General features: G+C 42.5%; 3 protein-coding genes across 11 annotated transcripts; 2 read left to right on the top strand and 1 right to left on the bottom strand.

Annotated features, from left to right (window-relative positions):
* The first annotated feature begins 19,274 nt into the window (after positions 1–19,274).
* Positions 19,275–33,674, top strand: pax6b (paired box 6b). 7 transcript variants are annotated; one of them, XM_030120209.1, is made up of 14 exons: positions 19,275–19,416; positions 19,629–19,799; positions 22,864–22,917; positions 23,744–23,767; positions 26,208–26,338; positions 26,640–26,675; positions 26,760–26,975; positions 27,360–27,525; positions 30,704–30,862; positions 31,168–31,250; positions 31,341–31,491; positions 32,126–32,238; positions 32,569–32,710; positions 33,447–33,674. In XM_030120209.1, exons 2-14 carry the CDS (start codon positions 19,787–19,789, stop codon positions 33,530–33,532), a joined length of 1,374 nt encoding a protein of 457 aa, XP_029976069.1. In that variant the 5' UTR covers positions 19,275–19,416; positions 19,629–19,786; the 3' UTR covers positions 33,533–33,674. The 7 variants fall into 7 exon arrangements, with proteins under 7 accessions (XP_029976069.1, XP_029939135.1, XP_029975340.1 ...); XM_030083275.1 differs by lacking the exon at positions 19,275–19,416 and adding an exon at positions 22,540–22,613 and having other exon boundaries at positions 19,530–19,799; XM_030119480.1 differs by lacking the exon at positions 19,275–19,416 and having other exon boundaries at positions 19,530–19,799.
* Positions 33,675–38,024: 4,350 nt separating this feature from the next.
* Positions 38,025–90,030, bottom strand: elp4 (elongator acetyltransferase complex subunit 4). Its single transcript, XM_030085871.1, has 10 exons — positions 89,849–90,030; positions 88,328–88,363; positions 83,153–83,274; positions 81,903–82,037; positions 80,301–80,437; positions 77,466–77,550; positions 74,238–74,426; positions 70,594–70,702; positions 67,579–67,685; positions 38,025–38,812 (listed from the first exon to the last, which is right to left on the bottom strand). Exons 1-10 carry the CDS (start codon positions 90,024–90,026, stop codon positions 38,684–38,686), a joined length of 1,227 nt encoding a protein of 408 aa, XP_029941731.1. The 5' UTR covers positions 90,027–90,030; the 3' UTR covers positions 38,025–38,683.
* Positions 90,031–90,156: 126 nt separating this feature from the next.
* immp1l (inner mitochondrial membrane peptidase subunit 1) lies at positions 90,157–102,748 on the top strand. 3 transcript variants are annotated; one of them, XM_030098210.1, is made up of 6 exons: positions 90,157–90,207; positions 97,088–97,198; positions 97,305–97,393; positions 97,610–97,736; positions 101,924–102,034; positions 102,597–102,748. In XM_030098210.1, the coding sequence occupies exons 2-6, from the start codon at positions 97,094–97,096 to the stop codon at positions 102,681–102,683; spliced, it is 519 nt and encodes a 172-aa protein (XP_029954070.1). In that variant the 5' UTR covers positions 90,157–90,207; positions 97,088–97,093; the 3' UTR covers positions 102,684–102,748. The 3 variants fall into 3 exon arrangements, with proteins under 3 accessions (XP_029954070.1, XP_029954061.1, XP_029954078.1); XM_030098201.1 differs by having other exon boundaries at positions 90,163–90,204; positions 97,077–97,198; XM_030098218.1 differs by lacking the exon at positions 90,157–90,207 and adding an exon at positions 95,846–95,878.
* Positions 102,749–111,324: the final 8,576 nt, after the last annotated feature.

The following is a 111,324-nucleotide window of genomic DNA, read 5'->3' as shown; positions in this document are numbered from 1 at the left end:
GAATCTCCAGGGAAACAATGTTTGAAGCCACCGATTTCCTAACTCCATATAAAACAATTTTCCTTCAGGCTGGTGGCAGAGCTGAGGTGAAATACAGCTTCAGGATGAACAATAACAGGGAATATAGTTTCCCATCACAAAATTACTCTCCACTATTTTCCACTCCCTTGTGAATTTCCATAGTTATAATAACTCACCGCCCCTACCATTCTGGATAGATTAATAAACTTCTCATTGCTGCCACATAGGAGAAAAGAAACCTTTGCTCTGTTTAATGACAACTGTAAAGTGGAGGCAATCATGGGATGCCTCCCATGACATTTCCCCGTTCCTGTCCGCTCCACTTATCTTAGACAAATGGCCGTGCCAGGCCACTATCGAGATGAAGCGTTTTCCCCGAGTCATTACGTCTGTCACCGGGGCCATTTCCATATTGAAAAATCTGAAACAATAAACGACGCCTGAGCCTTTAATAACTGTGAAGGAATCATATTTGGAAAATTGCATTGAAGCAATAACCTTTTCTCCCTGTAATTAGATGACAGAGAGGTCCTGGTTTTAATTAAGTCAGCAATTTATAGTCGCAGAGCCATACCTCAGCGTGCTGATTAGTATAGGAGGGATCACAGAACAGCGTTGCTTCAATTTGAACAGATTTGATCTAGTAATTACTGTGTTATATGGCAAAGGCCGCACCAAGTCTTCGACTGTAGACTGTGTTGATGCAGTGCTCTGTGAAGCATGCCCCTTCCTTCCCATCGTTACTCGAGCTGAAAATATGTGGCGAGCAAGTGTCTGTCTGAATAGGTCTTCAAAGGGGGTCATCAACAGAAGACATAATGTTTGAGGAGGCATATTAAGGTGGAATTGTGAATGTGGGGATCTGTGTGTGTGTGTGTGTTTGTGTGTGTGTGTGTGTGTGTGTGTGTCTTTGGGGGTATTTGTTTGAGTGCAGCATGATTTCATGCAGCATCTTAATTGATCCTCTTGGTCACTGTTAAATGTTAACATTTGCACGAGGGGGCAGGAGTGTTAAGGAGGCTGTTTTAGTGCTGTGTTAATAAACATGGCAATTTACTATCAATTTATGTCCTGACAGGTCGTAATGAAGACCATGAAAAAAAGATTAGCTGGGGCTCTTACTGCAGACGGTCTGTGGACCATCATCATGGGACTGTGGGGACCTGCGCTTGTTGTGTGAGATGGCAGCCTCCACCGAGCTCGAGCCGTTGGCGTGATTGGCATTAATGGTTCGGTTTCAGAAAAAGAGTTTTAAATTCGTGTTCTCACATTTATCACATTGCACAGACATACATCTATAGGCGATCAGAACAATCGCACATGGCCGTCCCCTTGACATATCATTAGTGACATCAAACAGATGCTTGCGATCTGTGCCGCTAATTTCATTAACTTCTCCGACTAACCATAACAGTATCTTCGTGTTGCTGTGAAGGCCGTTGAATGGGATAGCCGAATGATCTCAAAGATGTCAAACAAAGTATGGGATTGTGTCTTTTTTCTTTCTTTTTGAATGTCACTTTTGAGCTTATGCCCATTGTTTTCTCTCACATGTTCGGTCTTCACGATTGAAAATAGTTCACATGCTCATCCTTAATGGGAGATAGGATACAAAATTGGCTGGATGTACATACTGGCTGTGAGATAGTAGATGTTTGTCACTGGTCAATTATCTACAACTGAGATAAATAATGATCCATCCATCCATTCATCTTTTATGCTGTTTAATCCTGTGCAGGGTCGCGGGGCGCCGGAGCCAATCAGAGCCCACTATGAGTGAGGGCAGGATACACCCTGGACAGGTCGTCAGTCCACCGAAGAGCAATAATGACCCACATACTGACATGAAAAAAAAAAGAAAAAAGAAGAGTCTCTCTTAACATGAAGTCAGCACACCTGGCTCAGATCAGAGGAACAGCGCAGAGACTCCCCGGCACGACTTCTCCAAATCAAACATGCAATCCCAGCGGCCTAATGGAAGAATGGGGTTAATTAATTCTGGAGGACATCTCAGACTGAGAAGAGGGCCTCCTCAGCCCCCCAGATCTCCCCCCTATAAAGGTCACACTTTGCAATATGAGAACAATGCATGTGCTGCTGCCCCTCTGAGAACTTCTTCTTCCCTTTTTCTAATTTGATCTCCTTCCTTCAATCAGCATAACTACATGCCCTGAGACCAAACCCCGGAACACACTGAGACATAAAGTGCTAATACTAAACGCCGTCCCCGGGCTCTGAATCATCCATACATCTGTGACAAAACGCCCGCAGAAGCGATGGAGTCTGGTGCTAAATGTCCGCCACTGGCTAAACGTCATTTGTGTGCTGACGCTCGATGCTAAAGACTGTCTCCGGGCCTTGGCTGCGTGACTGTGGCCTGTGATTTATGGGTCATCATTTGGGTGACATTTTCCTCTGGTCCAACGTTCTCGTCACTAAGTTGGCATTACAATACTTTCTTTACACCTTCTCTCTCGCTTGTTTGAAGAAAACTGTTCTCAAGTGTGTGCACATATGTACAGCAGTCTTTTTCTGTCACAGAGGAACTCTTTGTAGCTTCACACAAACAAAAAACCCTATTCATATCGGATGTTTACATGCTGTTCTCTATAGTCTGATGATTCTATTGCAGGGGTGTCTCTGGGTGCCGGGTAACCAGCAGACATCCTGTCAATAGCATGAAGGACATGTTCTAAAAAATTACTGGTTGAATCAGATAACATGATTTCATCCTGATTACTCAGGGAATTAAGAGGTAGCCCTTTGTATTACTCTGTAGCCTTAATTTCTTGCATCAAATACATTTATGTGAAAAATTCCAACTGATCTCAATCTGATCAATGAAAAAAAAGCATTTTCAATTCTTTGAAAGAGAAAATAAAACAACTAAATAAAGTTGTGTTTTCTTTGCACAACTTTTCCTACTTTGTTAGACAGTCAACTATGGTGACAAACACACTCTTTCTCTTATTTGCATCTCTGCTGTTTCATGCCGGAGACAGGATAGCGGAGGGGTTTTGGCTGCAGAAAGAGTGTCTCCCCTGGGCTGCAGCACAGCTCCTGTCCCCTTCTCTCCCTGCAGCTGGAGCTACCAGAGCCAGATGCTTCGAAGCTCCACCACCCTCTGTCCCCCCTTTCCCTCTTCCAGGAGGATGGTGCCCAGAGAGGAGGATGACAAACGCCTCTGCCTCCTCTTACTGACGGATTTGGACGACCTGACTCCAGCCCCGCACTGTTCCAACCGCCAGCACAAGATGTTGACTTAATGGAAGGGGGTTGGCTGTGGATGGGCCCATATGCGTTTGTATTGGGAAAATATGGCAGGCCTGTGTGTCGGCGTATCTGTGTATTCAATAGGATTGTGCGCGCGTGTTTGTGTGTGTGCGTGTCTTTTCACCTAGCCCAGACTGCCTACATCCATCATGCCATGGTGCTCTGGCAAAGAGTGGGACTCAGACAGCTTCACTAACACACGGTCAGTTAAATTGCCTGTTAAATTGTCCTGGTCCGCAGCTATCTTAGGTGTAGATAAAAACACTGCACTTAAAGCCTGCACTTAAAGGCAGAAATTGTCAAGTAAATGCCAGCCTCCCTCCATGCATAGAGAGGAAAAGTGAGGAAAGAGAGAGGAAAAGAGAGACAGGGCTCCTCAAAAGAAACACATTTCCCCTGCAAAACACAATTCTGCAGCACATTAAAGTGAACATATGTGTTGTCTGTGTGTGTGCGTTCCTTTTAAAGTTGCCATAACTGTGGGCCTTTTTTAAAATCTCAGTAATCTTTTACAAATTATAATGACGATACACAGTTCTCCGACATACTCTAATATCACTACACCAGCTATTACCATTAATTACTTTGTCAGATTTATGGAACTATCTGTGACGTCCGTTTATTGGCAACACAAGCTTCACGTCCGCCTGATCAATAGGCTAAATTATGCATGAGCGGCAAAACCTTGAAACCCCTTCATCAACCTTTGCTGTGCTCCCTTAATGATTAAAACAACGGTCTCAATCCAATACATTTGACATTTTCCTCCATGCAACCAGATGGAAAATTAAGTCTCATTCTTTTTACATTACCGGGATATTAAGGATAATTGCCTGCTTCCTTCTTATGTACCTGGAGCAGAAAGCTCCACAGAGCTGCTCTTCTGCAAGCAGTGATGAAGCGTTAATGAAAAAGATGGGTTAGCTGTGGCCACTGGTCAGTGTTCCTGCGGCAAAGTAGGATAACACATAAAAGTTGGCTGTTCGAGGGACAGTTTCATAAGACTACTAAGAACTGGTGAGAGAGAAACTTTGTTACCAAGACAGAGCAACAGAGTGAAAAATCAAGTCTTTAAATGTTTCACATGAACTCCTGTAGTACCAATGTTTTCTAAGTTAAAAAAGACTAAAGCGAGGAAATACCTGAACTATCAAAACATCCAGCAATGATTTAACATCTGTATTGACATGTTGGCACTGTTAGAAGCAGGATGAGTCATTAAAACTATTATTATTAACACGATCTTTGTCGATGTTTGCATTTTGCTTAAATTTTAAAGATCATCATTGATCATTCAATCAACAAACAGATATTGACACTTAACTAAACTTGCTTATTTTTCATCTATAATGCATATAAAAAATAAGCAGGCCACAGCTGAAAGTGAAAGTGTTTGCGCTTATTACATGAAATGATCAACAGAAGTGCTGAAGTATATAAAACAAAGATCTTTCTATCGTCGTCCACCATCCAGGTTTAGTTTTTTCAGGCTGTGTAAAATCCCTCATTTGAGCTCCATACCGTGGCGTTTACAGCCTTATTACGTCCCTGATAGATGTATGTGGCGTGCCAGCATAAACTGAGGTGATAGGACAGGTCATTTCTATTGACACAAAAGAGACCTACATGCATACATTAACTGCATCAATGAACAAAGTGTGACAGGGAATGAAAAAACATCAATACATGTCAGCAGCTATTAGGATTTAATGTTCGTGCACGATATTGGAAATATTCAACACCCAAGGTGAGGATTATATTGTAACAACCCATCATCAGCAGGGTAAATCCAGCCTGTCTCAATGGTCTGAATCAAGTTTACCTGTCCTGTTTGTGACTTATAAGAACGATCACCTGTGTAGCCTTTAAGGGTTGGCAGCTATTTGAAAATATGTTCAGGCACATAACCCTTCAATAATACATCAGTGGACCAGGTTTGCTGTCATAACATTTTTACCCTTTAATAGTGTTATTACATGAAATAGTTTGGGGAAATAAATCATTTAATTAAAACATATTTAAAATTATTGGTAAACCTATTAAATTTTAACAATATTTAACCTAATGATTTGACATGATAAACCATGGCTAATTAGTATAAATCACTGCTGAATTTCCACATTAATAACAGAAATATGCTTTACCAAAAGGTTTTGCTGGACAGCAGCACTGTCGACTCACAGTGAGGTTATCCTGGAGGACTTGGGGGCCTTTTTCGTTTGGATTTGGAAAGTTATCCTTGTCTTTGTGGGTTTTCTGGGTGTATTCTGCTCCATATATCCACTGGCTATTGGCTATTGGTCCACTGAACCCTTCGTCGGATGAAATGTAGAAAATGGCTAAATGGACTGAGTTGTCACACTAAACTTGTATTGTGTTTTATTTTGAACCCTCACGCTTCATGAAGTGATCAGTCATTACTGCTCTTGCTTCATGTCATTTTTTTTAAAACTCTGGAAAACTACAATGTTTTAATAATAATTAGCTGTGCCAAAGTTTGGCCCCAGGATTCCAAACATACATTCAAAAACAGAATTACAGGCTGTATTAGGGCGGATCATATATTGTGGATTCAAACTGTGAAAGCAATCATGCTGCACAATTTCTGCCTGCTCATCTGATTGCAAACAATTTTAGGTCACAGTCGGTCAGGGGAGCACACATTAAAGCAGCGAGCGTCTTTTAACAGTCTGCGACTTCTTTCTCCGTCCGAGCGGTGAAATCATGCTTCCTGGCGCTAGAGGGCAGAAAAGCTCCACAAGTGGGGACTGGGCTGTGCGTGGAGCTGCCGCAGCACACGGGCCAAGTTTTCCTCCTTTATCATCCGAGGATGGGTTTGTAGGACTCAGACTTTTGTCTGCAAAAATATCTCGGAATATAAGTTATCCAGATCCGGTTTTGTTTGCTTTAAATGGTAAAACTTACTTAAGGAAACAGTTGCTCACTGAAAGACTGAAGTTCTCTAAAGACACTGTGATGCGTGTAATTTAGGTGAATTCCACATGTTTATTTAATAATATATGCAGAAACTACAAAACAATGGCCGTTACTAGTGTAATGTAGTGGGAGATGTGTATCTTCTGCGCGTCTTAGCGACACATCACAAAGACAGAGTTAAAGGCAGGGCAGTTTTTGTCTGGAGGAGCTGAGGTGCTCACACGCGTGCCGGCAGAAGAAAGGCGGAAGGATGATGGACTCCTTCCTTTCCAGTGTTCTACCGTCGGCCCTGATAGGCGGACGACCATTTGTTCATGGAGATGTGACCAGGTCGAGAAGCCAAAGTGCACTCTTCGTCTTGGTTTCTCCAGTGGTGCTCGAGCAGGCAGGAAACTTTGCGGGGGATTTTGGCTAAACTTCTGCCCATCTGCTTTCCCATCTGAAGGGGGAGGAGGGGAGGGGGGGATGTTAACTTTCGAAAAAGCAACTTATGGAGAGAGGACTGCGGGTAAGAGAGCATCCAGGTCCGTGCGTAAGATAGATAATGGATCAGTCTGAAGTGACTGGAGCAAGTGTGAATATTCATAACAGCACATCAGAATTTTTATTGGGACTATTTTGCATAAAGAAGGTGTGTGAGTGGGGGTTTTCAGCAGGTTCATCGGGATCAGAAGTATAAACTGCGGTATTCCAGGTGCTGTTTTACGCATGACATATACATAAAACGCCATACATTTTTAGTTGGCAGTGAAATGACACGGTTTTATTTATATCTTTTAATTTAATCTTAAATATATGGGAGTGTACCTCTGTCTTCACATTCAAATTAAGCTGAATAGATTCGACCTTCCTAGTTAAAGAATAATATGTTATGTCAACTTATAATGATGATTTTGTCAGCTGGCCTGCTGTTTGGACCCTCAGATGTCGTGTTATTGCGCAGACATCACGCTAATGCAAGGTGACTGGGGGGCTCTCTCCTGCGACAAAACCCTACAGCTGTCCTCAAATCAATACATGTCAAAGAAATATGAAAACAAACACCCAGACTCCCTCCAGTAAATGGGGAAAACCCCTCTGCTCTCAAATGAGGATGTAAAACACTGTATTTTAATGTGAAAATCTCCCTTGTTATCGACAGCATTAGAGCTTAATCTGTTTTTTTTTCTCAGTCTGACAAATTTATATCTGACTGAAACCCGCTGCAAATTCCCTAAGATAATAATTGTTTTCAGATAAGCTCGGGTTTTACGTCGTGCTGCATTATACCATGGTTATCCCCCACCAATCATGGCTCAGTCGTCATTATTTATTGAATATTACACATGTGCATAAACGACTCCGTGCATCTTGATGTCTGCGTGCGTGTGTGTGTGTGTGTGTGTGCTTCCTCTTCTCTCTCTCTCTTTTTTTTTTTTTTTTTTTTTTTTTTTTTTTGCACCAACGCATGGAGGGTTGCATCTGTTAGGGTCCAATGTTAGTCTTAATTACTGGCCTTCATGTTCTCTGTGGCCCTCAACCGTCTTTAATTAAAACCTTGATTAGGGGGGAGGAGGTCTCGGGCAAGACTATTACCAGATGGGTTTCCAGCAATAATAATAAAGACTTTATCCTCCGCCGCCGCCGCTGCTGCCTGTGCGCCATAAAGCGCGCAGCCCGCCGCCCGTCCGTATCAAAGCACTGCGAGCAGAGAGAGGCTGTTAATTACGCCTGTAATTACTTGTCTAATTACGGTACGTTTGTGATTAGATTTAGAAAACGTTTCTCGGTCCATACAGAGGCTCTCGCGCTCTCTCAGTAGCCTGTATGTAGGCTTAACACTGTATAGACTGAAATGTAGTGTGTATCCACAGCGGGGTGCTGCTGAATAACCGGCCTGTGAAGGATGGAGTGAATGAGATCAATAGTGAAGCACTGACCCGAAAATCATCTTTATTTTTCTCAGAGAGCCCCTCAATAATCTATACGTTCAAAGTACAACAAAGTGCCTCCAAAATAAGTCACAAACATGTTGTCAAACACATTTTTTTGCAGCTCTCCTTTCTTTTTAGTCTGTATTTTATGTGTCGGGGCGTTTTTTTTTCTTCTTCTCACCCTTTCCTCTAGAGTTTGGCAGGCTTTAGCGAGCTTTTAGTGAGCTTTCTTAAAAGCAGCGAGGAGGTCAGCGTGTGTCACATTTTAAAGACGAGCTTTTTGTGACCTTTCAGAGCTTCCAGAATCCAGTATAACTCACATTTCCAGCGTTAAAAGGACATTTGCGCTCTGCGAAAAAGACAGAAAGGCCAAATCAATAATGCATCCTGACATATACCACAGAATTGCATATTAGTGATTTAAGAGTCGCCACATTATGAATATATCTTGCCAATGGTCTGAAAGTCATTATGAGTGCGCGCAGGCACGCCGCCGCTTTTATATTCAAGACAGCGAAACTTGCAAATAACAATCAGTTCAATTATCCTCAAAATATTTACTTCAGGATAGGATTTGTCATCCAGACACGGAGAGGGAGGGAGGGAGGGGAGGAAGGAGTGATTTCTTGCTGCACTATGTGCGACCATTTTCCAGACGGTTTGTCGTCGTTATTGCCTGATTTAGTGTGTGTTGTTTTACATAGCGCAGTTATCTGTGTGAGTTCACGTACGTGCGTTGGGCCGCTGCATCCATTTATACATATCACACAGATCTGCGTTGAGTTTGTCACATTTGGTGTTTTATGTTCTGTTTCCTTTTTTGCTTGGAGCTGTAGAGTCACTGGCCTGTGCACCACACTGGCATGTCATGTGCATTATTGCATTATTAGGACATCATCATATTTTGCAGCACGAGCATCTATCTATCTATCTATCTATCTATCTATCTATCTATCTATCTATCCATGTGCAGTGTAATTACCTCCCCTCCCCGGATGCTCTGCTCCTCTGCAGCAGGTGCTCCGACCTTTATGACCCTGCACGAGACAAGTGCCAGAGGCCAGGTAATGGCATTAAGCGGAATAACGTCGGTTTTTACGCACCCAGACCGCCCCTTCCATCAGGAGAGGAGGGAGCGCTGCAGAATGAGGTCTTTACAAATGTCGCTCAGTCACCTGTCACTCAGCTGCGCTTGTTGAATGCGCAATGATGTGCGCGCCTCGCGTAACGTAAAGATTTACATGATAAACCGTGTTGGTTCTTCGTGTCGCGCGGTGCAGTGTTCAGTGTGCATGTACGACAATCAAAGATTGCAATAGTGTACGAGTCAAATATCCTAATTTGCGTTTTTATTTTTTTGTGATGTGTTTTCATCAAATGTTCACCTTTTACTGTTCATTTATCCAAAATTGGATGCTGTCATTCTGTGTCAATCAAAACTGACATAATCGATATCACTATAGAAAAGATCCTACAAGATCGTCACGAATAAAGACACATAGCATCAAATAAAATAAAAAACAATACAACACAAGATCTCAATGCAAAACGTTTGGTTTTGGAGCCCGTATCCTGACCAGCCCTGGGGATTATGTATCATGACCACAACTACCATACCGTGTGTTGGCTATATTGCACACCATGAATTACACAGAAGAATGCACAACCTCAGTGCTCAGTGCTCTACACAAAAAAACAGCCAGATCACAGCTCTAGCATGAGTAATGGTGAAACCCTTTCAGAGCAGACCATAGCAAAGGTTGTGACAGGTGACAAGAGGTACATTTCATCATAACACAGGACCAGACTTCGGTGGATGTGAACTCAAACGCTTGACATAAATTACATCATGAATATATTGTGGAGACTCTGTTAAAGAGACAACTCGGCGTGCAGAGAAGTCGAGAGCGACAACTTCCCAAGATTAGAAAAATTAAGTTGTTTTTTTTTATTGTCTAATTGTTGGTATTGAAAAGGAAACTTGAGAAGGTCTTCATTACACAACAGACACGACAAAACATCAAATATGTTATGTATTTGTTTGGATATATGCGGGGTATTTAATCTGTGTGTTTTATTGCCTCATTAACAGGTCATGACAAAAAACACACCTTCCACACGTTTCTTTAACAAGATCTTCCGCACTCAGTCCAATTCGTCCAATGATGTGTTTGGAAGCTTTGATAATTCAATTTAGCATATTTTTAAGAACATAAAAGCACAAAGTCCAAGGTCAAGCTGGCTGGCTACCTACAAATCATAGGTGTTGCATAGATAGTCCTCTTTGGTGGAGCTGAATTCAGGCCAACACCCTTTAGCTGACGCGTAATTTACCTCGCCGTGCGTAATTAACTGCGCCGCCGTCAGACCCTGGTATGTGTAACACTTTATTTTGAACGGCGCAATACGTTTCCATTAAACGTTATTAAAGCACAGGGAGTGACGAGCTCTCATTTGTCTTGTCAGGACATCTGACAACCTCGTTAGCTCCCATTTTCCCCTGTCAGCTCACAGCGCGACACGGACACTGACTTCAGCCACTCCTGGCAAGTGAGTGATAAATGCGCCTATTCAGCCCTGCGCAAAACAGCAGCATTATTGTTGCCAGCACGAAGCATCAGAATCAATCAAAGGCGAGCCTGCATGGCAGGTATCAGTCTTTTTTTTTCTTTCTTCCAAATCCAGTCCACTGTCAATCTTTAATCTAATTTAAAGGGTCATAGATTTGGGGCTAAAATATCCCCTCGGTCTCACATTCTCGCTTCATCCTGAGAAGGACTGACCATGTGCGCCACCGCCGTTACTGCATTTAGCTCCACACACAGGCCTCACTAGGAGATTAAAGGTTTCCCAAATTGAACTGTTATGAATATTTTTGAGCAAATGAATGGGCTTGTTATATTGCAAAAAAAAAAAAAAAAAAAGAGGGGGCAGAAGAACACTTAATGGCATGGGATCTTTCCGCTCCCTGCACTTTCAGATGCAATTGTAGATCGAAGTCAGACTTGTCACGTTGAGCCAAAGTGAATTCCTAACATCCAGGACGTGCCTGTCTACTCCGGACAAATTGCATCCAATCACCCCGGGGGAATTCGGCTAATGTCTCGATCCAGGGCCGGGGAGCATGGAGAGAAAACAAATCAAACTCTGCACACAGGGCGTGTAGGGCTTATTAAAACATTTCACACAGGGGAGAGAAAGAGAGAGAAGTGATGAGTATTAGTCTCTTTCTCTCCCCCTCTACCGCTCTCGCTCTCTCTCTCTCTGTATGTGCGCGAGTGTGTGCGCGCAGGAGTGGCGGTGGGGCGAAGTAATTAGGCTGCATTATCTTTGGACACTGTATCTTAAATTGAAAATATCAGATGATCTAAACATCTTTGTGCACGCCATGCCTGCTGTTTGAGTGGCAGAGACCACGGGAGCGGGCCTGGTGAGTCCAGCCGCCCCATCAGGCACGGAGTGGATAACTTTGGCCTTTCTTATTTTACTCTCACGAGGGCCTATCAAGTTAATAATACTCTCCCCAATTCCAAATTTTTATCCAAACAACTTTCTATCAAACGGAGGGCTGTTAGTTTGAAGTGTCGAAAGAACTTACCTCCTCGCGTCCACTGCAATTAATCCTAATTTGGATAAACGAAATGCGCCCTTTGACCGCTGCGCCAACCCCGCTTTGCCCCCTCTGCTTTCTGGTAACGTGCTCGGTCCCCTGGACATTTTTCTCTGTCTGCTGCAGCGGCAGTAAACAATAAGCTCATGAGGCGTAGACTATGGCAGCATAATGTTCTGCATGGCTTGAGAGGGGAGGTCGATCATTACACAATTTGTTTTAAATTTGATCAGTCAGAGCGCGCGAGAGATTGGCATCTCCCTGGAAAGCTTGCGCGCGCCGTTTCCATAGCTTCCCAGAAGTTTTATGCGACTTTTCCAGGCCCGTGCACCCCTCACACGAACGTGTAACCGGGAATAATGTCGTATACTTAACTTTGACTGAGATGGTTGGTAAATATGCATCGGCAGTAAAGACGGAGATTACATGCAAATATGTAGGCCGATGTTTATTATCATGAATATATGCTTTGCAAAATAGAAACAACAGCCAGTGCGACGTGTCAGAGAGAGAGAGAGAGAGAGAGAGAGAGAGAGAGAGAGAGAGAGAGAGAGAGAGAGAGAGAGGGAGGGGAGGGAGGGGAGGGAGGGGGGGGGGGTGGCGTGGAGCAGCAGCGCGGTGACGGCAGAGGGAAAACCGGCTGGACAGATTTGCGTTTACGCCTGATCTGCTTCTGGAGAGCGGGGCTGTGTGGGAAGGGAAAGGGAGCACCTGGCTCGACCGCTGTATCCCATCTCGTTTTATTGACAGCCTGATAAGCAGGGACCAAGCCGTGCGGTTTCCAGCGCGGATGTCGAGCACCCTGCTGCGTTGCACAGTATCACGGCCTCTTAATGGCTGTTCCTCCAAATAATGGCCCAAACACAGCCAGTCCTGACTGGCCCGTACCTGCGCTGCCCCGGTCTCTTCCTGAGAGACAAGCGGCGGCGCGGTTGCCCATTTACTCACCGTCTTGTTCAAATTGACACAAACATCAGAGGTTGTGAAATAGGATTTGAGGCTTTTAGCCTGCCTTAGTAAAAGGGGAGGCTCGAGTCCCATTATGAGGCACACATGACAACTTTATAGAGCTGTGGAAATAAAAAAAAGAAAAACAGGAAAAAACAAAAAACCCTTTTAAGGTCTCCATAATTTACAACTTTCTTTTTTATCTTTGGATCTGAGCATTGCTATTATACCTGAGATATAATTTGCTGAGTCTGGATCATAAAGGACAGCAAGTGCAGCATGGGCTCTTACAGTGCAAATGGATTACTGTCTACACCTGTTGCACACTGAACATGCTCAGATTTTTTTTTTTTAAAAAAAAAGAAAAAGTATATATTGATATGTACGAATATTAATCAGTCAATGTAAAAAAAAGTAAATCAGTTGAGGTGAAGGCAAAGTCTTCAAAGTTTATAAAGGCTGACCAATGTCTTGATGTCTTGCAAAAAACAGCACAACCAGTAAAAATTGAATACAAGTCTCAGTTTTTGGATGCAGTCAGACAATCACTGTCATAACTTTTATTCTTGAAACGAGTAAATACGACTGGGGCGTCTTGCTTGAGCAATTAAGGTTGGATATAGAAAAAAACAAAAACAAAACACTTCCATGAGGGAAGTGTCTGTCTCTGAGGTGCTATTAAAGAAGTTGTGCCTGCTCCTTTGAACCGTATCCTCTAATAACAATCAAGAATACTGTTGTTTTTATAATCAATAAAAATAGGAAACAGACAACAGGTTTAAGTGAAAACTTATTCACCGCCTTTCCGTGAAATTTGGCACAAGTTGGGGCAGCTCAGGACAAATCTAAAGAGTCCAGAATAAACACATATGAAGCCAAAGAGCAGTAAATGAGCGGTGTGACTGCGGAGTGAGTTGCGAGCTGTCCGCCCCTGCACACAGCAGACACGCTGGGACAGTAAACAGGCCGGTGCGCCGCACATGCAGGATACCTTGCGCACTTCCCCGTTCTGTCCGGGGTATGACGTCGCCCCGTCGCTCCAGCCAATCACTGCCAGCGCGAGGCTGATGCTGAAGGGAAAGTTGCTCGTAAGAGCCGCAGATTTTTTTCCCCCACTCTCATTGACATTTCAACTCCACGACGGATTCAAAGGTAGATAGATTTTGATCGGGACCTATAAGTTTCTGTTTCCGTGACGCGGAGGACAGATCCGGGGAGGAAAGAAGCGGCTTTATGCGCACAGGATACCCGTCAAACAGCCCCGCCGCCTCTCGCCCGGTGAGTTTGGGAGAACTTCACTTTTTTTTTTCTGTCTATCATTTTCCTTTAAAACCAAATGTAATAAAAAAAAAAAATCCTCTTTTTGAGAAAATCTAAACTCTGCTCCAGTTTGTTTGTGCGTCTCCCCAAACTCTATCCAAACTTTGGCGCTATACATTTTGCAGCACAGAAGTGAACTTGCGTGCAGATCGATTTTGGTCCCAACGCGCAGGAAAAGTTGGCCAAAATTATTGGTTAAGTTCCCCCACGTTGCTACGTGCAGTCTGCAGGAGGTGTGCACCCACACAAAGTCGAACACAGCGAGCTAATTTCGTTTTTGTTGTCATCGATCACACGCACATACAGCGTGTAATTAGCGATCTTCAGCGAGGAATTAAGCGCACGTCACTCCTTTAAAAGCGCCCATTATCGTGAGGAAATTAAAGGCTTGGACCTGTACAGTAAATTGAACGTGTATGGGATCCATTCAGCTCCGTGCGCATCCATCAGCGCGGCGGAGAAGCCGCTGTCCATCTCAGGAAGACGTTCAGGTTGCGGGCTTGAGAGGAAAAAGTCCTCAATCTTCACGATGCACGAGAAACACGCTGACATTTTGGGAATAAGTAAGACAAATGACTGACTTTTACTCTAACTTGACGGCAACTTTTACGAATTCGTTCTATAAGCAATTTTTCAAGAACATCTTGACACGCTTCTGATGAAATTTTGGTCTAAAAAACACAAGAATGTAAACATTTTCTCAATAAGTGGAAGAAAAAAAATATTCCCCACTCCACTCAGATGACCATTTATTGTTGTTTTACTTGTATAGCTGATTTGTTAAAGCGTTTAAATGCCCCAGGTTGAGCTTCTCCTCTGCTTGGCTCAGTGTTTTCTCCAGTCACGCTTGCCGAGCAGAGCTGTGACACCATTGGCCCCGGTGTTTATCCCAGCCTTCAGCCTTTTGCCAGGAGAGGGCTGCACCTTCTGCAGACTGCTGGAGCTCCACAAGCTCCCAGAGACCACACCAGAGCACACTGGACGGATGTGATAAAAATCTAAACGTGGATTAACACAGTTGAAGAGAAAAAAAAAAAACTTTGAGGAAATTGTCCCAAAGCTGTGATGAAAAGGCGTCTGTTAACAGACGGTCTGTATTCATGTTATCATCAATATGCAAATATTTCCACCCCAGAAAGTTGAGTGGATTCGTGCACGGCAAAAAGGTGTTGTGTTTCTTTATGTTCACTCAATGTGCTGAAGAAGCAGCCGTGAAAGGAACTGTTGCGGCTCGCGCGCCACGTGGACCACAGCGTCAAGAAAAAAAAAAAGAAGAAAAAAAAAATCAAGTCAACCGCAGATTGATGAATTTTCTCCGCCAAAGCAGAACAAGCATGTGACTCCCTAATTATTGTCAATGACATAATTGTAAATAGTAAATGTGGCGATGATTTATGCAGATAAACTGACGCTGTCCTCATGAATTTCTTGGGAGTGAATAAATGTGACAGTCTGAGGGTGTTTGATGGATGAGTCAAGAATGTAGAGCTGCGACCAGTACAAACCCCCTTAGTAATAATAATAATAATAATAATAATAATAATAATAATAATAATAATAATAGTAATAATAATTTGTAAAAATTATATTTTTTTCCACCCAGTCATCCACGCCAATTACTAAATAAAAGTCAACTAAATATTATTTCAAATATAACTAAATCATACAACTTAAAGAGGACAATTTACTATTAATTATCAAATATAATAACCATGGATAAGGATGGAAATTGTCGATTTTCAGAACAATTACTATAATATCCATAAATAAATAAAATGTTACATTTAATATGTAAAAGAAAAAAAATGTATAATATCTTAAGTGTTTGTAGAAATATAGACAGGATGAAAGAGTTTTAAGATACAACGGTTCAAAAAGTTTTTATTTTAACAGAATACTTGGCAAAATACTAATGTCACAAAATAATAATAATAATAATAATAATAATAATAATAATAATAATAATAATAATAATAATAATAATAATAATCAATAAGTAAAATAACATTGTAGGTCGGTTTTTTATTTTTAATTTTGAACAGTTATTATGATAAAAGTGAACTGCCAAAACTGATAAATAAAATAATTCTAGAAATTCTTGAAAAAGTAACCATGTTGATTCAATACATTAATATTTACAATTACATAGATCAAAAAACACATAAGTGTAAAAGTAACTCTATCGTTAAAATTAATTAATTGCATGAGATAGTTGATTTATGTGCTATAATTGTGTAAATAATTGTGAAAATAAAACTGTAATCCCAAATAAAAACAATAAATTGGGTGAGTGGACCCTTCACTATACCTCTATTCACCATCGATAAACAATGTTTTCTCTCCACTCCATCCCTCCCCCTTATGTTTCCATCCCTTCTTTTCTTCATTCTTTCTTTTTTGTATTTCAAAGTTTCTAGAGGGGTACAAATACCACATTGCCTCGGGGGAAAATAGCGACCAGATTAGGCTTTCCTTTCAGGGCCTGTGACATTAGTTGCTGCTAATCCGAATTGGGCTAATTGCTTTCTCAACATCACCCCGGTTTTTTTTTTCTTTTCCAGTCTTCTATAGCAATCCCATTCACCTTAAGCAAAACACAGAAACATACGCGGACAGAGTCAGTATTTCATTGTGAGGCAGTCCTGACAGATAGAACGTTTGTTGGCCTGGTTGGCATACCAGTGAAGATTGAGAGGAGTGAAAAATACAGAAATCTCTTGAGAGTGGAGACAACGAATTAGCTCTTGGAGCGGATTTACAGCTTAACCAAAGAAATCAATAACCTACTGGAGGTATTGTTTCCAAAGAAAACTACTTGACGAACTCATCTGGGAATCTGTCTTTCAGTGGAGGAAGGTTTAGTGGTGTGACTTTTTTTTGACAGCTGAAAACTGTGACAAGTGAGTGGCAATACCAATGAGTGGGTCTGGGTAAAGGTATGCCATGTTGAAGTGTTCACATTTAGATATTAAAGCAAAAATAGTGCAGATTCTACTTCTGATAACTTAAAAACCAACAGGAAACGTTCATGCCTGGCGGCCACAGGCACTCATTGTGGCACAGTTAAATAAACAAGTTCAGCCTTTTGGCCAATAAGCTGTAGATTATTGGCTACAGTATACTACAGCCTTACTGTTTTTCTTTTCTATACACTGGTTCAAATGTAGCCCACTCTGGAAATCTCAAAAATCGGAGAAACCCATTAATTGGCTGGCAGCTGATTGAAAGTGTAACTCCACCCCCAGAGTGTCCACTCATCTTTTACAGTAAATCCCAACAACACCAGCTCCCGTCATCCCACAGCCCCCTGTTGGATGGGGTGACTGGCCTGGAGAGGGTAGATGGGGGTGTTTGTAGTCTAATGCATGTCTAATACTGCGGGGGTCCTTGACGTGAAAATGTTTTGGGGGAGACCCCCTCTCCCCCCCTCCCCTTTTAGCTGATATAAGCTGCAGTCATTCACGGTAGGCCTATAGGCTGAGCCACCAGTCTAAGTGAGTAGAAACAATGCAGGAAGGAGAAACAGATGAATGTGCTCGTTTAGTTTACGGGTTGTTTGATGAAGGAGTATTGGCCAAAGTGTTGTTCCTCACCGCGGGACCCTCGGTGACAGTTTGAGCCGGTCCTCTCAGCTCATTATCTCGCCGGCCCACTGAGGGCCCCATTCAAGCCGGCCAGTCCCTCACCCCTCACTCCCTCCCTTCCTCTCTCCCATCGGTCTCTCTCTCTCTCTCTCTCTCTCTCTCTCTTACTCTCTGGCAGCGTCGTTTGTCTACTCATTGAACCCATAGTCAGGAATGCGATGGTTGTTAGGGAGCCCTCTTTCACCTCCGAAGTGTTTTATTGATGAGCTCTGACTTCTCCTACTTTTTCACATGTCAAAGAAAGTCAAGTGTAGGCCTCCATGACTTCACTTCACGGCCTCTCGTCCCCCCCATTTCTGTCCCCTCCCCCTGCTTCTGCCTGTCCTCCTCCCGTCTCGGGTTCCCTCTTTTTTTTCCCCCTTTCACGCACCCCCTTTCCTGCCTTTAGTTTGGCTTCAACGTCCACACAAACCTCATTCTCCTCTCCTCGGCTCCGCTCCCTTTGGTTGGGGAGCGGCGGGGTTCCTCCGCGCGCAGACTGGTGCTGCGCAAAGCGCGGAGTGTCCTCTCGGACACGGGCGCAGAGGGGTTGCTTTGGGGTGCGTTGAGGTGTGCGCTAATAGTCACTCATTCAACCAACCAGCCGCGGGTTCGGGGGAGCGTGTGGCCATGGCTACGCAGTCATTTGCTTTACTTTATTTGCGCGTGCTATTTCGCTGTCGGGTCGCGGGAGTGACGTCGCCGCGCCTCGCAAAACGCGTCCATAAAAAGCAGCCGAGCCTGCCTAAAGGCTGCGCTCGTTACGCATGGCGCGCATGTTGACAGGAGGACCGAGACCATTCAGGGGAAGGTGATACTCAAAAGAATCAACACAAGCACGTGGTGGACATTTTTTTTCCTTCTCTTCCTGATTGTTTTTAGCGCGCGCTGGGGGTCTTGGGGAGGAGGAGGGGGGCAGTGCACTTTCCAATAGGAACTTCCCCAGTACAAAATTAAAGTCGGGAAAAAAACACAACTTTTACCAAGCCATTAATACTTTAAGAGGTCAGGTCATTGGAGAACTTCTGTTAAACTTTGATTCACAAGCTCGTGGAGTATTTGACCTTTTTTTGTCTCGTTTTGATTCCCCTAGCTCCTGCATGATAACGTTTAAAGTAAAACAAAAGAACCCTGCCCCGCTTCGCCCCAAATCCACCAAACTTCCACATTGACAGTGACCATAATTAGCAGAAACACAGGATGCTGCGGCGCTGTGTGGCTGTAGCGCGTGGTTGTGACTCCAGCATTCACGTGTGCGCGTGCAACGCCGCCGCCAGTTTCCCTTTCCTCCTCCGGCGGTAGCTCCAGCCTCAGGTCGGAGCTGCTGAACATGCCTGAGACTCGCTGCGCGGACCCAGTGCAGCCTGCAACAAGAATGGAGCTTTCCCGTCCAATGGGCATTTCCGAGGCAGTTGCTTTGCAATAGGGCAATATTCAGCAAGTGAGCGCGCGGGGTATTTGCATGCGTGGGCTGATTAGTGGGTTGGGAAGTCTCTCTCTCTCGCTCTCTCCTCTCTCTCTCTCTCTCTCTCTCTCTCTCTGGCTTTCTCTTTCTCCTCTCTCGCTGTGGCTCGGCCCCGTTTCCCGCTTTGGCTGTTGTGCAGGGGGAAGTGTTTATATGGGGGATGATGACAGAGGTCGGGTCGCGCTAATGGGCCAGTGAAGAGCGGTGGAGGGAGGCGAGATGAGGAGAGGAGAGGCGAGGCGAGGCGCACACAGCAGACCAGGAACACATACATTAATACACTTGTTCCATCACCAATCAGCATAGGTGTGTTCATCCCCCCCCTCCACCTCCTTCTTCCATTGCTTTCGCCCCCTCCTTCCCTCCCTCCCCCCTCTCTCTCTCTCTCTCTCTTTCTCTTCCCCACTCTCTCTCTTCCCGACTCTCTCATTCGCTCTCTCACACGCCAGCGCACATCCTCGCCAAACTCCGTGCGTCCTGACATCTGAGTTCACTGTCAATCTCTGTCTCCTTCGCAGGGATATCCCCTCCGTCTCCGCCGAAAACCACTGGAAACTAATTTTTCCTCATCTAAACTTCCCGAGAGAGACTGATTCTGGTCGGCTTTTTTTTTTCTTTGGCGTGGAGAACTGGGCTGTAGCCTGTAGTTTAACAAGGACTTTGACACCGAAGCAGGATGCCCCAAAAAGGTGAGACTCACACTAAAGTTTGTCCGCGCGCTTCTATGAATAATGTATTGCTTGGATCATGCAATGAAATGTATTATTATTATTATTATTATTATTATTATTATTATTATTATTATTATTATTATTATTATTATTATTATTATCAGGTTATTGGATGGTTTGGACTGTGCAGCCTCTCTTCTGACTGGACTCTCCCAAAAGTGCGAACAGCCTTTAGCGTCTCTGTCGGTTTTATCTGCTCGATTTTGTTGTTGTTGTTGTTGTTGTTGTGTTTAGGCCTACGGATCGCTTACCGCTTATTTATGACAGCAAAGAGTAAAAAGTCACGTTGGGCCAGGACAGTGATCATCGTGGAGAATGGGGCGCAATGACCCGTTGAGGAAAGGTGTCAGATTGATTCACGCAGGCGAGTCACCCAAGCGCCTTCTCAAAAAAAAAAAAAAAAAAAAAAAAAAGAAAGAGAGACAGAAGAAGGAAAAAGGCTCCATAAAGCATTAGCAGAGGAGAGAGGCCGCTTTTAGCGTGTTTGTTTGTTGTACCACGGACAATCCAACTTTGCTTCTTGTTTCTGAGCTGTTCAGGTCTCCCTTTAAAGACAGCCTCATAAACTGCTCTCACATTTCAGCAGTCAGGCAGTAAAATGTTTTAAAACTGTTACCAGGCCTCAGCTGGGCAACCTATCACAGTAAAACACCTTTCTAAAATGTTTTATTAATTTAATAAAATATTAACTCAAACCGCTGGTGCTGCCTTTTGACAGTTTTTAACTTGTCATTAATTAAAATACAAATTTACAATTTTTTTATTTTAGTTTAACTATTGTTGCATAGCTGAGAAAATTAATGTGAAATTATAAAAACAAAAATAAACAGTAGGTGCATTTTTACATATTGAAACAAGATACTTCACTCAATATTATCGTGTAATGTGAGATCCTAAAAAAAAAAAACAAACAAATGAATCCTTGTATATTTCCTCTTTTATCCGGTTCGACTGCAGCCGAGGCCTCCACCAATTACTGCAAGTGAATATTAGCGAGCGCAGGATGCAGCGGGCAGAATAAGCATGTTGAATCAAGACATTGTTGTTCCGGATTACTAAAGGAAAAGAAATGCAGATTAGATCGCAGTTAACCTCAGGAACAACAACGTTTGAGCTTTCGACCTTAAATAAATGATTAACCACTTGAACCACACGGAGCTAAAAGCTACAGACTGCAGGAGATTGTGTGGAATTATTCTGTTTTTTGTTTTTTGTTTTTTTTTTCATTCAAAACCTTCTCACATCCGGCCTATAAATATACACAAATAAAACGCTGAAAGTTTGTATTCACAGAAAACGCTGCAAATTCTTGCGCTGAGATATTTTCTCAGTAAATGATCCGAGGCTGAAGCAGTGTGGAGGAATCTGAATTTGATTAATGACCGCAGCCTGTTTGTTAAAACATGAAAGAAAGCTGCAATCTAAAAGTAATGGCGGCCTCTACGTGCATCTCACTAACTAGTCTGGCACTAAACACAGCCATGCAGGCCATTTCACTCTGCACACACACACACACGCACACCCACACACAAGACAAGTTTTTAAGCACGGAGGGAGAAAATGAAAACTTCAGACTTCTCCCTCCCTGGCCCCCTTTTTATCTGTTCCCCCATTCAACAGCTTCTTTAATGCATTTGTCTTTTCCAATTGAGCGCCCTACTGCGCTGTTGTGTTTTTAAACCCGCTTTACAACCCGCACCAGCAGCACCAAAGCAGCCACCAAATATTTATAACAAGAAATTACTTTTTACATTTATTTTTTTTTTACTCCCAACGAAACAAAGCAGGGAAGTAAAAAAAAAAAAAAAAAAAAAAAACACACAACAAAACCCACATTCACATTCACACACTAGCGGCACTGGGGTCACGGTCGTGTGTGTGTGTGTGTGTGTGTGTGTGTGTGTGTGTGTGTGTGTGTGTGTGTGTGTGTGTGTGTGTGTGTGAATGGTCCCAGAGGGGGTGGATGCATGCCTCCGGGTCTTTGTATTAAAGTGAACTTGTTGGTGTGTTTAGTGGGGAGGCTGCGTGTTTCTGGTTGTGGAGGCCGAGTTTTCACCCCGATTCTGACGTGTGTGTGTGTGTGTGTGTGTGTGTGTGTGTGTGTGTGTGTGTGTGTGTGTGTGTGTGTGTGTGTGTGTGTGTGTGTGTGTGTGTGTGTGTGGACGCAGGGAACGGGGAACGGGGGTGTATTGTTGGGGTCCTGCAGGCTTTGCACACCAGCCTCGTACCCCCTCCTGGTCTGGACCTTTGCAGAGCAGTGAGGCGAGCTAGACAACTTGTGCCACTGTACAGTTTCCCCCGACAGATTCCACAAGAGCAGGAAGATCCAGTTTAGGGGAGATATAGAGGCCTCTTGCTGGGATGATGAGGACTGATTTCTTTACACGTGCTTTAAAAAAAAAAAAGGAAACTTGAGGAGTAAAAAGCCTTGAAAAGAACAATGCTGTAAAAGAGTTATAGGCCAGGCTGTTAGTTTGAATTTATTTTGACAGGTGCTTTCCAAAACAGGCCTCACAGAGATGTTGAAGTAATGAACGTGAATGTTGTCCCGCGTCAATTTTAATTAGTTTGCTTGGCAGCAACATTTAGGTTAATTGTAAATGTGGGCCAACACACCAAAAAAATGAAGCTGCAGTTGGTTTGAGTGCATCAGTATAGCTGTGGCTGTGCTAATGTGTTGTTTTGCTTTGTCCTATAGGGAGACATTAAGTAGTGAAAACGGCAGATGATTGACTAAATTGTTATAGAGTGGACAGTCAACTCTGTTTCCAGGCAAGTTTAATTAAAATCCATACATATACCGAGGTTGTTGACATTTTTTTTTTATTTTGATGCATCTTTCATGTTTTTGACTCAGATCCGAAAAAATAAATAAAATCGAACGAGATGAGAAACTTAATCTATTTTACAAACATGTTGCAAATAATTTTTTTAAACTTAGAAAACAAAAAGAGTAAACGATGTGTACAGTAGATTTATGACTTGATGCTAACCTCTCTTGTTATTTCCTTGTGATGCTCAGAATACCACAACCAAGCCACGTGGGAGTCTGGCGTAGCCTCAATGATGCAGAACAGTAAGTTGTTTTCATTTCTATGTGTGCATTTCATTTGGAAACTTTTGATGACAACCGCAAGCTCCAATGTGGTTGCATGGAAACACCCACTGCTTGTTATGGCGCAATTACTGAAGTCATATTTAGGAGATGCAAAAACAGAGGAAAAAAATATACATATGTGCAGGCATTAATTTGCATGACTTTGAGGTGCAGGGCTAAAATATTCTCAAGCTATTTGATGGTTGTTTCATTGCTGTTAATTCATTTATTTATTTATTTTTTTTGCCACGATAGATAGGCAAGTTATTATTGAACAAGTTAATCACACGTCGTCCTTCTCCTGAGAGGGGGAGAGAGAACAGGGCAGAATAGAGGGGGTTGGGTTGAGAGGGAGATTTTTGTTTCTGCTTGAGTTGGTATTAAATAATTGCACAGCCGTCTGCATTAGCGTTAGAGCTGGCTGCCAGGCTGCATACAAGATTAGCTGCGTAGAGAAGGAGCCCTGCATGAAACATGAGGAATAGCAATAATGTCTTATGTAGATTAGTCCATATTCTTCACGGACAGACAGCATGAACTAGAAAGAAAATGCTCATATTGTAACCGCAGGCCTCCCTGTTAGGTGCAGCCTGAGCTCAGAGAGGAAGATAAATATTAACAACCATATCGTCGTGGGTGCCAATCAAAAAGAAAAAAAAAAAAAAAAAAAGAGGGTGGATGAAGTAGCATACTGGCCTGTGTGTTTTTAAAGTGGCCCATGAGTTGAATATCTGTCTTCTTCCTGGTGTGTGTCGAAACAAAAAAGGATAAACATGAAACATTTTCTCTCTTGCTGCTGGACAAGAGGTGTATGACATCTGTGATGAAGGTGTGTGGAATAATTTCATTACATTATTCTCCATATACCTTGATGACGTGTCTGTGCTGTAATCTGTGCGCATTAGTCCAAATATGTTTGACAGTTGGATTGCTAGATGTGCAGAGGTGTGATTCATGAGGAAAAACACACATGAAGTGACCTGTGATTGAAAACAGTATTTGCTTTTTTCTTTACAAACTGGAGGCACTGCAGTTCTTTTTATTGTCTGCAACATTGCGCGGGATTTTCTTTCTTTCTTTTTTTTTAATGCTTGCCAGTTGTCCATTATAGAGATGATAGGGTCTTATCAAAGCTGTGTACAATACCCAGTGCTCCTGCTTTGCTGCGGATTGATGTTAATGGGATGCTCCCCTGGCTTGGCGTGTGATGTCTGGTGCGAATTGCCGAGGAGATATCATTGGGCCCGGCCCTTTGGGTTGTCTAAAGGTCGCGACGGCCTCGCTGGCTTTTGTGCTAATAACTCCTGGGTGTATATGGTGGGGAGCGTCCAAATTGACACCATATGTTTTCCTATTAGCCGACTTGCAATAGAATACAAGGCGCATAATCAGCGCCAGCGGGCGAGATCGACTCCGGGTACTTGAGGGAATTGTGCCATGATTAAGACTTAACCTTAGGAGGGTTAGATTTTTATGAGCTGTCGTTATCTGACGGTTTTATCGATCCGGAGTATTTATGTGATAGGTATAAATCAGAGGTGATGGAGCAGCTCCGGAGAACCCGCAGAGCTGGCCTGCTTAATGTGAGTTGGCCAATTTCATCGTAAGAAGTCTATTAATTCCACTTAATCCTGGAATTACCAAAGAGCACAAGGGATGATAATGGATTTACTATCAATCAGATCCACGCTGGAAGATTATTACACACAGCGGCCAAAGGGGATATGTTAAGTGAAACAGGTTTAAACAAGCCCCCCTTCTGTAATTTCTATAAAATAAAGTATGCATTTAAAAGCCGAGTGCTGTGGCACATCTCGGAGTGAAGACGCCCACCGATTCCACACAACAGGACTGCAGTGGCTGTGAGCATTTGTTGTCAAATACAAACAAGGGGGGGAAAAAACTGCATGTCACTTTTAATATGTTAAGAATCCAGGCGCGCCCTCGTTTGTGTGACCGCGCGTAGCCCCTGGCCACCTTAAAACGAAGTCTCCCTCGGAGGGTAAACGAGTAGCGTCCAATTTTGTCTGAGTGATATCCAAATGCAGACAGAAAGGGTCGTTTTATCATGCTACTATTTGTCGTGACGATGCGATTTTCAAAAGCAGAGCGGTGTCATAAAGTGACATGCCTGCCACAAGTGCTCCAACTGATCTTTTCAATTAGCCTCCCATGCATGATCCGAGGCGACTTCCGCCTATTTCCAGAAATTAAGCTCAAACTTGACGTGCAGCTAGCTTTATTTTAAAGACAAATGTCAGGCAGGCTCATCATATTTTCCCCCTCTTCTATATTTGGAGCTTATTTATTGCTAAGGAGCCTCTGCTCCCGGAGTCAATGTACCGGGCGGCAGCGCAGGGGAAGGGAGCGCAGAAACAGAGCGCAGCGCAGGCACTCCGGGGAGCCAGCTTTCCCATTTGGCTTCAGGTTTGCGCCTTTATTTTACGCTTTGCAGAGATGCCATTGAATAGTTTGGAGATAATTTCAAAAAAGCAATCATTTTTAGACAACAACCGCTTCTAGAAATTGCTACTTTGGTGCTAACATCTTATTGCTTTCTGTCTGACTCGTGCGTAATTATCGGGTGTTTTCTGGAGGACGACCATACAGAGCATTTTTGCCGATTTAGCGTCTCTTTCCAAACAAGCGGCGGCTTTGAATGAAAGTTAATTTTACGCGTTATTTCGGTGTGGTGTTTTTCTATGACTGTCGCAGATGTCGGTTATTCCTCGGACCGCTGTGGGTCTTCTTGTTGATGCGCAGCAGGATTGGATAAGGATGGATAACGGTGCGGCTGCTTTAATACCGATCTGGTCGAATCACTTCTGGGACTGAGCTGATAGTTTATTATATATTAATAAATAAAATTTAAAAAGCACATAAGGAGATGCTTGGGTTTGTTTTATGTGCTGCTGTCGGTTATTTATTTATTTTTTAATGTTTTGCATGTGTTCCTAAATATTAGTACATTGTTTGCGTTCAGAAGAAAGGTGTACCAAGCGCCGTGGCAGCTCGTTTATAACACGATTTCATTTTAGCACTGCGATTAAAAAAAAGACTTATTAGTTAGTTTTCAGGTCAAGTTCTGCCCTTCTGCAAACTCTCATGCTGCATTTTTTACTTCGATTATTCTGAGTGCCTTAACCATTTCCCTACATCATTACATTTAAAAGAAGTGCTGTATATATATATTTTTTTCTTTCTTCATTACAAATCAGCCCGGAGTTGTGATGTGATATGATGACTCCCACACTTTTGTCTCCATCTAGGTCACAGTGGCGTAAACCAGCTTGGTGGTGTGTTTGTTAATGGTAGACCGCTGCCGGATTCCACCAGGCAGAAAATAGTTGAACTTGCTCACAGTGGTGCTCGACCCTGCGACATCTCCAGGATACTGCAGGTGACAATCACACTCCTCTCTGAACGGAAATCAGCTTGATGAAAACTTTTTTGCTCGGTGGACACGAACTACCGCTAAATTAGTAAATCATTTAGCGACACACAGCTGGCAGGGATTTTTGGATTTTTAACATAAATTCAGTGTTTTTTGTAGCATATTTAATGCAGTGAACGTGAGATTTTTTTTCTTTTAAATTCCTTTAGTGGAAATTTAATATGGGCACAAAAAGGAGTAATCTGCCTGATATAATAAAGATTAAATGCCTAATATACCATTCAAGGCATATTTTTTGTGTTTGTAGACCCATGATGAAGTCCAAGTGCTGGACAGTGAAAAGGTGATAATTATTTGAGCCATACTAGAATTTCCATTACTAGTCGTAAATAATGTATGTGAATTGTGTCTTTTGTTTTCTATCCAGGTATCCAACGGCTGTGTGAGCAAGATCCTGGGTAGATACTATGAAACTGGCTCCATAAGACCGAGAGCAATAGGCGGCAGCAAGCCCCGGGTCGCCACTCCAGAGGTGGTCGCGAAAATCGCGCAGTACAAGCGGGAGTGTCCGTCTATCTTCGCGTGGGAGATCCGTGACAGACTTCTGTCTGAGGGAATCTGCACCAACGACAATATACCCAGTGTAAGTGGCATTGACTGTAAGTTGTGTGCATGATTTAATTTGCCACATGAAGTCACTTTTTTCCTCATGCAGTGGAGGAAGAGGAGATGGGCATCCAACCATTCAGTCTTATTAAATACACTGCGTTTCAGAGTGCGCCGCGCGCATTACTGCACATGTGATCATCCAAACATACACTCAATTAGGAGCGGCTCGTTGTCCATTTGTGCGCCTTGCAGGGCGCGTCTCCTCGCGCAGATTTATTATGATTATACTGTGCATGCCTCCGTGTGGTGCCGCGAACCCGGCGCACATCCTCATCTTCCGTCCCCGCAGGTGGAGACGCGCCGTGACGAGTAATCCAAACGTAATCCTCATTTCTATCGCATGTAATTTGTCATTCAGGTGTCATCAATAAACAGAGTCCTCCGCAACCTGGCGAGTGAAAAGCAACAGATGGGCGCAGATGGCATGTATGACAAGCTGAGAATGCTCAACGGTCAGACAGGAACTTGGGGGACCCGGCCCGGCTGGTACCCCGGAACATCAGTGCCAGGGCAGCCCAACCAAGGTGAGGCTCATTATCACACAGTGGCAATAAAGACACCTTGACGCACGCATGGCTGCGAGGCTCTGTTAAAGAAGGAAACAACTGGGCGGTCAGGACTGGCGCTCTCAGTAAAAAGCATTTGAATGCATTAAAGGGTTAAAATGAACTCTACAGAGGTCACCATAAATGGCCACATATGAATATGAATGGATTTATAGCTTACTATTCCAGTGGCTCCGGTCCACGGCTCTGTCTGCAGGAAGGTATTGTAATGGCATGCTTTTGATGCCCTGAACAAGACCCCCAATTAAGACTAGTCGATTAGAGGAAGCCATACATGCAGTCTGAATGCCTCCACTGTCCCAGACATGGATGTGCGTGACAGCGGCTTGTCCTTTCAGCAGAGGTGTCCATCCAACAGCCCGCATTTTCCTCCCTCCTGATGGGGAAGAGGCAGAGCCGGGGAGCAGTGCAGTGCGGGGATATTAGTACAAAGGAATGTTTTCCTTCACACGCAATGATTGGTTATGGGAACGCTCCGCGCTACGTGTAATTGCTCATTAGAGGAGGCTTTGTCTCACATTATGGCAACATGCAGGAGTGAGGAGATGGTAAGGCTGCTGTGGAAATGTTCCACTTCAGAGGGTTTCCTGTCGGCCTCTTGCAGGCCCAACACCGAGCCGGGTTTTCTAAGAAAGGCCACTTTATTGCGTTTGATTCGCTTCATAAACACGCGCTGAATAGCGTCGTCTGATTTATCCGCGACTGTCGGAATTAAGTGGATGCAAAAAAAACAATCATTTGCATTTGTTTGACGAGCCTTCGACATTCATGGAGCTACTGTCAAGCAGGAAAGCAACAATTTTATTAGCGACAAAAATATTACAATTTTGAAACACTGGATCATTATTATTATTAATATTCTCATTATTATTATTTAAAGTGCACAAGGTGAAATTAGCATTATAAATATTATTTTTGTATTTATACTTATTTATCAAATCATAAAATATGAATTAATGTAACACATAATAATAATAATAATAATAATAATAATAATAATAATAATAATAATAATAATAATAATAATAATAACAACAATAATAATAATAACAATAATAATAAAAGAGTTTGCTCAAGTGGTTGCGTTTCCATGTATATAGGTGAAGCTGTTGTCTTGGTGGAAGGAAAATATGTTTTCCATCAGTCGGCCGGGTACACAGATATAATGGCTACATGGAGAGTGACAGGGCCCCAAAAGAAGACAACTCTATCCAAAGAGGAACGAATAAAAACTCCGCACCGATTGCGTCTTTCATCCCTTTCTCTTCCTCATTCGCTGGCTATATGGCTCTAAATCCCGTCTATAGGATTTAGTCTCTCACTTTCTCTTTCAGTTTTAAGCGGTTTCTCAAGAGTGTTTTGATCCAGTCTCAGCAGCTGAAAGGTGCCGCAATTGGTTCGGTATCTCTTTTTTTGCCGCTTTTCCGCCTCACTGGCTGAGACATCGTGATACCAAAGAATGAGTTTATTTCCCAGCGCTTTTATAAAGAAAACAAATCCCATCCTAGCGTCAGTGGGTCTGGCAGACGGATAATAGCTGCACATTCACTCCTTTTTATGGATTATCCGGAGTGAAGAAACAAATAGCGTGGATACAAACTATTGGCCGACAGAAGAATACTTTGTCTATTATGCAGCAAGAGAAATTGTCAAGAAACGTGTCGCGTCAGGTTTCCATCAGCAACACTCACATATAGACACACTAAGTGTGTTTTCATGAAGCAGGGGCATTTTTTTTTTTTTTTTTTTAGGAAAACCGAGCAACTCCAATGCACAAGACAGAAACGTTAATAAAAAAAACATTTTTTGCACAAATTAATTTGTGCATGCAGGCAGCACATTTTGCATTTTAAAGGTTACAGCAAAAAAAAAAAAAAAAAGTCACTCGCGTGTATGCAAAGCTGCACCTGTCTCAACTTTACAAGCCGCTGCAGAGGCCTGCTGAACTATCCTAATCTGCTTCACAACGTAAACAAAAATCTGCACGGGAAAAGCTGGAGTTATGCACTTCACGAACTCGACCCGTGGAGTCTGACAGGCATCACGGAGATATTACATAAAACCTCCCTCTATCAACGCACCCGCTGCTTAATTTCGCATTAACTTCTCGGTGTGATAATGATGTCCAACAACAAGACAGACATTAGTCGATAAGCCTCGCCCTGCAACTGAAGGGGCCTTTGGGCCCACCGCGGACAAACAGGAGCGCTGAATAGATTGGCCTTATTTTGGTTGTTCAGGGGGTTGCATGCTCTCTCCTCACTCATTTGTTTCCAATTGAAGACAGAAATCCTGACTGGCGTGTAGCTGGCCGGGGGACGTGATTAATGATGGTAGTGGATAAGGGTTAACACACTGGACTCAAAGCTCTGTTGACTGGGATCCTCGTGCGCACAATGCCAAAGTACTATAGCCTGTGCGCCTCCAGAGAGAGAGGATCCTTTTGTCATCTCCTCCAATGCCCCCCCTCCCATATATTACACCCACCACCGAGGGCTCACTGCTCGTCCCTGGCTGTGTCCATAGTTTAATGGTTTCCCTTACTCCTGAAGGCATTGTATCATTCTGAAAAGCGTCTTCTTCTATTCAAAAGTTGGTGGTCACCTCAATGGCTATACCAACGCCCATATGGGAACGACTATTGAGGCAGGGCTCTGTCCTAAAAAAAGAAGAGGGGGCTAGAGAGTTTGGAGTTTTAATACATTTCATAGGCCCTGAAAGGAGGCTCGCCACATCTTGTCACATTTCTCTTAACCTTTTGAGAACACACGCCATTGTTGGGCCACGATAAGTCCGCGGAACCTTTTCCCTCGGCCAGCCTGTTTTTCCCACAATATTTTACAAGCACCTTAACTGCGTGGCCTTTTTTCTTTTTTTGTAATATTGTTTCTTTTTACGCTTGCTGTCGCCTTTAATCTGGAAACATTAGAAATAAATTGCCATAATTCCTCTGATTTTGAATTAAATTAACCATGATGGGGGTTTTAATTAATGATGTCGCGGCGCGGTCTGTACAATTAGCTGTAGGCTGATACAACACGCGGCCCGATAATTAATTATTCAATTAGCTCAAGTGAATGTATATTTCCATTGAATTTGCTTTTCTTTTTTTTTCCTTCCTTCTTTTAATTTGCAGATGGCTGCCAACAACCGGACGGCGCGGGAGAAAACACAAACTCCATCAGCTCGAACGGGGAGGACTCAGAGGAGACGCAGATGCGGCTGCAGCTGAAGAGGAAACTACAGAGAAATCGCACTTCCTTCACGCAGGAGCAGATCGAGGCACTCGAAAAAGGTCAAACAACTAACGAGTCATTTATACACTTAATCCACCTTTAATTAATTAGAAGAAAGTGGATTTACAAAACACACATTTCTTTCTTTTCATCATTTAGATGTCCCCAGTTCAGTGAGGTGCAATGCGTTTTTAATAGTTTATTACACTGAGGGATGAATAGATCTGATTTATTAGTCAGAAGACCTGGATTTAGGGGTAAACACGCATTAACCCGACAAACCGCTCCTGAAAAAAAAATTAGCTACAATCCAATGTGAAGCTTATTATTGACACTTTTGGTTACTTTGCTTCTCTCCTTACAGAATTTGAAAGAACTCATTATCCAGATGTTTTTGCGCGGGAAAGACTAGCAGCTAAAATCGACCTCCCGGAGGCAAGAATACAAGTGAGTGATCTCAATATAGGCAAAGACGATCAAAAGTAAAAAAAAAAAAAAAGTACAGATCAATTAATAATAACAATTCGGTGTTTGTAGGTATGGTTCTCAAACAGAAGAGCGAAGTGGAGGCGAGAGGAGAAGCTGCGGAACCAGCGCCGGCAGGCCAACAACTCCTCCAGTCACATCCCCATCAGCAGCAGCTTCAGCACCAGCGTCTACCAGGCCATCCCACAGCCCACCACACCGGGTAGGCCCCCCCCCCCCCCCCACCCCCACCCCTACCAACCCCGGAAATCCAGCACACATTTTTGGATGTTCAGTTCCACGTGGCGCACAGCCTCCTCCCGCGCACTTGTTCCACCGGTCGTGCAAATCGTTTATTACCGTGATGATATTCTCAACAACTCACACTCAGTGAGTTCAAGTCTTACTGATCCCAATAACAAATATCATTAACCAGCATTAAGCAACAGCCTGCGGATTTATATTTTTTTTTTTAAAGAGGAAGGGGTGAGGCCTCGGTGGCTGTGCGCTCTGGTTCACATGAAGAAGCGCCGGCGCTTTCTTTTTTGATGGATGGTTGAGCAAAACTTCTCAGCTGACTATCTGCGTAATTACCGAATCAGGCAGGCACGAGGGCACACCGGCAGTGCTCGAGCTCATGCTCACAAGTCAATCACCTGAGACACACTCGCGGGCACGCGCACACAGTCCGGGCTTATCAGCCTGTCAAATAAGGCGTCGCCTCACGCACGCACTATTTAACACTAATGAGACGATCTCTCAATGCTGGAGGAGTGTGTGTGGATGTTTGAGTGTGTGTTTCTGTGGTTTCAATCTCTTTACCCCCGCCCCCCCCCTTTTTTTTTCTTCTTCCACAGTGTCTTTCACCTCGGGGTCAATGCTGGGTAGACCGGACTCTGCACTCACAAACACCTACAGTGCGCTGCCCCCCATGCCCAGCTTCACCATGGCGAATAATCTACCTATGCAAGTAAGAAAAACCTCCCACGAAATGAAGGAAAGAACACTTTTAACAAATAATTATAATATTATAGTATTTTGTGATGACTGATGTGAATGTAAAAGTTTAAATAAACAAGTACACTATAAAAAAAATTAAATTGTGTCCTGGTTTACACTTAAAAAAAACCTCATAATTATATTTTTTAAAATCTGGTCGAACTAATGGTAATGGCTTTGGGACAGTCGAAGAACTGAAACAAAAAAAAAAAAAAAAAAAATCAAAGTTGCAGCATTACAGTGTACTCAGCTGACATCTATGGTTGGCTAAGCTAATGTAATATTCTCTCCTCATCTATAGCCCAGCCAGACCTCCTCTTATTCCTGCATGCTGCCTACCAGTCCGCCTGTGAATGGGCGGAGCTACGAAACATACACGCCCCCTCATATGCAGGCACATATGAACAGCCAATCAATGACCACTTCTGGTACCACCTCAACAGGTAGGCAGAAAGTTCATTGTTTACCAACATGCTTGGGAATAAGTAACAATCTCAAACAGTGCACTCTCTGAAAGATCTGCCACCTCCACTGTAATTAAGGGGTACTGCATAGCCATCTCCGATTCATGCCCTGTCGCTCCGACTTTTCCTTTCCTCTTTCCGTTCATTTGAGAAACTCCATGGTTTTAAATGTCTGAAGATCGATATCTCTACATCTCATATCATTTTCTCTCTGCAGTTGCATGCACAAAGCTCATTTTCATTGCCACTCCGGGCCATCATGTCAATCCCCCGACTCCAGCCCATAGTTTAGTTCCGCCCCATTAGGATGCTGTTACTGAGAGCCATATATACTGGTTATAGTCATGAAGAGTTAATCATGCAGAACCACATTTCCTCTGTGCTAAATTGCTAATTAATTTGATTCATTTGCTGTTGTACTCTCTCTGTTTAAATGCCATTGCCAAAGCCTCAATTTATCGAGCTTGCCAGCATTTTACTGAGCAACAATGTGCAGAGCATTGTGACTCATCGCAGCCCCACGCTCGTCCACCTATTTGCAAGTGTTTAAAGCACAATGCTCAGTGCTATGAGGCTAACTAGTGTTAGTTGTCACACTAACAGTGCATGGTGCATCTGCCTTATTTAATTTAGCATGTCAGACTTGTGGAGTGTGCCTCGATGTTTTGTTTTGCTTCTTCACCAACGTCCTTTCTCATTCTCTTTGTTTCTGCAGGACTCATCTCTCCTGGAGTGTCTGTCCCTGTCCAAGTCCCAGGGAGCGAGCCTGACATGTCTCAGTACTGGTCAAGACTACAGTAGGGAGAAGAGCTACTTCACCCTGTAACCACCCCGCTCCACCATCGCCGTCTGGCAGTGCTCCTCACACATACACAGCACAGGAGAGTAGAGAAGGCGAGAGATGGTTGAGAAGAGGCAACAAAGAGGAGAGGAAGAAGGAGAGAGAGAGAGAGAGAAAGAGAGACAGAGAGAGAAAAGAGACACACTCTGGGACGTCTGGGCTGTGTTTTTCCAGTGGGACAGTGTGCTGTTATGTAGCTCGAGGCACGTTCAAACGAGGACTTGGAAGAGAGAACAACGACGGAAAGACAGAAAAAAAATGGACCTCTGTAAAGTGCCCGGTGTTAAATTTTTATGGAACAAAAACTTATCTGTTTTTTTTTTTTTTTTTTCTATTTCCAACTTCAGTCATTGTTTCCTTTTTTCTCTGGTGTGTTTGTAAATGGCCATTTGTATGTTAATATGAAAATCCAAGATCAAGTACTGATAGATGGACTGCTAGAAAACCATGTTGGTCTTGCGTTTGTTTGAGAGGAGAACCTGAGAGATTCTGCCATGACTATCTTTTTAATCTGCTTATATCGAGACTTTCTACCAGCCTTTGCATGGTCACTGGACGCTGTTGCATATCATTGAAGACAAAAAAAAAAAAAAAAAAAAAAAAGCTGGAGGGAAGACTCTTAAAAAAGAAAAAAAAAATATTTATTGGTCCTACTTCTTAAGAATGGATATTTAGCAGGGGATACTCGAACTCGATCCACCCACCGAGGCCGAGGTCTGGGCTCCTCTGACATGAGCCTGCTTGAGCAGACTTATTAGACACGGATGACTATCATCAGCTCCAAGTGTGCAAAGACAGTGCGACGCGCTACACAACTTGGAGCTCTTGCTTTGGTGGTTGGATTGACTCCGGATTGCCGCAGAGAACATTAAATGTGGAAAACAGGTGTGAAAGAGAACCTGTAGTCTGTAAATGGTAGACTGCGTCTTCGATATAATCCAGTTTGTTTATGTCAAAATGTAAAGTACTTGTCTTCCCTAGAAATCTTCCAGAAAGATTTCTTCAATAAAAGTTGATTTCATTTAATATCCCTGAGAATATTCTATAAATGTTCCATGCATCATGAAATACATTTCTTTAGGGTCAGGTACAATTTGTCTCTTAGGTATAGTTGTATTATAGTGTCCTATGGTCAAAAAATGTGCAACTAGAAATATTTAATTCCTATAATTATGATTAAACATTGCTTGACAAAGTTTTAAACTTAAGTGTTTGGCAGTTGTTTACAAGTACATATCAGATTTAATCATTGTTGATTGTAAAACAGACCAAAGCCTTTGTATTTCATCTAGTACACAATGTTTTTTTTAAGATATTAGTCTTGTGTTGCAAAATTTTGTAAACACGGTTCTGTTCAATTACATTGGCTTCGAGTTCGGAAGACTGCAGTCGAACCCCGCAGTCCTTATTTATAATTGAAGACCATGGGAGGGTTTTTCTAGCATCATCTGTCATGCTCTTTTGAGTTTTTGCATTTTTATTTCAGTGTGTACGTAGGACATGGACACATACTTGGTTTACGTCTGCTTCTGAGATAAAACGTCGACACGCTGTCTCTTAAATATTTCAATTTAATTTTATTTAAAATGGAGCTTTCTAAATGTATTTTGTGAAAACTATAAAACATTTTGTACAGTAAAATTGTGTCTTAAAGAAAGCCTTCTTGCCTGGTCAATGCTGTGTCAGTGTGCACTGAGCAAGCGGTAACAACACAAAATGCAGAGAATACAAATACCTGTAATGCTAACAAGTTTCAGCTAAAATAAAACAAAGCCTGTGATACATATAACGACACCTCTAATTCCCCCCCAAAACAAAGGCGTCCAATATAACAGGCCTGTCTTGATGTATGTGGCTGAACACAGGCCACACAGAACAACACCACAAACACAAAGGGAAAGGTCAAGCAATTCACCACCATGGCTCTTGTTTTAGTAGAGTTACGATGGTATGGAAAAAAAAATACAGAACCAATGAGGAGGAGGAGGAGAGAGAAAAGAGGAAAAAAAAAAGTCATGGAATAAAGCAGTCAGTGCCTGGAGCGAGGCAGAGGAGCGATTGTGTGGCAGAGTGAGTTATTTTGCTTCACTTGCTGCCTCAGCAGGAGGGGGGGTTTGTGCGTGCGTGTGTGTGTGTGTGTGTGTGTGTGTGTGTGTGTGTGTGTGTGGATTTGAAGGGGTATGTAGACCGAGTGAGAGACCATCTAAAAAGCCATCCAGGAGAGAGTGAGGTCAGGTAACATCACACTGCATGTAACAGCATTACACATCATCCCAAATTAATAAATTGAATTTACACATCTCGCTCAGTGTTTAAGAGTCCAATCAGAAGTTTGAGGATTGGGGGTTAATCAGTTTTTTTCTTAAAGAGGATTTTTTCTTTCCTTTTTTTTCTCTCTCTGGAGCTAATGCAATTTCTCTACTCATTTAATTCAGTTTATCACACAAATGGAGGAACACTGTTTCTGGAGGGGAAGACAGACGAGATGATTGCGCTGAGACAGAGGAGGAACATTAATAATTGCAGAGAGAGAATGAGGGAGCGATTCAAAATGCAAGAAAGGCTGCAATTAGTGGAGGTCTAAATAATACACAGCTTCGAGATAAAATGGTTCAAATGTAATTCTCACTCAGAACACAGTCAGGCAACATAAGTTGCTTTTAAAGTTCCTGAGAGCCTTGTACTTTCTGGCATCCTTTATTTTATTTTAATTAAACAGCACTTCTGACCTTGAGAAATTGCAAATTATGATTTTTAGAGCACATTACAAAAGATGACAACCAGTATCTGTAAGTTAATTCTTTTCAGATTTCAATCATTGCTATCTGAAATCTTTACTTTTCATTTTTATTTGAGGTTGTGTGATGACCTTTATTACATAATCTGTGCTGCAGATGTAAGAACTGCGTGACTTTATTATGAAATCATATATGACGGTTTGCCGGTTGGTTTTAAAAAAAGGACTTTGTCCCAAATGATTCATCTTTGATGCAAAATTTCCTTTGAAAAACATCATAATTAACCACTGTAGGAAAACAGCTATGGCTTTAGTTAAAAATCAATAGGACATAAGCAGCAGCTGCCAGAGACACAACTGCACAAGCATCCCTCCCCCGAAAAACTATGGGCCATGTTCTTTCAAGAAGTAGGTCCTGGAAACGAAGCTACGAACACATTGTGCTTCTTTCATTTGTTATGGCAGCTTGTTTCATTTAGTACAATTGAGAAAAAAAATGTTTCAAACAAGTATAGGGATTTGTGGTAGAAGATAAAAATGAAGCAGTACATTGTTTTAGATAGAGAGAACTCTTTCTGAAGGGAAGATGGAAATGAGTGTAATGAGATAATTTTGCCCCATTCCTGAATACATCTGTAAACCTGAATTTGTAGGTTTATATTAATTGGAATTTCTGATATTTTAATCACTTCTCAATTATTAAAGTGTGGCACTGTGATATTTGTCACACATTGTTAAAACCTGAAAGATTTGAACCTACAGTGAGGGCACTCATTTTCTAAATTAACTTATAGTTTGTGTGGAAATGTGACAACCCTTCGATTTGTGATGCATATAATAGAAGCCAGCTTTACAAAACAAAGGTATTTTTTTCTCTGATCGGGTCACAGAGTGAACTCCCACGATGTGGTTAAAGACTTAGCAGGGCTGAAGAGTGTAAACAAAGAGACGTGCCAGAAGTACGGCAACAAAAAGACACGCCAAAACAATTGTGCTCGAGTTTTAATGTACCTTAGGACTGCACCCTGAATATGTCAGCTGTTCAAAAACAATACCTGGGAAAAGTGTTTTTGTCGTGACAACACAAGCTTTCACTCACCTGCATACGTCCGTCTGTCTCATAAACCTGATATTAGGAGCGCTCGGTCCACGTATGAAGCTGTCAGGTAACACTAGCCTCTCCGAGCATGTGCTGCAGACGGTTACCAATCCTGCCAGTTTTTACAGAGGAAATTATTCAAATTGGCATCAGGAGCAGACTGAGGAAAACAAAAATGAAACATTTAATTTTTCATGTTTTATTATTTTTTTTGTTTTGTTTTGTTTAGTTTCTCGATGTCACCATTTGACCTAATTTGTTCTTTTGGGCTTGTCATGGCAAAGCAGCTCATCCAGCAAACATGCCTGATGAGGTGTGAAGCCTGCACCCAAACCCAGCTCTCCTACCCTCTGCCTACATTCCTGCTCTGCTCTGCTTTACTGGAGGTAGATGTCGCTCACCGGCACGGTCTCAGGGCCAGACGGAAGCATCCCTATTCCGACCTGAAACCAGTCAGGCAGACCAGAGATCAGTCATTCATAACACGCTCACACAGTCACAGGTAGTCAGCCTTCTCCTCACACTTTTTTTTTTTGTTGTGCAGCAAAGCAAATTATGAAGGAAGAACATGTGCCGCATTCATCATATTTATCACTTTTTTTTAATTCAATTTCACAAACGCACATTTCATTATTCTACAAATCAAGTAGGATTTTTAGACTGTAAATGGCAAAGAAAAGCACAAGTGCCTTGTTTTGTGAAGTAAGCCCAGAGCTGAGTTAAATTATTTAATGTTTGCCTAGCTGGAGTCTGTAAAGACTAAAAATATTTCATGATTACACTTTACTTGTAAACAAAATCCCCAGAGGCAGAGAACAACACACAGTGTATCAAACCTTAAATAATTCTCCTTCCTGAATTTTAATTTGATGAAGCACGAGACGCCCTGCCACTCACAGGCCTTCCTATATTCTTCAACACCATAGGGTTTGGAATTCAGAGCAACTTACTGGGGGGGAAAAGAAACCCCACAGCTAAAAACTAAAGTTAAATAAGCCGCTGTCAGCTGTTGAACTCGGGGAAAACGTAAAGAGTGAAGCGTATGCTCATATAAAAAAGGCTTAAGACTCATAATGAAACATGTCTGTGAAGGGAACGGGTACTGTGGATGTTTAGATCGTCACCCCTGGCTGGGCCAGTTGGCAGGTGGTAATGACTGGCAGGGTTATCGCGGTTGACATGACGTGGGCGAGGGAACAACCTGGTCGCCGCGGTAAAGAGGACAGCGCCGTGGCGTTCCAGGTGTTGGTTGCCCGTGGCGACTGTGTGGGAGCTCTAGAAGTCCAGGTGTTTGTTGCCGGAAGTGCCGGAGCCACAGGCCGAGGCCGCCGCGGTCGCTCCTGCCAGTTCGCCCCTGCTCACACGACTCACGGTCTCAGACAAGTCAGGAGGCAAATGCAGCCGCTGCAGAAAACAGAAAAGGGGAGGAAGGGGAGGGGAGGGGAGGAGGGGCAGAATGTTAAATCGCTCATATGGAGCAAAAAGCAAGTACCACTGGATCAGCGTACAGTAGACGGTACACTTCAGTGATGCTCATTCACAGAGAGCCATGTTGGGCTGAAATTGCATTAGATGCTTCAGCACTCCCCTCAGCACTGGCAGCATGGAGGAAACCTGCTAGCGTGCTGCTAAATGCTTCAGAGAGCTTTAGGTCTGTTACACCTCACAGGGAATTTATGTGTGTCTGTGTGTTTGTGAGGGCAGACCGTTTTGGAGAGTAAATGCATAGGACAGTAAATGACACATTTATGAGGTACAAGAAGATTGTGTGTTCAGATAAACACTGAGAGAAAAAAAAAAAAAGCCGGCATGTGTTGTTTGTACTTGTGTTGACTGCTTCACTGTAACACAGATGATTATGTCGGGCTAATACCAGAGTCAATCAAGTCCTTTAGCTGTTTTGCTGTAAAGCTTATCTGTGGGGCAGCCCTGTGCCAAACTCAAAGCACAAAGGCTCTAAGAGGTTAATGAGGGCCACTTATGTAAACCCCCCCAACACCAACATACTAACTACTAGAAAGCTTAAGAGGGGCTACGCTGCTTTGCCCTCTCCAGAACCGGCTTGAAAGGCCGCCAATGGCCCTCCATGAAATGGTCTTGAAGAGCTTATGAGAGCGTGAGAGGAGGTGAAGTATCTCAGGAGTCAAGTGTGCCACCGACAATGGTGTAGAGTGGCACGTTGCTCGAGTGTCTACCGAGGAAGTTGAATCTGAATGCTGCCATTCTGGGTACAAGGGAAGGTAAATCCTGTAATTTGCCAATGAAAGAATCTGCCGTGACATCTGAAACCCACCGGCCAAAGCCTGCAGTCCCGGCCCAGCCCCGCCATGAAAATCCCCTCCCTACCCACCCCATACTCACCCCCTCCAGACATCTAGCTTCAGGAGAGACTTTCCACTCCCACAGATACTTATCTTCTCCCTAATGAGTAGGTGTTTGGGTACAGGGTTTAACAGCATCATTATTGGGAGATAATTCAAGACTACGCAATGCTCTTCACCCCTCTGGGGAAGACCACTTCCACCCTTTCTTTAAAGCTGCTTTCTTAGAAGCATTGAAACGCCTCAGTCTGTTTTTAAATCACTGATGTCCACGTCAGATATGACGACTTGCGTTCCTGCTGCTGTGGCAGACAGATCAGGGGTGCGTCATGCTCAAGTGGTCTTTATTTGTTTTTAGTTCAACACCTTGAGTTTGTTTCAAGAAACTATTCTTCCATTTACAGGAGGAACATGATGCATGAATGAAAATTAAAAAGAAAATTAGGATGTTTCTCAGACAATAGTGAAAAATATCTACAGAATTAATACTGAAAATACAAATATGCACTCACAGAACACGTTTGGTCAACTTTCCCTTTTGTTTAACTCTCCCTCCGACTCCGCTTCCGACACACAAACATCTATCCAAACTTGTACACTGGCCTTGCGGGTGCCTCTGCTTCCACCTTTGCCAAACCTCACCTGTGTAACCTTTCGTGTCTTCAGCTCACTCAAGTGTGATTGAAAAAGAAAAACAATGCATTGATCAAGCCTGGACTCAGTCCTGCTTAGCGCACTGCAGCGGAAACATGGCAGAGAGAGGGGTAGAAGAAAAATCAATCACATATACATCATCCTCAGTGGGTGAGTAAAAAAAAAAAAAAAAAAAAAAAAAAAGACATCACACCGTTGTCTGCCTGTCACGCACCCACGGGCCTGGCTACACCGTGTCTGTTTGGCTCTGGGCTCTGTGAACCTGCTGAGCATGTGCAGAGCGAAGGTCAAAGCAATCCAGAAGTGCAGCTCAGCTCCTCTAACCTTTGAGTTCAGGGGCAGATGAGAACAATCAATAGTAACATCAAAGTTGGAGGGAGGAGCAGACAAAACCAATCGATTGGTTTGACACACACAGGGAAAAGACAGCCTGGTAACAGTCAGCAGCCACTGCACACATCACTGACAGCCAATATTAGAAGCGCTACTGGTTAGCACCACCAGAGACATTTCTTTTATTTTCTGTTCCACTTAAAAAAAAAAAACTTCCTGTTACTTCTCAATGAATGAAGGCAACTGTAGAAAATAGATGTGAAAAAGTTCACCCTTGTTTTAGAAATTCACACCTAATTATAACGTAACTGCACAGCGCTGATGTTAGCATGGCGCTGACACCTGCAGCGCCGGCATGAACATTTGCATTGACACCAAATGAATGGAGTTCAGCGCAGGACTTGGACAGACACAGTCAGGGAAGCTCTGAGTCCGCTTCCCTACGACCTGCACACTCCATGATGTAAACAAGGACATCCGGAAAACCCTCAGAGGCATAGTGGGGTGGATGTGTGTGTGAAGTCTTTCTTTGCTGCCTGGCAACCTTCACGAGGGTGGAGAGCGAGGAAAAAAAAAAAAAAAAAAAAAGAAGAAGAAGAAGGGGGAAGTGGAGGGATGGGGGTCTCAGATGGGAGTGGACGGCGGGAAAATAGACCATTGGCTGCAGTGCAATGGTGGAGGGGGTGATGTGAAAATGGATGTGTGCCACAATGTTAGAAACTGTGTGTGTGTGTGATGTCAGTGTTCCCTCCCTGGTGGCGGGCAGGGGTAAAGGTTTGTGGTTCAGCTCCGCTCCACAGCCAGAGGGGCTGGGGCCATGCTGGCAACAGGGTGAGGGGTGACAAAGCTCCAAACGAGCGCTAAGCACTTGAAATGAGCCCTTGGGGCCGGCCCACAGACGAGCTTTGCCTAAGAGGGTTACTAATATCACCCCACAATGGACAATTCCATTCAGCTTACTAAGCACCCCAAAGACCCGCCTCTTAAGGAATATGGCGTTTCATGCTGCTCGGTGGTTTACAATCTCGACACTTTGTTTCTAGATGTGACGTTATGGGTCAGAGAAGCAATCAAATCACTGTCTCGAGTGTTTCGTTTAAGTGCACTGCAACTCAATGCAACTGTGAGTTGAGTTGAGCTGAGAACTGGGGCATGCGGCGTACATACCCACCCTCACAAAGCAGCTCCTTCAAAGGCATTCCACTGCTGGTAACGGCTTGCTAATGACCGGAGTATTAGGTGCTAATTTAACGAGTCATTTCTTCCATAGAGTTTTAGCCACACTTTCAAAAGGCCCGTGTCACTGTACAGCTTAGGACTATGGGAAACCCAACACCTTGTTGGAACACATGACGACTGGTCTGGCTCCTTCAATCAGATTAGCTGATGATGGAAAACGCTCATGGAAGTGACACGATATTTACCATAAACACCTGCTTAACACAATCATTGTAGTAATTTAGTCAGCGTTTGATAAGCACTGCTGAGTCAGTGAAGTTACGGGATCTAAATATTGCGTCACTCAGCTGAAGTCATAATCTGAGGGGAAAATGAGAACTACATGCTGTTACTGAGGATGAAGAAGTTCCAGGGATTGCACTATAGCAATGTCAAGCATTTACGGACAGGGGTCATGTCAAGCTGATACTTTTTGCCAGTTTCATTTCCCTGTGTGACGCGGCTACAGTGCAGCCACTGTAAACTAATGTTTAAATCTGCCCATGACACTGGGTCAGCGTCCTCCATTTCCAGTCCCATTTCTACAACCAGCCAAGGGTCAAAATGGCAGCAGAAAGTTTCACGGCTGACACTAGTCGATATATCCCAGACTTCCTGGTCTGCTCAGACACTAAACCAAGCTAAATCAGCTTCCAGTGGCGTAATCCCTCGCACCTCTAAAGTTACACCGCATTGTGTGGGAAATCATTTGCTGCGCCTATAGGAGCTCGTATTGACTTCAGCATGCCAAAAACCCACACAATGAGGTGATGTGCTTTTTCTATTTGAGAAACAAACTATCATCACATTTACTCTGGCAATTTCAGAGAATACTTCCGCTACCCAGCCAGAAAGAAAAATGCAGAAAGAACTCAGCATAAATCCCATCACTTTGGTAATTCAAGCCCACCTGCACCTAACAAAAGCTGAGAAGAAGGGCCACCTTCCTCTTCTTTCGCAGTAACAATGGGTGTAACACGATCGCTGGCCTTGCCCTATGAATAACCTGTTGACTAGGGAAGTCTTTCAAATTCAGCTTTGGTTGTTTTTCGGAACTTAAAAAAATATTCTCTGGTTATTTTATCAAATGTATTATTACTTATATTTTATTATGGGCATTTGTGACACTTTTCAAGTAGCCTTTTCATCAGTATATAAAGTTGATTTAAGTGGAATTCTTACATGGCTCTAAGGGTGGTTCATTTCCCAGATCTACATCTTCCAGCTCTGTTGCATTTTACTTGAAACTGCAAATGTCAATTAATAGTTTTAATTTAAAGAGTAGGTTCAAAATGAGAACAAGGGAGGAAAAGAAATAAACATGGAAACCGAAACAGGAGCTCGTCTCGAGTTTCTTTTTGGTAATTGGGTGATGGTCACCTGCTCACATGTCACCTGCTGCCTGATCCAGGATAATCTGAGAGGCAGGCATACAGACAGTCAGGCGGACTGACAGATAGACAGATACAGACACAGGCTCCTCATCTCTTCCGCTTCATGGCCTATTGCATCTGACAGAGCAGGCAGCAGGCAGGCAGAAGGATGAGTAAGCATTTTGAGAGTAATTATATTCCCAAACAGTGAAAGAATGGTAAGGGACTAATAACTGACTGAATTTCATTAAAAGATGAGCGTGTCCAAACAGGAAATTGATTAGCTGACAATATTTCAAGGTTTTTAATACCTAATGGAATGTTTATTCTTGCTCTCTTGAAAAGCGAGCTCCTCACTTGCCCTTCACGCTCCACGGCCTGATAAAAAGCAGCATTTGATAGTTTCTGTCATGTTGCTAAACATGACATGCATGGGAATCAGTTCGCTCTGCGGTGCCTCTGAATAACCAAATGGACAAACAAGGGCCAAAGTGCAACTGTACCATAACACAACAACTTGACTTGTTATCTCCGTCGTCACCATCTCCAACTGAACCCTCCTCTGGGGTCCTCTGCTTGGGCCTGTCAAAAGCTTTGACAAGAGAAGCAGCATGGGGCCATTTTGTCTCTTTTCAGTTCAGTTTTGTTTCTCTTTGGAGGGCAGTGTTGGTATGGGCCGTGGGCGTTGTAGGGTGAGGGCACGTTGACCTTTGTGGTGGTGGATAGTAAAAACAGGGGGGTTAGTTGGTGTTATGGACTTGGGCACAGCCAGGGAGTGCTGGTTTTGCCCCTGGAGTGACATGGTGCCTGGGGAGAAAGGGAGAGGGATAGAGGGCGTAGAGTACAAACATATCTAAGTGCTGCCTTCACTACCAATAGGCCCATAGCAAAGAGTGCGGCTGCATGGGTTATGACAGCATATCTGGGGGACCTCTTATGCCCTCCACCCCTCAAACACACACATTTCACCCCTCAAACAGTGACTCTGATACATCTCCTCAGGTTACAGCAAGATCGAGATTTCTGGTAGGAGTACGCTTTCTCACACTACAGATGCCCTGCTATAGCAACTGCAGAGAAATAGTCTAAAGATCTTTTTTAATCACGCTAAAAGCAAACAATTAAAGCACACTGAAGAGTTGAAGCTGTGCAATTGTCTTGGGGTCAAGTGGACTTTTTTTTCTGTATACTTTGAGCTAAAATACCAACTTGTAGGAATCTTTCAGAGTATTTAGAAACAAAATAAAACAAAACACAAATATGCATCTGGTCGTGAGAACATGACATTTTCACTGACTTTAAACATTTGGACCAAATCTTAAATTGGGAGCACTAATGTAACTCTTTTCGACTGTCTTGCTATGAATCTAGGGCAAATGCCATCCATCTTGAGCATGAGGTGAAAGTAAGAAAAAGGCTAAAAGTTCATCCTGCTATCATCTCTAAAGCCGACTGAGATTCTGTGGATTCAAATTCTAAAAAGCAGCAGAAACTCACATTTGTACTTTTATTTAATCAGAATAAGAATCTGGTTTTATTTCCAAGTATAGTTACTCATTTGTTTTAATGTTATATGTTTAATGTAATATTAAGGAGAGACAAAAAAAAAAAACAAAACACTGCTGCACTGCCTGGTTCTTTGGTGGTATTTCAGAGACCACAAAACATTTTTAAAGCCTTACCATTATCAAAGATATTTTCTCATGTATAATTAAAGAACTGTTCTGTGTAGCACTCAGTCTACAAGTGCGCACAACCATGTCAAAAAACAGACAGAGTCACGCTGCCACTTCCCTATGCATGTGTCACACAGGGGTATTTACAACATGAGGGCACAAAGCAGCCTGCTACATTTAGGGTTTTCCAAACTCCTCCACCACAAAGTCCTATACCTCCCCCGTCATTTGTGCTGTGATAAGAGTTCACACAGTGTGCAGGCATAACATTTGGCAAAGCGCAAGGTCGTCTGGAGGTTACTGTGTCAGCCTGGGTAAGTGGCCGACCCTCTGGGAGGGCTGGATTTTGTGGGCTAGGGTGGGGTGGGGGACGGATTCTCATATAGGATGCTTGCATGTGTTTGCTGAAGACCAGACAGGAGTGAGAAACGGATTTTCTTCCTGACCCGATCATATGATGAGACATTTTCATTTAGGATATCACAGTCACTTTAACATTTTCTCTGAAAGTCTGTCAAACTCTTTCAGCCTTGTGACCATCCTGCATGGCTTCAGACATGCCCGACGCAGCACTCCGGTTTTGGTTCCTTTTTGTTAAAAAACACCAAAAAAAATCACATCAAATCAAATCAGCAAAAAACAAGGATACAACATCCTTTACAGGAAAGGAGAAAAATCGAAGATTATGCTGCGCATTGCAATCACTGGTCAGTTGCTCGAACTGGGAATTACCTCTGCAAGATTACGGCTTTACCTGTTTCTAATCTTCAGGAAGGAAGTATGCAATTATGAGCTTGAGATTCAGCAAAAAATGGGAGGAGAATCAAGAGCGAGTGAGCGAGAGAGAGAGAGAGAGCGAGCAAGAGACGGAGAGGGTGGGGGTTACGGTGGAACAAGTTGATAATAAAGAAATAATAATCCGAGAGGTGATTTACACACATGACATAGTGAAGGACGAAAGCAGCCTGTGACACATGAAAAATTGATATGTATATTCACACCCCTTAATATGCTGATTATGTTTGCGATAGTTTTGATATCTTTGTGATCATACATACGCGGGAGAGTGCGTGTGTATGGCTTTGCACATCCGTGTCTGTTAGTCTGCCTGGATGAATAAAGGGGGGTGGGTGTAATCCATCACTGGTTGATAGTCCTCACAAAAAAGAAGCCCTTTTTGCTGAGAGGACAGCCCTTGTGTGGACAAAGACCACCATACTGGGAACTTCATAGGACCCAGCTGAAAAGGTGTTGCCCAGAGTAACCCCATTCACATTAACAGGCATGCTGGCCAAAGCCAGTCATTACTGCTGACTTGGACCAGCCGGGCCACACATAGACCAGCCTAGAGCCCCTAAGGCCATTCACTCCACATCAGCCCACAGGCAAACAGCCTGAACTCTGCCTCTAGGGAGCATCGAGAATTGTTACCATTCTATTGGACTGTCTGTCTTGAGAGCTTCAATATATGCAGGCTTTCAGTAAATTGATTTAAAAAAAAAAAAAAGCATCAATTACAGTTTAAATGGTCAAAAGTTGAGTCTTGGCCTTTTCACTTATTCCTGGCAACATTTTATCACATTCCGCCAAAAATATTAGAAAATATACAAATGATATATCTACGCTGATGTGGGACAATTGTAAACAGCTGCTACAGTTACCCTCACACAAGCAGCCATCGGTCTAAAGGTAACACACTGCTTTAAAATCCTACATCAAAATCTCCTCATTTATACTGCTCACACTTACTTTTCTGAAATATTTTAGATCAAATATTGTCCTCGGTTATATAATACGCAATAAATTGCTCCAGTTAAAAGACAATTTGATCATTCATGAAGCAAATGAGATGTTTTTATGAATTAGGAGAAATGCATTTTATGTCAAGCTGAGCTTGGATATTATTCATGTATTCCTTGCATTAATTCAACATCTGACAGCGTCTGTCATTTCGTTGTGAAATGAGTCTCGCAGTTATACAGTGGGAAGTGATGAAAGAGAGGCTGATGTGCTCTTAGTGGATTTATACTCGGAGAAGGTGGTAGTTAAAAAATATAATACAAAGACGGGAATACCTCACTTTGGAATTTTTATCCACATTGAGTCAAACTTTTAGCATTGCAAACTAAAACAAAATGCATAAAAGAGAGCGCCAGAACATGAAAGAAACATGCGAGCAACGAAACATCTTGCATTAAAATCTCAAATATGACATGCTGGATTTAAATCACAAATTACTTTCTGCACAGCTACTTATTATACATTATGCAGTGGATTGTTTGGCACACAAACACAATTCAGCTGCCCCAACATCTCCTCCCCCTCCCCTCCTCTCTCCTCTCCACTTACCCTCAATCCTCACTCCACCTCCACCTCTGCTCTCCTCTCCAGTAGCCTCCCTGTGGGCAGGTGGTTGTGTAAATTTAGCCACAGCTAGGTGAGGTGCTTCCTGGGTAGACTGTTGGCAAAGCCACCTTTAGGGTGTTCGAGATGTCAGAGGGAATGAGACATCACCTCGGCTACCCTGTCAAAAAATTCACCACCTTCCATTTTCCCCATAACCCCTAGGTCCTCCAAGCACCGTGGGTGAGGGGGGAATTCTTGTTTTGTGTTTTCTCATTTAGCCCGAAACCCCGGCCATTACCTAACCCGGAGCGCTGGCTGAGTGTTAATTGTGAAGCATTACTGAAGCTATTAAAACATTGAGCTGGGGCCCGAGGAGAACACAAGCTAAAGTAGAAAATCGGGGAGACAGTGCTAAATGCATGTTATGCCCTGACTGCAAACGACTCCTATAAGAGGATGCAGAAATACAGAAAACGTATGTATAGTAATAAAGCAACAAGAAGTTTAGTTTAGAATTTACTTTGAAGATTTAACTGACTTTATCTGGTCCAATTGTTGGAGCATTTCTGTAAATTAATCCCAGTCCTTCATTATTCCAGTTCATCCCATTCATGATAAGAGCAGCAGGCTGCCAACACGAGGAACCTGCAGTCAGTGGGTTCAAATAAACAAACCTCCATGTCTCACCTCTGAAACCCTCGATACACGGCCCAAATGGTATACTTCAACTACTTTTCAACAACAGCAACTTCCCCCCAAGTTCAAGAAACCAACAGAAGAACTCTGGACATTTCCACAGCTGGATTGGTGTTCCAAAACTTTGGGGGTGGGGTCTGCAATGCTGAACACGTATGATTGGATGATTGGACTTGCCACACTGTATTGCTTTGTAAAAAAAGACTCATGCAGTTCTGTCATTGGGTGCCAGGAGTTCATAGCAGTGTTGTCTAAATGGATTCCAATTTGCTGTTTACAGAGCAAAAAACCAAAACTGAAACCAGCACAATGTGAAGCTCAATAAGTCAAACAACGATGCGAAACTCTTTTGCTTACAGGACGTCGTCGTTTTATGGATCTGGTCTTCAAAAGACCTATTCACTGTTGGAGGTGTAGTGCATTTAAATTCACTGCTTTGGATATGCATGAAAAATCATGATACTGGCCAATGCAGAAACTTTTCAAGAACTGCACTAAAATCATACCAAAGAAAAGCAAAGGAAAAACACATTTCAGGTAAACTAATGTACAGCTGTAGATTGAAATCAAGATTTTTTTTGGAGTGTTGGTCACGTTGCTGTAAAAATAAACTTTCCTGTTGAATGTGTGACACTAAAGCACTGGAAATCAGATCAAGTTATGCAGTAGCAGTAGTGTATTTTTTTGTGTTTTTTTCTTTCACATAATCATTAAAAAAATGAAGATGTATTTCCATTTTCACAAAACTGTGTCTGGTAGACTGAGCAGAAAGGATCAGTCTAAAACTTTGCCGAAATGCTATGCACATGCTGAGGCTTTCATTTCATTGTGGAGTTTCAGGGCACTTGAAAGGGAAATAGCTTTTTCTTTTTTTAAAGTGAAAGCTTATCTGTGGTTAGGGTGGTTAGCTTTATTTGTCAGAAACCTTTGATCAAGAAACCACAAAAGCTTGTGAAAACTAATGAGTAAGAGTATAAGTTTGAGCCATGTAATTAGTCTGCAATTATAATCTACAAAGTTGAGAAGAAAAAAAGATGGACTAAGTGTGGAGATGGATACAGAGCGCTGTTTGAGTTGAAAAGAATAACAGAAACTGGAAAGCGGTCCAAATGTGACTATCAGCTTCTTCATTCTCCTGATGCAGAGTTAGGCGTTTTGCTGGGAAATGGGCGGCCTGCCAGATTGGGGCCAAGTCAGAGTTGTCAGGGGATTACAGTTCTGCCTTGCTCACTGCAGGGGGTGCGGAGTGGGCCTCAATTACCCTGGAGCGGCGTGTTTGATTTGGCCCGGCACTTTTGGGGACAGACCAAAAGCTGAATAATGCACCATTAGCAACTCAAAATCCTGCCCTAAAATGAGTCCACTTATGCATCACATACAGTAATTGTGTGTCTATCAAAGGCTGGCAGGTCCACACCAATTACCCTGATAACAACAAAACAATCTATGCATAATATTATCTCCTGAACACCTGTGGGCGCCCGCGAACATCCAAGCTTTTCTAATGAAAACTTCGAGCACTCACTCAAAGTGGGTCACTGGCACTGGTGAAATGAAAGACTAAAACGTATCAATGCTACTGCGTTATGTGGAGAAATGTCAGATGGTAGTGAGGTTTATGTTTGTATTTCGAAATCGGAAGAAACGGTGGTCAGGAGGGGAGCGAGCGAATGGGGAGAGACGGAAGGAGAGAGTAAGAGTGTGAGCGAGAGAGAGAGAGGGAGATCCCCCTACTCTGGCTACAGTCGGAGCTGTGCAATTGAATTTCACAGGATATGAGGCAGCAAATGGCATGTAAAGGCTGAAGCGTCAGACAGTTCCTGCCACACGGGCCAGACAGATAAGGGAGGTGTAAGTGAAATCATTAGGTAACTCTGCAGGACATGAGGGGCAGTCAGAGGTTGGCAGGGGGCTACGAGAGCCAAAGGTCCTCCTCGAGCTCCATTGAACACCCACTCAGCCTGATATACATGCACTTACAAACACACAGGGAAAATCACTTATACAAACACGAGCTGCAAGACAAACAAGGACTCAAGACAGAGACAGGCAAACAACCAAGCACTGTTTTGTTCACTCTCTAGACCCACAAGCACATGCACACACGGATATGCACTCATGCACACACACACACACACACACACCACACACACACACACACACACACTCCACTTCAAACCGCAGACGCCTCATTGAGGTATCAGCCCCAGTGATTGTGTTTGTCCACCTGGGTATGAAAGAGCCATTCTGGCTTGTGTGGAGGAGACAGCAGTGTGGTACAGCTCAAGCCGGAGCCCAGCTAGGCTACGTCTGTCTCAGGCTCTCAGGGAGGGGAGCAGCCAAGTGTGGATGCACCTCATTACCTCACTCATCCACACACCAATTACCCCTAAATAAATACACCCAGCCCACAGGCAGCAACAATGACATCCAGCCTGAAAGGGAAGAAAGGACGCCGTTCAGAAAGCATTTGCACGCACAGAAAAGTGCTGTTGGATAATGATGAAAAAAAAAAGTGCGGAGAAAAGAAGCAAAGGGAAGAACATGCAGGGGGCTCAGAGTCTTTTAAAGAGCTCAAAGACGAAACAGAGAAAGAGAAAGAATGAAACAAACACAGAGCAAGCAGAGTGAAGTGATTCAGAAAATGATAATTTCTTGCTAAATTTCACCCAACACATCCGCAAATGATTGTTGTGGTGGGGGGAGGGGCAAAGTTTAATTGTTTTAATGCATGCAGGCATGAGATAGCTCTGCAGCGGGCTAAAATGGTGATCGCTGTAGAGCTGACACATATTTGCATGTAAGACGGACAGCTTGGGGATAATGGTAACTGCGGTGTGTCCAATGGCCAAAAAAACAAACAAAAAAAAAAAAAGGGGGGGCTAAAAAGAGATCCAACCAGCAGCCAAAAAGCTCGATCCCCTGAAAGTTGTGCGAAATATGGCAAGTGGCACGAAATGTGACAAGAAACACTGGTGCCCTCAATATGAGGAAACAGTTTAAGCTGTTAACAGTGAAAAAGTCACTGTCAGTGGAGTGAGAGGGTGAGCGAGGGATGCAGAGAAGGTGTGTGGCAGGGAGGAGAAGACAGATGTGTTTTCAGGAAAGGGAGGTACCAACAAAGATAGGAAGCCAAGAGTTCCTTCATGCCCCCGCTCTCTCCTCCACCCACCTCTCCCACCTCCCTCCATGTGGGATCTTTCTGCATGAGTGATTCTGTCATACCTGGGGGACAAAATGGTCTCTCTCCCCCTCTCTCTTTTCCTCTGCTTGTCCCTTTCTCTCTCTCTCTGCCCCAGTTGATTCCTACCTCTCCTCCTGTATGCCTATCTGCTGATTAGAGTGAATAAAGCCTGGTTTGTTGGATGACAAAAGAGAATACAAAATACAAGAGTAGGAGAGAATGAAAAGACTTATTCATAATTTAAAAATAGAACTAAAATCATTGGAGTCCAGAAATGAGAAAGATTTAATTTAGAGTCTTGGAGAAGCTTAAGTCGATCATTTCAATTTTAGCATCCAAAGATAACAGAGATTTCACTTCCTATTCTATAACTTAAACAATCAAATGATGGGTGGAACTGTGAGCCAGCTCCCCCCCTAAGGCTCCTCTTCAACCACCAGAAGGTAAATGCTCATCCCAAACTTGCAAATCACCCACATGGCCAGACCCGGGTGGTTCACCTGACCAGAGGCAGATTCCTGGTTAACAAGAACAACAACTGGGAACGTGTCAGTTTTCCACACGGTCGGTTTGATGTAATGAGCAAAAGATGATGGATGGAGTGGAAGTGAAAGGAGCAGGTTTATTAGGATTCCTTCCTGATGGAAAGCTAATTGAGGGAGGACATGCTGCACAGGTCTGGTGCCACAGGTGGGTGCGGTAGTGTTGACATGCTGTGGCAGCATAGTCCGAATTCCTGATGTACAACTCAACCCTCAGCCTCACCAAGATCGCATGAGAACCCAAGACTCTACTGGCTTCACACTGAATGGTTTTTTATTCTCACCTGTGACAAGGCACGGAAGACTCCTTTAACTGACAGCACTGTGCAAAATGCTGCAGTACGAGAACATGCTCAAAAACAGAAGTGTTCCTCGTTACCAGTATCTCGTGTGACGACCTTTTTTGATTCTAATGCTTGAAAATGCAAACACTCTGTTTGTCCAAAACACATCTCAGAACTATGTACAGATCTTCTGGTGCTCAAATAGGTAAACTTAGGCTGACCACACAAGGGGGAAATACCAGTACGTGCAAGAATCCCGATTCTAGACTCCTGAGGCTTCTGCTTTTCTGTTCAGGTAAACACATTTTCATGTACCAACACTTCCTCAAATAGCGTGAGAAAAACAGTGGGAATGTAAGTTCCAACCGCTGAAGCTCGTCATTGGAAAGGGTTGCATGGGCACTGAGATTTCACACACTGCCTGTTCCTGAGAGGAATGTACAGAAGATATGCAAGATCCTCAAGGACACGCCCAGAAATGCTTCATGATCAGTATAAATCACAAACACACAAAGAGAAAGAAATCATCCGGCTTTTGTTTCTATCCATCAAAACATGTCCAGAGGGCAGATTCAACATGTCATTTCAGTTATATTTTGACAACAAGTGGAAATGATTCCACTCATATTGGATTATGTAATATTTATTTTGACTGTCCTCATTCAGATTTGAGACTAATGACTTTTGAGTCATGAAAACCAATCATATTAATATTATCAATTTAGTAAAATCACTGTGTCTTTAATTCATTGTTCAGATTGTGACACCTTTAACAAGAAAAACAAAACAAGACAAACAATATTTAACTGCAGTTATATTCAGTTAAGTGCGAGATTAACAATAAAATACTCATTTAGATGGATTTCACAAGAAGCTTCACATCCGGCCAAATGCCACAGTGTGTATTTCTTTAACAATCAACAAATCCTGATGTTAACAATCTTCAAAATAGGCTTAACACTTAAGACTCATGAGTCAAACACTGTTTTTCTATCAGTGTGGTAGATCTCTGTCAGGATTAACTGTCAATTGCTTACATGACAATGGTGTCATGTAAAAGATACTAGATGTCCTCATAAAATGTAACTTACAGTTAGGGCTAAATTCAGGCCACCCTGGACTGTTTTCTTAGTGAAACTGCTCTAGGTTAAGACTACTGCGATGCTGAGCTTCTTTTCTTTCTTGCTCACCACATTTCACTACTGCACATATGACTAGCATGTACCTCTCTCCTGTAGTCTGCTCTCTCTCTACCTTCCTGCAGGGAATCTGACAGTAGAACTGGAGGTTGACGGTCTGATCCTCCTGCCTTGCCTGTTGTTCTCTGCCTCTGTCCCATCGTTTTCTCTCCTTGCGTCCCCTAAACCCAACCGGAGCAGAAGAAAGCCGCCACCTCTGAGCCTGGTTCTGTTCAAAGGGAGTTTTTCCTTTCCACGGCTGCTTATGCATGATCATGTGGAACTGTTGGGGCTTCCTCTGTAAAATTGTCCGGAAATGACCGTGTCAAATTTGGCTCTCTATAAAAAAAGTTGAATGAAATTGAAGTAATTACTCATGTAAATGATATTTGGTTTTCTCCTGTATGAGCACACCAGGTGTCATATTTTGCGATTGTTCTTTGGCACATGTGGATCACTTCAGGAACATGACCTGTTCAGACACGTATTAGTAAAGCTTGTTGTGTGAAAATAGGCTTAGTATCCTGCCTGAAGTCCTACGTGTCAGTGTTCGTAAAAATCAAACATCGTACAAGTGCAAGACTGAGCGATGTGGCCTGTCTCTACATTTATCACCATTTGAAATGATATCATTTGTTTTTTTTATTTACTGAAAATAATTCGTTTTGAAGTTCTACAGAAAAGGCCAGTTGTCATTCAGAAAGTTGAAATACAATCCCTATTGAAAAAAAGGCTGAAACAGGATGCAAAAATATACAATTCTCATGAACCCACATTTCATTCACGACTAAATGTAGACAACATATGAAAATAAAACAGCAACACATCACTTTAAGAAAAGATCAAATAGTAGATCACATACTGCATCCATTTACAACAGCATGGAACTGAGCTGAAGCGATCGACCTGCAGTGCACACCTTTCACAAACAGAAACATTTAGCACATCATAATAATTAAAAAAATAAATGAAAAAAATAAATAAATAACTTCTACACAAGAGAATATTGAAACAATCCTCTTTATCCAACCTTTATCAGCCACTCAGCTTCCTCTCCACACTGTAGAAAAATTACAAGATGGAAGGACGGCACAGTCCCAACTCTTTTGAGATGTGCTCCCACCATCTAATTAAAAATTAGATATTTTCACGAAGTCCTTCAGTTGATTTAAAAATGTTGTAAATATATGATGTTAACATTCCGTCATGTTGTCAGTGTTACTTTTTGACTAAATTGAGTTTATGAGATTGACAAATCATTGCCTCCTTATTTATGCCTGCAGGATGATTAAACCTTTTTGCAAATGAGTTTGAATTTAACGACAGACATTGCTAGGGGTTTAATCTGTAACGCTGCATTGTAAACTCACATTGTGGTGCAATCTTAGAATTGGTGGAACAAAAATGACACATCTCTGTCATAGTGGCCATATACGTTGGCAAACACACTTACTTCATCTGCCAAATCCCTAAATTAACACCTTTTTGGTGAGAAAGCTCAATTTGGAACACATCACACCAACACCACAGCTGGCATTCAAGGGTAAAATTAATTACTTCAGATACATGTGCTTCCTCTCAAAGTGGCAGACTTATTTGCATTGAAGAACATTCAGCAGAAGTAATCGATGCACACACAAAATACGGCCACCCAATGACCCCGGCCCCGTCTCAAAGCCCCCCCCACCCCCATCCCCAAAGCCCTGACGGCTCAGCCATGCATGGAGGAACAAACACAGGTAGCGAGAGCAAATCAGACTGCAACAAAACACAGAAACATGAATGGGAAGCATTACAATGACGGGCTGGATGCAGGACAATGGGCCCGCCATTAAACAAACGGCAAATCCCAAGATAGGCTGCGGGAGTATGATACAGATTACAGGCACCTAGTCCCTGCCTGGGGAACAGGGGAGAAGTAGAAAAAAGGACACAATATTGCAATGTGACAGCTGACGTCTTCATATAAATGTATGAATTTACATTCCAATTAGAGGAAATTTACATCTTAATCACAACGAGCAGTGTGTCGGTCCCTCGGTTAGTGTGTTGCTACGGTAATGAGGTGGGATGCTGCTGTGCTCTCTCATCCAGACAGTGATCTGTCAGCAGACGACACCTCCCCGTTATGAGAGAGCTGCACCCTTAAATGCAACCGCCGCCACAATCCGGCAATATTCACTGAAATCTGTCTTAAATACCAACAAGGTGTGGGCTGCCACCCGAGAATAATGTGCCAAATATGGAGTTTGAAAAACATCAAACATATCTTAAATACAGTGCACTGAACCAGGAGTGTCTTTAACTGTCACTCAAGTGACAAGCTTTCAGCATTGGATGGTATTCCATTTCTAATTTCCATACTAATAATGGGTATATTATCTTTAATGGCTTGACTTTGTTTTTGGCATTTGAAATGAATGGTGAAAGCTGTCTGTGGAAGTACTCAAACAGATCTTGTCATCAGAACACATGCTGCTGTGCTGCTAACTAAGGCAAGGAAAAGTTGGAAGGATTGTGAAACCGGCTTTGACATCCTGGTCATCATTCATATCAGGAGGGTGGAAGATGTAGCCTGTGCAGCCAAAACCAACTGGTCAAAAAAAGACATTCACTTTTCCATAAAAGTAACAAGTATTTTACTCCTGTTTATACTTTTTCGGATTGTTTACCATATGTTATATTCAAAAATGCAAACATTTTTATAGTGTTCCCATATTTTTTGGCTTTTGTTTGGTCATTTCATCAGCTCCAGTGAGATGGAATTGGGCCCTGATTTAAAATCAATAGAGGATCAAGTGGGGATCAGGTTGTTCCTCTCTATTTCAATGACAATAAAAAACGTATCTGAAGAAAAACTCACAAGGCATCATCGGGCATGGGTAAACAGCATATAGCTGTTGAATAAAAACTCAATTTGAGGACATTATTTATGGTTTACATAAACTAGTAGACACAGATTGGTTTAAAATTTTGTAATGAAAAGTAAAAAGTACCTGAACCCTGATCATACTCCTTTCAAAAACCCAGGGGGAAAAAAAAAAAAGGAATAAAATGGTATCAATTTTAGGAGCCAATTATTGAAAACTTCAGCAAAACTTTGTTGAAGCAACTCTAATCCGGCAATATCATTCACTTAGTCTGGGCTGCTGATTGCTGACAAAGCAATGAGGAAGGGCAGATTAACTACCACCAAGTATGAGAGCACATAAATCAGGTTAACGCAGTCCTTTGCCATCTTCACGCTTGACTTTAATACAGGGATGTGTGAACAAAAAATTGGAGGGAAATGAGGCATGGCTCCTTTATCACCTGCCTCGTAGCCAATCAGACTCCTTCTGCCGGAGACACTGCTCTAATGGCTGATATCTATGGAAGCAGCCTATTACTGGATACTGCCTGTAATTAAGACAAGTCAGATTACACCAGGCCAGTGCATCCTGTCTGATATGTAAGCTGCCATTAAGACCTGAAGTGGTGATACACTTGCAAACCACAGTGAGAGAAGACAGAAGGCTCATGTGGTGGTGGTGGTGGTGGGGGAAGAAGAAGAAGAAAAAAAAAAGAAAAAAAACCTCAGAGAAATGTTGCGTGTCCAGGCTAAGTGCTAAATGTGTCCCCAAACATTATATGGGGTGATATGTGGGGAGTGGCTGGGATTCCACTTCAGCCTGCAGGGTGTTTAGAGAGGATGCCAGGAAGCTGCACACAACCCCTTTGGCACTTATCTCACATATTCTAACACAGCAGACTGATTCCCACAGCAATGCTGCTCCGCCTGTGCATTTTTTGTGAGCCATCCGAATTAGATCGCCAGTCCTTTTTCCTTGGTCGTGGTGGTAAATGAAATCTCACAGTTAGCTTGAGAGATAACCATGATTGCAACAGCATAAAGCAAGCATGAGTTCATAAGGTGGCAAGTTGATTTTGTGCCTGGAATCACACGCTGTGAGTACTGTTAAACTGGAAAAGGAGATCCCACATGCAGGAAGTGATGCTTCTAAAAAGCTGAAGGGAGAGAGTCTGGAACGAAGGAAGCAGTGAGAGAGACAGAAATGGAGAGAGCAGGAGGGACAGCGAGTGAGCTTGAGATGGGGAAGCACTTCTTACTGTTCAAATTGACCTTGCTAACACTCTGCCTGCTCTAATATTTACTGCTACACATGCTTTTGAGCCCGACTCTTCACTCATCTAAGCACGCAATACATACACCCCTCATTTTAAAATTTCAATGTCTGTCATTACCGCTACGAGAAAAGTCTGTTAAGGAGTGAATTGACTTTAAAAAAAAAAAAAAAAAAAATTAAAAAATTTAATTTTGCATTCTTCTTATAAGTTTTGAACTGACTGCTGAATGTCCTTATTTCTGTTACCAATTAATGAAGAAAGTCTTGCTAAAATATCTAGAAGAAATACCGAAATTAGTGTTGTTAAACTATTCAAATGAACTGAGCTTGATATTACTGCTTCTTTAATGTTGAGCAAAGGTTATTCAAAAGCTAAAAAAACAAACAAACAAACTGCGAGGCATGTGGTTATCATCATCTGCATAGGATGCATACTAGACACCAGCACGTGCACGCTCACACACTTCCACAGTGGGTGATGAAGCAGGCGTACATGCGGTCCCCATTCAAGCATTCTGTGTAAGTGAGCGTACAACATCAGGCCATCAGATCGCTTCCCTTCACCAAACATGAAGCCTTTAATAGATGTGAAACTCCGGGCCCTGGATATTTTCACACCACTGAGTCGCAACTCACACAGAAGAACAGAACAGGAGGGAAAGGATGACAGTGCAAAATAAATAAAACAACGAGAGAGAGCCCACTGAGGACAAACATATAGCTAAGATGAGCGGATCAAGCAGAATTGCATCACATTTGATTTAATGTCATTCAGAGAAGTCTTTCTAGACCTGACAGAAAATACACTTGTCTGAGAGAGAGAGAGGAAAAAAAAAAAAAAAAGATTCATAAGAATCCTCGGACTAACATATGGAGTAACCTTTGTGGCCTTCCGGGACTTGGGGGTGGTGGTAGGGTTACGCGGGGGGGTATAACGCTCCGAGGTCTGTAGGCACGCTAGGGAGAGGTGAGCTGTCACCCCCCATTACGATCATTGCCTGAGCTCAGAAAGGGGGAGGGGTAGGAAGAGAGCAGGCAAGAAAAGAAAAAAAAAAAAAAAGACTGGTTCCTCTCTAACCGCCATCTAGTGCCATCCCCGGGCCTCAGAACCCTCAGTCTACTACTGCCTCCTGGGAAACACTTGCACGCGAGTCCTCCTCATCCCGAGACGGCAGCGGGGCAGAATGTGCGTGGGGGTAAAAGGAGGGGTTTCTGTGTGTTTGGTTGTGCCGTGTAAGCAGAATGTATGGATTTAATGTCACAAAAGTACAACTGTGCAAGTCTTTATTTCTTGATATAGATCGAGCGCATGGAAATTCAGCTCCAGAAAGGAGGTGCCGGGAAACAAAGAGCATCCTGAAGCTACTTTTATTGGGAATGCGTTTTAAAACAAGTGAAACGACAACACAAAAAATTATTTCAAGTATTTTACAAAACTGGTGCTGATAATCAAAAGTGGAAGAAAGTGAACAGCAAAGCTGTTTTTCTGTTAATGTGTGTAGAAACATTAGCGCTACATCAGCCTGAGCAAAGAAAAAAAAAAAAGAACAAACAAAAGACCAGTTTATTATGCTTAATATGGAGCGATATTATGTGCCAACAGATAAGAAGCCTGCTTCAGATTTGACCTTTTGCTGCCTTTTGTGTACGTTTGGGTGAGCGCTGCTTAACCGCATTCTGTTCCCCAGATCCCACTCCTAACACCCCTGTCACTCATCATCACTCATCACTGTTTGGGACAAAAGGAAAGTTTGGTTAAGCCACACACTGGAGTATTCTCCCACCCACTGCTCCCTCCGCCTCCACCTTCACACATTTACGCATGTGTGTATGTGTGTGTTAGATAGTGCATGTGTGGACGTGTGCGCGCGCACACACACACACACACACACACACACACACACACACACACACACACACACACACACACACCACACACACACACACACACACACACACACACACACACACACACACACACACACACACACACACACACACACACACACACACACTCTCATCGAGAAAAACAAAAAGTAAATTGCTCTATTTTTGCTTCATGAACTCACGACCACTGACTCACACATGCTGCCTAATTCATGAACTTTTCATTGAGGCACCATCACCTGGTCTGACTTTGCGTTTAAAGTGCAGGCTCGTCCTCCCAGTAGCCCTCCAGACTCATCCACTGCATAGAATTAAACCTATTCAGGCCTCTATATGCGTCTTAACTATCCTCCATCATCTGGCCGGGCCTTTCAATGGCCACCTGTGAACTCTGAAGGACAGGGACCCTTGCACTCATAAAATTCATGAACACCGCTACATTCAGCCGCTGGCTAGCTTCCCTCAATGGCCGACACCACATTTAACAGGTCTGTGTGGACTGTCGGGTGAATCCTTTTTGAATGCGACCATATTCACAGTTGCAAGGGTTAAGTGCTCCCATGATTAGCTAAAACAAATGTCTTTATGGTGCGCTCATAGTTAACGAGAATGGAAAAGTATCCGGACACACAATTTGTTTTTTACCATTGAGGGATTGTTGACAGAGAAAGCGTTTCGAAAAAAAAAAACAAAAAACATCCAACTCATCCAGTATTGGCAGGATTAGTTTTTGTGATGCAAACCAACAAGTTCAGTACTTAAGAGTGACACCACTCCTGATTTGAATGGGCTTTTCAATGGCAACAGTTTAATAGTAGTATTGGCAGTTTGGTGCAAAAAGGAAAAATTAAAGTAACAAATGTTGGGTGTATAAGGTTCACCAAAAGAGACAGCGTGACTCAGAAAACAAGGTTCTGGGGGCAGCTCCAGCTTGATTGACACAGAGACATATGTTGACCTCTGCTGGAATCGGAGGTCGTAACCGAGAGTTAACAGTTTAGATAAAATGTCTGAACAGGTAAGCCAGGAAAGCAATAATTCACACACACCGTGACAGGTCATACTTTGTACCTCTGTCTTACTTCTGTTTCTTGCTATTTAAAATTATACACATACATAAATTTCTTAAAACACTTTTTGTGGATGATTTCTAACACACAATCTGTTAAAGTAGGCTCTGTCTGTTTGCAGGTATTGGCAGTGCCAAATCTTTAATGATTTCTGTCTACTCTACCAAACACATTCATTCTTAGTATGGTGTAGAACTGCTTCACCACGGATGTCACCGGTGAAGCAGTCTGTAATATTTGTGCAGCTTCAGTAAGCCCGGAATCAAGCAAGCAAAAGCAAAAGACTCAACCAACCTGTGGCAGCCTGGTAAAGCTAAACAGGATGATGTTTTATGAGGAAGCACAGGATGAGATGGCACAAAAAAAAGAAAGTGTCACAGTCACAGACTCAATTACTTTTTTTTATTTGTTTCCAAAGATGTTGAGTCAAAAAGTTGTGCTTTTTGCACTAAAATCTACCTCTGTTAGATTGACAATAATACTAATTCTGGTAAAGAGGGGGCAAAAGAAAGTAAATGCCAGCAAATTCATAGAGATTTTGCATAATTAATTTTAACTGTAAGATGTTTACTGAATTTTTGTACACCATAGATTTGATTTAATTTATGCTGAAATTCTTCATATGTTGTTTGTTGTTTGCATTATTTCTGATATTAAAAGTGTCTGAACGGTGTCAAATGTTCTCCTTTCAATTTCTATCTTTGTAAAAAGTGTTTAACCATCAAAAGCCATCAAAACAGGTATGACCTCTTTTTTTAGATTGAAAAATGTAAATTCCCTAGTATAAGTTGGCCCTAATTATTACCATGAGCTATTTTGTTCAGATATTCAAATGAATGTGCCTGACACAAAAGCATGTCTGAGTAAAAGACTGCAGATAGTGACACACAGATAAGTGAGTTGGCCTTTTCAATCCGAACAGGGTATATCCTCATATGTATTTCAAGTAAAACAATCATCTATTCAACTCCACTCTTTACTAAATGAGAATATAAATGCACAATGGTTGCTAAGCCACAGTGGAGGAAAGCTAAATCATCAGAAACCTGCTTTAAAATTAAATTAATGTGAAAAGCGTCACATCTCATGCATAATGATGTCTCAAAATTTATTCACATTATGAAAACCTAACATACACCAAAATTGAGCAAACACAGGGGGAAATATGTGCACACACACACACACACACACATACACACACACACACACACACCTCCTCCTGACCCCCCCAGGACACTGAGCAGTGAGAGTGTGGGAAAGTTATTTTTAGGACCCACGCAGAGAGCCTTCCTGAGTTTGATGCTCCTGCTACGGATCAACATTCCACCTTTGAACCACACCGACCATGGAGCTGTTTGTGCTCATGATGGCAATTTTAACTTTCTGGCTGGACCAACAGCAGTGAGGATGCTGTGTCATTTAAAACGAGACACTCGCTCCGTTTTGCTACGATTTCGCCGTGCCTCAGTGATATTAATGATGTTTCAGTGCACGTTCAGAAAGGAGATAGTAAATATTATGTTTCATATGTGGATCCCTGAGTATTGAGAGTTTGTACTTTCAATTATGAAAACATTTGTTTTTTTTGTATACAATGTGAATACTTTCAATTTCTGAGAAACGCCATTTTGGGCAGTCTAATTTGCAGAGTGTGCAATATTTCAAAAGTTACAGAATCAGAGCATAAATGTTTATTAGTTTAGATCAACCAAATCAAACTATTCATTTACACAACCAAGATTAAACCACAAGATGATTTATTAAGTTTGTTGACCACAGGGTTTTTTGAGGAGATTTATACTGACTCCATTCGCAGCTCTCAAGCAGTTTTTCGGGGAGCACACAAAGGGCATGGACCTAAGGCAAGATTAGACACTATTTCATAAAACCAATGAAACAACAATAAAATGAAGATGAACAAGATATAGTGGAGACCCAGTTTATAAGCACCAGGGGGCCTATGGTTCGCCAGTCACTGCCATTATGCTAATAGGGAACCTTTTTCTGAACACACACTTACACATATCCTATAGTACCACAAGACCCCGCCAATGTGGGGTGGCGTTCGCGTTATAGCCTCTTTTCCTGCCTCTAATGGGAGCTGAAGACAACTGGGGCTACTTTAATCAGGTCTGAATCCAATGTGGCCGGTCTGGCCTGATGGGGGCTGAGTGGTGCGCGGACCATGTTAAAGGTTCACTGCTCACTGATGAAACAGCTTCACTTCCAGGCCCAGTTCAGGCAGACCCGACTCTTACTCAGTCTGGCAGGAGGAACACATGTGCCCTGTTTTGTTTTTCTTTAACACTGTCTCTTTGAAAGAAGCGTTTCGGCATTTTGTTGATATAGTATGGAGGGCAGCACATTTGGCTGTCCCAGATATTCTCTTCGCGAGCTTTGACTTGGCTACGGCAAACACTACTGCTGTGGCTTTTTCCTCCCAAGGCATTTGATGATAATGAAGAAGAAGAAGAGAGAACAGAAAGGCTCATTTGGACTGTTTTAGCAAGTGTCCTTTGAGATTTCTGAACTTTGACCTTGTTAGCACGTGCACATTTTCTATACGACACTGCAAAGCACTTTGGCAAGTTGAAAGTACTGTAACAAACAAGCTCTTCATATTGATTAAAAAAGATAGAGTAAATAAAAACACAAAAAACAGGCACATGGTTGCGGCGCCCACAAATGCCCGGCACATACAGAGAACTTACAAGCAGGGGCCTTTTCAAACACACATGCACATTTGCAGAATAGATAAAATTCCTGTTAAATAATAGATGTAAATCTGATGTATGTTGTGAATATTGTTCAGCTGAGGGGTACGATCGCGTGCCACTGACTGGCCCGCGCCCAGTTCTCGCTCTCTTTTTCATACACGCACAAACCATAAGCACACCTCATTCCCAAATGCGACAGAGGTTGGGTGAACACCAGGGGAGGAAGTATAAATTATTCAAGTGGAATATTATTTCGATGGTCCATTCCCATCCGACTGTAGATCCCGAGGCAGATTTAGGAATCGCAAACAGGTGAACAGAAGACCCAAAGATTTTGTTATCTGCACAGGACGTCCAAGAGGATTAATGATTGTATTTAGTTTGATCGAAACAAACCGGTATTGAAAGTAAACACTGAAAGACATTTTTTTTTCCCTTCTATACGAGTTCATTCTGAATTGGCTATTTTCAGATATTTGCAATCAAGTGACGTATGAGACATGGGAGAGCAGTTATACGACCAGGCAATGAATACAAACGCATAAACAAATACAAAAATGAGCCCTGGGGACTTGTCTCTGTCCAACTCGGTCTGCATTCTGCAAGTCTTTCTTTCCCTCTCTTTTCATTTCTCTCTCAATAAGAAGGTTTGGTGCCTCTGAGGGAAAGCCCTCATTTTAATTAGACCTGACCTGAGAATCACTTAACTGCTTCTCTCCGCTTATGCCTTCCCCCTCCTCTCCAAGCCTTCGCTCTGCTCCTCACATAGGTCCATTAACACCCTTCCCTCGGCACCCACAGGCTTCAACGGGGGGTAGACACAGGCGTTGTCTTAAAGACGTTTTGAGGACATGCCAAGAAACATTAACCTACTCTATACACCTCCCTCGGACTCTTTCAGTTTGACTTCCTGTTCCCTCTAAGTCTCTCTCTACTCAGCACTATCGCGTTTGTTTCCTTCACTGCTCTCTCTTTGCAGCCCTTACTCATCGAGAAACTCCCTCAGCTGGTCGATGCAACGGTCAGGTCATGCAGGGCTTTGGACGACTCAAGCCGGTTTTGTTGGATTGCTTTTGTGCAAAACTTACCTAAACATGCACCCACTGTTTCATATAACACAACTCAGTCACTCACAGTTTGTCTTGATTTAACACCAGGTTGTGATCAACACGAGATGACTGAGGCTGTCTGTGCAGCATTTATGCAAGACTATTCAGACAAAAGTCTCCGGAACTATGTTTGGGGACCACGCCATTAAATGTACTGTTGATTATTAAATAACATTTCACACCAGTTCATACTACCTTTGAGCTTAAGCTACCTATTAACTATTTGTTTTTGAAACTAAACAGGCAAAGTGAACAAGAATTAAAGCATCACTTTCATGATTTTTGGCATTTAGGTACAGCTGAAGCTGCGTGGACCTGATTTCCTGCATGATGCTCTTTATAAGGGCCAGTGCAGTCTTCATCAGCACTCTCACAGTGTCATTATTTGAAGCAAACAACTGCTAGTCAAAATCCCTTTACTTGATAGAATCTGACTTTGTCTGTTTCTGATGTCACCTTCCACTTCAGCTTTAACTTTTTTCTTGTAGAACTTACCTGCAATATACCACAGAAAGAAGAAGAAGAAGAAGAAGAAAAAAAGAACTAGGGGTTCTTGAGCGTCATGCATGTTTTGTTTATCGTCTCCTTAGCCACAGTGACATGGCCTGTCAGTAAAGCAGACGCCTCCCAATAGGCTCTCTAACAGATAACTAATTTGACACAAATCCCTGTCTTATACTGTATTTGACACCGTGACCTGCCTCTGGCACCCCAATACCCCACGGGCACGTTGCCTGTCAGTTTAAAGGGTCACAGAAAGGTAAATAGAATATAATTGCGCACCATCTGCATTCTTCAGCACTTCATCCTCAAAGCATCTTGCATTGTGCAACTTGTGAAAGAAGCCTGTGCGAACTGAACACGGCTGAATGAGAAAAATTCTCACACGCGTTGCGTGCTTGAAGACGTTCCTATGACCTGTGGCGCGCGCATTTCTCAAAAAGTGTTTGCATGTGCGGTTGCCTGAATGTCAATATCGTTATGTGTGGGAACAAGCAGTGGTAGATGCCTATGAGTGTGTGTTAATCCTGGCTAAACACCCTAACACTCCCCTACCTGCTCAGACAAGGCCATGGGTTAATTCTGGCTTCAGGCATCATAGCTAATGAGTGTTCATCAACCGCAGCTTGAACTCCTAGAAAAAGTCAAGTGTTACTATGGTAACTTTAACACAGAATTAGCACAATACTGAAAGGAGTGGGCATGGTATGTGAATTGTGAGTACTTCAACCTATAAGATGGAGTGAAACAATATTAAGAACTACGAAAAACAAGCTAAACTCTTTATCGAAAAATCTTGTTGTCTGTGTGCCGGCACACAATAAATTTCTGCATTTCCTGAGTGATAGGCAACAGGCAGCGTGAGCTAGGAACTTAGTCACCACTCAAAAGTGCAGCTGTGGTGACATGCAGCTGCCTGGCCCATCTGGAGAGGAGCAAGTGTTGTCAATCATCTGCAATTCACGGCCACAAAGCAATCCTGATAGATGATGCACTGGATTCAACAACTCAACAGCAAAATAAGCCAAAGTTAAATGAGGGCACGGCAGCAAGACGTGTGGATGACGACCGAAGCAGTAGTGAGGTTGCTGTATTTCGTGGCCCTGGGCGGTGACGCCTTGTGGCTTGAGTAAATGAGGTGATTAGCAGGGATGGTGTGGGCTGTCACATGTCAGACACTGGGCTGAGAATCCAATCACCATCGCGTGTGTCAATCAGCAGCCCACTGAGGCAGTTGACCAGCAGGTCAAACACTGGATACAATGAACCACGTAGCCAGAGCACAACGGTAGTCCTGCATGTGATCTTGCAGACATCAGTGCCGTCGCAACAACGAACATATGCTGAGACCTTCGTGACACCTCCGTCTCAGGTGATACGCATGCTAATGACAGCCAATCACTGTGTCAGCACATGAACTTAATAGGGTATTACAATGACTAATGTGCGTTTTAGTTGATTTGATGCATGACTGGTGATGTGATGCAAAGATCTTTGGGAAATTCCCTGACACACAAACATGTGTCATGGCTGAGGATTGTGATTGACATTTCATATTAAGTAGCCTTCTGTGCCAACAATCACAATCATTTTAGTATCTTAAAAAAATGTGGCTATCACTCTCTTCTAGGCCTGTGCTCTGAGGCCAATGCAAGAGTACGACTTCAACTGCAGAGAAAGAAAAAAAAAACCCAATAAAGCTCCCGTAACAAGAAGGCAGACAAAGCTCGTCCTTAACAATGTACTGCTGGAATATATGACATGGTATTCAGGCCCCACAGAGCTACAGGGATTCAGCGGGCATCTTCCACCCTGGCTTGCCCATTACAGGGACCAATTAAAAGAGCACTGAGGATAACCACCTTGACGTTTACAGACCTTATAAATCTATAGTGGGGTGGCCTATTTGGTGGGTCAGAGAAAGGAGAGGGAGTCGTCTGATGCAGACAGCAGAATGGGCTGGAAGGATGGTGAAGGCTGGCAAAAAAAAAAAAAAAAAAAAAAAATGAAAGCACTGACAGTGGGATGCGGGGAAGTTTGGGGGTAGGGTGGGCATTCCTCTCCTCCCCTTCACCTCCAGCCTGAGACAATAGGACTCAGTGAGAGCCAAGGACCAGAGGGTGTGATAAGGTAATGATAATGTAATGAGGACCAATCATGAGCCTGAGCTAAGAGGAGGGCCCCTTAATTTGTCTCCAGAGTGGTAGTTCAGTGACAGATTGATTGCCCTGGGTGAGAGTGATGATGTGACGCATGCAGAATGGATGCATCTCTGACAGAAAGCTAAAGATGTGAAATAATAAATCAAAATGAAAACGATACCGAATTATGTGCTAAATGCACATGCATTTTGTGTACTTCTGCAGACGCCACACCGATGAGTCTGTCAGGATATGTTACAATGATATTTAGACCACAGCTCTTGTGGCTTGAACTTGCGTTTGGCTTCGGGTTTTTTTCTGTTTTCATAATTCATGCAAGACATGTCCATTCATCAGAATGAATGATATTGGCAAATTTGTCCTTCACACATAAAAAAGTTTGACTGTACCTCTTTAAGTTAAACTGCCATGAGTATTTTCATTAAATATTTATAAGAAGAGACTTTTCTCACTGCACTGCACACTCAATGCTACACTGTAGTAAACATGGCAGCAACAATAATCAATAACTTCACTTTTGTTTTTACCACCCAATAGCAGAGAAAAGTAGGCACAGGTGGGTGAAGCATCACTTTTGTGAGATTTCCCACTTAATGTTTGTGAAGAAAATAAAAAAAGGCAGCACAATATAGCAAATAATGACAAAATATGTGAAATTGGTTCACTAAATAAAACAAAATATCTAACAAAGCAACTCCAGTAAAAAAAAAAAAAAAAAAAAAAAAAAAAAAAAAACAGCCTTAATAAGAGCAAAACTACTAAAATCATGAATATGCAAGGTTTCCAACATACCTCAATGCTGAACTGTTTTCTCTTGAGCTTAAAAGCCAGGTCCTTGTGGTCGGGGAGCTGGTTCGCCAGAGAGTTCAGGTGAGGTACCTGGTGAACGTGTAACAGGCCTGTGAAGGACACCGGAGATTAAATCTGAAAATGTTTACAGTGCATTAAACAACACAACGAAGCTACAATAAAGATATTCCTGTCTTGTCCACAGGGAGCATCTATGACATTACATTGTGCTAATAAGAAAAAAAAACTATATTAAACCAAGGTGAGTTTTCAGTTAAAGAAAATAAGTAAAAGAGCATCTTATTTTTACATCCAGGCAAAATGAAATAAAAGTCCCGACGAGTCTTAACCCTTTTATTAACGCTGCTCTGCTTGAGACTTACTGAAACACTAAAGAATCAGGCAACGTTGGACAAACAGATATAAAATTTGGGCCATCAGCATTAATATTAGCATTACATCTTGATAATAGAGTTATAACAAAGTGATTTCATAACATAAAATGTTCTATTATTAGATGAATATTACACCCAATTAAAGTGTCAGTCATTCAGTGAGTTCTAATGTTTTAATTGCAAAGGCGACCTTGTTTGAGATGGCTATGTGATGACAACAATCATCTAGCATGATAACTATCTGTCACAAATACGTCACCCTATTTCCAGTGCCAACGTCGAACATTGCTGGTAGAGCGATTATTCAACACTTTGTTAGACGATGGAAGCAAAAACTTAATTTAAGAAGTAGCAATTCTTCCTTTGGTACTTTTATTTTCCTTGGTTTAAGGTTTTCTTACTTTTATTCATTTTTCTTCTTTTTGTTGCCAGTGGTAAATGTTAGTGAAATGTGCCACAGAAATAAAGATGCTTTAACTTTTAAATTGTCATTTTATTTTTTTCTTACCTAACCATTAGGTGCATTTCTGAGATTTTTAAACTTTCTAAAGTAAAATCGACATAAATCGAAATATATTAGAGTTGCAAGATTCATTTAAATAAAGTAATAAAATATAGCTGAAATCTTTTATTGTATGTGTCCCAAACAAATTGATTGGAAACTGCCCTCTGTGCAACAAGAGACTCAAACGTGGTGGAACATAGTTAAAATTGCAAAAAAAAAAAAAAATAAAATAAAAACACAGTAGTTAAATACGTGATAACATGGTCTAATTGTCTAGATAAGCAACTGAGAAAACTATACATAAAAATAAATTGTATTTCACGTTTTGCATATTCTCTGCAAATTCCCAGCAGCTGTGGTTGTTACTGACAGTTCAGTGCAGCGATAGCCAAAGCAGAAACTGCAGTCTGTGGTTCATTATAAAATTGGGACACACAAAAAACAGGATTAGTTTTCTGACAGTTTGCCACGAAGAATCAAATCTGATGGCAGTTCAGTGAAATGGGAAGTATTACTGTACATGTGATTGTTTTCCTGTCAACATTACTTCTCTCTTCATTTTTTCCTATGGGCTAAATGCATGGGTGGAAAAAAAAAAAGGGCAAACTATTACATTGACACATTAGAGCAGTGCGATACAAAACAAAAACAAGGAATTAAAACAAAAACAGAAAGGAGATTTTAACGACTTAAAAAAACTTTTAATTTTTCATTCAGTTGCATTTTCATACAACTTGATACATACGGCAGAGAGGAACTAAGTGTTTGAAAGAAAAAGAGATATCGAGGGAGTAATGGAGAAAGGAAGACAGACAGAGAAAGTGGGGGATGGTGGGTTCTCTCCTCTGTGCACTTGGGTGATTTCCCCATGCCTGATTTGCAGTGACAGGCTTCCCAGCATGCTTTGAGCAGCCCTGAACTGCTGCCGCAAACACGCACGCACGCGCATCCACACACACTCCCTCACACTCGTACCAGATGCGCTTGCACTCATGAACACACATCAAAACAATCATACACATAAATCTATTTCATAATCCAACCAGATTTCATATGGCTGGTTAAACCGGGGCCGATATATTCTTGAACAAGACATTCAAACAATATCAACTGCAAATTCAAAAGACGCTTTTGCGATACACAAGGACTTTAAAAAAAAATGATGCGCCACATCCCTCCTTTGTTGACAGTGTTTAAAAGCCACCTGGCTTTGCCATGCAGAGGAATGTGATCGCTACGGGATGGTCTGTCTGAATAAAACATGCTGTTGGATGAAACCAAATTCTTCCATAGAATGTTTTCAATGTCTTTCCTTCATCTGTCACAACCGGGACTGCCTCACCCGGGGAGGGGAGGGGAGGGGAGGGATGAAGGGGGGAAAGAGAGGAAAAGCGCAAGAGTGAGTGGGAGAGTTGGAGAGGCACTGCTAAAAATATCCCGCTCGCTTAAACTGACCTTTATCCATGGAAAGTGTGATAGAGTGATAGAAAAGAAGGAAGCGAGCAGGAGGAAGCGCAAATGATAAAACTAGAGAGAAAAAGTGATGGTGAAGAACGGGAGAGCGGAGACAAACTGTGTGGCCCTCCCCTCCCACTTTCTTCGTTTCTCCCTCTCTGACCGTCCCTTCCCGGTGTCCTCTCTCTTTTTCTGAAAGCCTTGCCCTCCATTTATTAGTAGAGCATGCTGGCCACGGAGACATTGAGCGAGGGATGGAGAGATAGAGGCAGAGAGGAAGAGAGAGTGATGGTGAGAATATCGATTCCCCAGTGTTGGTCCGCTCTGCTCCAGAGCCTCAGGGGTATGGGACAGGGGATGGAGAGTGGGCGAGGCGAGAGGGAGAGAGGCTCTGCTGGAGGGGGCGGGGGGGAGGAGGCAGGGATGGAGGGGATGAGGGTGCGAGGGAGAGGGGGTACAGCGTGGCAGCTGAATCCCCCCCGGCCTGTCTACTGAGGAGCACGTCTGATTGAGCAGCAACACACTAACGCGCACTGACAGCCTGGCCTGCAAGGGGGCTGCCCTGCCTCCATCCACAGCCCAGCCCCATCCTTAATGCACTGCCTGTGTGTGTGTGTTTGATGGAAAAGAGGCAGAAAGATAAGCAAGAGTGTGTGTTCTTACCATGGTAGTCTTTGTAGAGAGGGTTCGTTTCTCTCTCAGAGCCTTTGAAAGATTCCAAGGCTATGGCATTGTCACATAGCCTGGTTATACTGCCCATTAGAGCCCTGTCCTGTAGAATTGAGTGGGATTGAGATCGAGAGAGCGAGGGAGTAACAGGGAGAGAGGGAGAGAGAGAGAGAGAGAGAGAGAGAGAGAGAGAGAGAGAACATGAGCAGGTAATTAAAAGCCTCCTGACGGGCAATCAGTGTTGCAATTAAATTAGGTCATCATTTCCTGTGGCCAGGTCGTTTTTGTCCGTGGCTTTTGCGAGTGTGAAGAGGTATACAGGGGGCAGAAAGTGTCACGGGCTACACAGGTGATGCTGGGGCCAACTGCTGCACTTACCTCTTATATCCATCATTCGGCCACAAAACCACTTGGTCACTTCACGTGTTTGTACTTTCACCAAATCTGCATTTCTCACAAAAAGGACTGGACTTGGTGCACAATGTCAAACTAGCACACATGAGGGAAGGATGAAGGAGTGGGGAAAGTGACATGGGCTTGATGTGGATAGCTCCCCCTACTGGTTAGGTTACAGTCCTGACAACAAAGTGGGCAAATTATTGGTGAACATAGTAGATGGAGAGAATGAGGGAGAAATACACAAAAGAGTGGAAGTAAAGGGTAAAAGGAGTGAAGGGGATGGAGAGAGGGACATTGGGACAGAGGGAGAGAGGGAGTCCTGCATTATTAATCACTCTGCCTCCTGAATCATTCACGTCCTTCTCTCTGTGTTGGCTGCCACCGCCTAATGCAGTTTTCATGCCTTCATGTCTTTTCCCTGCTCTTTCTTCTTCCTTTTCATTTTTGTCCTACTTTTAAAGTATGCAGCATCTCAGTAGTCAGTACCAGCAGCACTTACAGGGTATCTGAGGTCACTTTTGCACGGCAATTAAAGCCTGTGTAACAGTTTGGAGATACAACAAATTATTCAAAGCATTAATGGTTCAGTATGACCCATGGTGTCTGTCTGCATGAGGAAGATAGCCAACTAAAACTTTATCAGTGCCTGTCAGTCTAGGTCATAATGACTTTTCTATGCATACTAAAACACAAAGATGAGGCTCCTTGGCAAAGAATCAGAACTTTCAAAGTCAGAGGAATCTAAAGTGTCCACACCAGGCAGCTCAGTATAGTGGCAGCACTGCACAATGAGGTCAATAAGACATGCTCAACACTTCTGCAGAGCTGAAAATACATATCTTATCTTCTTTTAAATTAGAACATGAACCATTGTGCTGTTAGCTCAGACTCTCGATGTAAATCTCCCAAACACCCAGCGTTTCAGCTGATCACCAGTGACTGACAGCTATACTGCATGTGTTCGTTTGACAACACACGTTAATTGATGGAAGGTACTGCACATGAACAGAGCAAATTTTAATACATCAGTCCAAAGTACAGAATGAATAATACCAGGATTTGTAGCTTATATGATGCTACATATTTTGAGATGAAAACAAATTTGTTATTATTAATGCTGAACCCACAAAAAGAAGTTTGGAAAAAAAAGGTGTCATTTATTTATTTATCAGAGACCGATATGTATTGACAGTAGACTATATATAAATTCAGCCATACTCTATTACCAATGACATGTAAAGTGAAACACAGATTGTTTTTATCATGGTTGGAATATATGAAGCAGGAATGAAGATGTCGTCCACCAAGCCTATATGGAAGGAATGAAAATGAGGAACACTGATTTGATGGAGTAGGATAAGTATTTCTACTGGTCAGCAGTGGTCAGCCTCTTTGAAAAAGAAAAAAAAAAACAAAAAAACAAAAAAAAAAGTCCAAGGACAGAAAAGCAGTGAACCGGCAACTGAATCACGGGCAGCCAAGGATCACTGATGCACACGGGCCAGTCTGACCTGAGCCAACCGACCAGCTATTGTAGCTCAAATCACTGCAAAATTTCAAGCTGGTTCTGATGGAAATGAAGTGGACTTAAAGCCATCATGGGTCGGAATTGTTTGCCATATAAACGGGTTTATGCATTGCACAATCATTATGGGTGTGGTAGTTGGAGTTGGGGTGATGGAGGAGAACCAGGCTAAGACAAGCCTAATTAATGTTTCAGATGGACTGTGGCACTGGGCTGCTGTGATGAGGCTTTCAGTGAGTTGCTCAGCTTCCCAAGCTGCTCAATAATGAATTGAGTATTGTGGACTAGTAGCAGTGGGCTAGCTGGCCGAGACAGTCTCGGCCAGCTAGCCCACTGCTACTCGTCTAGACGGTCTTCAAAAGGCCACACTCTTTAGATAAGTAATCTAATTTACCTAAACAGGAGACGAACCAGAGAGATGCTGCAGTTTCATGCGTGTGTATGAAAACATAAACACACCACTGTCACAAACTTAAAGTGACCAAATTTTACACGTGGGTAAGCGCAGCTGATCAATTAGATTGTTTTCTTAACACAACAACATCAAGGAAGAGCGGCAATGTTAAACTGACGATAAGGTCATAACATCCCAGCCTCTAATTACCTCCATGTTGGCTTAGTCACCAAACACCTGATTCAGTCCAAAATTTCCCCTTCTCTTCTTCATTCCCAGCCCATTCACTTCTCTCCCCGGGGTAGAAAAGGGGGAGGGGACAGATTAAGGGTTTGGAGGCCTGGCCAGAGTGGGACAGGGGGACCGCTCCCACCACAGCTGACATCTGCTAGTTAGCCACTTTACCTTTTTTCAGTAGGCCAAGGCCGCTGTGCGCCGAGCATATAGGCCTGGAGCCAGACTATGTTGTGACAACACAGCTGTTGTATAAGTCAAGCAGTGACCTATATCTTTGTGCGAAAGGATTGCAGATAAATCGACGTGCGTACTCTTGTGAATAAGGACTGTAAGAAAAAAAAAGGACACTTTCAAGTGTGAGCAGATTAAAATATTTTGGTAGAATGTCTCAGATGGCTGTTCTGGTGAGTGTGCTTCTGTGGTTGACCGTCTGGGGGAGGGCTGTGGTTTGCCATATGCCTCAGCAGATGACTCCACCTTCACACTGAGAGGCCAGACTGGACACAGACGCACGCATGAAGACACCCCCCACCACTCCCACTCCCCCTTTCGCAAGACACACACCCACAAACACAGCTAGAGATACACATAACTGCAAAGGAGCCATATTTATAAGGCAATAAGTGTGTGCATAAGGCACGCACTCTGCATACAGCTTAAAGTAATTGGAGCCAAAACAAACAAACAAAGGTTTAAAGGCCTTTGAATGGAGTGTGCGCTTGACTGGCTCTGCTGGGGGAAGTGGTGTGTAGAGGAAGAGGCCCCTCGCAGGCCTGAGTCATACCAGGGTGACACCAAACTGTAGGGTCATGGGGAGGCCCACATGACAAAAGATGCTAGACTTAATGTTTGTGAGGAAAAAGACCAAGCAAGCAAATATGGACCAAAGATCCACTCAAACACACGTGCCAACTGGCTGTTGTCTGTAAATTATTTGCTGTCACTTCAAGACAAATAAAGTAAGGAAAATGGTAAATGCAAAAAGTATTGAGGAAGATATTGAGCTGGAATTCTGTCATCAAACGCAAATTAAACAGTGTTAATGTGAATGAAGTTGTTTAAAACACGTGAAACACTTCTTACCTGGATAAGATGAGAAGGTACAGTAACTACTGCAACGGACAGCGATGACCTGAGCAAGGCACGCAGTCCGTAGAGAAAGGTCGTCAGGGCGTGACGATGCCTGGGGTTGTCATGGCAACTCAGGTCATCACCCCACAGAGCTGAGCCAAGCGAGTGAAGCCCAACACGCAGGATGTTTCGCGACTTTGGCTATAAGAACAAGTGAGAACGAGTGTTGAGAAGCGTACAAAACGTTGAAAAAAGTACATGTGAATTTTCACTGACGCACGTGACACACGTGTACATGCACACGAATGCAACACCTTCAGAAAGGTGCACAGAAAGATGATCTGATAGCCGCATTCAAATGATTTCAGAAAGGTGCTGCTGTCTTGGATTTTATTCACAAAGTTTGGGAGCGAGTGAGCGCACAGACTGCTCACCAGCACAGACGACAGAAACACGGTGCCCAAACGTGACTGGACACAACTGCCCAATCACAGAAGCCATCTGACACACGCACAATGGACCTGTCAGACAGGCTTCCAATATGGCCGCCACCCAGAAACCCCAGCACATTCTTGGCACCGCAGCGATGCTCTGCAGCCAAGGGGGCCTGGGTAAGGGTGGAGTGCGTTCCCTTGAAACAACCCCCTCCACCCACCACCACCATACCACCCCAACCCCATCACAAGAGATCAACGGTAACCCACTCTCATGAGGACAGAGAAAAAGTGGCCAAACAGGAGTGGGATATATATCACTGAAACTGAGAGAATGGAGGAGCCTGTCCAAACTGTGAGAGGTTTTTAGCCTTTAGTTCAATTGCCTTTTATTTGCGGTTCTCTTCAGGGTGGTTCCTGATTACTGAGGTGAGAGCCAAGAGTGATTAACAAAGCCCTTGCCTAAAATCTGCTCACTTTTTGCTTTTTTTCCCCCCTCCAGCCTCCTCTTTCTGTTATCCCTCCCCCTCCATTATCTCAGCCCTCCAAAATCCCCTCCGCCCCACTCCCCATCGTTTCCTCTCCCAACAGTATGACCTAAGATTGGTTTGGATGTGGATCAGAATAACAGGGAGCTAAGAAAAATAAACCCCATTGTCTTGGTGAGTTTTACTTGGTTTGCTCATAGCTTCCAAAAGGCTCTCAAACTGACCTTCTTAATCATGTTTCTTTACGTTATTCAACGATCATGTTCCACCGCTACAACTTAGCACAATATGAGTCCGATGTAAATGTGTACATCAGTCGCTTTCAGATGTGCCCTTTCTTTTCATGCACATGTTTTGGGGGCCACAGAATTAAAAATCTATTTCTATGACTGCAGCCCAGCAGGGGGGACACTGTGGCAACATGACTGTTGCTGTGGCAACATCAGGAAGAGAGGCCAAACTTTACTCCTATAGTTTAGCCTATAGAAAAGAAACATCAGGGAAAAGTGCCAGCAGGGTTCAGCCAAGGCCCATAGGCCAGCCATATAGACTACAACAAGCCTGGGACCACAACCCTAATCAGTGAGTGTCTATGGAGACTCTGAGTCCTGCTGCCACCCCTGTCCCACTGCTCTCACAAAGACAGACAACTATGCTCTGGGGGATTAATCTTTCTTCTAATCTGCTATTTACATCACACAGATGATATTAAATCTGCATGTTAACAGTCCACATAGGCAGATTAACAAATCAACGCACACTATGATCCATCCATACTGGGCATTTTTGTGCCAGTGCCCACGTCGCTCTGTGCTGGTCTGCATTCCTGGACTGTGCCAACAGCATGTCAGGCGGCCACACCGCTTTAATGATGTCAGCAGTTAATCTGGTGTGTGAGTGACAGCACTCGGGGAGGGAGGTGGGGGGTACGGGAGGTAAATCCTCTGTGGGAGCGTAGGGGGGAGCGGGGGGGAGAGGTGGCTCCAGGTGACGAGCAGAGGGGTCATCGAATGTAGGTGAATGAGCGGCACATACATGCCCGTGTGCATACACACACACACACACACACGGGATGGCAAACAACGTTTTGATGCTCTTGTGAATGAATCCCATTAAGGAGGTACAGTGTTTGAAGTGTGAGCAGGTTTTAAGCATCTATGCTATGTTCGCACAGGACCTGGCCCTGTGGAGAACATAAATAGGCATGCAAAACGAGACAGACGGGGCCACGGATGTTTCTGGCATTCTGCAGAGGATTGGTGATTATTAAAAAGATGTATGTCAAAGGTAAGACACACACAGCTGGGACATGCAGGTGAGGCCAACCCACGCAGGTCAGAAAGAGACATAACAGAGTGGAGTGGTGGTTGGAATGTGACAGCAACGCTTCAGGTCACAGATGCAGACCGAGCACTTCCACTTTTTATTTTCTAAAGGCTCCTCCAATACATATTACACACGGAAATGATGCATATACCTATTTAGCACATGGTATTCCTCAGTGTCGGGTGGTCAAACATTCCATCATAAACAATAAGGTTCACCTGCCTGACGAGTGGACGCGTATAAATTCTGAGAATATATAATGGCTGGGTTTCAGTAATGTACTTCTCAAAGCATCTGATAAAGCAAGTTGAGAATAGTAATGTAGATTTAATTTTAGTTGATTAAATGAATGTGTTTGGTTTTCCATATTCTACCTATTATCCATATTCTCCATTACTTCTTATGTATGTTCTGAACATTGTTCTTAGATTCTTGCTGAGTTTTATTCGACAAAAGATTTAATAATGTGTATTCACCAGCCAGTTCATTAAATACATTCTAATGTGATCAAATACAACACATAAAAAAAAATAAAGTATGCCTCTGGAAAAAAAACCCCCATCATGTTCAAGTTATCTGAAGAGGTATGAGTTTAATATAATGTCATAATAAAAGGTGTTATCTTGCCCACCACATTAACAAACATGAGAGGGTAAAAACACTGAAAGCATTCTTCAAAAACAAAAACATTACCCATCACCACCTGAATAATGAATGTCAACAAGAAGCAGCACCTCTCTGAGCATGCTAAGCAAAACTGAAGAGTTATAAACTTGATGAAAGTATAACTCACTGCAGATCTGCCGTAGTTGATCACATTAGATTTTTCAAGTTTAATTGATTAAGGAGTGAGCAGTGAATTTATATTTAATTTTATTCATTCAGAGGGGATAAAATACAAAAGTGTAAATGAGCTGCAATTAGTCATTAAAAACACAGTGAATTCAGACTCAAAGTGAAAAAAAAAGCCAGAGCAGTCTGTCAGTTCTTACCATGGGGGCAACTACATCAAAGCCCTCCCTGTGTATGACCTCTTCAAGAGACTTCAGCAACGCAGAGTAGGACTCCAGCATGGGACTGGGGAGAGCACAGGACAGAGGAGAGAATGGACACGGTGAAGTAAACAACCAAATAGTGAGAGGAAAAGTTTTTTGAACTGTCATTGAGAATATTATGATAATGTGGGCCAAGTCTATCACCACAGCAGCTTAATCCTATATGACTGCAGCATGCTCCTCCTGACTGTGCTTTTCCGGAGCCGCTGAAGCAGACAGACTATCCATATCAAGAGATCCAATTAATTTATTTGGTTGATTAAATTACAACATGACTGGTTCTTTGTCAGCTCCCTGAGGACGTAATTGTGCCGAGACAGACCGACAGACAGATGAGACGCACATATGAACAAACATACACAAAACAACGGTGATAAGTAAGAAGGAGGGGGAGAGTTAATGGGCTGAGATCTGAAATTAACAAAGAACAGCATTTTGGTGTTTAATCAGGGGTAAGTTGTGCACCACCGACAAAGGCCATAGAGTAGCATCAGAGGAAGGTGAAGCAGCAGTCGAGGGGTCGATGGCTGCCGAGCTCTCCATGTGCCCACATGATGGCCGACGGGAATGTTAACCCTATCTTTTTACACAGGGCCCTCCACTTAAAAACGCCCCACCATTGTAATGACCACTCTGCAGTGACTCACAGTGGGCTGCTATGTCACTTGTCAATTTGACCTGCGGGCTACAAAAGCTGATACACACAGATTGGTCACACGCCAATAGCCCTGCATAAAGAACGGTAATACACACTTGTGTTGATTACACTTGGCCAAGTATATCTATGTACTCTATTTCAGTTATTGAGCACAACAATGGTGCCTCCTGACCCTGCTGTGGCTAATGATAGAGCTGGCTTGGTGAAAGAGGGACACCTACCCTCCATGGCCACTCTGCCCATGCCCCAGCGCTGAGGTAGGGGGCAGGGGTGGTGTGACATGCAGTTGAGCGGGAGCTTGCCTCTGGTTGGCAGCCATTGTGCAAGACGGCATTGTGCTTTGGCTACCCCTACTGAGCACCCTTCATTCAGGTACCAAAAATGTCTAGGTGCTCAGCTATAGGGGCTAGTGCGTCAGCTAATTAGGATCACGCACAGGGACGCTTCTTTATCTCAGTATTTCTCTTTCAGCTAGTGAAGAAAGGAGGAAGGAAGGGGGATGCTTGGTCTTAAACAACAGGATCTGTATCACCTAGAGAGCAATTTGTGCCAATTATGCCTTCAAGTGAAACGGAGCAATTTAACAGCTAGGGTATCAACATGGGGCTGTGGACACGTGCAAGGGGGAGTAGCCTGCTTAGGAGTTTGTGTGGTACGTCTGCGTGTGCAATGCGCTGACTGTGTGTGTGTGTGTGTGTGTGTGTGTGTGTGTGTGTGTGTGTGTGTGTATTTTCAGTCAGTGCTGGGGCGGGACTTGGGGCACAATGGTGCAGTGCAGGTGTAGTTTCCTGCTGTCACAATTTCTATAAGATCCATAACCCATTCAGACTCAGCACCAGTGTGTCACTCTGACCTCGCTGCTTCACTAAACCGCAAGCATCACTGAAGGAGGTTTCTTATTTTACATTTTTCTAATTAGACATCACTTCTGAACAGACATTTAACATTATAATAAGCGCTATCCAGTCAACACTTTAAACTGTACTAAACTGAGCGTCCACGACATTTAATGTGTTTGTAAAGGTGCTCTGTTAAACAGCCTGTTTGCAGACATAAAGGAAGAGGGACACCATAAAGCCTCCTCTACATCCTCTGCGCTCCAGATTGCTGTATTTACCCAGTGTGTGTGAGTGTGCCTTCGTGTGCCCTTGTGTGCTCAGCAGCACTCTTTTGAGTAAAGAGCCTTCATGACCTCTGAACCCTAAGTACACTCAACGCAGGAGAAATCAAACAGACACTGAGCAAATAAGACCCTTATTTGAATAGACATACACAACCTTTCCAGGAGGCTGAATGACTTAGACCAATGTTAAGCTACTTAGAATAGAGGATGAACCACATCTGAATGAAACGCGAGGACAACAAATGTACTGAATGCAAAATGAAATGTTTTTAGTTGGGTTCTTCTTGTGAATATATAAAAACTGGTGTGTTTTTATGTTTTCAGCCTTCAAACAGTGAACAGCCTGGATCATCAATACTTTTTACATGTTCTTCTCATTGCTGGAATCAACTATTTGAAAAAAAAAAAAAAAATGAACATGAGATGTATCAACTTATGGCAGTTCAGCATTAAAAAATACATTCTACTATGAATAACAAATTTAAAAACTATTTTGATGATCACATTGTAACCACATTGTGTTTTGATATATACAACTTCTTTATACAATAAAAAACGCTTTATATCATAATATATTTACATCAATTTGGGCGCTTCAAAAAAATCCATGAGGCGTATTTTAATATTTCAATGAACTTTTTTGAGCAACACAATTAATATAGAAAGTACTGAGTGATAAATGATAAATGAAATATTTTGAATAGCTTTTACAAAGAACAAGAAAAAGTCAGTCACTTCTGGATGACACTGATTAATGCCATAAGTTTTGGGCTTGTCCAGTATGTGCTCTTTAAATCATGTCGGTTAGTGTGTGTTTTTGGTTTGGCTGCATTCTGTGAACATTGCCACGTTTGCTTCCCTGTGTTCTGCAGATTGTGTCTTATTTGGATAGCTGTGTTCTGCGGCTGATGTCGGGAACGTGCGCCCGTGCTCTGCAGATGGTGTCTCATTGGTTTCCGTGCATTCTGCGGATGATGTCTTGTCGTTTTACCTGTGTGTATTTGATGACTGGGTGGGATGGTCTGGAAGGTAGAAGCGGTGGCACTTGGCTGCCTGGCGAATTTCTGGCTCCATCGTCTTGGAGACGTCATAGTAATGTCCGAACCGAGAGGACGACGCAAGGGCACTCTGAAAAGTTCAACAAATGAAGTGTAGTGCAAAGATTATTCGAAATAACTCAAATAAAGAAAGAACATCTTAAAATACATCCAACACTACTGCATAGTTTCGTCTAATCAAAACAAATGCTGTGTGTTGGACTTATTTCACATGAGAATAGAATGGTAACAGTTTATAGGACAGCAAAACTTTATTTGTCTTTGTAATATGTTAAATGAGTGTGCTTTGTGATACTATGGTAAAGCAATTGCATTGTTTATGGGTCATTCCTCAACATTCGTGCTGCAGAGAAGTTAAATAACCACTACGTCCACGCTCTTAATCATTTCTTCACATAAATGTCCACTTCTGGCTGTGAATGCGAACGTGTCACGGACGCAGGGGAAGGCGGATGTTTTCCTGCAGCTGAAAGAGAGAGTTTTAGCTCTTCTCTCTCAGTGAAACCAGGGATTCCATTGTTCGGGGGGCCCTTAATCTACTCCTAATCTGGATTAGGGCCCCCGGTGTGTCCCTCTCCTGGCGGGACGAGGGGGTCAGCAGGGCAGGGGGGGTCAGAGGCTCATCTTCTCTTTGTGAGCCGGGCAACCCGCTTAGCGTTCCATCCCCGCCCTGACGGCCTCACCTTTGATCTGATGTCTTCATCGAGAGAGCGACACAGTGGGCTGTGCCAGGAGAGGTGTGTGTAAGGGGAAAGTAAGCGCTGACTCTGGGGGCGAATTTGGGATGCAAATCCTCTGGTGGGGCTTACTAGTGGTTTGTAAAGACGATTTTACAGGGGAAGGGGGAGAGGTGAGGAAAGGACACAGATATAAAGAAGTTTCCAGGGAGGAGAGAAAGAGGGAGAGGATCCCCAGGGATACACTGTGCTGTTAATCCACATAGCGATATGGATTACAGACCGACGGGGGTAGACTGCAGAGAAGTAGAAGGGGAGGGTCACCTCTCCTCAAAGCGGAAGAAAGAGTGTAGGGCTGCCGACCCTAGCAGGGGGAAAAGCAGGGATTTGGGAGAAGACAGAGGCGCAGGTCTGGGTCATGGGGTTGATCGAGCAGACATGTCAATGCTCAGGCTGCGAAGTACTCTTGTTTCCCAGGCTAAGCAGGGGTGCAGGCGTGTGTGTGTGCGTGCCTGTGTGTGTGTGTGTGTATGTGAGTTGGGGACAACTGAAAAGCCCTACCTATTGCCAGCTAAGTGTGAGTAATCTGGTCCAACTCTGAAAAGAGAGGCTGAGGCCTCATTCACTCCACAAAGGAGTTTAGAAGCTGATGGATTTAGTGGTCGAGACAATTGCCAAACTACTGAGACCAGAGGGCCAGTGCTGTCCATTCTCATACCATCATTAATAGTGACACATGCTGAACCTCTCATAACAGCAGACTATCACAAAGTAATCTATCTTAATGTATACTGGAAAAAGGCTGTAATAACTGCATTGAGAGATGGTGATGATCAACATATAAATCCATCCGAATACCTGGACTTTGGGGAGATTTTGATAGCGCCAAGCAATTTTCATGGCATCCAACCTGTCCTGAGGCTCACATGGCAGTCGAGGCTGTTCCACCACCTTGGGGATAGCAACATCATCCAAGATAGGAGACGGGAGTTCCTGTATGATATAAAAGTACAATGAACTCAGACAATGAAAATATACTGTTTGAACCAGATGTCCGCAATTAAGAGTCTCACAGTTACTTTCCAAGCAGACACAGCTACAGTTTCATAAGAAAATGAAGACCAGTTTATGAAGGAGCACCTGGTTCTGACCTTAACTTGACAACCTGGACATAAAGAAATATATCAGTGTTTTTTAAGTATTCTTTAGGTGCATGAAAAAGAGTTCAATGAACCTTGTCATGACACAATAATGTAAAATACCTATCTCAGAAAAGTCTGGTTTTATTGGGAGCAAAAATTGTAAATGAACAGCAGATCACTTTATTAATGTACATGAATGTGCAGGCAAAGTGAGGGAGCTTTGTGCAACGAGCACAAATGTTTCCTCAAGGTATTTAGCAATAAAGTATAAAGACAGCGTTGATTCAAAACACATTAGGAAAAAAAGAACAATTGTTAAGTTAACTTAAGCAAACTGTTATGTAACAAACAATGTGTTCACAACTCATCTTTTTTTTTTCCTTTCTGACACTGGCTTCCCCTCCTCAGCTGATTTATTTGTTTGTGTTAATGTACTGCATAAAGTGTGACCTAGCATGTGAAGATTAGCATACTGCAAATGTAGCTGTGAAAACATTAAATGACGTGATATATCCCCATTGGGAGTCCTTCCCCTAATAAGTCTTTGATATGTAAAGAGGGGGTGAGGCGATGACCCCTCCCACTATCAATCAGCGCGAGAGAGGCCCTCCTCCTGTATGCTGGGTGGCAGTCAGCTTCTGGGGCTGCGGCCCTCTTCACAAAGTGATGCGGCGGTAAACATTTCAACAATGCCACAACCATGCCACCCTCGACCTCTGCGATAGCCCTTCTGACCCTCACACATGCTGAAGAAAGCTGTCTCCCAGAACTGTATGACAGGAAATGTGACAAAACATGACTTCTAAAGGCAGTTTCGTGTCTGCTTTGACAACTATCATTTTTCCCAACTAAATCTTGCAAAAAAAAAAAAAAAAGAAGTATTTTCAATGCATATGACTTTATCCTCTTGTACCACAAACTTTCATCCTCAGCTTCAGATGTTACAGAACACATCACGGCTCATACCTGTAAAATGTCCTCGGGGTTATCTTGAGCCGATGCCACAAAAAGTTTGTGCTGACACACCACTCCTTCTGCCAGGAAGTACTTTAAGATCATGCGAGAGTAGCTATCATACCGGTCTTCCTCTGAAAAGGAAACAAACAAACAAAACAAAAATGATCTGAATTTGATTGTCCAATGCCATATTCTTTATGTGAAACATCCAACAACAAAAAGATTTTACAGTGAAGTTCGGCTTTATGGACGTCAAGTCTTTCATTACTTATTACCTCCTTTACGATTCCCTATACGGGCAAACACTGCAGCAGTGCATGACTGCATCACAGCTGCCATCTATAATCGATATAAGGACCCCAGTCTGGGTACCTTTTGTAGGAAACAGAGAAGGTGGTAACTGACATGGCACTGATAAATAGGTGTTGCAGTGTGATTCGTCTATTAAAGTGGAGATGACATCCTCCGCTCTCTCGTTAGGGTACTAACAGTATCCCTGTCCACTTCGACCTATCATGTCCCAAAGTAGCAGGGGAGGTGAGCATGAGACACCTGCCTTAAAGCATTCACCTGACCCCTCCCACCGAACGGAAAAAGTACCTCGGCTGTCAGGACGATTGACGAGAGCGGGCAGGAGTAAGATAAGATAGTATATGCCTTCAAAATGCTTCCTGACATGTGGTTCACTTGAGTCTTTCTGCTTTATGATTGCATTTTGATGGCATTGACATTCTTTCACTAGTAGGTTTCTAGTGTCATTCCCATCAGATCATCATTATACAGAGTAAGTTGCACAGGGGAAATCGGTTTTGAGGGATGACATTACAGACTTATCCAGTGGTGGCTCAACCACTGAATAAAGCCTGACAAATACGTCCACTCACAAAACATACTTTCCTCAAATTATCATTTATCATCGAACACAAAGCAGCCACCTGACTTTCCACACCGCAAACACACAATGAAATGAAGAAGAAGAAGAAAAAAAAAAAGCCCGCATCATCACCATGAAACCCAACTGAGCAGGGCACATAACTCTGCCCAGCATGCTGCTGCTGCTTCCTGTCACATTCACCATTTTGTAAAGATTTCATAGGCCCCTCTTCACAATGACAAACAGTGGGTACAAGGACAAAGGCAGCGGTGACGGTTTAAGGTAATGGGCATCCAGATGACAGCTTGGGAATGACATCCTGACGTGTCATCCTCCAACATCCGGAGAATTCAGCCTCCCACGTTCCCGGTCTACCTCCTCACCTACGGACTTAGGATGGCCCAGGAAATTCCATGGCTCTTCAATTTGTTGTCGGTGGGGCTCCCTGTTCTCTTATTGATGGGTTTCTAGGTCAGCAGGCCTTTGTGGCTTTCAGCAGGCCCCACAAAGACTCCCAGATGGGCCCTCTCAAGATGGGGCCTATTGTGGTTGTGTTTCTATGGGAGCCTTACAAATGGAACCTCCAGGAGTCATTAGGCTGTTGAGGCAGGGGGTATGAGGAGGGGGCGGGAGGTGGCGGGGTATAGGAGCAACAGGGGGTGGGGGGACGGTCATATCTTTGAGGTAGATCAGTCACTCTGGACAGTCAGAGGATGAATTTTTTTCTTCCTCTTGTTTTTTTTTTTTTTGCTTATTCTGACTAAGGTCTGATAAAGGGGGAAAGGTCTTTGATATATTTGCCTTCAAACAACAGAGCAGTACAGTCCTGAATCATATCTGCTAAAGCTGAAGGGGGAGGAGACAAAATATCTAGGTCAGAATGTTTTCCTCTTGTATGTCTTTGGTCTATGAAACATTATTTAAAAAGACACAGTAAACGCAGACGTTTAATAAATCGGACAAATTTCAAGAAAGATCTGAAAATCTGAACCACCACTGTTACCCTTCTTCAAACCAGGATCACATTTATATTAGTTCATTTTCAATCTGTCAACCAATTCTGCTTTTCTCACACTGTGTCCACTACTGACTGCCTTTGTCTCTAAAAAAGTTCACGTTTGGAGAGTGTGTTATGTTTGACATCATTCTCCTTGAAAAAATAAAACCCGCAGTTTGAAACCAGACCTGTCATTTGCGAGCAGATGACATGTGCTCATCTCTGCTCGGTGACTAATGGCTTTGAGAAAGTACATTTGAAAGTCACAATTTCACCCCTATACAGCTATTTTATATAAAAGCACTCTATCAAATGTAGAGGAAAGCACGTCTTCAGATGTCACTTGTAGTTCTTTTATATGTTTTTATTACAAACTGCTGCTGTGATCATTCCTTGATGTGTAAGCTGACTGGAACACAACATTTACTTTACTCACTCCACCAACGCTGCTAAGCATCCTAATACAAGTTACTGTATTTGTGCATTTCAAAAACATTGAACATCATTGAAAGGTTTTCAGTTTGAAAGTTATTTATACAGTTCATAAATATGTATAGCATTTGTAAAATGTTGACTGTGACAATTACGGTCATCAATAAAAACAAAAGATAAATCAAGCATCTGATCTGAAAAATATCAAAATTTTAGATAATGTGTTTTTGAGTTTCGTGATTCATAAGTGCAAATCATAAAGAATGAAACAGAAATGTACTTGAATATTTCCACTCGTGTGAAATTAATCCAAACCAAATGGGAGTGTTTGAGTTAAATTATGGGCAAAATATACATTTATATTGTATTTTTTTGACATGCACTTCATGTCAAAAAAGTGGTAATTATTACTGTTCAACACTTAAGTTCTATTTTACCACAATGAGATTTAAGATAAAACAAATGGGTAAAAATGAATACCTACCTAATAGGTAGAATTTTTGTTTTTACACTAATGAACTGAAATCAAATGCATTCAACATTAGTGCTGGGGATCTTTTTTTTCCTTCTATCACAAAAAGCAGAAGAGATGAGAAATCTTCAGACAGCAGCCATACTGGACTGATCCCCCTCTGGATGACAAATCGGGACGGACAGCTCAAGACACTTCAAAGGCAGACAACGACCAGTCTGATAATTTTATGTCTGCGTCTCACAAACAGGCCATCACGGCTAAAGGGGCAGACTGTAGGAGACGACTGCCTGAAACAAACACAAACAAACACACACTCCAAACTCACCCCACCCCTCTCCGACACGTCCACCCTCCCACACAACAAAACAGACACACAGACAGCGCAGTGCGCACACATATACACACCGCTCTCTCAGAGACAAACACAAGAGAGCGCACACACACGCATTTCACCTTTACTGTGTCTCTCATTACCAGATGAAACCAACCGTACATTGATTCACAAAATGGAAGGGAAGAACGCATTAGTGTGTAATCACTGACTCCTGCATCGATTGGGGGGATGAATTAAAGGGCAAAGCAATATCATCAGTTGGTATAGGCCTTGGCTACGCACAAATTACAGCTTCAAGGGGAAACATGACTACCTTAACCTTACTGTCCACCAGTGCATATAGCCTAGTCTATGATGAATGATAATAATAATAATAATACAGTGGGAGACATTTACGTCCCCAGAAAACCCACTTGCTTTGAATGCAATTCCAAAAACTTCTACAACACATCTGCAGAGAGGAATGTTAATTAAGGATCACAGTGAAAGTGTGAACACCTGGGATTCTAACTGGAGACCTCCAGGTCATTAATACATTTGCTGTTCTGTTCCGCAGTGACATGCTAACGGCAAAAAGGCAGAGAACAGAGGGAATACATTGCTGCAGCCCACTAACACTACTTATATGAATTTTACTAGAAATTTGGTTCTAAGTACATATGTGAATTAAGAGAGTTAAACCTACTATACTACAGTGTATAGCAGTTTTATATACTTTAGTACAGTTGTGCAATACACACCTACAATGAAAGTCTTGCAAGACGTTTTTCATAAATTGGGGTTTGATACATCCTTCCATGGCCCGAAGAATACAAAACAAGACATAGTGTATGTCAATGTATTGGCATAAAAACAAAACACTCAAATATATGCTAAAAACAGAGACTGGCTACAAAAGGTTATCAACAGTAGTTTATGACAAGAGTCATTTTCCATCGTGGCTATACTCAAAGTAAAACATGAGTGCGACACGTCCAGGGTGCTCCCTGCCTTTGACAAGGTGTTGGCAGAGATATACTGTCCTTCAGCTGCAGGTCACATTAGTCAGAATAGAGAAGATAAAGAAAATGGGTGAATAGATTAAAAAAAAAAAATCATTGCTTTAACGATGTAAAACAGAGCATGTCTTCTTGACAGCATTTTTTTTTAGTATAAATGATTTAAGTACATCTTCATCTGAATGTAAAACATCCTTTGATAATATTCCAAAAGTAAGTGGTAAAAGTGAAATATCATAAATGAATACTATGGATATAATTAGTCTTTATGATCTCATGCTATAACACAGTTGTTTCTGAACTGAGATCTGGGTCCTGTTGCACTTTACAGATTTCAGAGAAAACTATACTATGACACTTTCTTGAACTTAGAGCAGACTATATAATTTGTCAATTGGTTTTATTCTAAAGACTCCTGCTTTCGTGGGTGAGAGTGCCTGTGCCTGCAAGCATTTGCCTTTACTGTAATGTCTATGCCTATTCTCATTTGTCCAGGTAGGAAGCTTCCAAAAGAAATTAAATCAAGTCATTCTATTAGCCAACCTAGTCAAGGAAACAACATGAACTGATGAAGATACTCTGATAAGGGGCTAAATGCATTCCTATAAGTAACGTACGTATGACAATCAGAGGGGGGCCTCCTGGGAAAAAAGAAAGCGAACCACTGTTCAATATGTTTGTTCAATTTAAAGATCACAACTGAGAATCTAAAACAAATGAGGGACGAGGCAAAAGAGCAGCAATAAACCAACAGGAACATCCACGAAGAGACTAAACACCCCTATTATGTGAGGAAATAGGATTAATAAAATGTTAATAAAATGATGTCAAGAATATTGTCAGCGTGAAATAAACGATATTTTTTGCTGGAGATGGTCAGATGGTGAGAAGAGACATTTCAAATAATTCATGTCAAATTAATGGGTTTTTTTCACAAAGGTCATTTAGACAAATTCAGAACACAATACAGGTGTAAAGATTTTCAGCAGGTCTACCATGAATAAATATGAAGCACCAGAGGGGAACACTGACTGATCAAATATTTCATTTTAATATTTGAAATCACAGACTCACCGATGAGAAGAACTGTTCCAACCGCCAACCCGCCACCTGAGTGTAAAAAAATAAAATAAAAATAAAATAAAAATGCTCAGTTACTCATCAGGTACCCATTATGAACATTTGCCTTGTAACCCACTCTGTGGGGCATTTTGTCTTAGTATAATTATTTTATTAAGAATTCCCAAAGATTGAAGCAGGGAAAGAGAAATCAGATAATACCAATTACTTTAATACCTTGTACTTTATCCTTGAGATATGGTGAAATTATAGCCCAGAGGTAAGAGTAGCAAACTCATGACTGGAAGATCAGGTTTCTGTGAGAGATGGTGTTCAGTATAAAACTAGCCATCTCAGACACGTACTGTAGATTACAATCCACTGTGGTGAGAGGGAGAAAAGCATCTCAGCTGTTGTCACTCATACAAATTTGCTTAAGAATAGAAATATCAATGCTGATTTTTTTTTTTCTTTTACAGACCTAATGCAAGAACTTTCATTTGGGTATAGTTGCAGATGCAAAGTACTGATCTGAGTATGCTTCATACCAATCCCTAACAACCACATCGCGAATCAGCACAAGTCCAACTGCTTAATTTACAGTCATCTTAACATTATCTCCACAGCTGAGGTTGCTGCAACATCACCTCTCTATCTCGATCCTATACATGCTGCACAGTGGTGCAGTACTCTCACCTGACAGTGTGATAGTCCGAGTTGAAATATCGAATTGGCTTTTCTGTGTGATGTTTGCATGTTCTTCCTGTGTCTACCACAGGTCAAAAATATGCATGTGAAGTTAGCTGGTGGCCTTGTCTACCTGTTTGGCCTGTCATGGACTGGCCACTGGTTCAGGTGTACCCTGCTCTAGACCAGTTAGCTAGGATTGGCTCCAGCACCCTGTGACCCAGAACAAGATAAAGCAGTGAAAATGGATGGGCAGACACTATACCCACGGTTGAGGTGCAATAACCTCTCAAAAGATCTATTTAGTTTTTTTTTCTTGAATGTCAACACAATGTCTATGTCCTCAATTTTTTTAAGGCTGCACAGTGTGTTTTTTAAGCGTAATAACAGAGTTTTTAGAGGAATTACTTCATACTGTATGCAGAAATGTAGGCACAGATTTCAGATTAGAGTTTGTATGCTTGCTTTACATTACATTGTGTTTCCTTGATTTCTATTTCTTGTTTATTCATGGTTACAATAAAAGTTGTTTTACTAAATCTTAATCTTAATCAAACACGAGTTTGGATAAAACAGGGAGAGAACTTTGAAAGAGCTTTCCTTATCAATGAATATCACTGGAAACTGACCATTACACCCCAGTATGAGAAAGTAATGACTTTCACAATGATGTGAAACCAAAAAAACACACAAGCGTGGTGGGCTCTGATATTGACAGTCATCCGTGTGGCATTGTTAAAAGAATCACAGCAATATAACACTGACAAGCAGCGACACAACAAAGTTCAACCGATCCAGTCAACAAAACATTGAGGCTGAGCTAGCCATGTAGCTTAGCGCGTCGTTTACCGAGCAGATAGTCGAGCGACGTGACGCCGGTCGACACTAACAGTTGTCCATTTTGCACCGAGGGTCTGGTGCCGGGTATGGAGATTAACCTGCTCCTTGTTTTCTTCTGGAAACTTGTGCTATTGACTGGTGGAAGCTCTGCTGGATGTTTACCCACACCGTCCATGGGAGCCGCCATGCTGCTTGTAGCGCCGTGACGCCTGGTAACGTTTTGTCGCGTATCAGCCAATCAGAAGCGATCTTGTTGGAGTTAAACCAATGAGAGGAGCGCTTGTAATGAGGCGACCCCTGGACGCTGTCAGCCGGAAGTTGAATTTGTTATGGTGAGTGCGTGGTCGGAGCAGTGAGTCCACACGGTGGTGAGTAACTTTAACTTCAGCCTATTATTACACGTTATTACCTGCTTTTTGAGTCAGACTCATTGAGTTTAATTAAAAACTTCCGCAGATGTGATTTCCAATAAACAGACAGTGTTTTACTTCCCAGAGGCTGCTGTTTGTGCCGTTTTCCGTGCTCATGACCTTGTTCGTTCATTCGAGAGTAAGGATAATGTTATACAAAAGATTGCCTTCTCCTCATTCGCTCCGTTTTTCTGTTATATCTTTAAATAACAGTTTAATAAGTCACAATCTGACCTTCATGTTTACTCTTTTACTGTTTTTTTTGGTCAAACTCGTTCAGTTCTATTCTAGTTTCTTAAAAATCTATTGTGGCAAAACATGGATTTAACTGATAAATCAACTGTTTTTATCACAATGGAACAATAAAACACTGACAGCACATGAGATGTAAGAAAGACCATTTATAATTCAATGAAAAACTGTAATTCATTTTAACTTTGTTGGTTGTTACACATTTAATTTGAGTTGTCAAGGGAGGCCACAAAACATCCCCCATTTGTGTCACAGCAGCCTCTAAATGGGTGAAAAGTGTGGGGAATAATTGCAAGAGATTTCAAAGAGGAATGCCAACTCTTTTGGACCAGCATAGGTCATCATGTTCAACAGGAAGGGTGTGATTCACCTGCAACACTTTGGTGACGTTCACTGTTTTTTTTTTTCTTTGGATGATCAGTGTGGTCATGCAGTAGTTTCCAGTCACTTCCAGTTTGTTCACCTGTCTTTAAAGCAGTGTTGCCCCAGGACTTTCATCGGGATTCAATCTTGCCCTCTCTCCTTGATGCTTACAGATTGTTCTCCAGCGTTTCTGAACCATTTGACAGGTTTCTATTGACAGGTATCTATTGCAGGTACTGAAAGTTTCTAGCTTTACACACCTCTCCAATGAGGAATCTTTTTAAACATTTCATGTATGTATGCATGTATTAAATGCAATTTACCTTATGCACATCTTTGCATGCTCTCTATGCCCAGTTATGTTACTGATCTACTCCCAATTACAACTGAATGGCAAATCTGGCAGTTCATTTTTATAACTGACTATGACAGCTTTTTGTTGACTCTGTGTCATCTTTATTGAGTTTTGTTGTTACTCTGTAGATACAAATGAGTTAATATTCTCTCATGAAAAATAACAATTTATTGCAATCACTAGCTGATATTTCATCAGAAATTAGCAGAAATGGCATCATTTTAAAAATAACCAGGTCAGGTGCAGCTGATACTGAGCGAGAGGTGGAGACGCATGATCCTCGTGGTGAACCCTAAAAGGAACAGGCGATACATGAAGGAACCTTATTGTTTATCATTTATCTTATGTTATTTTGATGTTGCTACTTTTGCTTTGTGACCATGGCAGATGTTTTTCCCCCAAGAAGTATTGAATGACTTCAATGCATATTTCATTGTCAGACATAACATCATGCAATGATGATGGCAGCACGGATGTGAGAATACAGAGCAGTTATCTTGAGTCTTTATGCATGGTTGAACCTCTGTGTGATATGCACCCTATTTGGGCTTTTAAGATTCCTGGTATGTATGACAATCCTCAAATAATTTTTTTGAAGGTAGATTTTTCATTTGATTTCATAGAATATCTACCAATTTTAATCTAAAACACTGTCTAGTTTGCCCCTAAAATGTAAAGAATGTATAGAATACACAGAATATATGGATGAATACACTGTAACTAAATCAAAGTAATTTGACATTTTCAGACAAAACTATAGTTAATGCAGTGCCCTCTAGGATGCCTTGCACTTTTATGTGCTGCACATAGCGATTCATGTTATGAATTAAGTTGATGTCATCTCTAGCTATTATTATTTCACTGTACTCTTATTGTGAATGTTTGTTCCATTGAATTGGAAAAGCTTTTGATATGAGGAAGGAAGCCCTTTTTATTTTTTCCAGTACAGTGTCCACAATAAGGTTGATTGACTGTTGAGAGATTAGCGTTAAGCTCAATACTACTGTAAAAAGATGGGTGTGGGAGAGCGTGGCCAGAGGCGGCACAAGATCGCGGGACGCCGTGATGCTCTGAAGGAAGCAATTGCTCAACTGCTCACTTTACAAATGCTCACAGCAGAGACGGTCCTTCTGTTTTGACAGCCCTGTTGAGATTTATAAGTGCTGACAGGAGACCAAGGGAATATATCATGACTGACAACACTGGGCATTGTGGAAACCCTATATGGGACAAATAAGATGCACGAGATGCCCTGCATCTCAAAGGATAGGAGTCAGCTTGAGCTATGCAGCTTACACTCTGTAAATACATTGCTTTCTCCGCTTTGAGCCTCTTAATTGAAAACTGTCCTTAATTTCAGTTTAACATTTGGGCTCCATCATACTTTTGAGTGTAGTGTAGTGTGTCCAGAGCACGATTTTTAAAGAATAACACCAATTTCCTCCTTTTCAAAGTATCATCTACCAAGGAGGTGTTTTGCTGAGGCTGTTTTTTCTATCAGTCTCTGTATCAGATTGAGCTAAATAATGGCAGCAGTCATAACATGTCACCGTTTTCCTGGTCAGGCTGTTTTGGTTTCTTCAGTCTAAAATTGACATCCATGTACGAGTTGAAGAACGGGTTGACATTTTGTGTCCGGAGGAAACAAGATTATCATCAAAATGCACCATATTTGTTTTGTTAACACTGAAAGAAAACTAATATTCTAAGGTTACAAGAACAATATGTATACAACAGGTTTTGTTTGCAGATAGTTTTGTCTAGAAATTTGGACCTTTCCCGATTATTCAACAGATATTGTGAACAGTTTTATTGTGGTTTCCTTATTTTTTTTTCCCCCTCATCTTTTTTTATATAAATACAGTGAGCCATATTTAACTTGGCCTCCATGACGGCGGCACATGTATCTTTAAAAAAGCACAGCTGGGAAGTCTCATTTTTGGGTGTTAGGCAGTGCCATGGGCTGAGCAGAGCATAACCCAAACTCCTTTGTAAATCTAATACAACATCAGATAAGATCTCTCGGCTCTCTCAGCAGCACCAGGCCAGCGTGTCACAATCGCTGGTGGTCAATACAATAAGGCTTAGTGACTGATATTCCATTCAGTGTAATTGGCTGGGGTCGCTGTCAACCTACACTTCCTTTCAATTCATAGCAGTTGTATTCATATCACTTGGCTATTATTTGCTCTGGGTGACCCATTGAATGTAGGTTTAAATCCTCGGCTCCTCAAATAGTATCCTCGCTCAGCTGTTTCACGGCTGTGTTGCCGTTAGCAACAATGAAAAGAGCAATATGGAGATCAGTCTCTTCATTTAAGTCTGTGATAGAAAACAGGCCTTGGAGAATTGGGGGCTGGACATAGCACTATGTGACTGGGACTTTTACATCTGTCGCTCTCCATCCAGCCAGGTGTCTGCGTTTAAATCAGGAGGATTATCTCTGATTGCGCTGATAGTTGAAACAGACCCCCCAGTATCCAAACCTCTGCCTTTTCATAGCTCACATTAAGATCAAACCAAGCTCTGCGCAACAGGACCAAACCCCAACCCTCCCCTGCCTTCTGCTGCCCAGAGGAAGACATCAGAGGTGGGATTCGTCCCCGCTCTGGTGTGCCTGCGCCTCCATATTCCTCTCCATCTGGGATCCTCAGGGAGAAGAGGAATATCTGACAAGGGCCTCGTAAGCCTCTTAGCCCCCCTGTTGCCCAGTTCTCTCTCAGCCCATGTTTTCCTAATTTAGTTGTGTAAGAAGTCCACTGCAAGGCCCTTGTGTGCTGTTTGGATTGAAATTCTCTTTGTGGTTCTAATAGACTGGTCATGTATATCAATTAACGCCAGTCAGCCAAGGCAGGGTCAAACCTCTCGAGACCAGTGGCAGTAATTCTTTTCTGAATATTTCCACATGGCTTCTATAATGTGTATTTAATTAGATGTCAATTTTGATTTGCTACTACTGGTTTTAATTTTTGTGTGATTTCTGTACAGTGAACAGGTTTAAACTAATGTAATTATTAAATTCTAACTTAATGCAAGGAGGATTATTAGTGTATTCAAGTAAAAAATTATTAGGCTTTCCATTTTATAAATATTTTATTCAATAAATGACCTCTTTAATTGTCACCTACCTTAGTAGCCTCTAAAAATGTCTTGCATAATGTTTTATTGTCCATCTTGATCATACGTTTCTTAAATATCAAAACCTTTTCAATGTTTGAATCGTAAAGCAAAGTCACATCTTCTAATCCAACTGCGATGAAACTGCTGACAGAAATTTAACAGCTTTTTTTTTTTTGCTGTATTTTAGACTACTTTCAAATTTACCTTCACACTGCCCTGAGTAAATTTATTTAGAAGAAGTCCCTTCAGTATTTATTTTATATTTTAAAACAATCTCCTGAGTATTGACTTGGTTTTTTTTTGTTTTTTTTTGTTCCCCTGAGTGAACAATTCGCCCTCTGTAAGAGGATCACGGAGTTAAATACACAATGAAATGTTTCCATCGACATCTATTCATTAGGGATCCCCCTTTTTTCCCCACTGTAGTGCTGTGCTGTGACTCCAGGAGGGATGTGGCCACAGATGGTTCTGCTGGGAGCGCTGCGCTGACTTCTCATTGTTTTCCCATGAACATGTTTGGCGTGTAATCCTGGATTAACGGAGAGACTTTGTGTTAATTTACAGCTGTAGTACAGCTTTCAATTAATGTTGGTATCCCCCAGCACAACCATGCACCTGGCATTATGGACAAGCGATCGTGTGCGTCGCCTGACTCTTTGCCCAGGGGTATTAGAGGTAATAAAGATCCAATCAGAGGTCTCTGAGGATGTCCAGCTCATTCTGAATCCCAAAGGAGTTTCTGCAGCTCGCATATATACTTTCTATAAAACACATAGGTAATGCCATTGTCTGTCAGCATTCACACACCATCACACACAAACACACACACACACACACACACACACACACACACACACACACACACACACACACACACACACACACACTATCAATGACAGAGGGTGCCTCAGAAAACCAGGCGGCTGCATATGGACTCTCTTGATATCAGTCACTGGCCGTGTGATCTTGTTATGCAAAGTCCCTTAATCCCTACCTATGATGAATGCATGCTGGAATGGAGGGGGCCGATGAAACAGAGATATGAGGGCAGCTGTACAGGAGGCTGTCCACTGTGCTTTGCGAAAAAGTGCTAACAAAGATTCCTGGTCCCCAGTGTAGCAGAAGGAGGAGCACATGAAAGATCATGTCTGAGGGTGCATTACTCCACGGCAGCGACAGGGATACTGGCGGAGTTGGTTGGGAGAAAGAGAAATAGAGAGGAACTTGTTGCCTCAGAGCAGACCTGAGATTCACATTAACCTTTAGACCACTCGCTTCCCAACAGAGGAATTATTGGGCCAGAGGTGTTATTGCACCAGCTGGGGTGAAGACTGACTTTATAGTTCCTGTGGTACAGAACAAGAGACCAGAACAGCCTGCTACCAGAAAGGGGCACTCCATTCGGGCCCTGCGCTGAGTTTATGTATGTCCCCCTTCACCTGCTCAACTTCTGTCATTTGCAGGAACGCTGAAAAGTAGAGGGTTGCCAGGGGTGATCTGGGAACAGAGGGAGGAAGCAGAGAGGCGGCACACAAGGAGGTGAAGGGATGGAGTTGGTCTTTTCTGGATCAGAAAGGATGGCGAATGGGCCAAAGAGACAAACCATGCTTGGGATGAAAGAATAGATAGAGGGTTTAATAGGTGAAGTGTAGCTGGACTGAATGAGAGAACATTGTGTGTGTGTGCGAGAGTGAGAGAGGAGAGTAGAGGGGGGTAATGGGATTAGGGGTAACACCTTTGGCAGAGCTCGGAGAGCCACCTGACACCCAGTCTGTTGGGAACCTGGGGAGAAAGGGGATGGAGGTGGTGGGGCAAGGGAGAAATTGGGGGTCTAATCCTTGTCCATCTTTGGGAAGTCATTCCCAGAGCTCTGAGGATTTGGGGCTTTGGTTTCCGCTCTGCTTGCTTTGGTTAATAATACCCTGGGAGGGAGAGAAGACATGGAGAGAGAAAGAGACAGAAGGAATAAGGGAGATGGAGGAAAATATTTCTTTAGCCTGTGGTGGACTGGCAGGACAGCAGCCTGAGCTAAAAGAAAATGTTTGAAGTGCAGCCTAACATCTAAGCCAAGCGGTATCTATTGTTATATACTTCTTGTTTGTGTATTTGCTGGTGTGTGTGCGTGTGTGTGTGTCCATGTGTGCACTCTGCTTGACAGTGTGTAAATACTGGCTTACTTTCCCCTGTTCAGCCCACAGGTTGCAGCTTGAGTAAAAGTCAATAACCTGCGTGTGGATGGGATGTTTGCTGAGAGGACACATGGACAGTCCTTGTTTGTGTTCATGAGGCAGTGTTTGCAGGGCATTTAGTTGTCGGGCGCTCGGGGTGTCTTTGCGTTTCTATGGTGCTGACAGAAGTTGATAACTCCACTCATGATTGTGATTCTAGTTGAGACGGCACAGTGTCAGGGACTGGCCGCGGACAGTGCGGAGCTGCTTGGCTGGATGTGTCACAGCTTCTGTGTTTGTCCGTCACCTGAGCGCGAGGTGTTGATTGGTGCGTGCTACTCAGGGTCAAAGTTCAGGCCAGTTTTGTGGTGTGAACCGACTGCTCAGCCTCTGAGAATGAAACACCAGGGATTGTGCCATGTTAGCAGTAGGCCAACTGGAACAACCTTGTCCACACCTTTAAGGATTCAACCGCAAACATTTTTTTTTTTTTATAGACCTTACAATGAACATAAGCCAACCATAAATGGATCAGACATTCACAATGCCATAACCCATGTTTTTTGCTTCTGTTCTGTAGGTGGAGATGTTTCACAATGTGCTGTGGAAGACCCTCGGTTTTGTGGGCTACACGGTTCAGTATGGATGCATCGCACATTGTGCCTTCGAATACATCGGGGAATTTGTGGTGGTACGTATTGTGCATGAACAATTTTCTTTCTCATTTTTCCACGAATTAGACTTATTCACCTTCACATAAAAATGATAAACATGCCCTTTTTGGCATTTTTCTTCAGTGTTCAGGTCCATCCATGGAGCCCACTATTGTCAACCACGACGTTGTCTTCTCTGAACGGATGAGTCGTCATCTTTGTAAAATACAAAAGTAAGTTCCAGTCTTTTGAATCATATGAGTTTACCCATCAATGAGTAAAATTCAGGCCCTACAATTACTCTCTGGGATGTCGATAGGTCACCTCACTCCACATTTATGATTCATTCATGATATAATCTATTTTTTTCTGCAAATATGCTTCTCATATATTTCAAATTGTCTGTTATTTTGCCTGCCATAAATGAGGTGCTTCTGTTTTCTTTGCAGGGGTGATATAGTAATAGCAAAGAGTCCATTCGACCCCAATATGAACATTTGTAAAAGAGTAATTGGACTGGAGGGAGACAAGATCTGCACAAGTTCCCCATCAGACTTCTTCAAAACCCACACATATGTAAGTATAATAACATCATGTATCATTTATTGAAACCATATACATTTTTTTGTAATATACTCGTTGAAGGTGTGGATTTTTTTCCAGCCACCTTTTTTTCCATTCTCTGACAACTTGCTTTACCAAGTAAGGTTTCTAGCAGTGGTTTTTCCTGTTGCGATTCAAACTCCCACCGCTCTTTAAAAAGACAAAAAAAGGTTAAAAATAAATATATTTATATATATCGTACAGAGAAAAGGAGAATGGATGAATGAAGAATGTGTTTACAACAAAACACTCGATAGTTTGTTTCACCCCAAAATGACAAACTGAATTTCCATGCATAATGCAAACCGTCTCTCAGTTTTCCCTTTGTGCGCACACCACTGTCTCCATACTATCATTGTTGTTTACATTTTAGACCACACACATCCATTTTGTGTCATTGGTCAAAATATCAGCTTTTGACAACACCTATATTTCCTCAGAACAGTGATAAAACCCGAGAGTGAACAGGGGTTCTGCTGCCGAAACCACTGTCATTGCTTTTCTATTACTACTCTACCCAACACCCACAGCTCAGGCCTGCAATCTCTCTGAAGCCTGTTAGAGTTAGTGCCAGCCGAATGGACAGACTGATGGGTGGGAGGAGGGGTGTGTGTGTGTGTGTGTGTGTGTGTGTATGTGTGTGTCTCCTTGTCTCCGTGTGTCTGCGTGCGTGTGTGCGTATACTTACGCCCCCAAACCAAAGATTGTGTTTATGTTGCATGTTTTTGAATTTACTGTGTATTTTATAGACTCTGAGCAGGCTGGCGAATGAGTTCAGCGAGACATAGCGCAAGGCCAAGCCTGTAAGCGGCATTCCTCAAATACAAAAGGAAATAAATAGGCTTCCTCTTCCACAAGCCTCACCTCCAACATGCAGAGGACTGAACTTGTAAGAGGCGGCATCATTGCACTGTGATTTGTAGTTGCAGAGCGCGTTGACAGACGTCTCAGATCGGGTCATCTTTTAACTTACCACTAGGGGGAGAGCTACAACATTTACATAGGTGTCGCTTACAAGTCGGATGACACCGAAAGACTTCTATATTAATCACTTTCATTTACTTTTATTTGAGTACTGAGTAAGCTGTTCAATAGATTACAATTTACTCTGCTGTGTGGCACTCTTTACCATACTCCTGTTTTATTCTTTAGTCAATTGTGTCGGAAAACGCAGTAATAGAAGTACTGACTGAAGTAATTTACTTTAGTGAGCATAAAGTGTTAAACAGGATGAGGAAATGTGCTGCTGAGAGCACATGGATCTATAACTAAAGAAGGCATGTTTAGAAGAGCATGGCTGTCTTTGTGCAGCTTTGAGTTTTTTGTCATCAGAGAAAAGTCAGACTTTTATTCATCATTAAAACAAAGCTGTGATGAGACAGTTTTGGTCTTGTAAGGAGAGTAATATGTACGATGCGTGACTACAAAGGAGGAGCAAAGGAAAAAAAGTCATGAGAAAAATATTCCAATAAATGCTCAGCATATTAAATAAGTACTGTATACTTCACTTTAAAGAAGCAGCACACAGAAAACTCGATACACAAAGTAAACACAATTTTTAAATGAACTACTACTTCAGCTATAGATATTCTACTACCTCGTATAAGTATTCTGCATATTGACTGTGACATGATCCATAGTAAATGTGTTAAAGCGAACTCGCTGTGTGACAGATTTTTTTTGTAACAAGAAAACCACTTACTGTTCAGGTAGTTTTTGAGGGCGCCTAGAGGGAGTTTTTTTTTAAGTCCCTCTTGGAAAAAAATAATGTGTTTTTGTGATTAATGTGTTGTTGTGAGACTTTTTGGGTGGATCTGTAAAGCTGGATTTTCGAAGGTGGTGTTAGACCCTGTCATCACTTTGTTTTTTTGTTCAGGCAGACAGACAGGGGCTCTCCACCCTCGAAGATTCAACAACAGGCTAATTACCCTGTCACCTTTTAGGAATCATTTCTGTGTCTGCGTTACTGTGTCAAAACAATGACACTTGATCCCTAATATTATATCGGAGAGAGCAAAAGAAAGAAAAGCGACATGGGAGAGATGAAATGTCTTCATACATCCTGTTCTCTGCAGTAAAGATAGACAGAGCAACACGGTGAGAAATGAACTCATTATTCCTGTATTAAGCTGAACATGAATTTCCACCCCAATCATGTTAACATAATGAGCACTGTAATTGTGAAAGTGTTAAACAACACACCTCCACGGCGAAGGGAGCTCCAGTTTCGGCTCTCCTCGACAGGTCTCTGACAGGTAAACAATGCCCGGCGTCGAACCAACCAGCAGCCGCAGGACGGGCGCAGACTTTACCATCCGTCAAATCAGAGTCGTCGACAGAGCAGATCAAAGCGGCTCCTCGTCTCAGGGCGTAGTGTTGGGCAACCCAGATGTTTGGAAATATATGTGGTTGTAAATGACATGTCAATGATGGTTTCAGTTCCTCCTCTGTCAGAATTAGACATGTCGATCTCAATCTGTGCCAAAATGATGACTGCTGTAATGCCTTGTTACATAAATAACAACCTGTGATGAGCCAAAGAAGTCACAGACTTTTTTTGTAGTTTACTAGGACTTGAATTTATGATTAATTGTGTTTTGAAAATGAAGTCGTACAAAGTTCATTATGACGTGGTTTTTATCTGGGATGAACCGCTTTCTTTTCTTGGCCATACACCTGTGACTTGTAAGGTGATCTGCTTAAGCTTTCGAGCTCCTGTCAGCCGCAGCTCGCAGGTCAAGTTTCAGACCGCTTCACTTTCTCCTTGTTTCTGAAATCCTGTCTGGCTGATCCTTTAAGCATTTTTTTTTTTTAATTATTTCTATTCTTTTCACTCCGGCTGGAGTTTCTAAATGAAGTCATCTGTTTTATGGGACTCAAGACAAAATCTGGTTCGATGTGAATGTGAGCGATCTGCAGGAACGTTCGCCGTCCATAGCAGAACCCAAAGGGTCCTGTTTGCCTGTTAAAAGGCTGTGCCTTGCTATTGAAGTAGTTTTATGTTTGTTGTGCTTTCGCCATATTTGGCTGATGAGAAGAAAAGAGGGGTTCTAGTGTGGCAGATGACAAACGGTGGTGTTTCTTCTTCCTGTGCTTGGGAGCCAGCATATGTTACCATGTTAATGAGGTGTAATGGTGAGAATCCAGCATGCTGACATATGGTTCTCAGATGACTCCTTTAATGATATTCATTTGTGTCGTTGTTATTCAGCGAGTTGTTTACCTCATGTTAGGTCAACGTGTCACTGGCTTGTGATTATGTCACATCATCTGTCTCAATTATCAAATATGAAATGAAATGCAGCGTCCCACAGTCGGACTGAAGGCTCTAATCAGGGAGCGCCGGCTGATGGGGAATGAGGAGGAATACGGGCGGAGGAACACTAGAGGTGACGTCATCCCGATGCAGATAATATTTTTCTTCCTTCACGTTATTCGCTCTCCTCCAGAGGACTTTTCACCGTTAAAAAGTTAGGCAACACAAAAATAGACCCGTGGATTGTGATGCCCATTATGACAATATAATGTGTTGTTGATCCTGTCTGCACATATAGGGGGGACAGCGCACTTAATTAGGGCCTTGACAAGCCTACTCTCCTAAAGTGATGAGATTAATCATAATTGGTGTCACTGTGAATTAGAGCCTGCTTGGATGACCACCCCACTGGCAGGTCGGACCGCGGTGGAGACCCTTGGACACTGCTGCTAGCCGCAGCCTAGCCCTCGCTCCCGTTCTCTCCCTTTCTCGCTCGCTCTCCCTCTCCTGCTCCTCTCTCTGCCCAGCTATCTCAGGCCCCTCTCTGCTTTTGCCCTCCCTGTGCAAGAGGGGTGCAGATCTCGGCCAACAGCCTAATGACCCTGTTTGAAGTTCTTCTAAATCCCCCCCACCCCCCGACCCTGCCCGTTACCCATGACCCCTCTCCTAAGACGGTGCGGGGTTAAAGAGGGACAGGCAGGTCGGCGTTAAGATGAGGAGGGAGGGAAGGCTGCGGCAGTGTGTCGGGGGGGGTTGTAAGTGGGTGGGGTAAAGGTAAGATTCTGGCTACAGACTCAACTCGCTGTTTGACATTAAAGTTGATCAGGGTCTCTGACGTGAGATTCCTGTACTTCACAGTGGAGCTGCCCACACCATCATGATTTCTGCCCGCTCTGTGTTTTAGGTTCCAAAAGGCCATGTGTGGCTCGAAGGTGATAACCTGAGGAACTCCACTGACTCAAGGAACTATGGCCCAGTTCCCTATGCGCTCATCCGAGGGCGTGTTTGCTTGAAGGTAATGAGGGAGCTCTACATATTCTCACTTATATAAATATAAAGGATTTTTTTCTTTAAATTAAAAAGCTAGTTTTAGTCGGCTCTCCCATAGAAACCTCCTCATGTTGAGACTTAAGCTCCTAACTGAGCGGTGAAGGTTTGGTGAAAGCTGTTGAATAAATTAAAAACTATGGGGCCAATATGACATTTTTTTTTTTTTTAGCCACAATTCAGGGATGCGAGTCAGTTGGAAGTTCAAAGCAAGTGTTTCTGATTGACCAAAGCCTGGATAACATATTGTCTAGCTTTCCTTTCTGCTATGTTGTCATGTCACTGGATGTCATAGCAGCCACGACCCCGGAAACAGGTCAGCCAACCTTCTGTCCATCCGATTGGACCGAGGCACTCCACTGGAGGCCCAATTATGACAGATGATGAAATAACAGAACCTTTTATTAAGTCATTTGCATCTTTAAGAGCCATATTGGCATATGTCCAAAATCTGAAGTTAGGGTTTGAACATAAGGGTTACAAGCATATTTTTTAACCCTTTGTTTCTGTATATCCTTTGTCCTTTGCAGCTCTGGCCACCACATAATTTTGGGACCCTGAGTGAAAGCCCAACCAAACGCATCACTGATACTCCGAGTGACTCTGACTCAAATTAAGTCATTTATTTAGCTTTGCTATCATTGTTTGTATTGATTTTTAAATAAAACTGATATTTATTAGACCCTGAATAGAAAGCGTGTTTCTTTTTTTAAGGGCTGAACACTTCACATTCATACATCCTTTATTAATTGTGCTGTTTTCTAACTGTCAGGCACTTGACATCTGGGACTGACGGTGTGTTCATTGTAGCTGTGCAGCACTGTAGGATCAGCATTGCGTGAGCAGTGAGTAAAGCTGTGTCTCTGTGGAGCCGCTAATGGCAGAATAGACAATGATGAGATGCACACAATTTTTGTTTATGCCCGGGTTTGCACTCATTCAGTGAAAAGATGTGCAAATAACTACATTTAAAATTAAATTCAAGGGCAAATTTTGACTAAAGGTCACGTCTTGATTTCAATTCTAGATTGTTTTTATATTTAAATCCCAACGTGTTTGCAAATAAAAATGTCTTGGTCTCAATTTTCAAAGAACAATCTCTAAAATGACTTATGTCATTGCCTCAAAAAGATGTTATTAATTTTGTGTGTACGCTTTCTTGGTATTATGCTGAAACAAAAACTATGTGCGCGTTTAATATTTAATAAGGCTGCCGCAGCAATTGAAAGAAATGTTAACATTTCCCATTTAACCATACAATATTAATATGCACTTAGTAAGGCCCTCACTCACCAGTTGTGTGTGTGTGTGTGTGTGTGTGTGTGTGTGTGTGTGTGTGATTCTAAGTAACTTTACATGCACAAGACAGCATTATTGTCAGCTTCCTGCAGCAACCAAACATGTAAATATGGTGTCCGTTATTGGGAAAAAGGATTCTGTGAAAAATGGATACTGTAGTGCACGAAGATAAAAGCACTGTGGAGTATATAAAAAAAAGAGTATTAGCTGCACATCTTTAATTTTAAAGGTACTTTCATTTAGAATCAAGCCGATAATATGTTATTGAAAATGTGATCTCCAGCTGGGCTCCAGATACAGTCCAAACACCAGCATGCCACATAAACTGTCTGAAGCCTCGAGCAGTCCTCCCAACACAAATTTGTGTAGAGTGGACCAAGCTGGTTTTGGCATCATGTTTTTCCACAACGCGGCTGACTCTCACAAAAACACTGTTCTTCAGCACATTTGTAAGGCGGCCTCATCCAACTCAAACCTTCCTGGACACATGGACACAGCCACACAGCACATTCACATACTGGGATATGGATGCTCAGCTGGTCATCCTCTGAGGCAGAGAGGGACTCTACTCCTTTGAATTCCCCAGGGGAAGTGAGTTCCAGGCAGCCGTGGGTCCCTGTCCAGCTGCTTCCTCTGTCTGGAAGGGACCAGAGGGTCAGAGACAAGGCTCTCTGTGACACTGAATTATCTGCCTGAGTGTGATTGTGCCTGCTGGGAGGGACACTCAAGAATGTCTGAGCATGTGTGTGTGTGTGTGTACTTGTGCATATGAAAAAAATATTCATGCAGGGCTTTGCTCGGAGCGCATCTTTGTTTCTCAAGGTTTTATATTCATCTGTTGTGTGTCAACATGGTGCCACTGTTAAGCTGAAATGCTGACACGAGTAATCTTAGCATGTCCCTTTAAAGCCAGCGCCCCCATAGAGAGGGAGCCATGGCGGTTCACTAATGCAACTCAGCCCTGGTGAATAAAAAGCGTGTTTTGATTTGAGTAATGTTAACAAGGTTAAAGCTGAAGTTCATAGATTCACACCACCCCAGGTAAAAGTTGAATAAGTGTGTCTGTCAGTCTTTCCCCGAGGGAGGTCAGTCTACCCTCAAGAAAAATCTGGCACCATTAAATTCTGGCCATTTAAAAGCGCCGTAATTTGTGCTGTGCATATTACACAAGGAACACAGATACAGGAACCACACAGGGCGTTGTTTTCATTGACATACTTTGAGTTGTACCAGAGTTTCAAAGAGATGACTTGGCAAAGATGTATATCATTATCATGCTGAGTGGACACAAAGCTGGGAGGGAGGCAGGAAGAGATAGAGATCGGAAGAAACAGACAGACAACAGACAGCTGTGCTGAGCTATGCAGCAGAGCAGAGTCAGGCTGTGGACTGTCAGCAGAGCTGAGGTGTGTCTGCTCCTTCTGCAAGGTAACGTGGAGGTAGAGGAAGTGCACTGTCTCCGTGTTACAACACTTTGTTCAAGGCTAGATCTGCGGGAATAAATCAGTGACTTACTGAATTCCTTCCATCTGAGACGTTGCTCTGACAAAGTAGTTAAAATTTTAACTTTTGATTATAAAAGAGTGTGTTTTCCCTTCCCGGGCTGCCACAACAGATCATTTGCTTTGTATTTTAGATATGACCAAAGTTTTTATGCTGCACGTCCGTCCTGATCCATCTGGATCAGTTTCTATTTAAGGGTTTTGCTCAAGGAACCACGGTGGGAACCGGACCTTTCATTCTGTGACCACAACCAGAATCTGTACTTAAATGAGGACACAAACATTATTTAATTCTTCACAGAAAAATGTAGAAACTCACGCCATGGCATTCCAAGTGAGAAAGGGCATATAAATAAAGATAATATCTTATACAATTACACTGACTTCAAGCCTTTTTTTATGAAGTTCCCTTCTCTGTGTGTCTCCTGCGATGTTGTGAAACTCAGACTTTAAAAATGAGGCTGGCCTTCAAGGTCAAGTAAAAATTCACTTTCTTCGAGGAAAACAAAGTTGCAATAAAGATGGAAATAGAGAAAAGGCAGCTGGATCATGCAGTGCCTCGTGTCTGCAGACTGCATCTTTGGCTCCTTAAAATCCATTTGTCAATGTAGAAAATAACAATTGTTATAGCACAGCAGACACTTGTTACATTTTGCATTCCTAGTGTTTTTTTCTAACTTTATCACTGTCACGTTTCTGGGACGATTTAACAAAAATTTAAACAGTCCAAGTACAAGTAAAGGAGTTTAGATCGAAGCACCTCGGACAGAGATTAACTGTATTTCCCAAACTGAACCGCTGAGTTGGAGGCCACTGCAGTTCCACTTCCAGTTACTGAAATGATGGATGTGAAGCATATTTCTTTCTCGTTCCCCTTCCAGTGAGTCATTTTTTTTGTTACTTCATGAACCGATATTCTTCATCTCCAAATCAGGTGTCCGTATTATGCTGCTTTCCTCAGCATTTTCTGGGACAACAAAATCATGAAGCAACTTTACTTAGCAAGCTTTCAGATGAGAGATCAGTGGAGCTGATCAACAGGCCAGTGTGTTTCATGTAGTAGAAACCAGAGGTTAAATGCTACATTTACTTTTACATTTATCTTCCACTTTTTTTTTTTTTTTTTTTACAATTTTATCCTTGGCTATAACTTTGATTGATTGAGCCTAAAACCTTTATCACGCGTTCCACTTAGTATCCATGACTAGCCAGCCACAAAACTTAACTTTTTTCTTTTTTTCTTTTTTTGCTCCTGTTCCATATTTTCATGTACAATGTAATTTTGCTGTTGATCCCAGAGACTTCATTCAAATTCATAAGTTACATTTAGATTACACTGTTAAACTGCAGTTTTTGACTATTTCAATTTTCTTTCTTTTTTTTCTTTCCATCCAGTGTGGACTTTCAGAGAATATAATTTTATACACTGGCAAATTATTTTTACTCCACAAAAATTCAAACTTATATGATGACTAGAATTTCTAATAATGTATCGTCTGGAGATCAGCGCTTTTTCCCTGCTTCTTCAACTGTTACACGGATAAAATAACTGTGTTAAGAAGGAATAGGATGAAAAATAACTGGAGGGGGCAGGAATAAAGGGAACTGGAGTGGAGAATAGTTGAATATGGAACAGAGACAAGAAGACAGGCAGGATCTGTTTGTATGATTCCTCAGTTCATTTCAGGTTAATTGAATCTTTTAAAAGTGCAAAGACACGTGAAAGAGGCGAGTGGGGGGAATGGGTAAAGAGAGTAAGAGAGCCGCCCTTCGCTGGTAATGGATTGGTTTGTTTGTTTTCATATCCATGGTAGAGAACGTGACCCAAAAGTAAACTTGGGTCAGACGCTGCAGCATTACTCTGACAGCCAAATGTCTCTCTTAGTGTTGCCTGCAGACAAGAGCACCGCCAGCAATAGGTCACAAATGAAAACCTGTGCAGCCTTTATCGCACTAAACTTTTGCTCATCAGACACTTAGACTAAGTAGAAGTCATATCAATCAGGCTGATGCATGAATCCGGTCACGCTTCAGCGCCCCTCCTGCTATCTTTGCATACTTCTGTTCTGTTGACACGTCCTGTTTTCTCCCTTCACTTGTTCTTTGCAGCCTCTCTCCTCTCTCATCCACTTGTGTTGCTGTAAGCTGATGAGGGAATTGCTTCTTTCATTGATGGCTCCTTTCATTCTTTCCTTTTAATCAAGCATCTTAGTACTTCTTAATTAAGACATCAGAGTCGTATTTGATCACTGTTGCTTCTGTGTGTGTGTGTGTGTGTGTGTGTTACAGAGAGGGAGGGAGGGAAGAAGACGGTGTATAAGAGCATGAAAAAGAGTGTGTATACTCTACTAGTCCCTATTCTCTGTGTGAAGATGACTGAACAGCTTCAATTGGGGCAGATCCACCTCCTCCAACTCTGTTCTGCCAGCCCTTGAGGCTTGTGGTGTGTACATCTCCCAAGCCAACAGCCGTCAACCTCCAGAGATCCATACTAGACAGATGGTATTGGAGGCTGGGTAGGATGGCTATCGAGCTCCCTACTGTCAGTTTGCTGTGATGATCACACACACACACCAGGCTGTCAATACTCACAGTCCGCTAATCAAAGAGTAAAAATGAAAAAAACAACACAAAGACAATTGAGATGGGAGAATGTAACTTTTGCTGGACTCCACTGAAAGAGTGAGACTATGAACTTCCAGACATTGGAAGTAACACTTCTGCAGTTATGTGGTGCAAATAAAGTCAACAGGACGGTCAAAAAGTGAAGGCTTTTGCAGTAACGCTGGCCTACCTTCGGCCTTAGTGTTTCCTCCCCTGAAGGCAGTTAACAGTATGAGTGCTTCTTGCCTCTAATGGAGCGGGTGGGTGGGATTCCGCGTGTGCACGTGGTGTGAGGCCTGTGCTGTATATACAGTACACTCACTGAGGGTCCAAATGGAAAGCCATGGGACCTCTATCCTCGGGCAAGGACTGATGCGGAGAGGGGGAGGGTGGGGAGGTGACAGCAGCCGAGTCTGACAATCCTGACCTATATCCCCCCTTTTGCTTAATGGTGAGAGGGAGAGCGTGATTGAAGGACACTCACTCGATGTTTGGAGTTTTTCAAGGAAGCTGTGCTGTGCTGAGGAGGAACATTAAGAAGTTTGTGTATAACTCACATCTTCAATCTGACTAGATAAGATAAGATAAGCTCGACTTTAGGAGTCAGTCCTCATGATTTGTGCCAGTATCATACAGAAATAGCATGACTGCATCACAGAGACCAAATAAAGGGTGCATGTGCTTTTTTCCCTCTGATGGTCAGTGAAATCACTGAGTTATTATGTGTTTGTGTGTCACAGAATATAAACAGAAGAGGAAGTGATGCATTAAAAAAATGCTCACATTGATCTAATGTGTATTTTTGTGTATTATTTACTCTATTTCACTTCTCTTAAAATCACGGAGCACTACAGAGTATACCCACGTTTAGAATTATTGGTGCTCTGTTTGGTTGTTTAAAGAACACATTTACACGGTCTCATGTTTTTTTAAGGTTGTTTTTATTTACTGTTATTTTTACTGACGGCAGCATTGAATTCTTTTTAAAAGCATCGTGTGAGTGACTATTTCAAGAGTATTTTGTGATTTTTGTTCCCTGTTCAACTGCATTGCGGTTACTTGTGCGCTGTACGGTGGTGTGGTGGTAAGTGTCCTCACCTCAAACTGAGCATATCCTCAATTTGATGCTGGTTTGGAGCCCTATCTGTGTCACATTTTTATGTTTTTCCTGTGCACCTGAGTAGATTTTTTTTTCTTCCCACACTCCAAAACTGTGCCTGAGGTTAACTGGTCACTGTAAATTCCGCTCAGGTCACCCTGTGTCGGACATTTCACCTTCCAGGTCGACCCTGCCTTTTGTCCATTGAACGCTGGGACTGTCTCCTCCCCTTATGACCCTGACTTGAATAAGAGCAGTACAGATGATGATGATTGATTACATTTCTAGTACATAAGTACTGTGCTCTTTCCTCTGTGAATAAGATACATTTAGTTTGTGTAGTCAAGACCCTAAAAGACAACATCAGACTAGTTGGTCAAGACCGAATCGAGACAAAAACCATGAAATTGTTACCTTGATTACCACAGCACTACCCTGTAGTCCCTGTAGTTTGTCCTGGACCCTGCAGTGTGATATGCAAAGGGAATTTTTAAAACCAACATAAGCAGACCGAGGTACTGATCGAGAGACTGATCCAGGTAATAACAGACAGAACTTGCATAAAAGAAATGCAATCTTAACAGACGTGAGTGTAGAATTGAAAGACTGATTTTAATCCACAGAGTACACTTCATACTCTCTGTGTTCTTAGCTCTCGTAGCTACTGAAACAACCTCTCTGACACTTGCTGTCTATGCTGACTGCTATCTGTTTTCATCCCCTCAAATCTTTCTCTCTTGCTTTCCCCATTTTCTCTCTGCAAGCTGAAGACTCTCATCTCCGGACTGGAGCTTCCAGTCTTTCTCTTGACGGCCAGTCCATTTGCCCCTAAGGAAGAGGGGAGCATGGGCAAAGAAAAGGAGGGGACAAAGGATGGGAGAAAGAAAAGGAGTCAGGGTGGTAAACAACTTAGATCCTTAGACCGAGGCATGGGCCCGGGTGGTGATTGAGATGGCTGGCATGGCGAAGCAGAGCATTGCGTGCGTGTGTGTTTGTGTTCCTCTTCGGTCAATGTAGTTCAAAAGCTGAACTGTGTCCAAGCCTTGGTAATGATGCAGTCGCCCACAACAGACTACAATAACCAACAGTCTATCGCCGGCCAATTACTGTCCGCCACAATTATATTTCCAATTCAGAGGTAACAAGGGAAAGTGGCCCAACTCAACTAATCATTTCGAGCAATTACTTTTAAAACTAATTAGAATGTCAGGTTTTGCTGTGCGTGCCTGAGCTCGGGGGAGGTTTTTGTTTGTGTTTTTGTTGCTGTTTTCACTTTGTCAAATGGATGGACTTGAAAGGAGAGAGCAGAAGGAGGGGGCAATATCAGCAACAGTGCAAGCCAAACATCAACCACAGCAACGGATTGAGAAACTTGGTCATTACGGGAGTTTTGGGAGTTCGGGGGGGATCCATTGTGAAGGAGGAAACGCGGTGTTCATCCTGTTGATGCCAGGGACTTTGCTCGACTGGTAAAATGAGTTCTTGGTGCTTTCAGCTGAAATGCTGTGACAAAGCAAACAGACAGTGAAAGACGTACATGGTATCACCGAATTCTCTAAAGTTTAATGAAAAGAAATAATTTGACTTCTGGACTGTAAAAAGATGTCTTCAGAGAAAGCCTCAAGCTTCACTTACTCCAACTTCATGATGGATTCTTGATTTGTTCTACAAATACAAGATGCAAATTCATAATGAAACTTAGATTCTTTCCAACAAATATTTGTGATATTCAGTGTAGTAATTTTAAAACTACCAACTAATGAATTGTTTGAAATGAGGGGTGATTCAATGTTTTTTAATTTTTCACATTCCTCTGCAACACATTTTTTCAAAGTGCTAACAAGTGGGGGTAAACCACCTGAACAATATCACGTATTTTACCCTTTGCTTGATAGTATGACAAAGTAATTAAATATCTTTCATTTCAAAAACATTTAAGAGCAAATAAATCAACCTGTGACAGTTCCCTTTACATATATAATGAACATATAGTGACAACTAGAAGAAACGGATCTTTCTGGAACTAAGTGGCGTTCCCTTTATGCATAAATTATTTCAAATTTCATTCACTCTTCAAAGTTGGTCTGAGTGAAGATACACTGCAACTGTGATTCTGTGTAACCAAACTGTGTAAAACTGTAAGATTTACTGAAAATTTTATGTTAAAATCAGTCTGATGATTAATTGTCGTAACCTGAAAAGTGTGAAATGGTCGGTTATTTTAAGGGATTTTGCCCTCCTTTACTATGTTGTGATGTGGAAAATATAACTCAGAAAATATCTTTGGTTGATGACAAAATACTTGTTTCAGTATATTTGTTAACATATAATTACAAAGATGAGGTATTTTATTTTATTGTGTCTGTATACATGTGACTCTCTACAGTTTGTTTGTCGTGCACCTGTTACCCCTGTGATAATGTGTTTGATTCAATGTAATGTTGTTTACTGTTGCTCACTTTTTTGTGAAATTGCCTTTTTTTTTCTTGTAAAAGTGCCTTTAGAAGCCACTATGCTTTAAAAATGAAATTGATCTGAACTACAGTCATCCACAAAGAAGAAACACACGTCTCCACTTATTGAAGAAGTCAAAGTGAAAACCACTTTGACATACATCAAGAGAAAACTCACATGTGCACATTTTTGATAAACCTTAGTCGCATTGATTGTGTCTGAACATGTTAGTTTTCCATTGACCAAAGTTGTCTTTGTTATGGAGTGAGCGTGTTAACAGCAAGTCTTTTATGTAGCTCT

The sequence above is a fragment of the Salarias fasciatus genome, chromosome 1 (genome assembly GCF_902148845.1).
Source record: "Salarias fasciatus chromosome 1, fSalaFa1.1, whole genome shotgun sequence".
In the NCBI taxonomy this organism is placed as follows: domain Eukaryota; kingdom Metazoa; phylum Chordata; class Actinopteri; order Blenniiformes; family Blenniidae; genus Salarias; species Salarias fasciatus.
This window is presented reverse-complemented; position numbering and strand designations above follow the sequence as displayed.

Bases quoted from the DNA above. Each gene is read 5' to 3' on its own strand.
- elp4 (XM_030085871.1), bottom strand. From the start codon at position 90,026: ATGGCGGCTCCCATGGACGGTGTGGGTAAACATCCAGCAGAGCTTCCA. The intron at 88,364-89,848 runs GTAAACGACGCG...TTTTACACTCAG, and splicing joins GTCGCTCGACTATCTGCTCG to GTGGCGGGTTGGCGGTTGGA. The intron at 67,686-70,593 runs GTAAGAACACAC...TGTCCTTCACAG, and splicing joins TCTCTACAAAGACTACCATG to GCCTGTTACACGTTCACCAG.
- pax6b (XM_030120209.1), top strand. The intron at 26,976-27,359 runs GTAAGTGGCATT...TTTGTCATTCAG, and splicing joins CCAACGACAATATACCCAGT to GTGTCATCAATAAACAGAGT. The intron at 32,711-33,446 runs GTAGGCAGAAAG...TTGTTTCTGCAG, and splicing joins TTCTGGTACCACCTCAACAG to GACTCATCTCTCCTGGAGTG.
- immp1l (XM_030098210.1), top strand. From the start codon at position 97,094: ATGTTTCACAATGTGCTGTGGAAGACCCTCGGTTTTGTGGGCTACACG. The intron at 97,199-97,304 runs GTACGTATTGTG...ATTTTTCTTCAG, and splicing joins ACATCGGGGAATTTGTGGTG to TGTTCAGGTCCATCCATGGA. The intron at 97,737-101,923 runs GTAAGTATAATA...TCTGTGTTTTAG, and splicing joins TCTTCAAAACCCACACATAT to GTTCCAAAAGGCCATGTGTG.